Below are 139,771 nucleotides of genomic sequence, written 5' to 3'. Positions count from 1 at the left end.
CTTTCGGTTCAGTTTATTTATTTTATTTTTTGATTGAATTATCAGTTCAAATGTATATATTCACGTGTATCTAAAAGTTTGGTTATTTGATTAAGTATGTTTCTGAACTAACTCTTACTTCTTCCTTTTCTGAGCCTATAACATCTAATGGGGTATTGTCAGCCAAGCCGCAGGGTCAGTGGGCGGGACAATAGCAGTAGGGGGAACGAAAAAAGAAAAAACGAGAGAGAGACACGAAGACACGAGAGGAAAAAAGAGAGCAGGGAGACGGAGTGAACTAAATGGCGCTCATAGCTTATATGTGCGACCTAAAGTTTATTTTGTTCGAGTGAACGACTGTCTGAACGTCCTGTGAGTGCAGTCCAGCGCCGGGTTGGCGAATAGAGAGCCCGTGTAGGAGTTTGCACGCAGTTCGTCGAATGTTTAGAGTAAGAGCTTAGCTCGATAAGCTAACTCTGCTGCTCAAAGTATCGCCCATTGTATTGTTCATAAGTCAAGCTGCAGCAGGCTAACTCAGGCTGCTAAAGTGCACCCTAGCTCTATACTCCGTGTGTTTTTACGTTAACTAGCTCAGTAAACGTAATTCCCCTGTAGTGTGTGTATTGTCGTTGCCATCTCGAGTCTATCAGCCTACAGACTTTCCAGTTAGCGACTGGGGTGACCGGCAAAGCCCCAGTTTCCACTGGCTACGTTGGAGATCACTGCCCTGTGTGTCTGGCTGCTAAACTACGGATGCTCCGTTCCACCGCTGCAGAAAGAGGGAGCAAGAGAGAGAGAGAGAGGTGCGGTAGAGAGACAGAGCCACTCCCGCAGAGGTAACTTCTGTTTTGTTTATTGCTCTTCGGAGTGAAGAGGCCAGTTGCATTATTTTTTTTCTCGGCCACTACGCACCCGAGCCACGTATCAGGCCTGCAACGAGGGGGGGTAGAGAACTAGTTCATTTAACTAGTAGAGACTCTACTTAGAGCGAGCTGTGCGTGAGAGAGTGTGTGTGGGCCCATTTTTTGTTGTTTTGTTTTATTTGTTCAGGCCTTGCCAATACAAATATTTTAAAGTAAAATCTACAGTGTTGGATGTTTTCTATCTTGTGCATACTCAGATGTTGTTTGTTGGTACTATAATGGTGATAGGGTTCGCATTGAGTGTATAGTGTTAATTTAAAGTGCTGTCAGATACATTTACCAGCCACCTATCCTTAACCAAATCTAGAAGTTACTGAGTAACCCAGGGCCCCCAGCTTTATTTGATCATTTAAATAACCACCTATCTACTGGGTACCTAGCTGGGGCGCTACACAAAATGGAGGCACCGCTGGGATTTGGTTAGGTTTTAGGGGTGTCGTGATAAATCTATGGCTTCATTGTTCAGCATCTGAGTTAAGCTAAGAAAACAAAGCTAAGGAAATTGACAACCAAAATGGTAGAGCTTCATCGCTACTCACAGTATCAGGATATTCTGATAAATTGGTGTAGGGGGGAAGATTTGAAAGCGCAGCATGCTGTCCTCCTAATAGGGGTCCCAGAAGACCTTGCAGTTGGACAAATCGAAGATGTGTTGCACTCAGTGCGTTGCTGGGGCAGAGTGCGCATACGGGGCCGGTCATTTCATAAGGAGACGCAAAGTTTGCTGGTTCTGTGTGAATGCAGAGAGGAAATTGATGCAGACCGAGTACCCCCAAAAGTGATTCCACCCGATGGATCTGAGCCCTGGACAGTGGTCGTAGCTAAAAGAAAGGCTAAGGCTGCTGATGATTTTGCACACAAGCTAAATCAGCTACTCCAAGAGGAAGGCAAAACCATGGAAGACCTCCAGTGTTTGTATACGCCTGCTAGTTCACAATCACATACATCTGAGCCTCTCTTACGTACCATGAGTGAACTACTGAGTCAGTCTAGAGGTGTTCAACTGGAAGGACACAGCTACCGCAGACTCAGAACATTTTCTGGTACCCTTCCAACCCCTATGGGCGAGGAGATGTTAGACCCTTGGCTAGAACAAGCCTATATGATGATAGAGGAAAGTGAATGTTCCGAAAGAGAGAAGCGGCGGAGGATAGTGGAGAGCTTAAAGGGACCTGCGCTTGAGATAGTAAAGGCTGTGAGGTGCAGTGATCCTGATGCTAGCCCAGAAGCTTATCTTAACGCTCTGAATAGTGCTTTTGGAACCCCGGAGTCTGGTGAAGACCTATATTTCGCTTTCAGACTTTTGCACCAAAGTCCAGGTGAAAAGTTATCCGACTTTTTAAGGAGACTGGAGCAAACTCTGGCCAAAGTAGTAAAGAAGGGAGGCATTTTAGATAAAGATAGAGACAGAGTGCGTATTGAACAGCTTTTGAGGGGAGCAGTGACTTCAGATCTTATGTTGGTACAGTTGAGACTGCGTGAGAGGAAAAGTAACCCACCCAGTTTTTTAGACTTACTTAGTGAGATACGCATTGAAGAGGAGTATCAAGCCTCTCGGCAGAAAGTAAATGCTACTGTAAGGCAGGTGCAGGCTGCAGGAAAAACAGAGGCCAAAGATTCTGAGGTCCAACGTCTGAGGACGGAGCTGAAGGAGTTGAAGACCCAGTTTACAGAACTAGCAAAAAGTGCCACCTCCTGTTCGACTGAGGAGGCTGAGCCAAGCCCAACTGTACCCGGTGTATCCGTGAGTTCTAGTCTTACCCCTGAAGTCACAGCATTGAGAAAACAAGTCAAGAGATTACAACACAAGGTGGAAGGGATGGGGAATAAGAGTGCTGAAATCTCAGCATCCTCACTGAAAGTTGCCTCAGCTGAACTTGTCACGTCAAACACTAAGCCTCATACCGTTAAAGATGCTGATGATTACTTCTGTTACAGATGTGGAGAAAATGGGCACATCGCCACCAAGTGTCAAGCTCCTGAAAATACACAGAAGGTGATCAGAAAATTGATTCGTTCACTTCGAAAAGCTCAAGAAATGAAGACAAAGGACAGTAGGTCTGCTGGCTTTTCATGCTCTGTTAGGAAGAGTGCTGTGGCAGTGAGGCAGCCGGGTGACTTTCCTAAAGGCTTGATTGGTCCTTCCTCTGTGGTAAAAGTGAAAGTAGACGGTAAACCCTGCAGTGCATTAATGGACAGTGGGTCCCAAGTGACCATAATTTTTGAGGATTGGTATCGTTCGTATTTGTCAAATGTGCCTATTCAGCCTGTGTCTGGTTTATCAGTATGGGGCCTAAGTGAATCCAGCTACCCATACTTGGGGTACGTTGTAGTAGATGTGCAGTTCCCCAAAGAGCTCATGAAAATCCAAGAAACTGTGACAGTTTTGGCCTTAGTCTGCCCAGGCCCAAAAAGTCCTGACCAAACACCCATTATAATAGGCACGAATGCTAATTTTTTCAAGAGATTAACAGAATTATGCAGGGACAAGGGTGGCACTGACATCTCCCGTGGGGTAGGAGAACAGCCCCATTGCACAGAAATAAAAGCGCTTGAGGAGGCTGTTGGGCAGGTGAAGTGGATGGGCCCTGGATCTCTGCTTATTCCACCTGCTTGTAGTCGCTGTGTATCAGGCGAGGTGACATTCAATCGGCCTTTGCGTAATGATGTACTAGTTTTGGAACCACCCACTGAGCCGTTACCATATGGGGTTTTGATACAGCCTGTAGCCATACCTGCCTCTGCTGTGGATGTTTCCAGGTTTTCAGTAGTCATGCAGAATGAGTCTATGAAGGAAGTGGGTATCCCTGTGGGAACTGTACTGGGACAGCTCTATGTTACTGATTCAGTGATGGTTCCACCCAATCCAGATGTCCCAAGAAACATGGACCCAAGGCTTATTCAATTTGGAGATTCCTCTGTTCCTGAGGAATGGAAGGAACGACTCAGAGAAAAGTTGTCCAAAAGAGCACAAGTTTTCTCTTTGGATGCCTGGGACGTGGGCTTAGCCCAAGGAGTGAAGCATCACATTAGGCTGAAAGACTCAAGACCATTTCGCGAGAGGTCCAGGCGGTTGGCACCAGCTGACATTGAAGATGTGAGGCATCATCTTCAGGAGTTACTAGCTGCTGGAATAATTAAGGAATCACGCAGTCCGTACGCTTCGCCAATTGTGATTGCTCGAAAGAAAAATGGCAGTGTGAGAATGTGCATTGATTATCGCACTCTGAATAACAGAACAATACCCGATCAGTACACCACCCCAAGAATTGACGATGCCCTAGACTGCCTGGCGGGAAGCAAGTGGTTCTCTGTTCTTGACCTTCGCAGTGGCTATTATCAAATTGCCATGGCTGAGGGAGATAAAGAAAAAACAGCCTTCATATGTCCGCTAGGGTTTTATCAGTTTGAACGGATGCCGCAAGGGATCATGGGAGCCCCAGCTACATTTCAACGCCTAATGGAAAAGGCTGTGGGTGACATGAACCTGCTTGAGGTGCTTGTGTACCTGGATGATCTGATAGTCTTTGGAAAGACTCTGGAGGAGCACGAGGAACGACTCTTGAAAGTTCTGGACAGGTTAGAAGAGGTGGGACTTAAAATATCGCTGGACAAGTGCCAGTTTTGCCAGTCTAAAGTGAAATACATTGGCCATATTGTTTCAGCCAGTGGTATAGCTACCGATCCAGCGAAAGTGGAGGCAGTCACAAACTGGCCACAACCCACCAATCTGAAGTCTCTAAGGTCCTTCCTCGGTTTTTGTGGCTATTATAGGCGCTTTATAGCAGAGTATTCGTCGATTGTCAAACCTCTAACAGACTTGACCAAAGGATATGCTCCACGCCAGAAAACAAGAAAGGCTCCTCAGGAAAGAACTCAGTCATACTACAAGGAATCTGACCCTTTCGGAGAGAGGTGGACTGATGAGTGCACAATAGCTTTCCAACAGATTATCCACTGTCTCACACATGCTCCTCTCTTAGCTTTTGCTGACCCCCAAAAGCCTTATGTCCTGCATGTGGATGCGAGTCTCAGAGGGCTCGGGGCAGTACTCTATCAAGAGCATCCTGAGGGTATGAAACCCGTTGCATTTGCCAGCCGTGGCCTAAGTACATCCGAACGAAACTATCACATTCACCAGTTAGAATTCTTGGCTCTTAAGTGGGCTGTGGTCGATAAGTTTCACGACTACTTGTACGGGGCAAAGTTTGTTGTTAGGACTGACAACAATCCCCTTACATATGTATTGACCACGGCAAAGCTTAATGCGACGGGACATAGATGGCTGGCTAGCCTAGCACAGTATGACTTTGACGTTCAGTATCGTCCGGGAAAGACGAACGTGGATGCCGATTTGTTATCGCGGAACAAGGAGGGTGTCACAACTGAAGAATGGAAGGTAATACCCCGTTCAGAGGTGAGAGCACTTTCACAGGGAGTGTGTGTGGGAAAGACATCTCGAACACCAGTGCGATTTGCTGATCAGTTAGAAGTCTGGGCAGAAGGACTCCCAGATGCCTATGTCTTCCCTACACACCTTGAAGTAGGTCAGATGGAACAACTCACCAAGGAAGACTTAAAAAGAGCGCAGTCTGAGGATCCAGTGATTCATAAGGTGAAAGAATCCCTGAGGACAGGTCACTGGCCAACTGAGTGGAGTGAGAAAGATCCTGCTATGTCATTGATGAGACGAGAGAGTGGAAAATTGGTAGTTAAGGACGGACTTCTCCACCGAGTCATCGAGAGAGGGTCAGAGACACACTCAGCTCAGTTAGTGCTGCCTGAAGTGTACAGACTTACTGTAATGAAATCGTTGCATGATGATTTAGGACACTTGGGGACGGAAAGAGCGGTGGAACTGCTAAGGAAGCGGTTCTATTGGCCAAAAATGGCTCATGATATCGAGCAGTACATTAAAAGCTGTGGGGAGTGCATTGCCCGGAAAAGTCCAAGTCCACGAGTTGCCCCTTTAAATCAGATTGTCAGTAGCGGGCCTATGGAGCTGGTGTGTCTAGACTTTCTGTCGCTAGAGCCAGATAGCTCAGGGACTGCCAATATTTTGGTGGTCACTGATCATTTTAGTAGATACGCCCAGGCGTATCCCACCCGAGATCAGAAGGCACTTACGGTTGCCAAGGTTTTAATTGAGAAATATTTTGTCAACTATGGCTTACCCGCACGTCTTCACTCCGATCAAGGACGTGACTTTGAAAGTCGGGTCATACGGGAACTGTTGCAGATGATGGGAATAAGGAAGTCTAGGACGACTCCTTATCATCCTCAAGGAGACCCACAGCCAGAACGGTTTAACCGAACTTTGTTATCTATGCTTGGAACGCTCCCGGCAGCAAAGAAACAAAATTGGAGCCGATATGTATGCCAACTTGTGCATGCATATAATTGCACCAAAAGTGACGTCACGGGCTACAGCCCCTATTTTCTGATGTTTGGAAGGGAAGCTCGGTTACCGGTTGATGTGTGTTTTGGAACTTCCCCTGACGGTGAGAGTGAGGCGACATACACGCAGTATGTTAACAGGCTGAGACGTGATCTGCAAAAGGCTTATCAGTTAGCTTTGCAGGCGGCTGACCACAGACACAAGCGAAACAAAGCGGCTTATGACAAGCTTGTACGTCATCAAGTCTTGAAAGAAGGTGACAGGGTACTAGTTAAAAATCTTGGATTGCCCGGCAAACACAAGCTGCAAAGTCGGTGGAATCCACTGCCCTATGTAGTAATGGGGAGAATCTCTGATTTACCTGTATACAGAGTAAAGCCAGAGAGTGGTCTGGGTAGTGTGAGGACTCTTCATAGAGACCACCTCTTGGCAATTGGAGAATGGGTGCGTATGCCATCTTCTACTAGTACAGTGCCTGTGTCTCAAAGACCCCAAACTCGCCGTAAGCGAGCAAGACCAGGCATGCAGATGCATAGGGAAGACGCTGTCGAGGAGGGCCAGCGCTATGTAGAATCCCAAACAAATGATTCAGATGAGGATATGGACATACAGTATACGTTGTTGAGAGATGAGACAAGTGAGAGAACTCTTCAAGTCGACGAACCTAGAGAAAGAGAGTCCAGTTGGATTGAGAGTCCTGAGAGTGGAGAGATCCATCAAGAGGAAACAGAGGAGAATGACTCTGTTGAAAGTGAAATTGTAGTAGAGATGCAAGATGATGGGGAAGACCCTGTTGAATTGCTGCAAGAGTATGGTGCTCAAGAAGATGTGGGACAAGATAAGACACTGGTTGCTAAAGAGACCCTGAATAGTACCATTGATCCCAGTGTCAAGGACCATGCAAAAAGGAAAGTGAAACCAGTGATACGGCTCACTTACGAACAGCCTGGGAAATCCAGTGATCAGCTCATGACTATTGTACATCGTGGAATAGTGATTAGGTTGGGATAAGTTCATGGGAAATATTCAGGCTACTAGTGTCCAAGGTCTTATGGGGACATCCAGACCATTTAAAGGGGGGAGGGTGTAGCCCAGTTGAAACTTTCGGTTCAGTTTATTTATTTTATTTTTTGATTGAATTATCAGTTCAAATGTATATATTCACGTGTATCTAAAAGTTTGGTTATTTGATTAAGTATGTTTCTGAACTAACTCTTACTTCTTCCTTTTCTGAGCCTATAACATCTAATGGGGTATTGTCAGCCAAGCCGCAGGGTCAGTGGGCGGGACAATAGCAGTAGGGGGAACGAAAAAAGAAAAAACGAGAGAGAGACACGAAGACACGAGAGGAAAAAAGAGAGCAGGGAGACGGAGTGAACTAAATGGCGCTCATAGCTTATATGTGCGACCTAAAGTTTATTTTGTTCGAGTGAACGACTGTCTGAACGTCCTGTGAGTGCAGTCCAGCGCCGGGTTGGCGAATAGAGAGCCCGTGTAGGAGTTTGCACGCAGTTCGTCGAATGTTTAGAGTAAGAGCTTAGCTCGATAAGCTAACTCTGCTGCTCAAAGTATCGCCCATTGTATTGTTCATAAGTCAAGCTGCAGCAGGCTAACTCAGGCTGCTAAAGTGCACCCTAGCTCTATACTCCGTGTGTTTTTACGTTAACTAGCTCAGTAAACGTAATTCCCCTGTAGTGTGTGTATTGTCGTTGCCATCTCGAGTCTATCAGCCTACAGACTTTCCAGTTAGCGACTGGGGTGACCGGCAAAGCCCCAGTTTCCACTGGCTACGTTGGAGATCACTGCCCTGTGTGTCTGGCTGCTAAACTACGGATGCTCCGTTCCACCGCTGCAGAAAGAGGGAGCAAGAGAGAGAGAGAGAGGTGCGGTAGAGAGACAGAGCCACTCCCGCAGAGGTAACTTCTGTTTTGTTTATTGCTCTTCGGAGTGAAGAGGCCAGTTGCATTATTTTTTTTCTCGGCCACTACGCACCCGAGCCACGTATCAGGCCTGCAACGAGGGGGGTAGAGAACTAGTTCATTTAACTAGTAGAGACTCTACTTAGAGCGAGCTGTGCGTGAGAGAGTGTGTGTGGGCCCATTTTTTGTTGTTTTGTTTTATTTGTTCAGGCCTTGCCAATACAAATATTTTAAAGTAAAATCTACAGTGTTGGATGTTTTCTATCTTGTGCATACTCAGATGTTGTTTGTTGGTACTATAATGGTGATAGGGTTCGCATTGAGTGTATAGTGTTAATTTAAAGTGCTGTCAGATACATTTACCAGCCACCTATCCTTAACCAAATCTAGAAGTTACTGAGTAACCCAGGGCCCCCAGCTTTATTTGATCATTTAAATAACCACCTATCTACTGGGTACCTAGCTGGGGCGCTACATATATATATATATATGTGTGTGTGTGTGTGTGTGTGTGTGTATATATATATATATATATATATATATATATATACTGAATTGATGTCATTAGACTGGCAGCCTCCTTAAGCACGCTTTGGCAGTGTGGTAGCATATTTCCTAATTCAGTATAGGCTACCTGATAAGCTGATTTAGGCTATCAAAATACCCTAATTATTATTTTAATGCTGGTAACATTTTCTCAGGACATTCACCAGCTTCATGTTTGACTTTTCCCATTCCACCTAAATGGTGCAGCAGTTACGTTCTTTTTTTAACATACTTTTGTCCACAATTTGTGAATAATTTCAGACAGCAGTGGTACCACTCAGCAATGCCTTAAAAAGTGCTTCCAGAGCTTTTCATGCCTATCATAGGTGATCAGCTGAGAAAGAAACAGGGCAGGGTTTGTATTTGAAGTACAACTTTGACTATCACTACCTTTAGATCTTTTTGTTAGGCTCTAACAAGAGCTTATTTACACCTTGCATTAACGTATTTAATGCCAGAATCATATCTGGATATACTTTAGCCTGCTTCTGTTTATGCTTTTCACTAAAATGAGCTCCCAGTGTGACCACATGAGACCTAACTTTCCTGCATAAAAACATGTCAAAGCATGCGTCATTTCCATTTTAATTCCGTTTGCTTTTTTTCCCCGTACGAATCAGTAAGCTTGGCTTGGAGGCTTTCACCAGCCCAGAGTGCAAGAAGGCAGTTTGGAGACCTCCAGCATAACCTATCCGCCATCTTACATTTCCATTTTTATTCTCTTACCTGCTACTCAGCACTCAGCAGATGTTTTTCTGCTTAAGTAATTGCATGCAGTTATAAGAACACACTAGATTTACACTTTTGCATAGAACGTGGTCAAGATCCATCTCTGTCCACCTTTGAATGTGGTTTGACTGATCCGATTGTAATATGATCACAACGTGTTCTGGATGTGCTTCCACCTGGCTTTCAATGCAGTCAAGTGAAATCCGAACACAATCCAACTGCCGAAAATGTATGTTGATGTCAGGTTTGAACAGCCTCTAACACTCTTAAAGATGTAGTTTAGAATCGATGCAGAATTAGGTTCTAGAGGTGGAAACAAATCACTTAGTTGCAAGTAACAAGGAAGTCTCAAGTCTTGACACTTGAGTCCCAAGTCAAGTCCCAAGTCAAGACAGTCGAGTCTTGATTCAAGCCCAAAACAGTCTTAAGTCTCAAGTCTAGTCCCAAGTCCTAAACAAGTCAGCCTGCATTCTTCAGCTAATTTAAGTCCATTTCAGCACTGAACATCAAAAATGATAATGACAGTAATACAGCTTTCATTTTTTTTTTAACCCTTCCAACAAAACTCATGATACACAGATAACCATGACATACATAATGATATACACAAAGAGCAGCATGTATACATAAAAAGAATTTTAAAGTACTACTGAACTTAAATTAAAAAAAAAAACAATCTGAACAAAGTTTACAGACAAGACAGCAAAATGATGGCGAATGTACGATGTTTGATGATGTGATTATTGGCCAGCGGCTTCTTAGTCAAATTTTCGGTTCCACCTTAAATGGTGCAGCAGTTACATTTCTTTTTAAGGTGGAACGACCAATTCGAATATGAAGCTGGTGAATAACAAGTCAACTTTAGCCTTGTGGTGAACATTGCTCTTGTTTTAACATTATTTAACATTATTTAATTGTGCACTTTTTCTGTGTACTGTGGAAGGCATGAGGCGCATTGGTTAATGCGTTATAAGCATTTGATGATTAGATAATTATAAGGTTTCCTAGTTTATCTGTTTCCAACAAAGTAGTCTGGAATCCAAGGCTACACTATCCATTAAAGGCTATGCATAGTTAGTTACACATAGTATTTTTTTTTACTTTTTAACTCAGATTATTTGATAGAATTGAAGCATCTAGCTGAGAGGCACTAGCAATAAAACAAGCAAGAGCTTTTAAAAAAATCAAAGATGTGTGTGTGTGTGTGTGTGTGTGTGAGAGAGGCTGTTTAGGCCAAAATTCTAACTTACCTCTCACACTCACTATCAAACCTCTCACACTCACTATTAAACCTCTCACACTCACTATCAAACTCTCTCACAGCCGCTATCAAACCCTCTCACACTCACTATGAAACTCACTCATACTCGCTATCAAACCCTCTCACACTCACTATCAAACTCTCTCACATTCGCTATCAAACCTTCTCACACTCACTGTCATACTCTTTCACACTCACTATCAAACTCTCTCATACTATCAAACTCTCTCAAACTATCAAACCCTCTCACACTCACTATCAAACCCTCTCACTCACTATCAAACCTGCTCACACTCACTATCAAACCTCTCACACTCACTATCAAACACTCTCACACTCACTATCAAACCCTCTCACACTCACTATCAAACCCTCTCATACTCACTATCAAACTTTCTCAAACTCACTATCAAACTCTCTCACACTCACTATCAAACTCTCATACTGACTATCAAACTCTCTCAAACTATCAAACTCTCTCAAACTCGCTATCAAACCCTCTCATACTCACTATCAAACTTTCTCAAACTCACTATCAAACTCTCTCACACTCACTATCAAACTCTCATACTGACTATCAAACTCTCTCAAACTATCAAACTCTCTCAAACTCGCTATCAAACTCTCTCACACTCACTATCAAACTCTCTCACACTCACTATCAAACTCTCATACTGACTATCAAACTCTCTCAAACTATCAAACTTTCTCAAACTCACTATCAAACTCTCTCACACTCACTATCAAACTCTCTCATACTCACAATCAAACTTTCTCAAACTCACTATCAAACCCTCACACTCACTATCAAACCCTCTCACACTCACTATCAAACCCTCTCACTCACTATCAAACCCTCTCTCACTCACTATCAAACCTCTCACACTTACTATCAAACCCTCTCACACTCAATATCAAACTGTCTCACACTCACTATCAAACTCTAAGGCGTTCTCGATAGTGAGTGTGAAAGAGCTTGATAGTGTATGAGAGAACTTGATGGTCATGTTTTCTGATTGGCTTAGAGATTTATCATTTAAATTAGCAGTTTCTGATTCGCTCATAGTCAAATATGCCCGTCCCTCATGTGCAGTAGTTCACTCTTAAAACCAGATAGTTCTTCAAAGTTCCTTTAGTAAAGACAGTGGTTCTGTATAGAACTAGGAACACAAAAAGAACCAAAGAGCTCTTTGCAAGGTTAAATGGTTCTTCAGATTGATAGACAATGTGCTTTGACTCAAGGCAGACAGTGTGCGGAAAAGCCAGCGAGAGACTCTGCTGTACGGACAGCCAGTGGGAGTTCGTTCCACCACCTCGGTGCCAGTACAGAGAGAAGTCTCGATGCTAGTGCATGTCTTGAAGGACGGCCGGTCAAGCAGAGCTGTGCTCAGCTGTGTATGTCCTTGAAGATCTACACACAGACTGCAGACAATGACCTACGACAGAGACAAAGCCTTTTTTTCTTCTTTCATTGACTGTTTTTATTTAACCCATTAATCCATTATTATTCCACTTATTCCATTAATCAAAATGGAGCTTTCATTCTGAAATGTACTGATTTTGAAGAAGAAATATTACTAACATCTGCATGTTCTGCAGTAAATGAGTGTGGCATCCTGCAGGGCCACATCTGGGCTGGAGACTAAGGTGCTCAGCCATAACTGTGTGCCATATATGAGCCAGACTTTACAGTGTGTGGGCCAGATCTGGACCACAGCCATTAAACTTACGCACTTTACAGTACGGCTGCACAAATGACAAATTTGATAGTCTAATAATTTATTGATTATTGAAACAAATAATCGATTATTCGGATTATGAATAATTCAATTACCAAATAACTTTTTTGTAGCTATCAGCCTCAAAATTTATTGTGAGGTTGTTTCATGCTTTTGCTAACTAACAATGGAGACCATAAAAGGTGAATACCTTAATTAAAAAAAATCACAGTTTTAACGAACTTTCCTGCTAATTCAAAAGATAAATAAATTTTCCTGTCAAAATTTAAAATCAAGAATGTTCAAAGTAGCAACAATAAAATACAACGAAACAATCACATCTCTTAATCACACTAACAGGTTCTCTGTGCTTCACCAGCCACACAGCCATATCTACACACAAACATGAGTGTGGTTTGCTGGTTCTCTCCATTATATAATCTTATTCCACTGTCTGAGTGCAATATTCTTGAAATAATGTAATTTGAGCAGCACCTTTCATAAACTGCCGCACTGTAATGATACTGAAGGCACTCCAGTAGTGAAAGTGACCACCCCAAAATGGCGGCGCTCTTGATGTGCCTGGCTGAACCAAACGTGGCATCTATGTATGTATATCTGTGAGCAACACTCTCCAGCCATTAACATGAGTTGCCTTCAAATTCGGCAAGCAGTGGCGAATGTTTGTGGCAAACTTTTCTTTTCAACGGTAACCCTTCACCCAACTCCTCTGTATGTTTGTGGAAAACTACCTCATGAACTGCAAGTGATGGCAAACATTCACAGAGAACTCAAGGCAAACAGAAAGCTGTTTGCAAACGTTCACCTGTGCTCGCCGAATTTGAACGCACTGGTGGCCTTGACGTTAAGACAATAATGCAATGTTTAAAACTGTAATTGTTGTTTGGAAAATGAACAGGATCACTGTGAATAATAGTTACTTGCTTCTCTGTTCCAACTTCATTAACAATTTCAGAGAGCATGTATTTCGAAATAGATGATGTTACAGCCCATAACATGAAGTAAGACAGCTTTTAGCTAGCTAGCTAGCACAAATATATTGTGGAGATGTATATTCTGCCATCGCGCTTTTGTTAACTTTCATGTAAGCGGTAATGTCAAAAACGTTCCTAGTTAGCACGAGAAACACGCATGATGACGTCACCAACTAATCTGTTAGTTCTACTCACTTTACAGTATATGGGCAAAGCTGGACTACATCTGTTAGTTGTACTCATTTTACAGTGTGTGAGCCACATCTGGGCCAGTACACAAACTAGTTCATTGATTATATATCAATGTTCATTGTATATATATATATCAATGTTCAATATATACATACATTTTATATATATATATATATATATATATATATATATATATACACACACACACACAGTATACAACCCTGTGGAGGCACAGTGCGTGACGTCATCGGCACTCGATGGCGTCAGTGATTGTGACGTCACGCACTGTCGATTACGTCATAGGCGAACCTATATAAAGGGGTGCAAACCTAGAACACGCTCATTATTGCAATCATGCAACACGCGAGCAACCAGTGCGAAGAGAAAGAGGCACAACGTGCCTACACGGTCACACGGCTGCAGAGTCTGAAGACGGAGTTCCGGAGGGAAAAAGAGGAGCTTCTGGATGCCTGTGCCTCTGTGGAGGAGATCAATGACTCCCTGCGGAAGGAAAACAGGGACCTGAAGCAGAAGGTGAGACACCTGCAGGTGATCACGGAGGGTCACGAGCAGCTGCTGAAGGAAACCCCGAGCTCGCACGAGGCTCTCCGGCATGAGAAAGTCTCAGAGCTAGAGCTCAGGGCACAGAAGGAAGAACTGGAGAAGGAGAACGAGCGCCTGGAGAATGAGCGCGCCTCCCTCACCGCCAGCCTGACCCAGTCCAAAGAAGACAGAGGGAGACATTTAAAAGAAATAGATAATATAAACCGAAAGAGGTCCGGGCTTCAGCGCCGCCTGGCGGAGAAAAGAGTGGCCATAAAAGAGGCAGAAGAGCAACTTGCGAAGAAGAACTCGCGCATTGACAAACTGAAGTCAATAGCAGAGAATTACGCCGCTCACATCCAGGCGGACGAGGAGAAAATAAAGGCTTTGGAGGAGCGCATAGCTGCCTCGGCTTCTGAGCGAACAGCGCCCTCTATCGCTAAGGAGATGGCACCATATGAGGTGGAGGAGAAGAAGCTGGAGGAGAAGACGAGGAAGAGACGTGGTTTCGCAGGGAGAAACGTGTTGATCTGCGCGATGAGCTTTGCTCTGACGCTCCTGTTTCTCCTGTGCTCCGTCGTCTCTACAGTGCCAGCGTGTAATGAGGCATCAGGCGTTCAGTGCAGCGAGCTCCTGCAGGATGCTGTGAGGTCTGTCGTCGAGCCTTACTGCACTCTTACATTCACAGAACCTCCACCCGTCTAAAGTTCAGCACCAAGTGACTTAATAAAAACAAACTTAAAGCTAATGAACTGTCTCATTCATACCTAAACAATAGATAATCTACACTGACTGTATATATTACCTAACTCTTACTCTTTGTGCTTGTGCTTGAATGTGTATTTTCAGGTAAATAAGTGGTTTTTGCACAGTAATTAAATGCAATCCAATACACATTTTACCAGTGTATTGAATTGCATTTACTCACTGCATGTGAATTTATTGATGACACATGTAATGTGTGTTTACTTAAGCCATGTAAGTACATCCAAAGATAAAAAGGTACTAAAAATACTATGACAATGATTTAGCCATAATACTTGGCAATTATACACACACACACATACACATCTTTCTAAGCTTATCCCCCAGATAGCAGGCACATTTGGGCCTAATCTGTGCCACTTTCGGCTCTTACGGCTCAGTTACGGCACTGGCAAGTGTTGCGATGGGCCGAATATCATGAGCCGGTCTAGACTTGGGATACAGCACATGTTGTGTGGGCCAGATGTGGGCCGAATGTCATGAGCCGGGCTAGACTTGGGTTATGGCACGTGTTGTGTGGGCCAGACTTGGGCCAAATGTCCTGAGCCAGGCTAGAACTGGGTTACGGCATGTGTTGTGTGGGCCAGACTTGGGACAAATGTCAGGAGCCGGGCTAGACGTGGGTTATGGCATGTGTTGTGTGGGCCAGACTTGGGCCAAATGTCAGGAGCCGGTCTAGACCTGGGTTACGGCACGTGTTGTGTGGGCCAGACTTGGGCCAAATGTCAGGAGCCGGGCTAGACATGGGTTATGGCATGTGTTGTGTGGGCCAGACTTGGGCCAAATGTCCTGAGCCAGGCTAGACCTGGGTTATGGGCACGTGTTGTGTGGGCCAGACTTGGGCCGAATATCACAAGCCGGGCTAGACTTGGGTTACGGCATGCGTTGTGTGGGCCAGACTTGGGCCAAATGATCCTCTTGCCTCACACTGCTTACCATCCCCACATCCATGATGAAAATGAAAGGTGATTGTACTTTTGCTGTCAAGGTGCCACACAGAGGAAAATTAGATCATCCTCTCTGTAAACTTTGAAGTTCCATTTCAAAAATCATTTTTATACAATGGCTTTCATTTATACAGATAGACTGTAGGCCAAATATGGCCCAGTTAAGGATGACATTATTTTGGATGTGCATATTGATTTTATCATTTGACCTTAATAAATTGAAATAATTGGCAAAAGCAGTATTTGTCCATTACTATGTAGAACAGCTCTATTACTAGGTTTTAGGTGGTTTGAGGCAGGATGAGGATTAGGGGTGATGTGCTGGTAATGCAGATCTGCTAAATTGTTTTGGTGTTTATCTAACTCATCTAAAGTGGACCTGTGATAAACTGTCCTGGTCCATATAACATGAACATGTTATCCATTTTTGGTCCTGAGCTGAACTGAATTCCTCTGGCACTCTTTTGGTACATACCTATGGTGTATATATACTTGGTATACCTGACTTGCAACATTCCACTGGGCACCTGACCGACCTTCGACATTGAAATATTTTTGAAAAATGTCAGTTTCAATGTTGATAAAATGCTGAAACAATGTTCAATGTTAAATGGTTCTGAAAAGTTTAACAAAATACTTATAAATCAACATTGAAATTTTAACTTCAATGTTCTGCATTATAAATATGACCATAATTATTATTCTTTTAGCATTTTATTATTTTTGATCATGAAACTACTTCAGAAATCTAAATTCATATATTAAAAATGGAAAACAAGAACAATATCTAGAAAGTGAAGTTTGTGAAGAAAATTAAGTAAATATGATGCTGAAATGCAGTTTGTATCACAAACTGAACATTTATATCCAGTTAAAAATGATAAATGATGAGTATACGTTCAAATTTAAGCGTTTTTCCAAGCCCACCCATATTTAGGCGGCTAGACTCCACCTTTTTTGAGGTGGGCCGAGTCATCAACGTTCAAGGGGCGAGAGCGGCGCTCAGAGCTGCTTCTGGAAACTTCGGGAGGTTTGAAAACGCGCTTGGTGAGCAATGCTGAGTTTATTTGACGCACCAACAGTTTTCAGTCAGACCTTTACTCGGATGTGGCCCCATAGCTAATCTGTTAGCTTCAGACTGTTTACATGTTAAAACGAAAATAAGCATCAATTACTAACAGTTAGCTAGGTTAGCTAGCTAACCCCTGTCTGCTATGCTAAGCTAGCAAGTCACTGTTTTAATTCTTTGCTCTCACAAAATAATGTAAGAGATTTTAACGACAGTAAAATGGTGCTCTTAAAAGCATTATTTTAAAATGAGAACGGCAGCGTCGAATTGTAAATGTAATAAACTGTTAATTGCTGTATAAGTTAGCTCAAGTTTAGCTAATGTTAGCAGCTGGCTAACAGCTGTGCTGGAAGACCGTTTAGAGGATGAAACAGAGATCTGAGGGAGAAACGTGGAGGGACTGGAGCTGGTGTTACAGTTAAAACAGTAAGTTTACCCTGAATAAACTAAGGCATGATGTGGTGCTGTCCTGTGGTTTACATGCAGAAATTCATATATCTAAAACAATTAAGGTTAGGTCAGTTTGGGAATTCAGCATTTGTTGCATGAACTGGAGTTTGAGCATCCACTTTATGAAAATATGAATTGATTTATGATAACGGGATTAAGAATATTTATTGTAGCACAAGAAAACGGTATCACTGACTAGAGGTCAGTCAGACTGACATTGTTTAATTCTTCTTTCACCCTCCCTCATGCCCTTTCTACTTTAATAATAATTATTATAATGATAATGACTTTTATAATAACTTCCAGTTTTTACTTCTGATACGCAAGTCATTTAAAAACTTGTACAAATACTGATTTAATACTTTTAATATTAATTAAGTAATGTTTTACTAAGAGCATTTCTGCTTTTACTCTAGTAGAGGAGTTGTGTACTTTGTCCACCGCTGCTCCTGGCCTACCAGGAGAGGTTAGGATAAAACCCTGTCTGCATAAATCAGTATTTCTCAGGTTTGGAAACAACATCTACTGGATTTGAGAGGCTTGTGTGCTTATGCAAATGTAGTTAGTAAACATAAATGTGCCTGTATCTGTTTCAGTTATTTAAGTATAGTATTTTAAACTGTATTAAACATGTTATCTTCCTACAGCCATCCATCTACTGCTTCTGGTTCTTGCCTGATAAGGACTTACAGCTTGTCCCAGGTACTTTTATTTATAATAATTTGTAGTGTCGCTCTTTGGATTGTTAGTATGTATTTCTTTACGTATATTACTACATCTGTAGCACAAGGTATTGCTAGTATTATGTATTTGAAACAGCTGCTCACCTGCTTTGCTTTTTTGTACTGGCTGCTGTTCTTTTAGGATCATTTATAAGCAAACCCTCATTTATCTTGTGAGTGTTTATTACTAATTTTGATTATTTTTTTATTTTAGATGCAGCCTTGAAGAATCCACAGTCACAAGCTGGCAGTGACAATAAAATTGACCAGAGACCTCCACATCTGTTAAGTGCCGAGTATATTTAACATTGAAGGGTTGGGATCAGATGTTTGTTCTCTGTCTGCCTCTCTCTCTCACACATGCTCTATGTACACACTCACTGGACACTTTTTATACACCTAAATTAGTTTAACTAGTTAAGCCTCTCTGCATATGACCACGTCACTGCGTTGCTGTGGCGCGAACTGCCAGGTCAGGAAGTGATTTTCAACTTGGGAGGCCTGCTGCACCATTTAAGGTGGAACGGGTAAACTGGCAAAAAAGAGGCTGCTTTAGGCCGTCACTTGGAGCAGAGAATTGTATTCTGCGCAGACAATGTATTAGAGATTGTAGTCCATCTGTTTCTCCGCATAATTTGTTTACACCATCAATTCACAGGACCACAGATTAGGTATAATCTGGGAGGTGGTTTCCTTCTCAGCACTGCAGTGATATTGACATGGTAGTGGTATGTTATTGAGGGTTGTATTGGTACAACTGGATCAGACACAGCAGTGCTGCTGGAGTTTTAAAACACTGTGTCCACTCCACTGTGTCCAATTACATACCTGCCTTGTTAGTCCTTTTAGAGGTAAAGTTAGAGATGTAACCTCATCTGTTACTGCCCAGTTTGTTATTTTCAGTCCTTCATCAGTGCCTACAGGGTGCTGTTAAGTGTCTTAAGTGTTTAAAGACTCAAGTAACACTACGGTCAGCATCACTGCAGTGCTGAGAGTGATCCACTACCCAAATAATGCCTGCTCTGTGAGGGTCATGACCATTGAAGAACAGGGTAAGAAAGTGTGCAGAGAAACAGATGGACTACAATCTGTAATTGTAGAACTACAAAGTGCACCTATATAGTAAGTGGAGCTGATAAAATGGGCAATGAATTTAAATCCAGGGTAGCTGTACATAAAGTGGCCAGTGAGTGTATACACGTAATCAAGCACAATGGTGTACCGCACACTTGATTTTATTGTGTATTTTTCTTTAACTGTTTATTGGTATATGGTGTATATATACTTGGTATATGGTATATATACTATGTACTTGCTATTCCACCCATTTTGTCTGTGCAAGTTCTGTATATTTTTGTAAGACAATTAAAGCTGTTGTTTCCAAATGATTTCTAGTGTTGTCATTGAAATTCATGTATGCATACAGGTGAGCTTTACAAAGTAATACAGTATATACTGGCTTAATAAATGATGATGCACATCATGTTCTGTAAACAATCAACAGTTTGTTGCAGTTATGCTATGTCCACCTAAGTTGATTCTCTTTTGAAAAACAAACCAAAATTAAAAGGTGATTTAACCTTGATTCACAACATTGACTCAACCATAAATAAACGTTGAAATGCCGGCTGCGGTGCCTGATGTACAGCCCATAACATGGTACTTTCATCTGGCCCATAACATGGCCGATGTAGGGTAAGTGTATGGTATGGCCCTGATCTGGCACACATCTGGCCCATTTTAGATGAAGCTGAGATAAGTTCTTTGCCCCTGATTTGGTCCTGACCTGGCCCATGTAAGGTGAGCGTATGGTAAATTTAATTTGGCCCGGATCTGGTCCACAACACGTGACATCCGGCCCATATAAAGTGAAGCTGAGGTTAAGTCATTTGGCCCAGACATGGCCCATATAAGGTGAGCATATGGTAAATTTATTTGGTCCGGATTTGGCCCAGGCATGGCCCATGTAAGGTGAGCATATGGTAAATTTATTTGGCCCGGATTGGGCCCATGTTTGGTGGACCTGTGGCTGAGTTGAGGCAGCCAGCTCACCTTGAGTCAACGCTGTACATCAAGGCCAAATGTGGGCCACATTTGGGACAAAATTTCATTGCTATCTGGGCTGGGTCACTGGAGCATATCCAAGCAGTCATCAGGCGGAAGGCAGGAAAGGCGCTGTACAGGTCTTGGCAATTATAATTACTCATAACTGATCTTAAAAAGTCTACTGCTTCTCAGTCTGTTAGTTCTTGCAGTAATGTTTGTCAATTGATTTTGATTCCTAAGGCCCTGCCAGATGTTTGTCCTCTTTTCTGTAAAGAATCCAGCTTAAATTTGTTGACCCACGCAGCATTTTTTGTGACTTGAACAAAGAATTTGAGAAATATTGGTTTACAATGTTAATTTCAGTAAATCCAACACAATCTTAGTACTAGAAACATAACAAACGTACTTAGAAAAAATATCCAAGTTTTGCAGTTTAACTTTTTATCTGCGGCTGAACCCAAAGAACCAAACATGAAATAATAAGTTAAAAAAACAACGTGTCTTTCATTCTGTTAACTTTTCTGATGTTCAATGAATTAAAATTTCAAGTCAGCCATGCTACTTACTTTAAAATCAAAACAACAAATCCTTTTACACAGTATTAAACATTTTTGGACACAGAAATGCAAAAACTAAACAATTGCCTCAGTGATCAGGAGATTGCTCTGCTCAGCTACCAAAATTTAAAATGAATTCTATATTATTTACCTGAGATGCAGTACTGAAAATGGGAGTTAGGAGAACTTTATCTAGAGTAAGAAATTTGAATTGACTGAACTCTAGTGCTCTCTGGTTAAGCTAAGTCAAAAACACAGCGTAAGACGTTGCCCTAGTAAGACATTTAAAGGATGGTTAAATGCAAACATGTCATTTACAAGTTTTACAGCTGCTTTTTGTCATCTTGACTGCACCGATTCACTAATTTAAAATTCAACACAGGGCCATCGTAACTACAGGGGCGAACGGGCATTTGACCCACCACTTTTCAAAGTTTTGTGGATGAAGACATTGTAGGATAAATATGGCCCAGTTAAGAATGAGATTATTTTTGATGTGCATGTTGATTTTTTATTTCAGTTTACTAAATTGAAATGAATGACAAAAGCAGTATTTGTCTTTTACTATGTTGACCAGCTCTATTATAGATTTCAGGTGGTTTGAGGCAGAATGAGGGTTAGCAGGTGGTGTGCTGGTGATGCAGATCTGCTAAATTGCTTTAGTGTTTACTCAGATAACAGACAGTTCTGGCCAATTGTGGCTCACGTCCATAAGTGTTGGTAGACTTCCGGATAGATGTTAAGCATGTGGTCCACAACTGGGCCAGATGCTGTACAGCTGTGTAAGGTTTTGATTAATTACATTTTAAGAGCCAAATCTGGCCTGAACGTTGTGGCTCAACAATGTGGATGGAGGAAGAGGGCCACAACATACTTTAGTTGCTTGGTTGATTTACGCCTCAGTACTTCTGGCCCAAGTCTGGCATATCATAAGTGAGAACAACCAGATAGCCGACAGTTCTAGGCCGATTCTGGTTCACATCCGTAAGTGTTAGTTGCCTTTTCGATAGATATTAAGCATGTGGGCCAGATGCTGGACAGCTGTGTATAGTTTTAACTCATATCTACATATAAGGGTCAATTCTGGCATGAATGTTGTGGCCCAGCAATGTTGATGAACGAAGAGGGCCACACGTTTATGCTGCGGCACATCAGTGCTCAGTTACCTCTAAAACTTTTGGCCAAGTCTGGCATAAGTGGCCCATTACAGAAGTTATGAAAACAGTCAACGCTCACCGTTAGGGGTTAAAAACCTCATTTAACAAATTTCCCCACCCAAGTTTATCATTTTCAAACTAGTTTCTCTTTAACTAGGTTTGAGGAGAAAACAAATGCAAGAGGGCATTAAAAATGTAAGTAATAATATACTTTGAAAAGCACATTTACATACATCAACATGATTTATAATGTGTAGGTTTAGTCAAGTGAAATCAACTATTCGAAATTATAAGGCTTCAGTATGGAAAATAAAAAGTTATAACTACAGCTAACAATACCATTATGGCATACCACTTGAAAAGCACAGGCTTGCTAGGTTAATGAAATGGCTGTCAGCTCAAGGTTTAGTAACGTTATCCTTCTTCGCTAATTCGTTGTGGCTAATGTTGACTTATTCCTTTTAAATGTTCAGAGTAGTTGGCTAACGTTAGCTTGTGGTTAGCCAAGGTAATGCTCTAGCTCCGAGCTAAAGTGTTGACCGCGAGGTAACGTTACTCGGAGCATTTAAAAGGAAAAGACTGTGCTTTTTAAGAGTTATGCCAGAACTATATAGCGCGTAAGTTCGCGGTTAGCACGTTAGCTCGGAGCTAGCGCGCTACCCGCGCTAACCCGAGGTAATGCACTTCGGAAGGCCTCGAAACGTGTTTGCTGAGTAATGCCTGGTTTGTTCGAAGTACCAACAGTTTCAATCGGACATTTACACGAACGTGGTCATATAACTAATTTGTTGATGTTTGACTCTTTATATGTCTAAACGGAAATAAACATCAATTGCTAACAGTTAGCTAGCTAGCTAGTTAGTTAGCAGGTCTCTGCTACACTAAGCTAGTGAGGCACAGTTTTTATTGTTTGCTCTCACAAAATAATGTAAGAAATTATAACAACAATGAAAAGTAGTTTTAAAATTATCGCTTTAAACTTGGAACGACAGTGTTTAATTGTAAATGTAATAAACTATGAGTTGCCAGCCATGTTAGTTCAAGTTTAACTAGTGTTAGCTATCAGGTTCGATGCGGCTAACTTGTGGTAAACTGTGACGAATTTCAAGTATAATGACTAAAATTTGAGCGAGTGAAGTTGAGTAAATGGTGTTTGAGTGTCAGAAAAGCTGAAACTAATCAGGGTCTGTGATGTGTGGGGCTGTTAGCTGGCTGGCTGACAGGTTAATGGCTTCACACTCCTCAGACCAGGCTTGATACTTCACACGAGTTTAGAGGGCAAATCAGAAATCTGAGGTAGAGTCGTGGAGTGACTGGTGCTGGAGTTCAAGTTTAAACAGTAATGTAGTTATCCTGACTATACTGAGCTATGATTTGGTGCTGCCCTGTGATTTTACGTGCTTAAATCTGAATATTTAAAACAATTTACGTAAAGTTAGAGTTCAGCTTTTGGAAATTCAGCATCTGCTGTATAAACTGGAGTTTGAACATCCACTTTATGAGAATACCAGTTTATGTATGGTAAAAAAAAAATAAAAACATTTAATGTAGCACCAGAAAACACAGTGTCACTACTATAATATTTTACAGTATTCTTTATTTATATTTATTTATACGTAAGAAATTTTAAATTTACTACAAATATTGATTGAATACTTTTTTTTTATTAAGTAATATTTTACTAATAGCATTTCTGCTTTTACTCAAGTACATACAGTTTTGTACTTTGTCCACACTGCTGCTCCTGGCCTACCAGGAGAGGTTAGGATAAAACCCTGTCCGAATAAACAGGTATTTCTCGGGTTTGGCTGCAATGTCTTTACTGGATTTGAGAGGCTTGTATGTTCATGCAAATGCAGTTAGTCAACATAAATATGCCTGTATCTGTTTTAGCTATTTAAGTTAGTGTTTTTTAAACCTTTACTTAATATGTTGACTTTCTACAGCCATCCATCTGCTGCTTCTGGTTCTCAGCTGATCACTGCCTGGTTAATGATAAGGTAATTGTTTAAAACAGCATTATGAGAGAATTGTTATTTTTTCTCTTGGGTCCCCCTACAGTTTTGGAGTGTATTTCACGTTTACACCACTGTTGTGAATACAGATCATGCTTTGAGCCCCCCTCATGGACAGCTGTACATGTGCATTTGTTGTTGAGCTGAAGGATAAAGAATCTGACTCCTCTTCAAGTGTGTGAGCGATGCGCGTTAAGCAGGTATAAGGACGGTTCAGATTACACTTGTGATTTCAGTTGTTTCTATTTTAAACAACCAAAAATCATGAGTGTAACCTGTAGCATCCACTGACACGCGTGCACACAAAGGGGAGTCCGATTCTGCTGGGACATCGGAATTCGGCACAACACCAGCAAAGACAATGTCAGAAGAGAAAGAAAGTACAAACAAAGTAGAGTAATATTACAGGATTTTATTACACGAGGCGCTGACCAAAACCGAATCAGACGCTTTGGCAACCAATCAGAATGTCCATTCCAGGTGGGAGGCGGGAATTTTCCCCATCAGTAAAGTCTTTGAGAGTTGGTGTGCAGTGAGAGAAGCTGCAGCTCACTGATCTAGTAAAAATGTTTTTACTGTGATACACGCACCAATACACAGACACAGTTTATGCTACTTTGTGAATTTATTAAATATCAGTTTGATATGGGCCAGTTAGGATGATATTATTTCAGATGTGCATGTTGATTATATCATTTCAGCTTACTGAATTGTTAGGCTTTAAATAGCGTTGGCTTAGTGATGCTTGGTTTATTTGACATACCAACAGTTTTCAGTCGAACGTTTACTCGAATTTAGTCCTGTAGCTAATTTGATAATGTTGGACTCTAGAGCCTAAATCAGGTTATCAGGGGGTCGGCAGTAATATTAAGCTGAGTCTGTACTGAATGAGGCTGAGTGCAGGTAAGTTTGCAGAGCTTTTCAAATCAAGCTATGTACAGAACGGAAAGGTGTCGTGTTACACTGAGTATCAGATGAACAGTTAACTCCAGGGAAACCTGTTACTTTTGCTTTGGCTTCTTTTCATCTGCTTTCATTCTGTACATGGAAATGTGCTACCATACTGGCAAAGCCTGCTGGTTTGCCTGGTTTTAAAGGAGGTTGCCAGTCTAATGACGTCAACTGAGTGCACAGTAGCATTAGCTTACATGTAGCAATATTCATATTTCGACTCATATCAGCTTTGGAACATTTTTGATTATCACAGGATGCAACAGAGGCAGCTTTCAAATACTACATTAATTTTTCTCATAGAGAAATTCCTTTAGAGTTCCTTATATGGGCATAAGCAGTATGACACCGACTGCAAAATAAGACATGACTACAGTGGTCTATTGTTTAAAGCACGACTGGATGTAGCAGCGACACCGACGAGCCAGTGTCAATGAGGGCAGTGAGCTATTTCCTGTCCTGTCATTTCACAATGTTCCTAGTCAGGTTAAAGTGATAGAACTTTTTACTTTTGAATAAATAAAATATGACCCTTTGTTCTACCTTTACTTTTTTTTTATTTTATGATTTTGTGAGTTTGTGAAACTTTGAAACAAAGCTATTTCATGATATTTCCACTGACAATAACAGAATAAAATATGGGAATACCGCTATAACAAAAAGACTTCAGTGATACGTATAACCATCGACAGCACATAGTCTATCAATCTGAAGAACCATTTCACCATGCAAAGAGCTCTTTAATCATGCAACTGGTTCTTTTTTGTGTTCTTAGTTCTATATAGAACCTCTGCCTTTACTAAAGGACCCTTGAAGAACCATCTGTTTTTAAGAGTAAACTACCGCGCGTGAGGGACGGGCATATTTGACTATGAGTGAATCAGAAACTGCTAATTTAAATGATAAATCCCTAGGCCAATCAGAGAATGTGACCATCAAGTTCTCTCATACACTCTATCAAGCTCTTTCTCACTCTCCGTCAAATTCTCTCACACTCACTATCACCATAGTAAGAGTTTAATAGTGAGTGTGAGAGTTTGATAGTGAGTGTGAGAGAGTTTATAGTGATTGGGAGAGAGTTTAATAGTGTGTGTGAGAGGTTTGATAGTGAGTGGGAGGTTTGATAGTGTGAGATAGTTTGATAGTGAGCGTGAGAGAGTTTGACAGTGAGTGGGAAAGGTTTGATAGTGAGTGTGAGAGAGTTGATAGTGAGTGTGAGAGAGTTGAATAGTGCGTGTGAGAGGTCTGATAGTGAGTGGGAGAGTGTTTAATAATGTGTGTGAGAGTTTTGATAGTGAGTGTGAGAGAGTTTAATAGTGAGTATGAGATGTTTGATAGTGAGTGTGAGAGTTTGATAGTGAGTGTGAGAGAGTTTGATAGTGAGTGTGAGAGTTTGATAGTGAGTGTGAGAGAGTTTGATAGTGAGTGTGAGAGAGTTTGATAGTGCGTGTGAGTGGTAAGTTAGAACTCATACAGTGCTGCTTTGTTTTGATTGACATAACAGAACAGAATCTATTAAATTTAAGCTTTCTTCTAATTGGTTTACAAACTGAAACGCACATTTATTTTTTACTCTGTAACAGTTATAAAAAACTACTGAAGTAAAAGTTCCTGATTATAAATGAACTCAAGTAAACATGTAAGTACTATGGGTTAATTTTACACTCTCAAAGGAGTATTACGTAGTACTGAAAGTGGGTTCTTTGACTTGTAATAACAGTGGTGCCATTTTTGGAGCTATATAAAAATATTTTCAAAAGTTTAATATACAGTTAGCGTTCCATTATTGGGAATAACCATTTAAATAGGCAAAGAATTATTTGAGCATTCAGATGGTTCTTTGAAAGTTCATGTCTCTATACATAACCATTGCCTTTACTAAAGAACCCTTGAAGAATGTACTCAAAAACGAGAGTAAATATGTCATTACTTTCCACCTCTGTGTTAGATTCTCACAAAAATAAAGAAACATTTTAAGAAGTGTATTCATTTCATACTAGCCAGATGCAAAGTTTGTGAAACTGACAGTTTCTTTTATATCTGCTTTTATTAGAAGAAAACAATGCTAGAAAACAATTTTAATAGCCCATTTGAAGGTTCGATTTTGAATATAATGCTACAGCAGTTACAACAGCCACTAAAGATGGAGACGTAAGCTTTCAGCAGCAGTAAAATATGGAATAATCAACTGAAAAAAGAACATGGAAAGTATTTAAGCAGTTGCAGAATGCTGAGAATATACTATTGAAACTGGCATCATTTCATTGCTGGTAAATGAATAAAGAGCAATGGATCATTGTGTTGCTTAATGCAAACCCTTGATCTACTTAACAGGTCACACGATCTTTATCATCATGCGTGTTGCCTTAGCTGAGTAGGGCACAGGGCCTCTCCAGGTGAGCCAGTGGAGGCCAGATGCCCAGAATCGATTAGCTGTCCCAGGGTGCCAATCTCCATGCAGGTTTGCTGAGCCACAGCGACTGAACCACCAGCCTCCACCATTTTTAGCACTGCAGTCGTTTGTAGCAATGTCTCCAAAGATGCACGGGGAGCAGCCATCATTGTCACGGTCGAAAGTGCTGAAACCATAGCCATTCTGGTCAATGCCTGCATATGTACCACGTATGGCATCACCTTAGAAGTGGAGAGAGTTAAGAAAGGATGATTAAGATGAACCTCATTCTTAAATGTCATTGTAAGATCAACTTTTTGCACTAATCAGAGAAAGACTAATCTGACATTTTTAAATTCCAACTAAAATAAATCACGTTATTTTATGATTGCACAAAAGCAGATTACCAGATTCAACTGAACATTTACTGTACCTGCATTGCCACTGTATGCTCCAACGTGCAGTTTATAGTTGGTTCTCGTATTGCCAATATTAAAATCTTGGTATTGGGCATATGCAGATCCTCCTTCAAAGTCCCACAGGTCCACTCTGAGCGTTGCGCTCTTTCCATCGGTTAAAGCCCAGATATTGGACAAGCCCAACCAGTGTTCACCTAAAAAGTAGTTTGAGAATTAACTGAACTCAAATTTACATCATATTTCAGCTCCTTATGATTAGACGATGTGAAGTACCCAGTATACAACGTGCTCGTAAGTCCAGGACAGTACTAAGTTACAAAGGTTACAAAGGGCCTAGAGTCTGTTGCACAATACATGCGTTTGTTACGGAACTGCATATATTTAGTTTCATATTTTAACAGCTAAAATTTTACAGTAAAAAAAAAAGTCAGAGACCACCCTTCATTTATTTAACATCCCTTTAAACAAGCAACATGTCAAAACAGTCAATTTAATGTCAAAACAGCTATTCTTAAAGCAATAAGCCACGAGAGGCCCTGTGTTATGGTGATTTTATCAAAGGAAGAGTGGTTTTAAAAAAATTCCGCAGACAACCTAAAATATATAAAATACACAATTTTTCAAAAGAATTTTTGAGTTATTATTAATAATAATTAATATAAACAAGTATTCCACCAAGAAATGTAGTTTCTGTAGAGTATGATATCATGGCTAAGCAACCATGGACCACAGAATGAGGAGAACGTTATGTCACCCATTGCTGTATATTCTAAACCTTCATATCTAGCACACTATTTAGGGAATATGGAGCCATTTGGCATTCAGTCTTGGTTTGATGCGACTTCTGACGGAAACAGACATTTGAAGCGTGTAATTCATTTAAGTGACATTTTTAGACCTTTATACTGCCATTTTACAGATATTTATACCATAAGTACTTTAATTTGATCTTAATGATGAAGTTGTTTAGGCTGTTGGCTGTGTTTTAGCCTGTTAGCTAGCTGACCAGCCTTGTTCTAGTTAAGAACATAAGCAGCCAGCCCCTCAGTTTAAACAAAACACAGAATCTTACTTCATCACTATACTCAGTGGTCCATGTGAGCAGCATGGTCAAAAATTATTTCATTAACAGCGCAAGGGTTTTTCGTGCTGTGGCGCATTAATATACAATTCAGTTGTTGTTAGGCGGTCATAGGTATGTGAATATCGTGGACTTCACAACAGTTTCGAACGGGGCTCAGCCAGTCAGATTTTAGGACCGGAACTATCCGTTTTTATAAATATTCATATAAATTAGTTCTATTTCAGTGGCAGGAAAATAAGCAGAAAACATACTTTTAACAGAAAATCCCACAAAATCCTGAAAACTAAATAGCACATTTATTGGTGTGTCCACACTTTATAGCTGTTTATACAGCTTCTGTTCCTTTAGAGCAGTTTGCTTAAGATTTTCAAAGAAATCAACAAATATTTTTCCACACCTCTAAAGTTCAGTCTTAGTTCTCACAATGTGAATAATTCCAAACACATTCAGTGCTGTTAAGAAAAGTGTGCTCTAGTCTTGAATTCCTGTGTTTGGTGTGGACCTCTACCAAAATGTTTTTCCCTTAACAGTGAACTGAAGCAGCGTTCGCTTAAAAGTGACCTGAGGGCCCTTGATTTTTGTTGGACCACCTGTCATTTCTTTGGTGTGGATATGAATGCGGAGGGGAATGTTTATACATCAAAATGGACTGAACTAAAGTTCATGCTTTATTTCTATATGTCAGCCCTCCATGCAGTTTAGAGACAGCAGAGATTTTCTTTTTGAAATAAGTGTCCCGAATTCAGCAAGAAAGTGGTGGGTCGTCGCCCCGGTACTTTAAAAAGTGGTGGGTCCAGCCCAAAGTTGTGCCGGGAAACCCTGGTGCATGTCATTTTGACAAATGCCACCTACCTAGATATCACTGAGTGCATTTACATGCACTTGATAATTTGATAATGGGAAAACTCCAGGTCTACATGAGTCAGGCAGTAATCTTTTTTGCTTTGCAACCAACCGGCCGGCTATTTAATACCATGTTATTAGGGTTCAAGCATGCAATGCATTGAACCCTATTGTAATTGTCAAGATTTTTCTTCCTATTCTTTTTCTTCCCTGAAACGGAACGCACAGCCCAAACCGTAAGTCCTAGAGACTTGAAACTTGGTCAATAGGTAGTAGTCCCTCCCTCTACTCAGGCGCGAGGAATCAACCCAGTTGGCCACTTTTGCAAACTAGTCCTACAATTTTTGCCCAATCCCCATGTAATTGGTGTCAAAAAATTCAGAAGAGCCTGAAGGTCAATAATTATCAAAAACATTTTGACTTTTCTAAACAACATGGCTGCCATATGCAGATGAATCCTTCTGAATAAATTCAAAATAATTCAGAATTAATTTAAAATTCTGTAACTCGATAACCCTTCAGCCAAAAAATTTCAAACTTGACAGGCACATTTGGGAGAAGATTCTGAGGTAGCCATTCGATTTTTGTGCGCATATGTCATTAGGGGGCGGAGTTAATGCTACATGGCTGTTTCTCAGCATCCCTACATCCGATCAGGCTGAAACTTTGCAGATACCATCTGTTGGCCAGACTATAAGTGAATCCATAAGGACAATTTGATTCATTGAAGTATATGGTCGCCATCGGCCAATCAGCATTTAGCAGGTTTTTGACAGGCTTACCATTGACCAATCATGATGAAACTTGAGTGATCTCTACATATCGCCACTTTCAATCAAGTTTCAAAAGATTTGACCACTGGGGGGCGCTATTCATAAAAATTAACATATTATTACATATTATTACTATTTTATTACAAGTTTGCTTGAAAATCCTTGTGTATCATATGTAGTACGTTATTCCAAACAATTTTGCAGATTGTTATTTCTTACAAAACTGCATAGTTTTTTTGTAATTGGTAACTGTTTAAAAAGCCTACTTTTCAAACTAGTCCCTGGATTTTGATCCAATTTTTTCAAACTTGATCTGAAAAAATTCTTTGCCATGTGTAGGTAAATAATTATCAAAAACATGTTGACTTTTCTACTCAGGGTCGTGTGGATCAATCAATTAATTACTGCGACCATGGCATTGCTAGCTTGATTTGCTATAACTCAACAGTCATTGGCCAGATCATCTCCAAACTTTAAGGATATTTACATATTTAGATTTCAATGATGTCTGCCAATTCCAGATTGTCCAGATTGGCCTTTAGAGGGCGCTTTAGCACTCAAAAACACTTAAAAATCAATTAAAATACTATTACAATGTTATTACATGGTCGATAGATAAACAATTGGTGCCATGTGACTCAGTTCACTCACATGAACAACTTTCTAATTACATATTATGTAAAAAATTGCACTGCTTGTCTTTTATTTTGGCTTATTCATTCAAAGATTTCACTATACAAAGGCTTATTATACAAAGGTCAAAAGGTCATTCTGACCAAAACTTAGTGAACGTCTTTGGATATGGTCTCTGATAAAGAATGATACCATACTGTGACCTTTTCACTAATTCTGACCCATTTTTACTGAGCTCCTCACACCAATAGGGCCTCTTATGAGTGCATTGGGCCTCATTATGGCCTACATGAAATCAATGGCTTAAATATAGAACCAATCCACTGTGCAAGTGCTACTATGTGAGAAATGCTGCCATTAGTCATGTAGTTTTGACATGTATGTTGACAACCACTTGGATGTTCTACAAACCAGTGTAGATCAGTACATATGAATATAAACCTATAATGTGTTTAAAACACCACTGCTTCTTGTTTATGGCAACTGAAGGCCTTTTGATGAACTGACTTCCTTTCAGTTCTATTCACTCTGCCTATAAATAAGACCCACAGCTTGAGGCCTTTTTAGGCCTAATATAATAAAAGGCTTGACGCCTTTTTAGGCCTAATGGGCTAAGCGAAAAGCTTGAGGCCTTTTTAGGTCTAATGGGCTAAACTAAAAGCTTGAGGCCTTTTTAGGCCTAATGGGGTAAACCTGCAGGAGGGCCCGTACTGCTGTTGCATGCTTGAACCCGCTCATTGCCACTTGCGGCTATATTTATTTATTTATGATTATGACTTTGGGATAATTCCAATATAGGTACACAGACCAAATGCAGTAGAATTCAGACTCATGGCTCATAATTAATGGATCGGTGCCTGGGGCCATCATGTACCTAATAATATAATAATATAATAATAATAATTCCTAATAAACATTACTTACCCTTTAGATTCCCAAACCCATCCTCATATGCTTTCCAGTCCCTGTTGAAGGAAACCTGCCCTCCCGTCCGCCTCTGGAGAACAGTCCAGCCCCCATCTTTCAGCATTTCACAGTAAACCTGGATCAACACATTTACAATGTTGGTGGGCAATGGTAAGCACAAGTGTTTTTTGGGTGATTAAAGTGAGAGTAGTGGAATTTTAAGTGGAAATTAAGGTTAACAGGCTGTTTAATGGATCATTCTTGAAGATAGAGTAGTTATACTGGTCTTACCTGCTAGTGTTCTTTACTTTAACACAGAAAATTAGTCTTACTTACACTAATAATAATTATAATACTTTCATACTTATATACTTATAATACTTATTGCCGAACACAGTCATTGCCTATATTTCACAAGTAATTTCCAATGTTATTTATCTGCTGTTGTAGTCTTATGAACATTTCTGATAAGAGGTTTTCACAGCACTCACCAGTTCTCATACACTAATGTTCAAAAGTTTGGAATCAGTGTTTTGAATGATATACAACCAAGTTGCTTGCAGATAAATATAGAAATGAATGATCACAGGTTTCAAATAATTATCAGGAAGCTGTAAAAATTAAATACATAAAAAAGAAGACGTGCTGTGTCCAGAGTGATGACCACAGCTGTAGAAGATTCCAAAATGACTGAGAAAGCCAAAAAGCACTAGTAACATATTTCTGATCAAATTAATATCCAGAATGCCTCATATTTAAAACGTGGTGATCAAATCTCCAGCCAGACATGACAAAAAAATCTTGTAGAGTGATAATTAGAGCACATTATTTATCAACTGGAAACCTCCTGAAGCACTGAATAAAACAGCTACACTGCAAAAAATGATATTTTGGTGATAAATCTAGTTGAGATATCTAATATTACTAATTTTGAGATGGTTGTGGGAATATTTTAAAATTATTTAACTTATTTCTAAACTTTTATTTATTACTATATTGGCATAGAATTTTGCTTGTTTTAAGCCTGTTTCTTACAACAGGCAAAAGTATCTGCCAATATAGTGAGATAATTTACTTGATAAAATTACTCCATGTAGTTTATAATGTAGTTTATATTATTTAAATCTACATTGTGTTGTTATTATTGTAAAGAAAATAACAAAAAATATTACAACCAGTGATTCCAAACTTTAAAACCATATTGTACATGGTGTAAAGCAGGGGTGTCCAATCTTATCCGCAAAGGGCTGGTGTGGCTGCAGGTTTTCATTCCAACAAAGCATGAGTGCACATGATCAGTTGATGGGAAGGCTGATCAAGTGATTAAACAAGTGGAATCAGATGTGCTCCAGCTCATTTGGAAGGAAAACTTGTGGCAACACCAGCCCTGTGTGGATAAGATTGGACACCCCTGGTGTAAAGAGTTCTCATAAATCTGTTTAGTTTCCCACCATCCAAAAAGTGACTTCCACATGAAACATTCTACAGAGAAATGGCATTTTCAAGTATTTCTAATAAACCTAAACAAAACCTTCCTTTCCATTCAACACAAGGCTGTTAATGAACTGCTATGGATCCCAGCCAAATTATTTTCCAGCTACCTTGTTAGAAAAAATCTTTCAGCTCTGATTTCCATATAGTTGACAATGCTGTTAATAAAAGTGTTTGTACCGTGAATTTTCTTTTGTCCTGGGATGGCTGAATGGTGTAAGTGCCGCTCGGTGCATTGGGTAAGATTTTCTTTATGTGTGTGCAGTCCTTCACTGACATGGAGAGGGAAATAGAGAATTAGTCCAATTCTCCTCATTTGGAAAATTCTCTCAAAGACTGGATTCCTTAAGTGTTCAAAATGTGTTCAAAAACTAACCCTAAACATACAACAGATTCAGACCAGCACTGAATAATGCTTATATCAGAGTGAATCAAACTTTCAAGCAAAATCAAAATGTTATGCTTTTTTATGAAGGTAAGGACATGCTTAACTGGAATATTAAAGCCCTGGTACTGAATCACAATGCATATATAAGATGGTTTGTGGATTTAAAAAGAGTGAGAATTAATAAAGCTTCTATTCACCACACAGATTAATGCAAAGCACAGACAGATTACATGTATTTCTGTATATGCCTTTGACTGAAACCAGCTCCTTCACTTCACTGAATAGATTCTAGATATAATCAAAAGTTCCATGTGTGGCTTAAAGGATTGCTAGTTCAGTATGTATATGGATCACTCTACCCCATTGGTTAAAAATCGGAGTTGAAAACACAATTTAACAGATTTGACTTAGACTAAAATCCTTTTGCTTTGAATGACTCTACACCTTATTTCATTAAAATAAACAATTGAACACTCCATTTTACCACTACCAATACAATTATAACATTTTTGAAAGTTTACCAAATGTTTCGGTGGTGACAAATTTAGTTGATTTTGGGCAAAACACAAAAATGCTAGCCAGTACATGACTAGCAAGCACAGCAGTAACACTTTATGTGGATAGTCTACTTTAGGTGCTGTGTAGATTCAACTAAATATAGTTGATATAAACTAAATATAAACTAAATTGGCCATAATTTTCTGTAACCCTAAACTTGGCTCTAATCCAAACCCTAAACTTAATTTCAGCCCAAAACCTAAACCCAACCCTCACCCTGCTCCTAGCCTTAACCCTAAGCCAACGGCCCTGGTCCAAATCCTAACCCTAACCCCACCACTGTTTAGGAATCAGCTACATTTCAACTGATAGTTTGTGAACAATTTGAACATCTGTAGATAATCTATCGGGGACTATAATGCACTATTCAAGTAAAGTGAGACCAAGTGTTAGCTTTGAAAAGTGATACACACATAAATTCATAATATGTTTTAGCATTTTAACATTAAAACACAAAAAAAGTGTACTCAATTTGAGAAAATATGTGTTTCAGTAGTGACAGTTCTCAATTGTCATTACTTCAAAACAGTGAGATCTAACTGCTCACCATGTGGTCATGAGGGACAGGGATGTAGTCTTACTTCCTGCTCTAAATGCAGGCGTGTGGCTAAAATAAGGCTCCACCTATGGACTAAGGCTCTTTGTGTTTCTGTAGTGACATGAAAGTTTTTTACTTAAAAATTAAACTCATAATGAATCTAAATCTTTCAGCTGCACTTTTAAAGAAATCAAAACGATCTCTTAAAGAAATACAAAAAAAGAAAGTATTATTTTCACAAGTTGAAATTTAGGGGTTGGGGTTTGGGATGGACACTCCCCCCAATAGAAAGAACCCTATAAATGATGATATTGGATATTTTAGCTCATAGCATATTTTAGATCATAGCAAAATTCTTGTAAATATCTAAGCTCTGTATACTTAATTGTCTTCCTAATAATTTTTTTAAACCATGGGACTGCAGTTTGAACTAATTCAGCAGAATGGTCCATATAAGGTGTGGTACAGCAGCATGGACTCACAACAGGCTATAAACCAAACAAGCAAAAAGTAAAGATCACTGCAAACTTGAAGTGCATCATCAACAATATCAGAGTGTATCCCAGCTACCAGATACCACTGATTATGTAAGTGCTATGAGCAATGCAGCCCCAATTATATGAGTGAAGCAGGGAATTTTGAAACCCAGCTGGGCTTCAGATATACCCTGATCCTGGCTGTTCAGCGTAGCTTTGCGTAATGAAGCCATGCGGCACAGAGAAGCGACGTGGCGTCTGAGTGAGATGCCTATGGGCCAGATTCATTCTTCTTACAAAGCAGGGAATTTGTGTAACAAGTGATGTCTGAAGATACACATATATATACATAGTGACTCCTTGACTCACCTGTCTGTGGCTGTGTGTCCCGCTGCACCTAAAACACAATGATTCAAATATTGGACAAATGGCAAAAAATATGGTAACAGCTTTTTATATGATTACACAGTTTTGCAGTCTTGCAGATCATTTGTGGGTTTATGTACACTTACCCTCGCCCTGACCTGCGCAGTGACCACACACAGTGTCAGTAAGAGCAGTCCCACTCAGCCAGTCATCATCCTCACCATGTTAATCTTCTGAGATGAAGGAAGAAGCACATTTCACACATCCCCACTGATTGCACAATATTGCATTGCACAAATTCATGACTTTATATTTTCTTATCTTGGAAACACACTGCTGTTCTATTGCTTCATCACCCTCACTAGTACCACTGCTGCACACAACAGTGAAGACTAACTGTAGTTACAGTTTACTATTATATTATATTATATTATATGATATTATATTATATTATAGCTGTCCAATAAATACATCTCCACTGTTTTTCTACATCATGTATGAAAATCCTATGATGAATAGAAATTACATTATAATTATTCATTTTGGGATTTTTACCGTAATTTTCCCTCCTGCTAGCAGGGTCTCCCACTATCATAAGATGCTGGCAGGGTGAAGGTTAGCATGTGCTTCTTTTGAGACATGTGAAGTCATCCATCACATCTTTTCAAACTGTCACTAACATGACCTGACAGCTCAGTGTACCTGCAGGAGAACATGAACTGCCAACTCTGTTATGTCAGCTAAGTTATGTTACACCTACGTTGGCTAGCATAACACCAAGTGATAGGGGGACAGGGACCCACCCAAAGAGCGCAACAGCAATAATGCCCTCTTGGACTCTCAACCATGGATAGCTGTGGCATCACCCAAGAATTGAACGCCAATGCTTAGATTGTTGCCTATTTATTTATTTATTGATTATTTATTTAAAGTCAATATTATACCCGAAGTTATTTAAATTTACATAGATTTAAAACTGTGCTTGATAGTTTTTCTTAGTTGGAGCACAGCACACAAAATTCCTCTTGTAATTTTAAAACCTGGTTCTTTTAGATTGTATAGAATGTAGATTGTATAAAATGCAGGCCAATTGCGATGTCAGTGCTTTCCAGTCCCAGTTTTTGCAACCAGCTGCCATAAATGATGCTACACATGATAATGTGATAGAAAATGTGAATGCTTCAATCAATCAGCTGTAACAATGTGAATTAACAACTAATTTAACATTTGGTTTTATGTCCTTTTGTGAACTGTTGAATAATTCTGTTTTTTAAACTGTGTTACATTACATGCTATTACTTTTATGTTCTATTTACATATGCTTGCACAGTCATATGACTTTTGGGCATTCCGGTCAAATAACATGTTTTGTTGATTTTCTAATTGAAAATACATTAACACTTCATCTACAGAGAACACACTTCTGCACATTTTAATACACAGTTACTGTTTATTTGCTGAATGTAATACATTGGCAAAAAATACAACATAAAATGTGGCATGTATGAAAGTTGTGTTGCAATATGTTTTTTTTTTTTTTCAATATGTCACATTCAGCAAGTAAATACAGTGTGTGCACAAAAATGAGCAGAAATGCCATATTTACGTTTGTTCCCTGTAGGAAACCTTGATGCATTAACTGACCAGTAGTGTTCAAACTTTTGCATGAAAGTTTGAAGTGGCTAAACTGTCATTTGAGGATAAAGAGAAATCATTCCTGATTCACATGCCTTACCAAGATTTAACAGCCATAACATCCTAAAATTAGTTTGCTTTAAATATTGCAGTACTGACTATAAATGTTTATACTCACCGTGTCCAACTCCTGTGTTCCCCAGTGTCAAAAGACTCCACAGTACTTATACACTGTTTTCACAGTGACAGCCCAAAGAGTGGACCCGCCCACTTGTATGTCCCAGGACAAACAGTTCTAAATCCCAGGCCTACACATATCAGCTACAGACAAGGCACTATATTCCAGAGTTCAGTTCACCTATAACATGTGCCTGTAAGAGATCCACTGAATTTTACAGCTCCTCTGGTTAGACTCTCTCTTCATGGGGGACTGTTCACTCTGTGTTGTTGCTTCTCACATAAACTTCTACAGCTCAGGCTATTTCTGGAATGTTGACACAAACACTATAATTTGTGTACTTATCCTACATTCCCTACTGGCTCAATCATGACACAAGCCATACAAACATGCTTACCACACCATCCACATGCCAATCATAGTCCCCAGCAGTAATCAATGCAGAAATACTCTGACATATATTATTCAATGAGATAATGGAGTCACATTCGGAAACTAAATGTTAAATAGACCTCTATGCTATATTTTTCTTGCAGGTCTACTTTTGTCATTTTTAAGGCTTTATGTACCAAAAACAGTGTTAATTAATTTTCACATCTCTCTTTGTCTCTTTTAAACAGACAGTAACTGGGCCTGGCTCCTGTGTATTGCACCTCTTGAAAAACAGTCTGAAACCCTCCTTATATTTTGTATATATGTGAATGGGTGGTGTTAAATATACTTTGTGCTTTGTTTGTTTCAAACTTCTTAATTATCACCCATAACAGTGGAGTCAGTCATGTAGTTATTCATTTATAGCCTTTGCCTGATATATGAAGGTTAACACACTTTTGCCGCACTTCATTTGTGTCTTCTCTAATCTTCACCATGTTGGCCTGAGCAGTGACCACACACAGTGTCAGTGAGAGCAGTCCCACCCAGCCAGTTATCATCCTCACCATGTCGATCTTCTGAGATGAAGGAAGAAGCACATTTTATCTCAACTGTTTGCACAATATTGCATTGCACAAATTCGTTCATGACTTTATAATCTTGGAATCACACGCTGTTGTATTGTTTCATCACCCTCACTAGTACCACTACTGCACATAACAGTGAAGACTAACTGTAGTTACAGTTTACTATTATATTATATTATATTATATTACATTATAGTTGTGCAAAAATACACCTCCATGATGAATGGACCAATAGAAATTGTATTATATTCAGATTTTTTATTATTTTTTGACAGACCAAAAGAATTATGGTTAAAACCACACTGATGTAGATATTTGTCATAGACATTACTTTTTACAAACAGTACTTAACATTTGTGGTTAGGTACACCTTCCTAATAGTCATGCGGTTATTCATTTATTCATTGCCTGATATAGGAAGGTTAACACACTTTTGCCATATTTCATTTTGTATTCTCTAATATAATATCTCTATGAATGGTATAAGCTGCATTCAAAATCATTTCCTATTAAAGGGATAGTGCACTATATAATGTGTCTAATTTTGTAGTGTTGTTTAAAATCTCAGCATTTCTGCATTTTGTTCTGCTATCTACATTTTTAATAGAAATCCCACAACTGTCTCTGTAAAGCTGCATAGGCAAGATGTGTAGTAATTTCAGCTTCAATGTTAAAGAAACCCATTAAAGCTGCACTATAAAAAGACACCACTTAGTAAAAGGACTTCACTTAGTAAGCGGTTATAAAAAGAGTCAACTATGTAAGGCTTAATAGACATGTGTATGTTTAGGATAATTCCGCAGTGTTATCTACTAATGACACACAGGCCAGCTTGCATGTTTATATATTTATTTACTCATCGGTCCATGTTTAAAATAATTAAAGCCCAACTCAACACTACCCAAGAACAGCTTTATAAAAACACACATTTTATATACCATTCTCCTGTGATTATGGTGTTTTCAGTCTGATTCTATGCTCTAGTTCAGTTTTTACAACAGTTACCTCAAAAGATATAAACATGAGCTTATATTTCATAATAGAGGCATCATACATCATGTACATACTGAGTAACATTATCATGTGTGTGCGTTACATGCAGACAGGACACTCCTTTATCACACACAGACACGTCTCTATAGGACTGGATGTCTGAGTCTTCATTCACAATCAAATCAATGCACAGATGGAGTATGAAGATGGGAAACAATCTGAGAACATTTAACATTCGTGGAATGAACACATTCATTCCATATTTTTCTCCATATCTTAAAATGAAACATTTTCATAGAAAACCCACAAATGTCCTTGTGAAGCCGAATAGGATTCATGTATAGCAATTTTAGCTTCATTTAATGTCGAAGAAACCTAGTAAAGCAGCACTATGTAAGATATGAGGATCTGGAGACCTCTCTGGTGGAAATGCATACAATGTGTGGAAGAACACTTTCTAACTTGGACCCCTTTCCCGAGTGGATGAGTGAGCGCATTGAAAGACTATGCAAAGAGAATTCAGTCAAAACTTGATAAAGGATGTGAGTGAATTATCTATTATTGTGATCATATCTTCATCATCATCAGTATGATGTTGATTTTACATTTGAGACCTAAACTTCATGCCAGAACTTCTTGTTGAGTCTGTGCACGTGACATTAATACATAATGTATGATGTGGTCTCCCACAGGAGAAAAAAAAAACAAAATCCGATGCTGTTGCCTCTAACTATTAAATTCTTTCAGGCTTTACAGGGTGAGTCGCAGCAGTACACTCACACTATTATCATGCTTTTCTTCTCCTCACTCAGTAATGCTACGTCTTTCAATTTTAACAAAACATCTTATATAGTGCTGCTTCAAAAATGCAAATGAGTGACTGATAACATTTAACTCCACCATTAGGGGTCACAATGTCCACAGTGTAAATATGGCCATTTTATTTACGATTCAAAACCTCTAGTGAACCTACATGTCTCCTGAGTTTTTGTGTTGATGATGGTAAAATAGTGGTAGATCTGAAAAAAAAAATTATTTGCATTTTGCCCTATAACACTCTGCACCCTACCTAAGTTATATAAGAAAAAACTCACACATTTTAGACCAAAAATCCCAAAACTACTGTTAAATGTCTAAGACATCAGGCAGAGAGCTTTTAGAGGAATTAAACTCTTCAGGCGTTTGGTTCCTATCATCACCACTGTGAACAATTCTGACCCAGTAATTTCCATTACAATGAAGCATTTTACATCAAACCACTAAGAATGACTTTGTTTACATCTTAATGATTTCATTATACTATATATTTGAAAAATCGATAGAATTCCCCTTTAACTTCAACAGAGCATGGCTGCATCAACAACAAATGAGGGTCTAAAGTAGTTTTGAAAATAGAATTATGAGACATATACTAAAAATATAAACCCCACATTACAACAAGCACATATACACTCATAATAAGGGTTCCTAATTGGTCCTGGGAGACATGGGGTCATGTCCTACATTTTTCTTATATTTTATTTTTTCTCTTAGGGTTCATAACATTTGTGTGGTTTATGTACCAAAAATGGTCATAGTTCATTTTACCTGACCATTTTCCAACTTCATTTAATCCCTTAGAATTAAACAGACTGTTATTGTTACTGTGCCTTTAAAACTGATATAATATGAATGAGCTCAGTTCTGATCGGTGGCCCTGTATTGTGCCTTCAAAAGCACTCTTTAGAACACCAATGGACTTGAACTGTGAATGGGCGCTAAACTGCCGTAGGCTTGATGGGTGGATATATAAATAGGTTGGTTCTTGCAACATCACAAAAACAATGAATTTGAAATGAGCTGTTTTTGTATCTAAGTTTCTGTATTAATGAACTGTATGTACTGGGTGGTGAATGTTACATTCTGAAACTTTAATAATATTTAATATTGTCTCTGCATCTGTGCATGGACTGATTTATAGACTGGAGTGTCCTGTGCTGCTGAGCCTCCCTGAATACGAACTCACCTTTTACAGAGACAGAGAGAAAAGGGCGGAGACTTCCACCACCCACTCTCACCGTCTTACAGTGTGCTTATCAGGGAGGCTTTAGGATGATCACGTTACACAGATTTCTCGTGCCCATTCTGGAGGTTTGGTGTTGTAAGAAAGACAGCCAATGTCAGCTGTGCCTTTCTTCTCTCCACTATTCATCACATTTTGCCCTGTAGAACCTTTGGTCTCACATGACCCCTTTTTCCCCGGCCAGATGGGCTGCTTCACGTCCGGTGGGACAGAGTATGGGTTCTCCAGAACTTTGAAAAGCCTCTGAACCTGAAAACAAAGCAAGACAATGTCTTTCTGTTGACAGGCTCACTTAGACTGTTCCCTCTTGCAGAGATACGTATCATTGCTGTTGCGCAAAAACAGTGATGATCATTTTCATTTTTTTTGCATAATTTGAAAATTCCAGTTATTCTTTGCATTATGTTAAAATTTCATGATGGATGCGCTAATAGAAACAGTCCAAAGTTACTTGGAAATAATTATTATTGCATTAGCAACAACAATTGCAAGAATGTTTTTTCCTTCTACTGTAAAGTTACCATTTACAGATTTACCATTTACAACAATTACAGACTGTAGTCCATCTGTTTCTCTGTATACTTTATTAGCCCCCTTTTACTCTGTTCTTCAGTGGTCAGGACCCTCACAAGACCACCACAGAGCAGGTATTATTTGGGTGATGGATCATTCTCATTACTACTCATGACATGGTTGTGGCATGTTATTGTGTGTTGCGCTGGAATGTAAAAAAACTAAAGGACTTCTCACCTCAGAGAAATCTCCATTCTCAGCCCATTCTATTGCATTCTGGGCGATGTAGTTCCGAAGTACTACTGCAGGGTTAGTGGCATCCATAATCCTAACTCTCTCTTCGTCAACAGAAGCCGGGTCACTCATGCTATCGCATTCCCGAGTGAGCCGTTTCCTATGCAAACATCAAGGATATGAGTGATGAGACCAAGAAATGGAACAAAGTGCACTTGCTACCAGATCGTATCATGGGGATCTTAAAATCCAGTGGCAGCCGCACTTGTTTGTGTGCACTACCAATCTAGGCGTGTCCAACATAATCTGCAAAATATTTTGTGGGTAAGATTTATTCTGGGGCACTGCGGTCATAGCAGGTAAACAACCAACAGGTTTTGGGCTTGCCCTAGCGGCTTGCTTAATGGGCTATTATGGAAGCAGATTGGCAACAAATTGGGTGTGCTGCAGAGGAAAAAACACATTAGAAATGATTACATGATGCATACACATAATGAGCCTATGTAACCTCCATTAAATAACTTGTGCATAAAATTTCACTGCAATTTTTCGAAGGATGCGGCAAGAACAGTGCTACGTTTTACACACGCAGGTGGACGTGATGTGTGGTTAAAGCGAGCGGGTGTCGCCATTAGTAATCAAGCCTGTTCAGACCTGTGTGCACTTAAAAAGACTGATAATTTTGTTAAAACTTAAATGTAACATAAATAGAAAACCCAAACTCAGGACTAAGATGAAGATCTCATTATTCAATGACTAAAAGCATGGTTAGTGGAGAAATCTTAATTCACAGAGTAATTGAACCCTTCCTTGCCTGTATCTGTTTATCCATATCAACCAGTCATCTCTTTGCTTGACCTTTAGATCGTCCTGATTGGTCTCCAGCAGCTCCTTCAGCCTGCCAATCTTCTCCAGTTGCTTTGCAACCTCTGGCCGATTGGCTGTCATGTTGAACAGGCCTGGACTGGTTTCTGCCATGGAGAGAATCATCTCCAGCTCACTGAGGAGAGACATGTAAAAACAATATTCATTCTCTTCACTTTGTACAAATCTAATACCAGCGTACTGTACATAACTTTGCATAGCTAGTTCAAGTTCTATATATTTACTTTACAAAGTCAGGGAACAATAACGCAACTATTTGGTTAGATTCTCAAAAGCTCCTGGAATTCTACAGTTCTACAAAGACACACTGCCCATAAGCCGTGGCCGCTTTAACTGATGTACATACTTCACTATGTACATCACTTGGGATTAATTTAAACCCCATTTATTAACAGTGATTAAATGGGTGAGATTAAATGGGATTAATTTAAACTCCACTTATTAACAATCTTACTAAAAACTTCTGAAAGTTTTCTAGAAGCCACAAATATAGTTCAAAGTATATTGTTGTTAGCTCAGAAAGTCATGAATCAGAGTCTCATGTCAGTTGTATTTTAGAACTTGTGTTGTAGTTCATAATGTTATGCATGTTATTTTTAGAGTATTAGTTCTCTAACATTTATTCACTGGGTTACTCTGACAAGGACTCTTATTGTGAAGTCGGGCTAGCCCATAGCCCAAAGCAAAACACAGCGAGACAAACTGATAGACAAACTGATAGACAAAAACTCTCTTTGTGTATGGTGTGGCTGTGGCCAACTACATCCTTTTAATAAAGCACAACAACTTGTGCACCAGCTGAGTCTCTTTCTTAGCGGTAAACTCCACAGTTTGTTTAATAAATTAAGTAGACATTACCATATTTACATCTATATATGACGTACATTTAAGTAAATGAACATGTAATTCCATGCTCTGCATTGTTGTGGAAAGTGACCTCTGCAGCTACATTATTCATGGACATGAGTAATGTGCATAGAGTTGGCTGGGAATTGCCATTATATTTTATGCAGACTAATGCGCCAAATATTGTGCAGACTTTGTACACAAAGTTTGATGAACATCAATGTTCTTAGTGAATGATGATGTGACGAGTACATCATTAGATTATTAAACGCTATTAAAATATAAGCCCAAAAAAAACTATTTCGAAACCCTTTCAGTAAACACATGGATGGTAGCTCACTTGCCACTAGTCTTTCAGCAGTGCAGAAACAAATAAAACCCAGCAAATGATTTAAAGGTAAATCATCAGTGACTAGAGACATAGAAATGTAGAAATTCATATCGTGAACCTACCAGTTTTCCTGCTTTGCTTTACGTGCTAAGTCCTGAGAGCATTGTATTAATAAAGGGACAGTAAAATACAATGATATAGCACGTATGCTATAGTATACTGCTTAATCATAAATTATACATACATCAAACATAATAAATGTACACACACAGTCATTTTCAGAGGTGCCCTAGGGATGAAACTGGTGGATAACTAGTCAATCACCCAGTTCATATACATGACATATGAACCAAGATGGGGAAATAGTGTTAAGTGGAAAGGAAAGATGTGACCACTCTAAACACAGATTAAACCTTTTTCTATACTAAAAATCAGTTTCACAGGCATAAAAAAGGATTTTTTTTCATTTCTGCATAATTAAATCATGGAGATGTAAGCCAAGTAATTCTGAATGGTTTTGTGTGAAATTGTTCATTTTTTCACAATGTGGCAATAGGAGCCAGAGTTTGCAATGTCTACAGTGCAAATACAGACATTATTTTACTAACCAAAATGACCAGTGAACCTACATACAGTTATATGTAATGCTGATTATGGTAAATTAGGGGTAAATCTAAAAAAAATATATATTTTTATTTGGGGCCTATTTTGCTGTACAGTCCTGCGTGTACCTCTGCGTGTATTTTAAAAATATATTTTAGACCAAATCCTTCTCCAAAACTATCATAAAAACAATGTTTGAGGGGAATGGCAATGTATTTGTAAGCATTTAATGTAACAGCTTTCTATGGGAAAGTTTTTAGAGGCATTTTAGACGTCTGGTACCTATCCCCTACCCAGTCAACAATTCTGACTCAGTAAGTTTCTCTATAATGGAGCATTTCACATCAAACCACACTGAATTACCTTGTTTACATCTTAACCATTTAATTATGCAGAAACCTTGAAAAATTAGTTGAATTCCTAGTACTGTTCACTAATCAGAGAAAGTCCCAAAAAACGTAGTGCTGCATTCTGCCTGATAATGAAGTTATAAATAACCAAATGGTTTGGGGTGTGTGATATTGCTTCTCTCCAGATGCAATAACACACACAGATACAGCACAAGTGCCCTCACCGGGGCTCCATGGTAGGGTGATTAGCAACCTTAAGCTCCTCCAGCGAGGCACACTGCTCCAGGATCAGATCCACCACTGACCCTACATCACCCTGACCACTCTCTCCCACTAGGGGGCAGCACACACTGCTCAGCAAACGAAAAACATTGGTGAAATCTGCACCTGGAACAAAAAACAGAGGGTTTTGTCATTTTAGAGAAAGAATTCTGCTGTTCTGAGAACATTTTCAAGGTATCTCTCACGGGTTTGATTTGATTTTTCAAGCTACCGATGGCTTGCTTCACTGGCACTGGACTTTAAATTGTGAGTAAACAGCAACAGATTCCAAATGCAAATGCCACACTTAAAATCAGCTCCAGATCTTTCATCTGCTTAAATGTAAGTGATGTAATGAGGGAAAAACACATCAGGCTATGGAACAGCTGAACAGCCCATTGTCCAATTATGTTTGAGCCCCTATAAAGCGGGGAGGGGTGACTATGTATGGAAAAAGTTGTAATTCCTACACTGTTCACCCAATTTGGATGTAAATACCCTCAAATTAAAGCTGAAAAAGCTGCACTTTGAGCTCATATTCATTCATTAGTTTAAAATGAATCTAAAATAACAATAACTTCTGTCAACATTTAAATATTTATGGACATGACTGCACTTCAAGCTAATATATTTGCTTATTATGTTATATTTGCCTATTATACTATACTATATTAGACTATTTAATAGTCTCAGCTATTAAGAGTATAGATTTGGTGGGAATATGAGGCCTAATCAACTGCTGGAAGGTGTCTGCAAAAACCATCTCAAAATTTCCGATAATATATAAATGTGTAGTAATGAATCTGTACTGTGAGTAGTCAAGTAAAGTACAAATATTTAAAAATAATACATTACAATGTTTAAGTACAGCTATGAAGTTATTGTACTTCATTACTAAAATCGGTAAATGCCAGGGAATACAAGAAGGGTTGCCAAAAGCAAGCAAGATTTGGGTTCTGAGCTAGAAATTCCTTTCTATGAATTCTCTGTCCATATTCCCTCAACTCATATTAACACATTGCTTGCCAAGTCCTATGTTACATTATCACCCTGCACATAAACACAACATAGTACCTGTGTTGTGCATGATCTTTAACAAATCCTCCACAAGCTCCTCATCTTCTGGTTCCTCCCGTCTCAATAGCCCCAGCTTCCTCCTCATGTTTCCCAGGTAAAAGTTCCTGTACAGCGGCATAAACTCATCCAGGATGGTTCCTGCTGTGGATGCCTGCAACTCAGATCCCAAGGCCTCTGCCAAGCGTGCCAGATTCCAGCGGCATACATAAGGCTGGGCCTCAAAAGTGTATCGTCGCTTCTTATCTGATGCGTTGGACACAAACTCAGGGTCGTACCTAAACTTAGGTGAGAACAGAATGGCACAGTGAGCCATTACTATTGACAAGGCTCTTATTGTTGTTAGGCTCTAATTACTTGCAATCTAGTCTCTCATTATTATATTTGCCAGCGTCATCCACATCACTAACTATCTGATCTCAACAGAGAAAGGAATGAACAAGCCTTGCTGTAATGTTTATTCTCTAAAACTGTTAAAAGACCTGTCCATGAAGCCAAAAGGGCCGTAGTCTATGGTGAGGCCCAGGATGCTCATGTTGTCTGTGTTGAGAACTCCATGACAGAACCCAACACTCTGCCACAGGGCGACCAGTCTGGCAGTCCGTACAGTCACCTGCGCAAAACAGCACTATTTAAGAATGAGTTGATGGAAAAATCATAAAGCAAATTTTCATTGACTTTGGACTGATACATTGTACCTATTACACACAATCAATAATGGTAATATGGCATTTTTACAGTTATACTGTATGTGACACCTTCAATCTAAATGCATGTGCACAACAAGCTTGATACATTGCAGTAATGTATTGATTAGATTGCTCTGTAACTCTGCATGTACCCACCTCTCTGAAGAAGGCAGCGTTCCTGGCCTTGTGATCCGGGTGCTCTGCCTGGATCTCGGGATAGAACATCTCAATGACGTAATCAAGTAATTGTGCACGAATTTCATGGCGACCAGCACTAGGACCTTGCCTTCCTGTGAAGTCATCAGCTGGGTTGAAGATTTCAAATGAACCAAACCTTCAGTGATGGAAAGATAGATATATGGCGAAGAAGTAAACAAAGAAAAACACCAAAAAAATCCAGCTCCAATCAGAAGGACAAGAGCCTAATATAGATATATGATTAACAAAGTGCACACTCAGTATCCACAATGATGCCACACACATGTCTGTCTGCAGAGAAAAACATTAATTACAGGTATGCTTGACGTCACTGGTAAAACGGGATCTGCTCCTTTAACTTAACCATTAATCTCTAATAGCAGACTTTACCAGCAGGTGGCAATGTTTATCCAACTGAGTTTAACATGAATGGAAAATCCTTATTGAACTGCTTCGGTTTCAGTTAAAGGCATTTCTGCCAAGGAGGAACTTATTTCCCATGGTAGGTGCACACATATAGCAAACATACCAAGTACAAAAAAGAACACAGGAGGTGTTTACATAACATCAACATACAAAGTACTAAATAGTATACAAACATATAAACACGATTACAGGGGTCACACAATGCAGGACATGCGTTAGCGCTCAACACATGCTAATTAATGCAAAGGTTATCTGTTTAATGCCCGAATGGCTGTAGGGGCAAAACTCTCGCTAAAAAGAACCTTCCTACATGTAGGTAATTTGTACCTACGTCCTGAAGGAAGGTGGTTACAGTACTGGTGGAGTGGGTGGTCTGGATTATCGTGATTATTAGTGCCTTGCGGATCAGGGATGAGATAACACACTTGGATAGTTCAGGGGTAGGAATACCAATGAGTTTGCTGGTCAGATTCGTTATCTTTTTTAATGTATTCCTATTGGAAACTGTAAGTATATTGAAGAAACAGATGGCTCCATACAGAAGAACTGGCTTGATGATACTACGATACAGGAGAAGAAGGAGATGTGTTGAACAGACAGCTGTTTCAATTTACAGATGCTGGCAATGTTTATAAATGTCCATAGTATGCTGATTGAAGCTGAGGTTATTATCCAGTATAATGTCAACGTATCTGAAAGACTTAACCTCCTCCATCTTCTCTTTTTTGATGGTGAGACTAGGGGGATGGACCAGTGTTTTAGGTTGACTGATGAGCAGTTCTTCAGTTTTTGCGAAGTTAAGGTGGAGAAAGTTGTCCTATAGAGCTAGAGTAGCTGTATTCTAACTGCAAACACATTAGGTAATCAAGAGATGGGCTAGGGAATGATGATTATCTGGCTCAGATGTGTCAAGGATTGGAACAAATTGGAACAAAACAAAAATGTGGAGGTTACTGAGGTCTGGATTGCCAGATTGACTGCATGTGTAATAATGCTATGAAATGGTCTGTGATGTTATTTATTAAACATTAATCATACAGATGCAGTGAAGCTTAGTCTACCTGATAAAGGTGGGAGCGATGCGCAGGACCACGGAGCACCTCTCCGGTTTGGGATTGCCACTATAGAATGCATCTCTCTGCACATAGAGGTCAGATGTCACCAGCGAGCCAGCTCGAGTGGTGGGAATGCCCAGGGCGAATATGGCCTCACTGCACAGAAACTCCCTGATGCTGGAGCGCAGCACTTTACGACCATCAGACTGCCTACAGAGACAAAGCAAAGAGGGTCCACTGCAACTGTTTATTTTGTATTACATGGTGTATACGATCAGCATAACATCCCATTAATAAGTTGACATATCAAAATAAGGTAGTGTATATTTCAGTGTGCTGGGGTATATAAATAGTTCTATGCTGCTGGAGTTTTCAAATATATGTGTGTGTATATATATATATATATATATAAATGTACATACACATTGAATAACTGGATGAAAGGCTAGGAAAATATGCAGAAAAACAGTGACACTGCCGATGTATTACTGTGTTTGTTGTGCTGGTATGAGTGAATTAGGTGCAGCAGTGCTGCTGGAGTTCTGAAACACTGTGTCCATTTACTGTCCGCACAATTAGACACACATTGTTGGTCCACCTCATAAATGTAGAGTTAGAGACAACAGCTCATCTACACAGTTGCTTATCCTGTAAGGCACAGTTTCCCAACCCTGGACCTTGAGGACCCCTTGCCCTGCACATTTTAGCATTCTCCCATTCTCCCGCCTCTTAACACACCCACTTCAAGTCATGTAGGGCTTGTTAATGAGCTGATTAGTTGAATCAGGTGGGTCATTTCCAGATTTATAGAAATCTAGAGTGTGCTAGAGCTGGGAAATTACCAAACTGTGCTGGACTCAGGTATTCACCTTTACTCTAGTATTCATCAGAGGTCAGTTTCTGACCACAGGATGCTGTTGGCTGGATTTTTGTGGTTGGTGTACTGTTCTCAGCCCAGCAGTGACAGTGAGTTGATGAAAAGCTCAAGCAACACTGCTCATGTTGGAGATGTTGAGATATGATTTTATTACACACAATAACGTGCTGGCACTTGAGAAAATTTAAAATTATTAATTTAAAATGCTATTTTTGCATGTTTGTTTAACCATTTCCAGAGCTCTCCTTATGGCTGCTCAGTATTGTCTGTAGTTATCATGCGGTTTTGCTAAACAATCCACTATGTTAGGTCAAGTGTGTTTATGGAATTCCATGCAATGGCTGGGGGTTTGAGGAGAAATCTGGAATAAAACACCATATATGGTGTTTTCACAAGCTCAGAAACACTTAATGCCAGTATATATGGTTTTAAACAATGTGCTTAGATGCCTTTTGCACAGTACTGTATACTGTATTTATTTTCCTATTTAATGATGTATGGCGAAGGAAACAGTTGTGTGAAAGACCTACAAGAATGCAAGTAGAACTAGCCTTCATAATGCTTTCAATCCTCTTTGAAAGATGTTTTAGCCCAATCATGTGCAAGTGATTTCAACTGAAGAACTGAAGAAAAGACTTCAAGAGAACCACGTTCATTCAAAGCCCTCTAAACCTCACATCACATCACTCTGACTGTAACATCACTGACACGATCTCTTCAGTGCAGCTCGCGGATACAGTTTACCTGGAGTATGGGGTCAGTCCTGCGCCTTTCACCTGGATCTCCCACCGGCCGCATGGACTCCTGAGCTCCTGGTCTGTGCGGTCTAATCTAGCCTCCACTTCTCCCAGATAACACACCGCCCCGTCCCCCAGCTGCCCCGCGAACAGGCCGAACTGGTGTCCGCAGTAGCAGTGGGCAGCGGGCTCGGAGCCGGGCAGTATTGCGGAGCCGCTCAGGTACTCGGGTCCGCGCGGGTCCATCAGCACGTCCTCGGCGCTCAGGCCCAGCAGCGCGAGCGCGCGCGGGGACACAGCCACGAAGCAGGGTCTGGGTAGAGGCTGCGGCTCGACCCGAGAGAAACACGCCCCTCTGACCGTACGAGAGCCCCCATCCAGAGAGGCGTCCACAGGAAGCTTCCTCAGAGCCACGTTATTAAAGCGGAGCCGCTGCAGAGGAGTCTGACCCGCCTGGGCCATCATGGTGAGAGCGAGGGAGCACACTGACCCCGTGGCTTTAGTGGACTAGTTTAGGAAGTGTGTGGAGGCGCGTCGTTTAATCCGTGCAGGGATTAATGTGGCGGGTCGAGGGTGACGCAGCAAAGCGCCGTCGTGCACCAGTAACACACACTGCTCTGTTTGGATTGTGTCAGTGAGAGTGAAGGAGCTTTTGTGAGTCTTCTGAAAGAGTCTGTGCTCACAAGACCAGAACAAATGTTCTAATGTAACCTAATGTGCTGTTGGGACGGGATTAGCTTTACGTGGAGAGGTGAGCTAATGAAATTCGCCACAGGACGACTGTGTTCACGACAGATTCGCACTAAAAGAAATTGTTTTCAGACTGTAAGTTACATGATGCAGACCAGCCCACTCACACACACACACACACACACACACACACACACACACACAGACCATTGCCTTCGTGCAAAATAACTTTTTCTAAAATTTCATCCCCATGCCTTTCTCTTATCACTGCACACCTGCTCGGATATGTCCTCATCCCCCTAGTTTCTTCCTTCTTGTCTTCTTGGTGCTGTTTGTTTGTTTGTTTGTTTTTTCTGCTGCTGTCCATCTTTACATTATTCACGTATCTAAATTGCAAAAAAGAAAAGTAATAAACCCAGATTACTGAGCCACTGCGAAAAAAAAAAAAGTCGCAACAACATTGTGTTTTCTTGCAAAATTTTTGCATTCCCTTTTTGCTATTATACTTTTGGAACTACACTCTTAAAAATATGGTTCTTCAAGGTTTTTTAGTACATGGTTCTGTAGTGAACCATGAACACTCAAAGAACCATTTGCATGCTTTAATGGTTCTTGGCATGGTGAGATGGTTCTTCAGACTGATGGAGAATGTGTTGTACATGTCTTTTCGTTTTTGAAAAGTTTCATAAAGCACCAAAAAGGGTTCCTCTATTGTTCTAATGGTGCTGTACAATCAGCAAACTGGTGCTGTGCTACTTGTGCAGTTTTAACCCCTGAATTACTACAGATGTACACTTGGATGTAACATTTATGGTTTGTCTGAGTGTCCCTGTGTTTATATGTGTGCTTTCTTTTTGTTCTCTCTCTTATAACCTGTTTCAACTGCTGGCCCCCTAATAACCTGAACAGGGCTGCCTCCTGTCTCATGAACGCAGCAAAAGTTGGTAAAAGACGCAGAATACCCACAAGAGCCACACACTGATGTCTTTTGTGTTTTCTGAGTTGTCACAAACCTCCTAAACGTAAATCTGTTAAAATGGCAATTGAATAAACAATTAGGCCGTTTTAACGTTAATTGTGTTGCCAGTATATGCTACAAAAGTGGTAAAGTCATCATACTAGAAAATAAAAATAAATGAATAAATATTTGTGTGAGTAATCCACCATATCCCAAAAAACAAAATCTTTCAAATTTGACTCTAAAGAGAGTAGCTATGTGATTTTCAGTTAATGACGTCATGCCACATAATTCAGTCATGCAAGTGTTTCATGGCACATGCATGAATGAATTATCAGTTCGTTCATCCCTTTAAAGTTCAGTAACTCTGAGATTAATAACTAAATCACTACACTGATTTATCAGTTTACTCAGGCTTTAACAGGAACTTCAGGGTTAGTAAAGAAACCATTAATAGACTTCCTCTTTAGAGTCTGTCTAATGAGCATGTTTGCTACAAATTTTAACTTAGACTGAAGAGATACTTAATTTTGTTTTGCATTACATCCCACGCCTCTGTGTGTGTGTGTTTGTGTGTGTGTGTGTGTGTGTGTGTGTGAGAGAGAGAGAGAGAGAGAGAGAGAGAGAGAGAGAGATTGCACTTGTCTTATAGGCTGTTCCCTGATAAATTAATTTCATGGCAGAGTGCGACTGAAGGAAAAATCTAATCACCCAGGTGACAACAGGTCCAAATGAGATTTGTTTGGCAAGGCATAAATCCACATTGTGTCAGGTCACTTAGGAATCAGACAGTACTGACCACTTCAGGGATTGAGAATTTAAGACCTGCTTCCGTTTTTATTGGGAAATCTTGATAAAGAAATAGAGCCCTTCATATTTAACAGCCTTAAAATGCAAATGGGGCTTGCACTTGTTTTTTACCTTAACACAAACACGTTGTATTATCCTAAAATGTAAAAACCTCCTGTTTGCATATGACAGCTGTTTTATTGTTTGTAGCTTTACTTTTACAGTATACTAATGGTTAAAAGAAAGAACACGTAATACCATTTAGAATTTGTCACCCATTGAATTTTTTACAAATGACCAATCAGAATAGAAACCATAGTCTTTGTTTTGTTCATTTTTATTTATTAGCTTACATTGACACTAACATTTATGGCTTACACATCTTTTGATATTGGCTAAGCATTGCTCCAGGCATTCTGGTTGGTTCTTACGTTATCTGCATAATCTTTCAGAACAAGTATTTGAAAACATTTTACAGTGTAGAAGGGTTGGAAGTGTTTGGTTTTTGTTTTTACTTTTAATTTAAGTTAAGCAAAGCTAAGGCTTCATTCTGGCAATAATGTCTACATACTAGAATAGAGTAATGAAATCATGCCTTGTTGTTTTTTTTGTTTTTGTTGTTTGTTTTTTAAGGCAAGCAACTGTAGGAATAGCAGCTAGAATAGTCAATATAACAGAGGTTCCCAACCCTGCTCCTGGACATCTAGTTTCCGTGCGGATCTAGCTTCCTTCTTAGGGAACTAGGACAGTATTTGATCTAGGTACTAGGGTAAGTAAAACTGTAAAGAAATGGTCTTCATCACAATCTGTATTTACATGATTTTGACTTAGTACTGTTACTACACATTACTTTAATCTACACTTTCTCAAAATGGTTATCAATGCTAATATGAAATCATGCCATTCAATACATATTCATGTAACTGCACAAAGACAATAAAGGATAATTATTATACATTGTTATGAGAAACTCAACACAGTTCACTGAGCACATACTCCTGATTTAGTCATTATTATTCCTCAAGAAATGTCTATCTGACATACATGGAAAACCACTTTGTAAACCAGTATCCGTATACGAGAGTTTCTGTAGAATGTCTCTAAATACAATGTATGTACAGACGCCAAAAGCACTTTTGGAGTTCCTCTACAGTACATACGGTGTAGGTTTCTTGGACAAGTTTTCTCTTGGTTTCTGTTGTATTGTCAATGCTGACTCGCCACTGAAAATGCCTCTTCATCTCCGACTAGAGAAACAAATGTCTAGGAAACAAAATATTTTGAACTGGTCTTTCTCTTGAAAATGTGTGCTGATCTTTTTTAGTGACCCTGTCTACGATGCTGAGTAGACAGGCGGTTGGCAAGCAGACATGCTAGGGCAATGCCTGCCACCTGGGTAAAAGCAAGCCCCAGCACAGCAGCAGCGATGTGAAAGACGTTATCGTTGACGAAACTGAAGACTTTTTTGAAGCAACCATGCGAGTGAATGCCCACAGCTTCAATGCTTTCACTGCCCCCTTCTGGCAGAGGCCTGTTACGGCAGCCCTTGCGCCGTATGCAGCAGCTGTCTGGCACCGACACGGAATATGTATCATTGCCATAGCTGCCTGTTAGTGAAAGAGCATCCTGGGTAGCCCAGGCAGACGAGAGCCAGTCACGCCAGCCTTCTGCCCCACAGCACTTCAGCACCCTCTGGAGGCCGTCCAGAGCATCAGCGCGGCCTTCGTCTTCCCCGTACGCAAGCACTGCCCTCTGTAGACCACTTCGGAAACCTCCAGCAATGTCTTCCCTGTAGAAGAGCCCCGAAAGACCAGCAGCCAACCCTCCCATCAACGTGGCCAGCTGGAATAAGCCGTAGGCCCGCAGAAGGCAGGGCAGGTTGGCCGCCACCCCCAGACACCCAAGGAAACCCCAGGTTGTGACCGCAGCCCCTGTGGCTAGCAGTATCAGAGGGGCGTTGGGGTAGCGATTAGCAGACAGTAGCATGTAGTCAGCCAGGGAGGCTTGCGCCCAGACGCCCAGGGTGAAGATGGCCAGTCCTGCTGCCCAAAAGAGGCAGCTGAAAATGAGCAGCGCCAGGCGCAGCAGCGGCACCATCCCCACTGCACGGCAACATGGTGGGGAAGCGCCCACCCGAGGCACAGGGGGCGCCAGCGAGGCTTCAGAACCTAGCGACAGGGAGAGATGCTGGCGCTGCTGATGTTGCTGGTGGCTGTTATCCTCCTGGAATGGAGAAAGCTGGTTGGACCCAGGCAGAGCTGAGAGCCGACGGGCCAAAGCAGGTGAGGCGGGGGCTCCCAAGCCCCGTGGAGACGAAAGCCTTCGAGAGACGTGCTGATCTTTCACCCGACGAGGGCTCAGGCGGGCAGGCAGAGAGTCATAAGACGCGGTGGCGAGTGCACAGCTCATGGTCCCGTCTCTGCTTTTATCCACCGCCCACTCTCTCTCCCTCATTTACTCCTCCCTTTCCGTCTACTTCCTTTGTTTCGCAGTCTTTACTTGCATCCCTCATGCCCCCCCTATGCTCATTCTTTATAGCTAGCCATCAACTCTTGGCCCAACACACACACCCCCTCTTCACCATAAATTGTCCACAGCAAGGCATCACATGGCAGGCTTATCTTCATCCACAGCTACACCTCACGCTCTGCGGTATTTAGATGTTTATTTCCGACATTTATTCCGCTCGCTTGGCTGCAAAACCTACGTGCCACTGCAGCAAACGTCGTATCCAGTGTTGGAGCTGGCTCACTATATCTCTTCGGCAGGGGATGTATGGGGGTGGGGGGAGCATGGTGGATGTATAACTAGGATACCATGAACGCACCCCATCCGACTCCCTCTGCTGGCACAGGAGTCACTGTTCAGGAATAAAGCTGGAAGATCTGTGCAATTTGTGATTTTAATGGCCCTTTAAAAATATAACATCCCTACAGCTCATTCCATAGTCATTTTTTATATCATATCTTAGGCACCACACTGTTGCAGCAGACCGTGTGCACTCGGCGTGGATATGCATGAAAGAAGGCAGGCTGAATGAAATGTTATTTTGGATCAATACTAGTCAAGGGCATGTGTGGAGACTGTACTTTATGGCAAATGGGATTGAATACCTTTGGCATTCGTTAAATGACTTACTACCTGTGGGTTATAGAATCATAATTATACATGTAATTCCGGAACATGGACAGATAATTACCAAATAACCTTGCCTTAGCATAGCAGTGGAAGGAATTAAAATAAAGGTTTACTTCTAAACATTGATATTATGGAGCAGTTTAATTTGAACAAATTTAATGAAATAACAAACATGCCAATGTTACCAACTGTTTAATTCCAAGTGATGGGAATAGATGGAGTCAATTCTGAGAGTCAAATCCAGACAATAATCTTCTCAATTTTCCAAAAATCACAACAAGCCCTTTTCACACATGCACTTTTACACAGGAATTTAATAGTAATTAACAAGAAAGAATTAAGTTGCTGCTAAGATTGATGTAGCAATTTACCTGCACATGGCCTAACTTAGTAGATTTCCTGTTCAATTACCAGGAGGGCTTATGTGTGAACAGATGCCGATGAATTACCAGGAAAACAATGTCTTGATTATGGCCAGCAAAATGTTTTTACAGCGCTTTTGTTTTTACAATGTTGAGTTTTCATGTTTCAAAGGGAAAAATATCACCAGAGTGTATTTTGTACATGAGTTTTAGTGGCGTATTGAGAAGTGGCAAAATCTGACCATTAACCCCTTTAATTCTTCCAATATATCAAAAATTCCTTCATAAAAATGATGTAAGATCAAGATGTAAACAAAGTCATTAAGAGTAGATTGATGTGAAATGCTCTGTTCTAGAGAGTTAAACAACAGAGAAGTAAAGTACAGCCAATCAACTGATGTGTGAATTGTGGAAGGATGTATTTTTCAGACAGGCTTGTCTAGACAGTGGCAGAATATCTCTCCCATGAGAATACTGTAAAGGTTTCCCCTTTCCCATTAAATAAAATCATTTTCTTTCCCTATACTCACAGATTACCACGGAAATCCACAGTTTTACCGCTATCCCAACTCTCCTGCAGCTCTCTACTCTGGATACTTTTCCTGGCCAACTCAGAAAATTAAAGGAGGTCGCATGAGGTCAATTTAAAATGTAATCTTATAAGAAAATTAAATAATTACGAGAGTAAAAGAGGTTGATGTCATTTTGGCAAGCTATGCTAAACGGTGTTTTACTAAAAGCTCTATGATACATGGTTTACTTACTTGCTGAAATTGTTTTCTACTTACTGAAATTCAACATCTCAGGCTCGCCCTAAACACACACACACACGCACACACACACACATAGAGAGAGAGGGAACACTCAGATGATATTACTGGAGCTAAAAATAAAATGGTATCTCCCTCAGCAAGGCAAATAAAATGGGTTGTTGATCACAGGGGAAGTGATCCTCTGCTAAGCATCGGTCACTTCCCCACCCCCAGTCCAGCTCATGACCCCACAACCACTCCTTCACGCTATTATTCAGTTTCCTCACTATCTCTATCCTTTCATCCTCAGGAAATCATTATTGTCTTCTCCATTAATTAAATGCCCTTGTAAAACGGTGGGTCTCATTAGAAAAGGACAGCCATCAATAAACCTTGACGGCTAGACACCGCCGACTGGCTTCCACTGCCATTAATATGGTGCAAATAGAGATGAAGAGGTGAAAAGATGATAGGCACCACAGAGGGATTCAGATTGCTTGAGCTCAGGCATGGTTCACTGACAAACACACATGAAAACTGCACAAGCTTTGTTAGTAGGCACAGACTGAATACATCAGTTAAGACTGACATTTTTTTCCACTCTGTTAGTTCATGTGCCTGGTCATATTAAGCACAACCATATCACCACATCATTTAAAACACCAAATCCTTGTTTACTTGTAATCTTCCATCAAAGTGTAATACTTTCTGCTTCTAAAACATCTGATTTCATCACCGTGTACCAGCAGGCTGGGAAAATAATATTAACCTAACCTAATAATATGGCATTTCATCTCCCACTCCCACCCCACTTATCATCAAGAGAAATGTTCAGCTAGCTCAGAGACCCCAATTAACAGGACTAAACCATTTTTATTGATGCAAAAAAATTAAAAGCATTGTCAAAATTGCCTGTATTGCACCTTGTGGCAAACAACCAAACAAACACACCCACTCTGAACTGACGAGAAACATGAACCGACTGAACTTTCTAGTTCTAGTTAATTTCCCAACTGCTCAAGAGAAGCTAGAACCATAATAATAATAACAATAACCACGATTAACGATTCAGCTGTCTTGGTGGTTTTATGTCACTCTAAAATGTCTAATTTGACTAATTAGCTAGCATGATTACCAGTTAACTTACCTAATTGGTTGATATGAAACAATTCACAGCACTGTTCTGTGCACCCACACAAATGTCTGCATTGGCACTCTGTAAAATAAAAACTCTCTATAAGTAAAAAATCTAATAATAGTAATCAACACATCAACCTAGCATCCTGTTTTACATTCTGACACTCTTATTGGTGAGGGTGTAATATGTTGGCAATTTCATCTTCATTTGAAAGGGTTGTTAAATTGTCATTGGCTTCAGCTGCAAGTGTTCCCAAAGACACAGGATCTCTTACTAGGATTAATACTGCTTAAAACAGCTCTACCTGCCTTTGAAAGCTAAAAACTAAGTAAAATCCACTACATAGTGGGTACTTAAGGAATTACAAGAATAAGCCTCAAACAAAACAGGATTTCACTGCTATTGCCAACGTTGTGTCTGTTATGTTTAAATTTACTTTTAATTGTTCCGTAAATTGAGCTGCTTCCATGCTGACTGGACGCACATCATCCACCCAGAAATACAGCCATCATGTTTACAAACATTCTGATTTGGCCTATAGGACTGTGTGAGATATATTCATGGGGTTGCCAGTCTTATGATTTTAGTTCTATGCACAGAAGTATTAGCTTGCATGTATCAATATTCATATTTCGACTCCTTAAATGACTCATAATTCAGAGGGACATTTAAGTGCAGATGAGACAAAACGTTTGCTGTTTATGTTCTAATGTAGGTTAACAATAAATTATAGGTTTGGCAGCATAAGGTGCCATGTCGCCTCACTATTCAGTTAGATTTTATACTACTGCAATGTTCAAAAGGAGCAACTAGCAGTAAAAGACAATACATTTTTAGGAGCATTTGTCTAAAACGGACTACAAATGCTGTTGCATAAATGTCGTCACCATCACACGGCCATTAAGAAACCACAGTTAGGGAGTGATACACACTTCATGCACATGAGTTATAATATTTGTGATGTAGTGATTTCCTTAACTCTTTAACTGAGCATACACTGTATGTCTTTTAAAACCTGAACAGATTTCTAAAACAAAGAGCATTTCACACTTGATATCAGTCTTTTACAGAATTTCTTGTCTTTTTTGTGAACTTGCACACTGAACGATAAGACAAAAACAGGGTATAACACATATAATATGTTTTGGCTATGAAAAAGTTCCAAAATCCCAGATCCCCCGTTATCACATAATACAAACAGAGCTAAAATGGACTGGGCCTGCTTGTACCATGGTGTGCACACAAAAAGCGTAGCAAAAACACAAAATGGGAATGAATATAGGGTTGAGAAATGCAGTTATCACAGCCAGAGCTGGAGAATATTTCACTACAAACTGGCAGCTGAGTTGAAAGGTTAACAAAATTGGGCCCGACTTTACCCAATCAAACAGATTTGTAATGAGAGTGACTTGACATCCGAGTCCATACATGTTTAGTCCTAAATATTATGAAGGCTCTTATTGTCCATATGTAGAGCGTAGCCTTCTCCTAGCGCTCTCATTGGCCTGAATCACTCATTCTGTTACACTGCTGAAGGTTTCACACTTCAGGACTCTTGAACATTTTGAGTCATAAAAATCAAACGTTTGAAAATATCTGAAGGCCTCAGATCACTCTGGTGGGCGACTGGAAGGCTAAAGAGTGATTTGTTCCCATTCTCACACTACCAGATCATTCACATTGTTACATCATCATCGTCTTCCAGTTGAGCTCCCGATCTGGAAAATTTGTCAGTCAAAGCAAACTGGGATTAAAATCGGGCTAATGAAATTGGGCCCAACTTTACAGAATAAGACAGATTTGTCACTGGTTCTCATTTTGTCCACCAGGAAAGCGTAAAACATCCATTGATTTTTGTCAGTGGAGTGGGAGCATGTTGTTCAGTAGCACTGCAACATTTTGCTTTCAAGTTATTATTCAATTATATTATGTTCACAGTTATGTGGGTTTAAGCTGTTTCTATATTTTCCCTATAGTGAAATGAATGATGCCGTAGATCTGCACTTTCCCTCCCTATACCACGTTTCATTCAGAAATACATCACAGTACAGAAGGAAAATGCAAACCTAGCTTTAAACTGTAAGTGTTAATTCAACACTGGGGATTTTGCTCCATAGCACTGCGTGCCACCTAGAATTTAAAATATTACAGGATCCCAAACGACAAAACCTCAACGTTTTATTCCAGATCTTTGATGATGAAACCATCACATGAAATGCTTTAAGTATTACACTTAAGACCCTTTAAGATGATTAAAACTAGCTTTTCAGCTCTCTTGAAAATGTTACGTTTTGTAGCTCCTAGGTTTTCTCACAGCTGTGAGACTCTGTTCTCCAATTTGGTTTCCTCTATATAATGAATGTCATGAGTTCAGTGTAATTTTTATCACATACTTATAATGAAATAAAAATTATGTATAATTTAAACTACATAATTTAAACTATAATTTAATTTTGGCTTAAAACCAGCAGAGAGCCAGTTGTTGAAAACTGAACTTACACATCAGAAAATCTAGCATAGCTAGATAGCTAGCGTAACCTAAAGACCCAGGGAACCTAATTGTGTTTTTGTTTCTAATTACGTTTATTTTGTTCTTGCAGGCAAACAGTAAACATGTACTAAGCATGCCTTTTAAATAATGTTCCGATAATCAATAAATGACCGAAATATTTCACCATATTTCTCTCCTCTCTCCTCACATTGCAATGAAAGCTAAAGCTAAAGCTAACCCAGTACAACCAAAACCTAGCGAGTTAGACCGCTACCACCAATACGGCTGAGGTGTGATTAAAAATCCATGCTAGTGCCCCTGAGGTCTCTCGCCCTCTACATCCAACATTGTTTATGTCACAAATGTTGTTGTTTATGTTATGTGTGTACTCAGAGGAGGACCACAGGGTTTAGGGTGCCTTTTGGGACAGACCCTCTCTACCCCAGAAAGACACCAATACGAGAATTGGGCGTTGATGCCAATATCCTTTTCATGTACTATTCTGCCTATGCTGGTGCCGATAAAGGTTATAGAATGTAGAAATTCAGAACACATCTACCTGAATTAGCATAACAGAGAAATATAACACTCACTTGTTAGGACTGCAAATGCAGTAAAATGATCTGGACTACAGCACCTCATCTGATATCTGTGTGAAATATCATTGCGCATCCCTCCCCAAAACAAGATCAGCTCTACTCTGTCGAAGGAGAAAAAAAGCTGATCTCAATAGTGTATTAAAAAAAGAATCACAGATTTCTGAATTCTTGCTCCAGAATCCCTCTTAGGAGAAAAGAGGAGACTGACATTTAATTGTTAAGGAAATGTGGAGACAAATGAAGAGTCTTCCACACTGATAGACTGCTGGAAGATTTCTGAGGTTTAGAAGAAGAAAATGTTGATTTCGCTTTCACTATTAAGTACATAAGAAAGGACTGGAGGGGGATGAGTCAGACACTAAAGAATCATCTATGAGACAATGGTGAGACAAAGTGAGAAAAATCTAACAGGACTAACTAATAAGCAAAGAGAGCCACACACTGTCTAACAAGGCAGAGCAGTCAAATATCCTCTGTAACAAATATGAAGTTTATCAGTTTTTAACATGAAGTAAATTTAATGAGCTATATCAGCTAACGTCCTATTTTGGTGCTGGCTTTCTGTTACACGTAGCTCGCCAACAAAAATACACTGCCGCACATAACTAGTATTATTTTACTAACAGCCCGTAAAGATCACTGTGTACCGCAGGTCGCCTGTCCTCCGCTCCTGAAGGGGCGCTCCTCTCTGCTGAACTGACCGAGCCGCAGATCCGGGCCACTTCCGCTCCTGTGGTTGTTCGCTGCTTCGTTCAGCTTCACGGCAAAAACACACTAGCAGTCGTTTTGTTTCCTTTTTTATGATATGAGCCTGTCGATATTTGTCCCACTGGATTAAAAACGTGCTTCTGGGTTTTTTATACAGGCATCATGGAGCTGGTCGGGTCGGAGGGTCGTCAGAGAAGTGAGTAGAGTGTGGAGGGGCTGAGGAGCTCTAAAGTGGCGCCGTTTGGAGAGAGTGAAGCTAGTGGCAAAAACACCAGTGTCACCGCCAGAGGCCTGTCACAATATTCACCGAGGTTCACCTCAGCAAAACAGCACACAGAAGCCTCTAGGCCAGAGCGAATTAACTTACACAGGCCTTACCGTGTTGTTTCAGGGTTTGGTGTCTGAAATACACATTACACTTTAGCTGTTATGCTAACAAGCACAGACACTTAACCAGCAGCAGCAGCACTGAGTTAACTTGGCTGACCTGCTTAATTCAGGCTGTTTGAATGGTTACTACTAAGTCTGCTTATAGCTTAAAAGTGTATTATAAATACATTTTTAAATGCTAAAAGCGTATTTGTAAGTAGCCTTGTTCTGTCCCAACTACAAAATTAACATAATACTGTAACATTTAAATTTTACGTATGAATGTGTGTGTGTGTGTGTGTGTGTGTGTGGGGAGGGTTAGCTGAGTTGTTTTTGCATGTGGCAAAAACACGAGATATAACGTTTCTTGTGACAAATGTACAAAGTTCAGAATATAAACATTTTCTCAGGTTTAAGCCATGCATACAGAGCAAAATGTTACTATACATTTCAAATCATGGACACAATCTGCACTGAGATCCTGGAAGGGAGTAAAAGGTGAAACATAATTATTACTGGTTACTGGTTCAGCTGATAATTATTTCATTTTTAAAAACTACTAAGCTTTAAAATCAGCATATTAAGCGCTTCGCTTGAGATGAGCACCTTAAAGTAAGCCGTCATGCTGAAACCATTCACTCTCTGACCCCACAGGAAGAAAAGCACAGCTAACATCATCACATCACATCACACAGTGTGAGTGAGTGATATTTCCTTATAGATTTTTTACAGGATTGAATCAGCTTCATTCTTGTTTTTTTTTTTTTTACTCCCAGTATCCGATCCAGCTTTTTCCGTTACCCAATACCAAAACCAATACCCATCGATACTGATTTTTGAGCCAGAAGTCACTATAGTTCAATTGAACATTATTGAAAAACCAAAATTTTGTCTATGGTATGATGAATCATGCTTCATATGACCAGGCGCATGAACAAGGTGGGGGAAAAAGTCTCGTTTTTGATTCGCCTTCCTTGCAGAAGAGAGCATGTATGTCAAATGCAAATCAAATCAGTGTCATGTAGGTGAACAGGTATCTCAGAAATGAATTAAGCATGTCTCTAGCTCTGGCTGCCAGGTTTGCATTGCTAGATTGGAGTGCACTGAATTCCACAGAGACATCAAAGGCCAAGATGACAGGAACAGAGCCTGATCCTATAATATAATAAAGAGGTTCTCTGGTCTGAAAGTTTCATGTAAGATAACTCTACTTTCTTTCTGCATTTCAGCCCCTGCTCTCCCTCTTTCTGCCCTGCGCCTCGTGGTGCCGCCTCTGCGACTGATGTCAGCGTTCTTGTGGCAAGTGGTTCAGCGTCGCAACATAATACATTATGGGAAGTTTGAGCAGTTTGTTGTGTTGGTTTCGGAAACAGTACCAGACATCATGAGCCAAAGCCTGGTTAATAAGCTGATCTTTCACCTACGAAAAAAGGTAAACTTCAAATCAGCTGTTTCGTGCTAAATGCACAGGTTTTTTACTATTCTGTGAAAACAGAACAGAAATGGCATTAGTAGAATGTCAGTCTGTCACATCTGGATCACTACCTTATCCAAAATGTGTATGATTTTGATCTGCTTTGTGACTGAATTCTGTCCTGTAGGTGATTTTAGAGCTTTGTCTTAAGGACAACACACCTGATATCTGGATAATTCAAGCACATTTGGATACACTTCGCAATCTCACCCAGAAAGTAGGTGAAATTTTTTTTTCACATTTTACAGTACAATGTCTGAAACATGATTTTAACCCTGTCACAATCATGAATATGTAAGTTAGATTAATTTGTCTATTTTGTTTATGGTAATTGGAAGTTGTTAGACACAGCTCCAGCTCAGATAAAGCATTACTCACCGCCACCCTCTGAAGGTGTTTTTAATAAACATCAAATAAACAAACATTACTCACCACTGCCTTATAAAGGCTTTTGTTGTTTTACAAAAAATTCTTCCTTCTTTTATTTACATGCATTTGATGTGATGTTTCCAAATCATACTGTAATTTTCTGAACTTCTGAACTTATCACAGTGCAAAGATGTGGAAAGTGAAATCATGAATACCAAATTCATAAAGATGATCCATAGCATTTTGGAAGACACAGCTAAGAGAGAGAGCTTTCTTCAGGTTAGACATGAATTCTCTTTTCATTTTCATCTATCCATTCAGCCCTTCTTTGCTTCGCTTTTGATGTTTTTCTTATTGGCCTTATTTACTCATTCTATGAAGCCCATATGTTGTCTTTTCAGAATGTGTTTCCTGTGGAGTTTGGCTCTGGATATGACGCAGTACTGCAGAGCTTAGCGTGGGAGTTCCTGAAACGAGTGGATGAACTGCTGCCGGTGCCAAACCTCAAAGAGGTGAGCCATCTAATTCTCTTGCACAGCAACATCTTTATTTAGCATATGTTGTTTACTAGCTCCTAACCTCAATAAATGGAACCACCAGCCTTTGACAAAAGCAAGGACAAAATCCTACACACAAAGGAATTAAATACGTGGGCCCTAGTAATAGTGAATAATGTTAGCCAAAGTCATAAGAAAATATTCATTTTTTAGTCCTTTGTGAAATAGTCATGTAATTAGATTTTTTTAAATATAAAAATGAACAGTAATTCTACAAAATGTGCAGAAGTGTGGACATTGATCTGTCAGTTTATTCGGTACATCTACCTGTCTACTCATATGCCATTGCATCAGGTTCTATTATCATACAGGTGCACTTGGTAAGTTTACTACTGACTGTAGCTCATCTTTTACTGTACAGTTTATCAGCCCCTCTCCTCCCATTCATTATCGTAAAGGGACCACCGTAGGGCCGCTGCTGGCCACATATATTTATTGATTAGTGGACTGTTCTCAGTGCAGCAGTGACACTCACATGATGGTTGTATGGTAGCGTTTTCAGTGCTGGAGCATTTAGTGCTAAGTTGAGAACAGCTTGAGAGTCAGCAAAATCCAAGTGTGTCTCTATGGTCAGAAGGTAAACACTAATGAAAGACTAGAAGCTAATGCATCACACACTGGAATGGCAGTGACACAGGGTCAGTAGTTCATTTGTAATCATACAATCGCTAGATCAGACAGAACAACTGTGATTGGGATTTATAAATTATGAACTTATATAAACTATTTGACTTTAATTACTTTTTTACTGAATTTCGTATGAGATCTCAGAAGCTACTGTCAAATAATTGGCATCAATGAACACAGTGAACAATATGAATGTTAGTGAATATCAGTGAATTAAATGAAATTTAATTTTGAATTAAGCTATTAAAAATACATGAAAAAATAAAATCCAAGGTTTAACTATACATTGCTCCATCACTTTAGATCAGAAAAGGTTTTGTGGCATTTTTCCTTATACTAATTTAGTTGTGGAACACAAGCTCTTAAGTTGTGGATTCCTGTGTATGAAAAAAAATGCTGTCAATCACAGGCAAACGTACACTTTCACACGGATCCCACAATTTGTGAAAATTTTGTAATTGAAGATGAAATTAAATAGATAAATTGGGAATATAAAGGTTGTGAAATCTGTAATTCAATTAGGTCATTCTCTGTCAATCTTTTACCATGAGTATCCTACATTTCTTCAGACAGCTACATGGCTATGTGGTGGCATGTCTGCCATGGAGGATATTGTGCAGCCACTCTCTGACCCAGCAGAAATAAGGGACGTGCTACAGCACTTCAAAACCAAAAGGCATAGCAGCATAAATGGTAAGCATCTGAAGTACAGTTACTGCAGGCTAACATTTTACCTTATATCACTGTATAGCACTAATAAATATAAACAGTTGTTCTAACACAACTGTCCTTGTTCATTAGTTAAATTTTTAAAGCATGGAAAATTTTGGAAGGCCTTGCTTGAAATTGAGACCCCTTCATTACCCCTCATAAAAGGGTTAAGCAAGTTTGACTAAATGTATACACACGAGTGATTGTGGTGGTGTTCTAAAATTATTAACATTACTATGAAATTATGATTATGTGTAGGCGTAGTCTTACTTGAGATTTCTTTTCTGACAGCATCCATCCACACAACAAATGAAGTTGTTTGTATGCCCCTCTCGGCTGACGGAGGGCAAATCTTCTCTTCAGCATCTGTTGAACAAGAGACGGTCGTACCTGCCAGTTCGATTGCACAAGAGAAAATCTCGCATCCCTCATCAGTTGCACAAGAGGCAATCATCATTGCACAAGCAGTGACTGAAAACCAGTCAGAGTGTGACAGTGCTGCTGCCACTATAATGAGTCCCACCCCTAGTGACACTGAGGAGGCAGAACCTTTGGTGGACAACATCGCGGTGGCCACCACAGTTGGGGTCGAGGGTGAACTAGAAGAGGACACGGTTTACGAAGAGAACAATACAGGGATTTGTGAAGTCCAGCAAATCTACCTCACTGCAGATGGGTCTACTGTCATTGTTTCAGAGCTGGACAACGGTGAAGAGGAAGCCACTCAGCTGCAGTTTCTGGAACAACCAGAAGACATGGAGTCTCCTGAGGTAAGGGAAATAAGCATTGAAGAGTGGATCTCAGAGATGGCTGGAAAGGTGATTTCTCTTCCAACCTTGACCTCTCCTCCTTCTGTAGAGGTTGTTTCAGAGGAGAAGACATACGTTCCTATCATTGAAAGACCACCGTCTATAAAGACCATCATTAACAGAAAAAGTATACCCTTTCAGGCAGCACTAGGTAGAAAGGTTATGGCAGTGCCTGCTGAGTCTCAGCTGACACAAGAGGCGGGCGAGAAGAAGCACGCGTGTCGCTTGTGTAAGAAAGAGTTCCGCTACGATTGCCAGCTGAAGAACCACATGCGCACGCACACGGGCGAAAGGCCTTTCCAGTGTTCGGACTGCGGCAAAAGCTTCAGATGTCTCAGTTTTCTGTCCAATCACATTAAAACGCACTCGCTCGCCAGGCCCTTCAAATGTGTGCTGTGCAATAAGACTTTCCGCAAAAAAGCAGACCTCATCAAGCACGTTCGCGTGCACACAGGCGAGAAACCGTACAAGTGCAACATCTGCGGGAAACGCTTTTCTCAGGGCTCGTACCTGAAGATCCATCGCGAATGCCACACCTCGGAAAACCTCCATCAATGCCCTCACTGCGAAAAATCCTTCCCGACCGCGTTCAAACTGTCCATCCACGTCCGTTATCACTCCATGGCGCGCTCGTACCAGTGCAACGTGTGCGGCAAAAGCTTCATCTATGCCAGTCTGCTGAAGAGGCACAAGGGGTATCATGCAGGGGAGCGCAAGTACTTGTGCTCTATATGCGGCAAGTCCTTTGTGTACATGTTTGACTTAAACAAGCATGTGCGCAACCACGAGAAACCTCGCATGCAGATCCCATGCACCCTTTGCCACAAGACGTTAGCCGGACCCGAGATGCTGCGATGCCACATGCGCATCCACACGGGAGAGCGGCCCTTCAGCTGCAAGGTGTGCGGCAAGGCTTTCTCCCAGATCGGGAACATGAAGAGGCACGAACGCGTGCACACGGGTGAGCGCCCGTTCACCTGCAAGGAATGCGGCAAGACCTACAAGCACTCGTCCCACCTGAAGACGCACATGCTGAACCACACAGGCGAGCGGCCCTGGCAGTGCTCCCACTGCGGCAAGAGCTTCAAGTTCTCAGCACCCCTTAAGAAGCATGAGCGGACTCACCTGGCTGAGCAAGGGGAGCACAGGGGTTTCGACCAAACCCGTGGCCGCAAAAAAAGCGAAACCAAAAACCCCTAAAGGACAAAGAGCTCGAGCGCTTTCTTGCCTGTTTGAGTATCGCTGTGATCCTTGTCTGATCTGGCTGAGCTTCAGTTCTGAGCTCAGTATCTTTACAGGCTTCCATGCTAATAAAAGAAAGGTCGTCTTCTAGGGAATGTCACAGAGGGGTTTAATAGAAAACTCCTCTGGGAATGGAGGTGATGGAGAAAATGCAAATGTGTTACAACAAGTACACAAATGAGTTGTCTTGCCCTGCAATCTTGCTCAGTTAGAAGGAGCATTATTAATGTCTTTAGGACATGGAGGAGATATGGAGGAAATCAGAGGAAATGTCTATCGCTTAGAGGTACACAGAAGGTAGACACAGTCAGAAGGAGCTGTTCCAGGTACCGATCAAGTATAAGCGTAAATGATGCACAACAGATGTAGAAGTTTGTTGAAATATTCAGCAGAGATACTTTATAAGCGAGTGCTTTCATACACAGAGGACATATTTTCATACTTTTTTTGTTTTGTTTAATCAGAACTGTTTTCTAAGAAGTTTTGGGAGCACATGGAAGTAGTTCCATTCTTGGAATGGTCCAACAGAATCTGTTGGTGCTTATATAGATGAAGTGAATAAGTATTCTGTACCAGGAACAGTGATTAGGAGCAGTAAATATTCCTAAAGATGCGCTATTCACATTGTGCTAGCATAATGGCAAAATCATGTTAAATAAAATGATAAGTTATGTTTGGGGAAAATTAAACTTTGGGCTGTTTTTTTTTTTTTTAAACACACCATATATAAATCTTTTAACTCATGCTTTGAGTTAGAAGTTCACAGTAAGGAAACAGAAGAAAAATTGTACATTTAACTTGTTACTAATAGTGAGGTCTAAAGTATTTTGGATTTTTGGATTCAATAAATTATCGCACCACATTCAGAGGTGCTGTTTTTCTTGGCATGGCTAATACATTACACTGAAAAGGGAAAGGTTATAATACAAAAAGGTTTGTATGCAAAATATATACTGTACCATGGGGGAAAAATATAAGCAATATTATGGTTTTCTTTATTCAGATGTGTTATTTGCAGTTGTGGTTATGCATTTTTATAGCTATATAAGCTCAGGTGATCATTTGTCTTTTCACTTTGGACAGGCATCCTCCTCTTACTTCCATTGAACTACTGACAAAAATAAGCTATTGTCTACCAGTATAAAGTGGAACAGATTAGTGGTCTTAGTGGAATTGGACTCTGTTTATTGCTTAGAGACACGGAGGTTAGATTCAGCCATTTTTTCAAAATAAATGTAGGCAATAAAATGAAGCGAAAAATGTCATGCAGTCTATAAATAAAAACTGTAGTTTTAAATAAGAAAAATACCAATATACTTCACTGAAATGTGCATAGATGAATACAAGTTTCCTGTCTGACATACAAATGGCACTCCAGTTGTGCTACAAGCATTAAGGTACTTGATTTGGAACGCTGTTTTTATAAATCGGTCTTGCTCAAATGCAGAGAACTTGCTTCAGAACAAATTTGTAATGAAATTTAGGTACACTTTATCAATGAGGCCCCAGGAGTGAAGTCTTCAGTGTCTATTTTGCAGTGTCTGTTGCAGTTTTGGCATATTTTGAATAAACAATAGCCCTTTCAGAATGCTAAGTAAAAATGAAATAAAAATCTAGCTGACCCACAGATTTATGGAGATTTTTATAATATGGCCCTTTTAGTGGTTGAGTTTTGACACCCCTGGGCTAGAGGGGAGTTTCAGGCCAGACTACTCTGAACGCAATACATTGTAAAAAATAGTAGAAGTAGTGTGATGGCTACAGAAAACGCTTGAAAGATGGTGGTGACATCACTGGATTAAAAGGTGGGTGTCATTACTCAGTAAAGAAGCACATAATGCAAAATACTACTTACCTTAGCTTCAGACTACTTAACCAAAGTTAGTTAACAATGTACATAAAAGGCATAGAAATGACAAATATCCCCCCACAAAATAGTGACATTCTGTACATTTTCCCTATATTTATCTCATATTTGTCCTACATTACACTCTTCTTTAAGCCTTAGTGTTTGACTACAGAGGAAAACCAAAAAGATTTCAGATGTCTGGACTTATCTGACCCACAGTTGGCAGCACCACACATTCATACCAATGCACACATTTTTTAATAAACATTTTATTCCAAAATGTGGTCATTAACAAAGGAAAGATATGATTGTAAAAATGAAAGTTTAAATGTGTTAATGCTTTGTGCAGTGTTAAGCTGATTTGTTTGCAAACTTTAATTATTTTGCAATAAAAGTGGGAAGCACAGCAACATCATGGCTGTTTTAGCACCAAACAAATAATGACAACATTACAAAACTCAAAGGATTTATAGTACAAGGCTGGATCTCTTGGTCATCCAGCAGGTCAGGTAAAAGATGAACCCAATAGGTCTTGTCTCAACTCATCAATACCTAAAACTGAACTCTAAATTAGCTTGTTATTCACAGTAGTTATGCAGGGATTCGGAGTAGATTGACACTTAACCAAACCTGTGTATTGCCACCTACTCTCCTTACAGTAGTTGTGTTAGATATTTTTCCATTTAAAGTTATGAAATTCAAAATGAAAGGATTTATTAAAGCATCACTAGGGCAAAACTATGGGTAACATTTTCGGCCGCATATAAAAAGCATTCATTACTAGTGCCCAAGCTTCAATACACTTTCAGGAATACACGGGGCATTTTAAAACATTCAGTCAGCAGTAATTCTCAGCAATTTTGTGAATACTGACCCCGGCATCCACAACTGAGCACTTAAGAGATTTACGCTCTCCTCCTAGTGTGTCGGCCCATTTGCCAATGCTGCATAGTTGCCAGCTTGAAATGGTACAGAACATCTTATGTCTCTGAGGAAATGTACACTTTCTTTGCACACTCTGACCAGTAGTACTGCAAAAGAAATGTGACAAATTGGCTATAGCAGTTGACAACTTTTTTGGACAGAAGAATACATAAGAAAAAAAATATCAAATTCTTCTAATATGCCTTATAATCAGAAGTCAACCAATAACTTTGAACACAGTCTAACAAAAAAGTACAAACTAATCTATTAACCGTAACTACCTTTCTGGTGCTCCCTGCTCTTAAATGTAAAATATATCAAAAAACAGAATACAGATATAGGAAGTTACCTCTATGATGATTTTTTTAGCTAATATGAGCTAAAAAATCTAAACTGATTCAGAAAAGGAAAGAAAAACAAACAAAACAAAAAAAAACACCCCTGTTCTTAAGACGCTCATCACTGAGATCCCATACCAGAGGGATCAAGCACTACACAGCCAGGTGCAGGGTAATGGGGCAGTGGTCACTTCCCATGGCAGTGTTACGAATCTTGCTATCACACAAACCTGGGACCAAGGCAGCCGACAGCACAAAGTAGTCCAGCCTCCAACCCACATTCTTGGACCGAGCATTCATCATGTAGGTCCAGAAGGTGTAGGCACTGGTCTGCTCAGGATACAGCTCCCGGAAGCTATCGGTGAAGCCAGCAGCCAGGAGCTGGCTAAAGCCCTCACGCTCTTCAGGAGTGAAGCCAGCATTCTTGCGGTTGCCTTTTGGGTTCTTCAGGTCAATCTCCTGATGTGCCACGTTAAGGTCTCCACAGAGCACCAGGGACTTACGCTTGTCCAGATCGCTTAGGTAGGCGCGGAAGTCCACATCCCAGGTCTTGCGGTAATCGAGGCGCACCAACCCACGCCCAGCATTGGGCACGTAGGCTGTGACCAGAAAGAAGGAGGGGAACTCAGCAGTGATCACTCTGCCCTCTTTGTCATGCTCCTCTTTACCTGCAGTGAAGAAAAGAGGAAAGGAATGTCCGAGTGAGAAAAGGTCTGATAAAAACTATGATTATTTCTGCAAACAGCTAATGTCCATGTTTAAAATTCTGGATTTACCCTCATACTTCAGAAACTGTGCTGATGCGGTCAACTTCTAAAACAGAGAGTTGACTATCTGCTTTAACAGTTTTCTGCAAGCCCACTAGTGGCCAGCAGGATGAAAATAGACTCTAGTCTATTGTTAGCTAATATAATCAGATTATTTTTCCCCCTGAAACTTACCAGACTAACTAGGACACTGTTGGCTATCTGTGTGTGTGAGATGTTGTGACTCTAGGTAGCTAGCGAACATCAAGCAGTGAAAGGGGAGGTGTTAGAATCCCTTGCTGTAATAAAAGAATTCACACCACAAAGACAGCCATGCAGTAATTAAATGGACGGCACCGCTGCAGATTTCTTGATATCAGAAAATTGCAACGAACACAATAAAAATAGCATTTAAACACAACATATCACTAATGTTTACTTGTTTGTTTGCCTTCTAAGCTTGGGCAATAATTTAAAATTAAACGAACTTCAGTTATGAAGTGAAACATGTAAGCGTTACAGAGTCTTTCCTTATAGCTTGCATTTTTAATTGTTAGTAATATAATAACTTTGATAGCTTCTAATACTATAAACTAATACATTACAATAGTATTCTGACATACACCATGTAACTCACAACATCCACTGATTCTCCGTGCTTGTTTGTTTGGTAACCAAATATTGCCAAACTGGTGTGTTAGCACTCTTCTGCAGGACAGGATAGTCCATTTACTCTTTTACTGGACAGTATACCTCTTGTACCGTAGTTTTTTGTTTCACATACATGCTCCTCTGCATTCTTTGCCAAAATCCATTATTATCTTTCCAAGTGGCATTCAAAGTATGTGTGTGTACTTAACTAGTTGATGTTCTCTTTGTATAGTCTATAAATAAGTGCAATCTTTTGTATTGTACACAATCTTTGAATGGTAATGACAATCATGTACAAAAGGAATGACAACAAAAAAAAAAAAGTGAAGCTTGACACACAAAAAAACATGGCATATGAAAAAAAGATAATTTGCATATCAGCACCTATTTAAACTGTCATAATATTCAATACTTAATCAATTATCTGCCCAAAGCTATCACAAATAAAGATCGTGTTTGCTTCCGTTTTTGTGAATCACACATATATTCCTAAAAAATATTATTGTTATTGAAGAAAAACATAGTTCAAAAACTGAGGGACTTCCAACAACTGGCAAAAATGCTTTTTATGGCTACTGTGAACAAGGGTTAAAAAAAAATTATTATTTTAATCTCAAGATTCTTTACAGTGGTTTATCGTGTAAAGTACTGCATGGAGACGCTTCACCCACAAGCCTATGTCTTCAGAATTTCCAATATGAAACTCTTCATTTTAATGAACTAATCCCAAGAGTAAACCATTTTGAATCTGAACCATCTGAATAAAGTAATTTACACCTCTTACATTGTTTTATTAGTTACTTAATGTAGCATAAATTAATATTTGCGATATATATTAAGTTAATCTGTATGGCTGTGTTAGGTGAGAGACTTCTATTTCAATAAAGATCAGAGCGGTTCACAAAGGCATCGACAGCACTCACCAATGCCATACGTGACTTTAATTGGCTCAGTCTTGCACAGCATGGCCACCCCACTGTAGCCCTCTTTATCTTCTGAACCTGCCCAGTACTTATGAGGATACTCAGGCATAGAGGTGATTTCTGCTGGCAGGGCTTTCTCAGCACACTTAGTTTCCTGAAGACAGAGCACATCTGGAGCCTCCTGTCGCACCCACTGTAGGGAGCGACAAATAGATGGTTATTTATAATAACTGTTTCTCTGAACCATTGACATACCAGAGTTTACATTAAGCAGTCAAACGTTTTTTTCATTAAACTCACATCGAGCCCATTCTTCTTAACCCAAGCACGAAGGCCATCCACATTCCAGGAGGTTATCTTCATGTTGGCTGCCCGGCCATCCTTGCTGGTCAACTTATCTGGAGGATCTTCATACAAAACTGGGGCCTCTGGTTCCTTTGTCTTCTTCCCTTTCTTTGCTGCTGGTTCTACAATTCGAAAAGAAAACAAGCCAATATGGCAAATTAAGCATTTGCTTTAATTCTCAAGAGAACATACACATTTAAAAAGATGGTTCGTCAAGGGTCCTTTACTAAAGGCAACGGTTCCATAAATTCTATATAGAGCCATTTTATGCATAAATGGTTCTTTGAATGATGGAATCGTTCTTCAGATTGATGGACAATGTGTTGTATACAGATCTTTATAGAACCTTCTTGAGAATGGTTCTATATAGAACCAAAAAGGGTTCTGCTATTGTTACGATGACAAGCTTTTTCAAAAAAATGCAAAGACCCTTTTAAGCATGAAAGGGTTCTATAGAACTCATAGCTATAAACAGAGCAATTCTTCTTACCAAAGAACCCTTAAAGAACCATTTTAAGCATGTATATTTACATCAGTCATGGCTAAGACTGTTTGTTTACCTGTTCCATTGTCGTTGCCTCCATCTGCAGAAGCCTGTTCGTTCTTCTTGGCCCTCTTCGACATGTTTCTGACTCCTCTGACGCTGAACACAACACGAACACACAGATACGCGCGGGCACCTGCGAGAAAAGAGGAGACAACTGGTGTCGTGATTTCTGGACTCCACACCATTTTCAGTTAAAACGAACTGGTAGAAAATTCACTTATTTTGCACCATCAAACCTGCAACCTGCAAACACTACTAACATACCAAGCATGACTTAACGGAGATATATATTATAACAATAACGGTCCTGTTTCTAATGTTTTGCGTTTTTATCCATTACATTTTACTGAATTTCAATGCACTTGGACAAAGCAGCTTTTCCCTCCCAAAGGCCAGACTGCACCGGCGGGACAAACACTAACATCCCAGTGTCTGCAGTTTTCCTAAAAACGTTCAGAAGATGAACCTACAGGCTGAGTGGTCTACAGTGGGAGGGCGGAGAACGATCTAGAATCTTTACACAGACACGGCTAACGGCTGAGTGTGTCCCGGCGGTGTAGCGCTACTCGGGCCTTAACAGACAATAAACTTCATTAGCAGACCAGCTTCCCAGCTCCTTAGCACTGAGCTAACAACTCAACTCGCCCACAGAAACAGAAAGAAGTCGAGAAGCTACACCGTCCAACATTAGAGAACCACACACTGAGCCTTTCAGCGGCTGCGGTAAATAACTGCACATTTTCATCTGGAAAAAACAGAAAACCCGTCGTACCGAACAGATCCACAGTTCAGAGCTGAGAGACCCAGTTCAGCTCAGTTCAGCAGCTCCGTGACAAAAGAGCTGCACATGTTCCTCAACACAGAGCTGACCAAACACCGCCTGAAAATAAAAATAACATTTACACTCAAACATAAACGGACAACCTGGGCACTTATTCTGAAACTCTGAGGACTCCTCATAAATACGACATGGCGGAATCTGTTATAATGTGTGTGGAATGAACGTAGGAAAACATTATGTGTGGGAAATTGTGAGGACGCCTATCTAAGGCAGGGGCTGAAACTGTTGTTATGGTCCTTCGACACGAGACCTGCAGTTAGAAGTGAGCGGCTAAACTGGTACATTGAAACACTTCTGCTGCAGCTTTATTGAATGTGTGATATGTTCTGTGTTATGTTTTTTTCTGCTGGCTGCGTTGGGTGGTCAGATTAGCAGCTACGTTAACGTTCGTGTTGAGTTGTTTCACATCACAGTGCGGGAGTAACTAACTGTCACTGTAACTTCGTGTAGTGAATGAGCAGCACGACTAACTTACTCTTTACTCAGCATTTAGCCGTCATGTAAAGCGATGTCATGATTTCAGATGATTCGCCTGTGCTTATTTCTGTCGACGGCTTCAGGAAAGGGCTTCACTCGGAGCTGGGCGATATGACGATATTTATCGTTATCGTGATAGTTTTGATAGAATATTTTAAGTGTGGCACTGGTTTGTTTTAACTTACCAGATGTCAGAAAAAAAAATAAATATCATCACATATTGTGAGACTTTCTGGAGTATTGTGATATTACATTTTTGCCACGTCACCCAGCTCTTGTTTCACTCGTGGAGAATAGCTAGAATATCAGCCAGGGTTTGAGGTCATGCACAATTTGTAAAGTTAAAGGGGATCTCTGGCCAAAATTTAAAAAAGTGTAACCATCCCTAAAGCTGCTGTAAACATGCCTGCTCACCTTCTACAGTGGTGCCACAATAATCACAAAGGTGAAATTGTCCGGTTTAAAGAGCAGGAACACCCCCTTCGTATGATGTATTTTGAAGGTGGGAGGAAGGCTTTGAGGCAGATACATGAGGGCGAGGTCTTTGATTTATTTATTTATTATTTTTTTTGTCTTTTGTTTTGAGTTAATACGAAAGAAGCCAACACAGCTAACGTTACTGTTATGAATTGAATATGACATGAGTACTAGCCTATGTGGCTACATTAGCAGTATGGATTTCTTATCACCCTGGGTGGGATTCCCAATGGTTGTATGGTGTATATGCACAATGTATACTTAGTATTGTAGTGAGAGAACGCTGACAGACAAAAACATGAATATGATACATATTAAATGCTATTTGTAGGCAGGAGTGACCTTTAACGGCAAACAGTGACACCAACATAATATAAAAACTACAACCTGATTAATATAAACAGTTGTCCTATGATCAGAGACTGACCATTAAGGGCGTAGAGGCGGATGGATTGTGCATGATAACAGGTGGACTACAGTTTTATGTATATACTATTAATTGCGGATTCTTGCAGATAACACAGAACAGTGTTGCTACGCATTGTATTCACCAAACTTGTAAATGAAAGCTGTATGTTTGTAGATTAATCATTTCAGTTCTGTCTCAACAGCAGTCATGACTGTGGTCATTGGGTTTGAGGGCAGTGCCAATAAGATTGGTATAGGCATTGTGAGGGATGGAGAAGTCCTCTCAAACCCTAGACGTACCTATATCACTCCACCTGGTCAAGGTAAGATGGGATGACAAGTTTATCACATTCTTGCTACATAGTAATTATTGACTATCATCACCAGGTGAATTATATGTTTAGTGGTGAAAATAGTGGTTTTTATGGACATCTGATTTGGTTACTCTATAAATAGAGTACTTGATACTTTACATTTCTTTTTAGGTTTTCTTCCTAGTGAAACAGCTAAACATCATCGTGGTGCTATTCTAACTGTCCTCCGAGAGGCCCTAGATGAAGCTGGATTGAAACCTGCTGATATTGACTGTGTAGCGTACACCAAAGGTGAACTTCAAAAATATTTTTTAAGCTGAACTATGGAGGTGTGGAAAAATATCCCTGCGGATTTCTATGAAAATCTGAAAGCAAGTCTCCCAAAAGAGACTAAAGCTGTAATAAAGGCAAAGTGGACACTAAAATCTAGTTGTAGCGGACTCTGTATAATTTTCTGTTACATTTGTTATCAGATTTTTTTTTTCCTGACACTGACAAATGAGTGATTTGGCCATTCTGATGGGAAATTAAATTAATGAAGCACTGAAAAGAATGTCTTGATAAAACTCTCAATTGGGAATTGTTGCCATAAAACATTTTTTCATTATTTTCATTATATCTGCATTTATTGGAAATATTTTTGCATTATGTCTATAGATAAGCATTAATTTTACAGCTCATAGAGGGAGTACTAATATGAAACTGTGTATAGAAGCTGTATAGGTCTGTAATATGTTCATCTATGAGTAAAGCTGACACATTTGTTTTCACACATTGTTTTCTTGTTGTCTTCCACCTTCCTGATGTCATCTGATTTCCAGGGCCAGGGATGGGAGCTCCTCTGGTCACAGTGGCCCTGGTGGCCAGGACAGTTGCTCAGCTGTGGGGAAAACCATTGGTGGGTGTAAACCACTGCATCGGGCACATTGAAATGGGCCGACTGATCACTGGTGCTAACAACCCTACTGTACTATACGTCAGTGGTGGCAACACTCAGGTGGATGCTTCATTTTGTCTCCAAGTTCCCCAACCTTGTTCAGTTCTCTTTTTATTATTATTTGTGATTAGAAGTAGCTGGCCAGCTCATGCCTGACCATAAAACAGTATTTACTTCCAGTATTGTCATATCTGTCTCCCAGTCAAAACTTTCACTGAAATGTTAAGGTTAAGTTGTGTTTTACCTCATCCTATAGGTGATTGCTTACTCTGAAAGGCGCTACAGAATTTTTGGTGAAACAATAGACATCGCTGTGGGAAACTGCCTGGACCGCTTTGCCAGAGTCATCAAGGTAGGTATTCTTCTTTCCTTTGATTTTTTTTGCAAAGTTAAGTAGTTTTAAAAATTGTGACTAGGATTGCACTTTTCACATGTTTTCCACAGATATCTAATGACCCCAGTCCAGGCTACAACATTGAACAGATGGCAAAGAAGTAAGTATTCATATCCTGCCCTTTTTGCCAGAGTTTCAGGTTTCTCTAAAGGTTGTCTTTCTTTTTGGTGTGAAGTTTTTTGAATGCTTTATATTTATTATGATAACTAAAGTCAACAAGAAGCAGAAATCATAACCAGTGGTGTAACTAGGATCTTAGGGGCCCCAGTGTGAAAACATGGGCTCCCATTGGAAAAATTACTTTCAATTAATAAAAAATGCCCACATGAAGAGCTTAACATAGAATTTCCTCAGATGTTTGAGACATTGGCATAGTAGTGTGTATAACTTATAATGTTGTTGTATATTTACAATAATAGAATGAAATAGAACTGGCATGATTTTCAGCCAAGAACCTTTTAATTTTAAGGGTCAGATAAACAAACTGGTGCTGAATGGACTTGTGATAGTTAATTTATAAAGCAGTGCCACCATATTTCAGCTGTGTTTGCAGCTAAATGGTGACATCATAAGTGCAAACCAAAGATGGTGTAGTGCTGAGCTGTACCATGCAGTCTTTTGCAAATAGTGTTTCAGTCAGTGAGGGCTTCTTTAAAACCATTTAGTGAAGTAAAATCTGCACAGAACTTTGGACTGTCATACAGCTACTCAGAGGTAAATAATCACTGATGCTAGAAGGCTCACAACAAGGAAGACTGTGCCTCCCTATTTAGAGTGAATGTGTACTCTGTTTTGTTTGATATTATCATAGATTTTAGTTAAAGGGGAATTGCACCAATTTTTCAAAATTTCTGCCTAATTTTTGGCTGAGATGCAAACAGAGTCATTCAGATAGGGTTGTTGTGAAGTGGTGCATTTTAGAGAAACTTAATCACTTTCTTTTTTTTTTTTTTTACAGTGGTGGTGATAGGAACCAGCAGTCACGATGTCTATAACATAAATATAGTCATTTAATTTACTATCCAAAACCACCACGCTTTAGACCAAAACCTTCTCAAAGCCAATGTAAAACAATCTTTCAGGCATCAGGTAGTGTATTCATAACCATTTCATATAATAGCTTTCTGTTCTGACTCAGAAAGTTTCTCTAGAACAGAGCATTTCCTACCAAACCACTCTGACTTTTTACATCTTAACTATTCAATTTATGCAGAAATCTGTAAACTCTCCTTTAAGGCTGACAGTCATTTCAAAGGTGTGAACCTGAACTTTATTTGAAACACTTCATTTGTGTCTCTTTTTAGGGGCAAGCAGTATGTAGAGCTTCCATACACAGTTAAAGGAATGGACGTTTCTTTCTCTGGGATTTTATCGTACATAGAGGTAATATAACATCAAATCATTACAAAATGTATCAGTAATCATTAATAATGATCACAGTGAAGGAAAAACAGTGTTTTTGCACATATATTTATATATGCCATTATATGTAAAAACTACATGTTGTCCCAATTAAAAAGGAGTTTGAAGGCCATGGACAGGGTAACAGTAGTTTGTCTCTTGTGGCTCTCCAACTGAAATCTAGGAGGCAGCACACAAGATGTTGAGCTCAGGGCAGTGCACAGCAGAAGACCTGTGCTTTTCCCTGCAGGTAAGAAATGAGGTCATCTCCCTAGCAAATAGCTTCTGTAAAATATTGTACTGTATATGTTTGGAGGAATTTAGGAAAAAAAGCCCCTCTCTGCTGTCTCTGTAGGAGACAGTCTTCTCTATGCTGGTGGAGATAACAGAAAGGGCCATGGCTCACTGCGGCTCCCAAGAGGTGCTGATCGTGGGAGGAGTAGGCTGTGAGTGATTGGTTAACCCTACAGGTGGCAATTAGCCATGTGTATCTACAGTCTTACATCTCTATTATACATAATATCACACTCAGACTATAAATAACCCCTTAAACTGCAGACTCACTGTGAAACTAATACTAAAACTAATACCACACACTAATAATTTGATCATTATCTGATTTCAGCAATTATTGGAGTATTCAAGAATTCACATAAACAGCATACTAGAGTATCACATCAGATTAAAGACTTTACCTGGTTCCAAGAAATTTAATAAAACTTCTGGATTTTAGCTGAATGAGCTGGTTATTTAGTGCAAGTGCACTGATAATCTGATATCTTTGGTTTTTCTACATGTGTGAATGTGCACAAACACAACCAGATATAAAATCTCTGTTCTGGAAGCAGCAACAATACACCTGCACCAACATGCCAAAAAATTAGAAATAATAACAAAACAAATATCTTTTTTTAGATTGGATTAGATTAGTTCAACTTTTTTGCTGGGTTTATTGGGGGGATGCAAAGCAGCTGTAGAGGCACATGCATCATATGTTAAGAAAGAAATCTAACAGTTGACTGACTCATATATACTGTGAGTTTTTCTATTATCAGATTATTTATGTAATTATTGGCAAAATCTGTTTTTTTTTCAGAGGTTATATTGTACATATAAAAGTACACACCACAGTGTTTCCTAAGAGTCTAAAAAAAACCTAGGGGACCACTTTGGGGGTGAGGGCATAATATAAATATATGGATATCAGAACTCATTACAATATTACATTGTGAAAATGACCACAATTGAAAAGGAGTGACACTGTGTGCTCTTGTTAATTCATATCAATATAACATATTTACTCATGGGAAATTCTTAAAATGGAATGAAATGGAATTGGATATTGTTCAATAAATTGATTTGAATCCATATTGCACAAATTTAGGGCTGAAAGTATATATATATATATATATATTATTCTGCTTATTGTGATATTTATAAGAGTACACTTTTACAAATTGCAGAAGCTGCAATTTTATATAGAACCTATATTTATAACAACTTTGTTCTAACAGGTTTTAAGTGGGGAAATTTAACCTAATAACATTGAGCTTGTGAACTACCTGTAGGTGAGTTAGACCAATCAAAACAGTTTACAGGATGACACAGCCAAACCTGACTGCCAGTCTGGCACACTTCATTTAGTGTTCAAACCTCAAGCTAAAAAAAGTGGATATTCTGGTCTCCTTGGCCAAAAAAAGCAGACCAAGACCTCAATTTATAGAACACAGTTGCAATTTCAGTTGATTTTTGATCAGTTTAAATCACAATATAAGTGAGAAAAGGCGTGATTAGAAATTTTCCCAAAATGATTTAGCCTTAGACAAAATGTGCTTGGGTGGCAGTCAATATATTTGGCCACCCAAGTATAGCCTCTGTGCGGGAAACACTGCACTGTAACACTGTAAAGAGCGTTTTGGTCTTATTTCTCTCAGCTACTGATAATATGCACCTTTCTACCCTTATTTGATCAGTAACTGAGTTGCTCTGTGCACTCCCACATAGGTAACCTCCGTCTGCAGGAGATGATGGGTGTCATGTGTGAGGAGAGAGGCGCTCGGCTTTTTGCCACAGATGAGAGGCGAGTTAAAGTTTCAGTGCTGCATAAATTCTTCCTTGCATACTGATTCAGCACTCAGCATCTAATACCTAACGCATCCCACATGGCTTAAATTTTGACTTGGTTTCAAGGTTCTGCATTGACAATGGAGCGATGATTGCACAAGCTGGCTGGGAAATGTTCCGTGTGGGTCAAATAACAGAGCTGTCTGACTCCTGGATCACACAGAGGTACAGAACTTCACCACATTCTGCAATCTGCCAAGAATGTTCAGTTTCTGCACTGCTGTTCGAAAGCCTGGAATCACTTGTCATATTCATAGTTTTAGGTTTTCTTTTGTTTGTTAATTTGATAATATCATAATAAAATGTAGTTGTGGGTATTTTTAGATGTTCTATTTAGATGTTCTGTTCTATTTGCATTTGAATCTGTTGCTGTTAACTCTCAATATGTAGTCTAAAGAGCTCTCTCTGCCTGTAAAGCAAGCCATCATTAGGCTGAAAAATCAAAACAAACCCATCAGACAGAGATCAAAAACAATGAGTGTGGCCAAATTAACTGCTGTGTATATTCTCAAGAAGAAAGAATGCACTGGTGAGCTCAGAGACATCAAAAAGTCCGGAAGACCACAAAAAAAACAGCTGTGGTAGATGACAGAAGATTTCTTTCCCAGGTACAAAAAAAAACCCTTCATAACAGTTGGCCAGATCACGAACACCTTCCAGGAGACGGATGTATCTGTGTCAACAATCAAGAGAAGACTTTAAAGACTTTAGTAAATACAGTTTACCACAAGACATAAACAACTGTTAAGCCTCAAAAACAGGAAAACCAGATTAGAGTTTGCCAAAAACCATCTCAGAAACCTGATGAGACAAAGGTCGACATGTACCAGAATGATGGTAAGAGAAGAATTTGGAGAATGGAAGGAACTGCTTATGATCCAAAGCACACCGCATCCTCTGTCATGCATGGTGAATGTAGTGTTATGCCGTCAGCATATATGGCTGTCGGATTAACTGGTCCTCTTGTGTTTTTTTTGATATTGTAACTGCTGACAAAAGCTGCAGGATGAATTCTGCACTGTATGGAGCTTTACTATCTGCTCAGATGCAGCCAAATATTTCAAACTTATATTGGATAGCACTTCATACAAAAAAGTGGAATGTTCAGCAATGGCCAAGTCACATGACCTCAATCCAACTGAGCATGCATTTCAGGGCAAAACTGAAGGTAAAACAGCCTAAGAACAAGCAGGAACTGAAGACAGCTACAATAAAGGCCTGGCAGTGCATCACAAGGAGGGCATTTGTTGATGTCTAGGGTTCCAGACCTCAGGCAGTCATTCACTACAAAGGATTTTCAACCCAGTATTAAAAATTAAAATTTATGATTGTTAAGTTTGTCCAATTACTTTTAAGGCCTCAAAAAATGGAGGGCTATGTATGAAAATGGTTGCAGTTGCTACCTCATTCATCCAGTTTGGGTGTAAATGCTGAAAGTCTGCAATTTGAACTCAAATCCAATATGCTGTAGTGGACAACTAAAATAACAACTTTGTCAAGGTCTGAATATTTATGAGTCTGGCTGAATATAGATCTATAGAAATTTGCACAAAACTAAAAACACAGAAAACTGTTCTTAAGTAAATCTGATGTTATTAACTTGTTTTCAAATAAGAATGATTAAAAGGAAACTCCAAAAGAGGTCACAGTGCTTTTGCTGGCATTTAACTCTTAATCTACAGTAGTCTAGTTATTCACTAAACATCTGTTTTGTTTCTTCACTGACAGGTACAGGACAGATGAAGTAGAAGTTACCTGGAGAGACTGACCTGTTACAAATCCAAATATCTGTTTTGACTTGAAGAGAAACTATGGCAGAAAACAGAACCTCCTGAGGACGCTATGGGTTTTAGTACGGCTACTGTGCTTTTTTTCACCATCCAGACATGCATCCATTCTGAACTGTTCCACCAGTTAACTTGAAGGGGTATTTTGTAACTCACACAGTTGATAGTAAAGTCTTAATTTGAGCAACAACTTTAGCACTTCAGCCATTGCGAAAGGGCTCCTACGGTTGTTTTTTTTAAGTGGTTGGTACAACTCGAGAGTGCCTGCTGTGTGTTTTATAATAAACAGTGTCTTGAAAATATTGCAACATGATATCTGATGCCTCTGGTGAGCATTTTCTGGCTTTGCTCACTCTTTCTTCTTACCAAAGATAACTTTGTATGATCACTCCAACAACAGCCTGGTCACTCTCCATACAACCTTTTTGCTGCATTTAGAGCTAAGAATGTGTTTGGAATGGACACATTTTAAAACCTGGAAGGCTCTGTGTGGTGCTCAGTGTAAAATTAGAAAAGTCCCATCACTTTGACGGTCCAAAATAGCCAGTGAACTCTAATTTATGCTCTCATTAAAAGTGCACAGTGAAAGCATCCTTAAACAGTGACATTGCTTTTAAGCTTTCAAAGACTTATATGTACAGCAGTTGAGTGTAACAACATTTTCTTGCTTTACCATTTCCTCAAAGCTAGAAAGTTCTAGATATTTCTGCCATCAATGCATAAGAAAAGCATTTTAAGAAGCCATTTAGTCCGTTTTGTATAGACTACAGGTGAATTGTAGGAATAGGCTTCTGATGCTTTTCCAGATTCTGTGTGAATAATTTACATTAGGTTTTTTACATTAGAAATGCAAATGTTTATGGGTAATACTTTAAGACTAAAATGTCCTAAATGAGGGATAAACTTGGAACATCTGATGGAGACAATAAAAAATGGTTCTTGAATCTTGCTAACATATTTTCTTACCAGGAGAAACAAATCCCTGTACATGAAATGTACAGCTATTAACAGTGGTTATCATTTCTTGTGACAGTTTACAGTTCTAAATGCAGGTAGATTGCAGAATCTTTATAGACAAAACTGCCAGCTGCATGTTTTGTTGGTGATTATCTTTAGCTGGTTTGAAATTTCTGAGAAGGCAACATACACTTTCATGCACTCTAGATTAATTTGGCAGTGAGCACTCGCATATAGACAGAAAAGCCTTTTTGATGCTTTTAAAACCCACACTGGTTTTGAAATATATTATGAATGCATTATGAATTCCCCATTCATACACGTTTATAGTACTTGCTGTTTTTTTTTGGTAACAGGTCCAAAAAGGGGAAGATAGAACAGGGCCACAGAATATAACCTATAACCAAGGGAAATACTTCCTTTTTTGATTTTACAGGAGTCCTCCGATAAGCAAGGTTTTTCTCCATGCATTTCCAAAAGCTTGCTCACATGGAGGTCAGTATCTTATGGTTGATACAGTAAGACACAGCTGCAGACACTGAACTGGGCTTGGTTTCCCAAAAGCATCTTAGCACAAAGATGATTCTTAAATAGTAGCGAGTATCAGGGGCATTGCTAAGAGTTTTTAGAATGGGTAACCAGGTAAGACCCACAGATTTTATTGGGCTGGCACACTAAGGATCAATCACATTGAACACTCACTCTACCAGTTAGGCTCATCTACGATGCTTTTGAGAACTTTACCTCCTTCACTGTATGCAGCTTAAAAAAGATCTCTGTAATTTTCCCCAAGGTGACTGACTGATAAAGGTGGTTATTTACATAGGACAGAGTAATGCAGTATTATCCAAACATACAGCTTGCTTCTAAAACGGGGGTGTCCGGTCTTATCTGCAAAGGGCCGGTGTGGCTACAGATTTTCATTCCAAGCAAGAGCTCACATGGTCTGCTTTCGAAGACTGAGGCCAACTGAGGTCTGAGGCCGCAACCAGCCCTATGTGGTTAAGACAGGTGACCCCTGATCTAAAATATTCTTAGAGAAGACGACGTAGATTTGAAGTTCTTAAGTTTATTTTCAAGCAAACTAGCTTATTTTTAATTTTCTGGCAACTAGTATAGTGTAATTAAAACAAAATTTACAGATGTGCTTCGACTGTATATCAAGGGAACGCTACAGGAAAATTGGTCTAAGATTACAGTTGCCCTGTGCTCAATTCTAAATTCAACAGATAAATTTACAGAGGACATCTCTACAAAATGCATGGCCAACAACCTCTTGCTCAGCACTGCATCTTGGCAGCACATAAGTGATGTAAACAAGGCCCTCAAAGCCATCGCACTGATGTACCAACGTGAAGTAACTAGACACCAGAAATGTCCACTTACTGACCCCACTTTTTGTTCAGTGTTGCATAGAGCAGGGGTTCCCAATCTCAGTTCTGGGGACAGCATGCTCTGCACATTGTGTTTTCCCTGATAAGAAAGTTATTTTTGGAAGTTCAAACATTACCTGGATTTATTTAAGACGTGCTGACTATAACTTACGTATTTAGCATTTTACACAACGTGAAGAACTCAAAAACTAGAACACTTACAGAATTTACATGAATACTTTTGAACACATAATAAAGGACTTTATAAAAACCTTACATAAGAGTTTTTTTTATTATGCAACACTTCAATTAAATCTCAATCTCTTCCAGTGCCCCCTTATCCCCATTATGTTTGACTTTCAAACTAGGGTGAAAAAATATTTTAAAATCAGCACTAAGAACAGACATTAGAACAGGATGCTGACACATCGTGACAGCTGCAGCCATGTAAACGCCATCAGAAAAGTATGCACACGATTGGTGTGGAGACGCTGGGACGACGAAAAAAGAAAACACAAAAATATGAAGGTAATGATTCAAAAGGATGGTCCAAACAGACATACATGTTCAACGGGAGTACGAAAGTGCTTGAAAGGCGACTTGTACATTAATTAGGATTTTTTTTTCCTCAAATTTCAAGTAAAATTTCAGCTCTTTACAATAAAATTGCCAGATCTTTGCTCAAATATGATCAAAAAAAAAGGAAACAGGGTGTTTACCATGATAAAACAAAATGTGGGGTGAGGTCTCCACACCAAAGGCTTGATTTTAAGGCAACCATGCATTCGAGACATCATTTCTTTCTTTACATGGGTGGAGAGTTCAGGGTGGAGGTGAGTGCAATGAGTAGACTGTGTGGGAAGAACAACCTGAGTGTCATTTAAGTTTGCTAAGAAAGAATATATGTATGGAGTGGAGTGTGTGTGTGGCGGTTGATCAGTTGCAGGTGCGTGCTGGGTACACCACTACAAGGAGTCCTTGTACCAAACAACCTTTGCAGGATCTGAAAAGTCAAAGACAAATCTGTGAGAAGCATCATCACAATTTTGATAAGGACACAAAGTCAGAAAGGTATTTCGGAACAAAAGTGAAGCCCAGCTATGGATTTTCTAAAAAGCCTAAGATGAGGTTTTACTCCCCAATAAACTTCTTAAAGCAGAGCCTTTAGTGCCAGAACTAGTGCTCAGAAGAACATACTGAAAAGCTCTGGGGTCGTATCACAGAAACATCCCAACTCTGAAATCTTCTGTTTAGTCACCATGATAATTTCAGTTACGACTGAATTTTGGACAAAATAGCTTTTCCGAACTCACAATCTTATTATAACTCCAGATAGGGAAACAGTATTACAGAAACATAATTATGCTAAATTTCATAAATACTGTCATATCTTTAGGAATTACCCAAAGATGTCTTAACCTTTGTTTGCCCATGTTGTACTGCCCATGTCTATCATTTTATACAGTGACAGGCAGCATAGTTCACTATAACTGGAATCGCTTTTATTTATATTGCACAATGGTGCTTTTACTTTAAATTGTTTTTTTGTAACTATGCGTTTTAAAAATCCCAGACACTGCTCCATCTCCACCTCTTATTATTTTGGTGTGTTAATGTTGATTATTCGTCAACATATTACAGCCTTGGTAGAGAATAATGAGGAGACTGAGCTAAATGTGTGGCTGATAGGAGGAATAACGTTAGTGCAGCACGCACATTGGCTAAAGCTGAGGGAAACCGAAACTGAGGTGCAGCGAAGCCCCATTAAACTGCAGGGGGTTAGTTATAGTCATATATATATGTTACACTCATAACTTAGTTTGTCACACTTTTGTTTTGACCTTTTTACATCGTAATGGTAGCTGAATAGCTAACTTACATTTTTAAAAAAGTATTCTGATAACGTGTTTATGTTTCAGCTCTGTGCATTGTTGGTTGACTGGTAACAGACATGACAGTTTGTTGTTGACTTTGGTCGCATAGTTTAGGATTTACTTACCTGACATAAGATACTTTAAAATAAGTCAAAATTCTTAAATTAAAGTAAGATTTGCTTCTCTAATAAAGATTTTTCACAAATTTGATCTTGACCTGTCAGATCTGAACGGACAAAAGATAGGAAGTTTCTGTGATACGGCCCCTGAACTGTTTCTTAATTGTAGTGCTGGTAAATAATGAAGATAAAATCTTGAATCTGGCTTACAATGGTGCGGAATGTATAGACAATTATTGTGAATACATCTAATGCAAACCAAAACTGCTGGGACTTTAAAGGGGCAAAACGGCTCTGTACTCACCCTTCAATGCCAATAAAGTGGCTATTTCTGAAGTTTTATCTACTCTTTTCAGTTAGCAATGCAAACTCTGAAAGCTATTGTTGTGTTTATTTGCTATGCAAAGAACATGATCTAACACTGTCACAAACTACCATTTTGAACAAGAAAATATGAACAATTCACACATCAGTTGTAGTTTTTGTTACTCTGATTTAACAAATCAATAATAGATAAAATAAATTCTCACCTTGTTTCTGTTCCCGCAGTATTGCACTCCATTCTAAGGATAAAAGGAAAAATACATTAAAACACTAGCAGGATGACATTCTTTTAACTGAAAAAAAGCACACAACGAATCCTTAAAGCAAATGTATTAGGGTTGTAACAATACATCATGTTAACACTTTGTATGACTTGCGAGTTAGCTTGGGACTAACATATAGGCTTCTGGCTAGAGCATAATATTGTTGGGACAATATAAAGCACAACTTTTGTACTTTAATAATGTTGAATTCTGTGATAAAAATGTAAACATTTACATTTTACTGCAAGGCATCTTTTCAGTTAGGGCTCATGTCTGCTGTATCAATCAATATTGTACAATACTGTAACACATTCCATCAAATAATAAACTCTGTAAACTATTACACCTCTAAACTTTATACTAAGAGCAATCTCACCTTGCGTATGATACTCCAAAGCCTCCCCTAGATGGTGACAGCTAAGCAGCAGCTCCTCAGAATTCTCAGGTCCTTTTGAGCACTGGCTGTGTGAAGATGTAGAGAACGAGAGGGCTAAGTTTCCATCAGTCACCTCTCCAGCTACAGGGTGTGCGGTTGCAGCTGGACTCGTCACTGGTGTAGCCTGAGGCGCAACTGAAGCTGCGTTTTCTACTGCTGGGCCGTCGTTGATGAAACTAAGCCCCCACTGGTTCTGCAAAAGCACCTTGATACCTGGTGGTTCTTCGGCAACGCCTCCAGTAGTTCCACCTGCCTTAACTTTAGAGGCATAGCTGACGGCAGGCTGCAGCTTGGCAGGGCTGTCCTTCACTGGGAAGGCTGGCGGGGGTTTGAGAGATGACAATGTGTCCCCCACCCACCGTTCCTTCTGTATGTGGGCCTGAGTGGATCGGAGGGCTTTTTCCCCAGCACGAGCGCCCAGACTGACTCCCTCTTGTCGAGAGCCCCTGTAACCCCTGTTGTGTGCCCGCTGCTCCCTGTGCAAACTGGAGGTGAAGACTTGTGTGTGGCCAGTTCTGTGTGTGCCGCTTTCATTGGAACTGGTTGATGAAGTCTGACGAGTGGACTGTTTGTCCACTCCTGTGGCACACCCTCCTCCTCCACCCCCACCACAGCTGCCAGAGCCAGGGGAGAGGCGGCGGTTCCGGATGTGTGGCTCCGGTTTGGGGGCTGAGACAAGGACAGCAGGGTCGCACAAGGGGTCAGATTCACACACAGCATTATTCGCCTCCCAGGTACCTGACCCCCAAAAAATAAATGCAGAAATAACATCTTTTAGTTCCAATATTCAATCATCACAACTGAACCAACATGCAAGGTATGCATTTGAAATCGGTTTTCATTGTACAGCCCTCTTACCAAACCAGACCTGAACAAGTGTGGCTGCTCACTTCTGAGTGAACATGGAAATGCAGTCTTGCAGGTTTGTTAGGGGGCAGCACACGAACTAAACGACTATGAAGCAGCATGTGCTGGAGGTTCAGTAGAGCAAGTGCATCACGTATTTAAGCTGCATCCTGAAGAGGTCGTTCAAAAAACATACTTTTTTTGTATGTTAGTCCAGTAAAATCGATGTTTGAGTTTTTAATCCTACTAATTGCTCTGCATGTACTGAACTCACTTATACTACCAGTTGGAGATAAGAGGGTGCATTCAAGAAACAAAATGTCACTCACATGCACATTATTAACCCATAGCATTTATTTTGGCATCATTAAATGTGTGCATGCTGCACAAAATGAGCGCTCAGGCCTACAGTATCATTATTACAACGTCCCTGATTAACAACATCCAACAGAAATGTCTGCATAAACGTATCCTTTCATTATTCGACATCATTTCTTATGTATCACTGTTTCATACTAAAAAATGAACATTTATGTAAATTTCTACACACAAAGAGCAGTAAGAAACTGCATGGTGTAGTTTAATTCAGCATGCAATACGGCGGGAAGGCACAGACTAAACTCCGACTGTCTGCAGCTTACGCAGCGCTGGATATTCAACTACAAATTTCCTGAAGACACACCGGAGATATACTATATTATTCGTTTAAACCTATTCCTTCCTTAGAACGGCAAAAATCAAGCGCTTCAGTCCAGCTTGTTCACTCGTCTTCAGCGTGTCCGTTTTGAATTTGTCACAGGAAGGAATAAGTTAACCCAACACCGCCGAGACGCTGAAATTTAAACTGGGCTAACGTTAGCTAGCTAGCTAAGCTAGTCACGTTACCTAGCTAGCAAAGTTCGACTAGAAGCGCAGATCAGTCGCTAAACAGACTGGTTAATATCGCAAAGTGAGTCGTAATTAAAACTTAATACGACTATGTTGTGCAAAAGTACTTTATCTATTTTCTTAACGACTGTAGCAAAGTGAGCTAACGACTCACGCTGTAGCTCGACAACGTTAGCTCGACAACCTAGAGGGAAACTAACTCGTCATCTGTGCTACTCTGTCAGGTCTTTGAAAATGAAAAACAGAGGTGTTTAGGTAACGTTATCAGCGTTTGGTCCAGGTTAGTGTTAAAATGTAGCTCGGCGTTTAAAGGAGTCGCAGGCTTTCGTAAGAAAGTTTCATAAGACTCGGGCTCATTCCGGGCGTGTTGTTGACTCGATCAGCTCGAACTCCCAAACAGCTAAGCAGATCATCGGACCTACAAACAGAGCCGCCTACAAACACCACGTTCAAAATAATCACCTCACCTGTTTTGATATGCATGTCGATGCGTTAAATTTCCAACTAATTCGACTGTTTAAGAAGGTTTTTGAAGCAGGACGGCGTGTTGGTCGATTCACTCGCACGGAGGCAACGGGCTAACCGGGTGGAAGTAGTTTCTCGTAAGTTCCGCAAGTGGAGGCGCGAAGAGGGGCGGGATGTGCTGCCAAAGTCCTTATAGGTGAGTCTGTTCACTCAGTGTCAGCCTTTGCAGCGCCACCAGGCAGCCGTTTCCAGCCAGACTCCTTTCTCCTTGAATGTAGAGAGACCAAAAACTGAAGCTCAAATTGCCGTTTAAAGATATTTTTGAAATCGCTGATAAAATCCGACAAAAACTCATAAACAGTTTGCAACGTTTGGCTCTAATAATGCACAAAAACGTGTTTTTCGGGTGGTTCTGGCTACTGCGCTAGCGGCGTAACCAGCGAGCTGATGGGCTATTTTTCGCGAAGGGCGGGACTTTCTCCGCAGACAGACGCCATGTTCAGCGCTGCGAGAGCTCCCATTCATATTTAAACCGGTGACCAGTCTCCGCATTTATAACGGCTCTGGTGCTCCTTCATCAGCGCCTCGAGTTAACTGCCTCGTTCTGAGTTTTCATGTGAAGGACTGAAGGGAAATTTCCTCCATTTTTCAAAATGTTTTTTTCATAATTACATTTTTAAAATATAAACGAAGTTATTCCGAGTGTTTGACGGGAAATGCTGTGTTCCAGAAAATGAAGTCAGAATTGTTCGCAGTGGTGGTGACAGGAACCGTCTGAAGAGTTTAATGGCTCTAAAGCTCACTCACGGGGAGTTATACAAAATGGCTCTGAATGTACTGCCTGATGCCCGTGACATTGTTGTATGATAGTTTTGAGGTTTTGGCCTCATATTTTTAAAATACATTTAAAATGACAAACATATTTTTAAAATACATTCATGATGGAGAGGTACATGCAGAGCTTTGTAAGGCAAAATAACACTTTTTTACCATCATCAGCATAAAAACATAAAAATTCAGAAGATATGCAGAGGTTCACTGATCATTTCAGATAGTGAATGAAATGGCTATATTTGTGTTGTAGACATCACAATCTTTGGTTCCTATCTCCACTGTAAAGTAAAATTAAGTCTGTCAGCTTGTCTATAATGATGTACCATTCACACCAACACTCTGAATGCTTCTGTTTACATCTCAACATTTGAATTGTGCAGAAATTTGGAAAGATCAGTGGAATTCCTCTTTAGATACTGATCTGCATGTTGTGTTGACAGAGAAATGTTCAGTAAGATAGTGAATAATGTTAGGCTGTGCTTATTGGACCTTGCAATATCGTTATTAAGATATGTTGCTAAAATATGTATAATAGCATGCAGATCAGACTATGAATTTCAGTGACACAATAGAAAGGAAAGTTAGAAGGCACATGACATCATTCCTGCCAATAATTTTGACATATACAGCATTAGATATCATGACAATATGATTCCTCTAATTTTAGGCACACTTTGTTCACTTAGTTTTATGTGTACATTGTTGACTATTGCCTCCTAACTTTCATCCCCCCACTGGTCAACCAAATTTGCGCTCCTGAACCAGTACAATACAAACCTGGTGATTCACGCTATCATTCATATTGCAAAAATGCCAGCAAATCTGTGAGAGAAAATATTTCTCCAATTACCAATTATTTTTTGTTAAATTCAGCAAATAACTAGAAACTGGCTGGCAGTAAATTATGCAAAAGCCATATTTCACCTGTAGTGTGTGTTATAGTCATGTCAAAATTAATTATGACTTTTTCCAACACAGATGTTGGAAAGAAGTTAAATGTGTTTTTTCTTACCTTTTAGATTGTCCTGATCACTTCTTCCAAATCTATCAAAATGATCATGTGTCGTCCTTGTTATTTGCCGTTGATCTCGGCTTCTCTCTTTTCTCAGCAGTGCATTCATGTTTTGAGTCCTTTTTTATCTGATTTGTTTCTGCACCTTTTACTTTGTTTGAGCTGATTCGCACCTCTTCATTACTCCATGTGCTGTGTATGCATTCTTGGTGAGATGCATCCTCCTGTGTGCTATCTGCAGACTTTTTCTTTATTTTGTGCTTTTCTTTCCTCTTTTCCTTTTCTTCCTCCCTTTTTTCTTTTTTCAGGCCAGCCCATTTTTTAATCTTTCTTAATAACTTGTTATTATATTAAATGTTTATGAATACGCTCCCTTATGCCTATTTTATTAACATCACGTCTAAAAGTCAGAAGACACAAGTGTAAAGTGGCTAAATTTGTGTTGAGACATTGTGACCCCTGGTTCCTACCACCACTGTAAAGAAATATGAGTCAGTTAATGACAAAAAACATAGACAGAATTATATTATTTAAATGAAATCATTTAAATGTCATACTAAAAAAGGTGTAACTCACTTGACTGATATGAGTAAAGTTTTGTAAATAATTATAAAGCATAGTTATAGTCATGCATCCTGTAAAGGTATTTTCTTAAACAGTCAGAATCTTCATTAATATTACAGAACAAATTGCATCTAGCAACACGTCAAACACATTATTTCTATGCTGAAGAGCAACTCCTTCTAGGTTCGTCAGGCATCTACCTAGGAAGGGCCTGAATGAAGTGGTGTCTAAACAGATAAGATTTCAGATTTAGGATGTTTCTGTAACATGTTCCCTGGGCCTGTATGTCCCAATCAGCCAGTAAGTTTTCATGAACAGAGCTGAAAGTCTTTGTTCTTTTGATCTCGCTGTAATACTGGATTCAGTTACTGGAATGATAAACTGACTCTTAGTTTTGGTAAATATAGAGATGAAATATAGAGGTAAACCATCGTTTTGCAGTTGCCCTTTATCTCACTGTCTCTTTATGTCTCTCTCTCTCTCTCTCTCTCTCTCTCTCTCTCTCTCTATATATATATATATATATATATATATATATATATATATATATATATATTAGTTAAATCTATTTAAATAAAAAAAATATTTCATATTTAAGACATAAAACGTTTGGGTTCAAAGTATTTTGGGTTCAGACTCATTTATCATCATGCCCTACATGTGCCAACCTACCCCGAACACATCAGGACATAACTGTATTTCTTTTTATGTTAGTTTGCTAGCATTACTTACTGTAGACTTCCAAATCATATATTGAAATATAGCTGATTTTATTCATTTCTATTGAGTAAAATACTGTGCTGCTGCCTAGGTTCAAAACATCTTGCTAGAATTTGCTTTAGCATAGCAAAAATGTTCGTAACAAAGAGAAACGTATGTTAAAGACGAAAAGAACTGACGACAGTTTGACAACATGTATGAGAAAATAAAAAGGGGTTACAGTGGTCAATGGCAAGTAAAAAACACAACTACATTTAGCAGGTTTTGCCTTTTTCCCCCACAACACATTGAGCCTGCTGTGTGAAATGTAACTCATGATGATACAACTCCATTAAAAACACTCTAGCAACCACCTGGGATACCATCCCAACCACCTAGCAACATCCTAGCAACCACCTGGGATATGGTTGCAAGGAACAATGAATATGCTTTTTACAGTGACAGATGTCACTGACAGATGTCATAAATGCCCCAGTAATCAGTTAACACACAAACACAACTGGTAGATACGATTTGGTGATATGATGATTTTCTGACATTTCACGGTCATGAGGGCGTCTGAACGCAACATTAAAACATGTCCCTATGGCACTATTGTCTATGGCTCGTGTCAGACTCCAGTCCTTACAGGTCACAGTACTGCAGACGTCAGCCTTCTGCCTCATTAAACACAGCTGACTCATGAGATGAGCAACTCATCAGCTAATTAGCAAGGCCTTCATGAATCGAATTCAGAGATGATGTAAAAAAGATTTCAAAGAGCTGTGACTCTGATGTAAGCCAGGTTGACATGCTTGATGTAAGGCAATTCTGCCTTGTTATATGCTATACAGGGAAGAACAATTTAGTTTACTAAATAGCATTTAAAACCATATAAACTAGTACATGAATTTGGACACTTTCTCATCATTATGGTTGCGTAAGTACTCACTAGTCATATGAACAAACCAACGAGAGCTGCTGGAAGAGAGGCTGAGGCTAGCTTCTTATTCAAAGCCATAGTCATAGGCATGATGTTTTATAAAGTGCTAGGGACAGGAGAGAAACAGAAATATAAAATAACTGTGCCATTAACATCTGCAGAAGTAGTTTGCTGCAGATGATGTGTTTACTTCTTTTAACTTAAAAAAAAATCAATACATATGTAATTTGGCCAGGGGTGCCCAGCCTTTAGCATACAGCTGTAAATAGTATCTTGTCATCCAGCTTCTCTACACTCTTGAAAATGAAGGTTCTTCAAGGGTTCTTTAGTAAAGAAAACGGTTCTATGTAGAACCATGACCACTCAAAGAATATCCTGCATGATTAAAGGTTTCTCTGCATCGTGAAAGGGTTCTTCGGACTGATGGAGACTGTGCTATAGATGGTTCTATATAGTTGCCTTTTGAAAAGTGATCTATGTAACACCTAAAAGGTTCTTCTAATGGTACGACATTAAAAGAACCCTTTTTGGTGCTATATAGAACCACATACAACACACCCTCTATCAATATAAAGAACCAAAGAAAAATTTAAGCATGGAATGGTTCTGTATAGAACTCATGGTTCTAAATAGAACCATTGCCTTCACTACAGGACACTGTAAGAGTGTAATTATTTGTGCGTACAGTAGGGGGCAGTGTGCCTCCTGCTTGTTTGTAAATATACCATCAGCCTGCAGAAGAAGGTGGGCATCAGGAGAGAGAAGAGGCTTTTAATGATTTGATTTGTGGTGATATTTTTGACGGCACGGCTCCCTTTTTTGCACGATGTTTCAGCATCCAGTGTTTTTCCAAGACGTGGTCCAGATGCAGTGCAGTATGAAGGAGGAGTGTGAAGAAGTCAGTCTCTCGGAGTGCGGAGTTAGTGGAGTTAATGGAGTTAAAACGGAGGAGTCCGAGACCAGCATAGACGACACGGATGGTGAGCAGCTGAGACCCCCGCAGTGCTCCGCTTCGTTATTATCACTGAATAAATGTTTATAGCAGGTCTCACTGATGACATTTGTATAGGACTGAGTGTTACCGGCCTCGCTGTGAGCTGAGCGACAGCCCAGCCCTCAGTAGCGGAGGAGCGCTGACACCCAGCGAGCCCGTTAGACCTGACCAGAGTCAGCATAAACAGCTCGTTACACACTGCTTTATACTCTCATGAACTAAAGTCCTCCACATACAGCCGTCTAACACTACCCTCGGTTCCAGTACTGGCTTTAAGAGCTCATCTGATGGCAGACAAGTAACGTTAGGCTGTGATGTGCATGATCTGGCCTCTGGGCCTTTAACTCGGACAGCTCATCCAGTGACCAGTGCTGTACTCCAGAAACGAGCAGCCCACACAACATTGTCTTCCTCCATGATTAATTTGCGGTTTATTAAATAACCAGGAATCAGAAATCTCTCACCTTAATCATTTTTTTGGTCTCAGTTAGAGAATAGTTTAATAAATTAGAGTTTATATATATATATATATATAATGCTTCAGGAGACATAAATACACTTAAGAAACGACACTGATGTCTGTGATGGTTGATGCTTGAGATGGGTGGTAGTCTTATATAGGCTGTCAAAGTTTTTTCTGGAGAAAAATGACAATGTCATGTGTGTGTGTGTTCATTTTATCAGCTCCACTTACTATATAGGTGCACTTTGTAGTTCTATAATTACAGACTGTAGTCCGTCTGTTTCTCTGTATACTTTGTTAGCCCCCTTTCACCATGTTCTTCTATGGGCAGGACCACCGCAGAGTAGATATTATGTGGGTGGTGGATCATTCTCAGCACTGTAGTGAGACCGACGTTGTGGTGATGTGTTGCACTGGTACGAGTGGATCAGACACAGCGGCGGGGTCCAATTCTTCAGTGTTGCAGAAGTTTTTAAACACCTCAGTGTCACTGCTGGACTGAGAATAGCCCACCAACCAAAATATCCAACCAACAGCGTCCTGTGACCACTGATGAAGGAACTGATATTGAATATGGGCGTCAGCCTAGTTTAATCCCCATTGAGGAGAAGCGGTATAAAAAGTAGATGCATGATGCTTGTTTTTATTTTTAAGGTTCACTTTCAAACTGGTATAATCCTTCAGTCATTACAACCTATTTCTAAAACAAAGTATGTTTAGGGTATGATTTGTGTAAAATTTAAATGAATCTTAGAAACTGTTTTTAAAATCATGGCACACAGGCAATAGAAGATTGTGGTGAAGTTTAAAGATTTGTGCTTGGATTACGCTGAGCATGTTCACCACTTCACTTGTATTATGATTAGTTTACTGCATTACCCCCTTCTTCTCATCACTTTTCTTAATTGCAATCTCTGTTTTAGGGATTGAAGTGCACGTGAAAGATGAACCAGAAGAGCAAACTTTGTCTGAGGAAACACCACAGTATGCAGAGTTTGGTGAAGAAATAACTAATCAGAGCTTTCAGAGTATCATCTTTTCAGCAAACTTCAGCAGTAACCAAGAGAAGCACACCGACATAAAGTGTTACCCCTGTCCTCATTGTGAGAAAAGTTTCTCTCGACCACAGTTTTTAAAAACTCACCTAAGAACACACACTGGAGAGAAGCCTTACCTCTGCTCAGAGTGTGGGAAGAGCTTTTCCCATCAGGCTTCATTAACAGGTCATCTGAGAACACATACAGGAGAGAAGCCTTATCAGTGCTCTCAGTGTGGAAAGAGTTTTTCCCTTTCAGGCTCATTAAAATTACATGAAAGAATACATACCGGAGAGAAGCCGTACCATTGCTTCCAGTGTGGGAAGAGTTTTTCTAGACAGGAGTTTCTGAAAAAACATCAAAGAATGCATTCAGGAGAGAAGCCGTTTTCTTGTGGTGAGTGTGGGAAACGATTCTCACATCCGAGCTCGTTGAAAGATCACGAGGGACTACACACTGGAGAGAAGCCGTATAGCTGTTCTGACTGCGGAAGGAAATTTTCTCATCCCAGCTCGCTAAAGGTTCACGAGAGGATACATACAGGAGAGAAGCCGTACCACTGCACCCAGTGCGGCAAGAGTTTTTCTCATCTTCCGTCACTGAAAATTCATGTTAGAATTCATACTGGTGAGAAGCCTTACCCGTGCTCTCTATGTGGAAAAAGTTTCTCTCATGCGGGCTTACTGAAAAGTCACCAGAGGATGCACACAGGAGAGAAGCCTTACCACTGCACTCAGTGTGGGAAGAGCTTTTCACAGTCAAGTGCTTTAAAAGTTCACCAGAGAATACATACTGGAGAGAAGCCTTATCAGTGCTCTCAATGTGAGAAGAGCTTTTCTCATCCAGGTTCTTTAAAAGTTCATGAGAGGAAACATACTGGAGAGAGGCCCTTCGAGTGTGATCAGTGTGGGAAGAGTTTTCTCAGGTCAGGGTACTTAAAAGAACATCAGAAAAGACATGAGGCAGTGAAACAAAAGATTTCTATCTAAAGACAGGTTCTTCATACAACTTGTAGAAACATTTATTTATAATCGTCTTGTCTGAAGCCATTTTTTGAAGAATTGAGTTTGCTTGTGGACTGTGTGTCAATTAGAACTGGGTCCTAAAGCATTCAAAATAATTGACAGCAATAATGTATATTGAAGGCTCGTTTCTCTGCTTAGATTTTACATTTTTGTCTTCATAATCACTAACATAAACACTAAATTATGAATTGTGTCTTCTATCATAATGTAATGAATAACATTATGAAAGTGTGTCTAAAAAAATCTACCTTTTATTTTTCAAATGCTGCTGTGTTAATGTTTTCATTAACTAGTCACTCTAGGGATCAGGTAACGTAATGACTGTGTCTGTCAAGTAACAAAATATTACTTTATTAGAAAATAAAAGATCAAATTCTATTAGTTTCTAAATAGTGGGCTTGAAAACATGTTAGATATACAACAGACTTCTGAAAAAATTGGAAACAAATAAACATAGATGAAAAAATACAAAGGCAGGGAGTGTGGTCAGGCACTGGTATTGGGCAATAAGGCCTGTCTCGCAGTTCACTGTAAAGATTTTGAGGTCAGAGCTCTGTGCGGGCCAGTCAAGTTCTTCCACACCAAACTTTGACAAACCATGCCTCACTTTGTGTATGGGGGCACTGTTATACTGAAACAGGAAAGGACCTTCTCCAAACTGCTGCCAGAATGGCATTGTATGCTGTAGCATTAAGATTTCAACTTAACTAGAACTAGAAGGGGCTCAAACCATATAGAACACCCAGACCATTATCCCCCCTCCACCAAACTTTACAGTTGCCACTATGTGTTTGGTCAGTTAACATTCTTCTGGCATCAAACACAGATTCATCCGCCAAAATGCCAGATCACTTTAGAGAGTATGTTTTCACTGCTCCAGTGGTGGTGTGCATTGTAGCTGATGCTGATGCTAGCTGATGCTTGGAACTGCGCACGGTGAGCTTAGGTTTGTGTGCAGCTGCTCAGCCATGGAAACCCAATCAGTGAAGTTCCCAATTAACAGTACTTTGCTGATGTTGCTTCGAGGCAGTCTAAAAATCAGTAGTGAGCGTTGCTACTGAAGACAGATGGTTTTTGAGCACCTTAGTATGTGTTAGTTGTGTTCTGTGAGCTTGTGTAGCCCACAGCTTACGGTGATGAACCGACTTATTGGAAAAATGGCATCCTACGACAGTGCCATGTTGAAAGCCACTAAACTCTTCAGCACCACCCATTCAACTTCCAGTGCTTGTCTATGGAGACTGCATGACTGTAAACTTGATTTTGTACGGCTGTTAGCAATCAGTGTGGCTAAAATAGCCGAATCCACTAATTAGATGGAGTGTCCACATACTTTTGGCCATGTGGTGTAGCTAGTTGATTCAACAAATGTGTGTAGATACATACAAGCTTTGTCTGCTTTCCTAAGAACAAATGAGAGGTTCACATATTGGACTGTGTTTTAGAAATAGAAAATGACATTGTCCATTCACTGAGAGCTGATCATAGCCTACTGTCGGTTCTTCCCAATCCCCCGTTCCAGACACTAACTGTAAGGTTGGAGAAGTTAATGTCCTGAGTGTTCTGTTATCAGTGCATGTAAATAGTAACTATCTAGAAATTTAACATCCTTCCTTTAAAATATTGGGTATAACTGACCCTTAAACTGGCAGCATTTGTTGGCATCTTCTTATTACAAGTAATGACTTTTCAAGGAAACTGGAGCAGAACTGAGACTATTTTTGTATGTTAAGAAGGGCTGAGACTTCGAAAAAAATTTGATACAAATGAGAGAAAGGGGACACAGGTGGTTGGTTATGATTTTGCTTTGAAGCGGAAGGTGGTTCATGAGGTAAATGACCCCAAAATCCAAAACTCTAGTAACATTTTCTGGCAACAGTGTCAGAATAAACAGTGAAGCTGTCTGTTCCTTATTGAATGAAGAAGAACTGTGTGAAAAAGTAAGAAATCAAGGACCCAGAAGAGTCAAAATGATTCGGTGAAAACAAAATAAGAAACCTGTGATCTGAATAAGCCAACACAGAGGAAATATGTTCTCCAATCTTAGTCCTTTGTTCAACCCTATGTAAGCAGTGCATAATGGCATAATGGTTAATTTGGATACTGAAACATTAATAAAGAAAACATTTGTCAGTAATTATGTTACTTTTTTTAATGTAATTTTCATTTGCCATCGAGGGTTGTCCTAATTATTCACCTGATTGTATATATTGTACTGCTGTCAGTACTGCTGTGATGTGAAGATTGCAGCATTTCATTAACGTGGTGTTTAAGTGTTCATTATAAAGGGGGTCAGAGTCTCAATGTGGCCTATAGGGCACATGCATAACCAACATAATGTTTAGTTCTCTGAAAAGTATCCATGTTGTATTTATTTATTGTATTCTACATATCTGTACATTTAACAAAGTTTGTATGTAGTGTTCTGTTTAGTAGATGCTTAAAAAATAATACTTTTATATGTGAATCAATAGCTCTAGACTTTGTTTGCATATGATACAGGGCTCTGCTACAAAGGAGCTTCTGGCCTCTTTTGAGCCTCTATAGATAGACAGATAAATGTTGGTAAATGTCACTCCATTAAATTGATTTTGTCTCTGGTTTTGAGTTATTGTGCTTTGTTTATTTTTTGATTCATAAAAATAAAATAAATTAATAAAATAACCTTTATCTCTGTTACTATCTCCATAACTCAAAAACAGTGGTTTTCTACAGGAACAGTTCATTCTACAGAAACTTACCAAGTCAGAATTGTTCACAGTAGTGGTGATATGAACCAGACGTCTGAAGTGGTTAACGCCTCTACAAGCTCCCTCGCAGAAAGTTATTAAATGCAATGGTCCTGAATACACTGTCTGATGCCTGAGGCATTGATTTATGATAGTTTTGAGATCAGATTTTGACCTAAAATATATTTTTAAAAAGGTTGTCAGAGAGAGGTACATGCAGGGTGTAGTGAGGCAAAATAGTCTCCAAAGAAAACCCTTTTTTTTTTTAGATTTACTATGATTTTACTGTTATCAATATTACATATAAAACTCAGAAGGTGTACGTTCACTGGTCATTTTGGATAGTAAATATAAAATAGCCGTGTTTGCACTGTAGTCATTGTGATCTCTGGTTCTTATCACCACCACTGTGAAGAAATCTGAGTCTATAAATTTCTTCTGTTATGAATTATTCAGAAATTTGGAAAAAAAATCTGTGAAATCCCTCTTTGTGATACTGTACTTAAAAAAACAAAGACTGTTAATCTCGTAGATTTGCAGTGGGTGGTGTTAGGATGGGGTGAGTGGTATGCTTGTCAATCTTTTGAACTGTAAGCATGTTGCCTATGATACTGTAATAAACATACAGCATATTTCATGTTCATAGGAGTCGAGTGAATCTGAAACAAGGCACAAGCTTTCCACAGTGCAAGCTAACTGATATGCCTGTCCTTTTATTTCTTCTAAGCAGTCACAAAATTATGTGTGGAGTTAAGGAAAGCAACATGTTCTTCATAAGAGTGAAAAAATAAGCAAAAAACAAAGTCATTCAGAGCAGTTTGAAATGAAATGGTCTACTGACTAAGATTTCTTTACAGTGGTGGTGACAGGAACCAGTGATCATGATGTCTACAACACAACTATAGCGACTTTATTTACTATACAAAATGAACAGAAGCCTACACCTGTCTCCTGAGTGTTTATAAGTAATGCTGATAATGGTAAACTAGAGAACGGTCTTTGGGGACTATTTTTCTTTACAATACCCTGTATGTACCTATTTTATTTTTGCTTGTATAAATAAAAATAATGCGTGGCAACAACTTGTTCCCATGTCTTACTAAGTCATGGCCAGGACTTAATTACCTCATTCCCATGCCTTACTAAGTAGTGGCAACACATTAGGATCTCATTCCCATACAGGAATAAGGCGTGGCCTTATTTTATTATGTAAAATAATTCCAGACACAAGCTCTCTGTTAGCTCTCTATTTAACTTTTACCCCAATTATGCCTTGACAGAGATATTATAATGGGAAGACAGTATAGGACAGTTCACTATATCAGTTGGATACATCGTAAGGGTCAATGTGACGACGGTATTATGCAAAGTCAATTTAATGAAGATGGTAAAGGCGTAAATGGATTAAGTCACCGCCTTGTTGAGGACATAGGTGAATGCATAGTAGCATTTTTTGTGCATTATTTGAGCCAAACTATTTATGTGACTTTTGTACACTGTGACACAAAAACTATGTGATATAAAAACTGTCAAAAACCAAGTAAAAGTCATTCTGTTTTGATGGAAAACAAAAATATTGTCTTTTATATTACATCATATGGTGAATCTTGCTTAATGTGACCAGGTTCATTTAGAAACAGCAGACCAGGCTGAAACATTCTTTATAAGTTCAACATGAGTGGTGGCTGTAGGCTGAATAGGCGGACATGTAAAGGCACTGGGTTTTGTAACAAAATCAATTAATTTAAAAATGGCCTGATTTTACAGCTTAGTTGTAAAGACCTTATCGACTGGGGAGCAAAAGATACACTTTCTTTGAAACAATTATACATTGTGAGGAAGGTTTGGTTTTTCATTAACTCCATATTCCATATTCATTCCTGAAGGTCTCAGTCACCGAAACATCTTCAAAACATTTTATAACATAATACTAACTAGAGAGAGAGAGAGAGAGAGAGAGAGAGAGCGCGAGAGAGAGCGAGAGAGCCTGTCGAGCCTTTATTTTGAAATTCCCCAGCAGGAAGTGTGTCCGTACGTACACACATAGCAAGCCATGCTAGGTAGCTAACGCTAGAGAGAAAATACTCCCAAAGTTACACATTAATCTTTAACTGCTCTGTTTAAAATGGAGAAACAGGAGTTTTCGAAAACGTGTGATCAAGGTATGAACTGTCTGTGACTTTTGCTCTGTGCAGGTCACTTAATTTTAGCGTCATTAATGAAGTCAGCTAATGCGGCGCTGTGTCAGTGTCTGAGCAAATAAGCTGTTTTCTGTTTGAATCCAACGTTCATTAAACGCAGATGAATAAAGTCCCAGATGGACATTGTGTTGCATTAGAAAATACTTTTGCTAGGATAAACTTTTGAGTTGTACTTCATTTGATTTAAGTTGCGTTATTGCTGTCTTGTTAGCAGGGATTCGTGACTTTAGGTAACTTAATGGGTTAAACTGTGGCGGTTTCTGCGCACGTTAACCTACATCACGATACAACAACATAAACAGAAGCTGGATTTTATCCTGGAGTCGCTCTGCTCTGTAAAATTATTTCAGAGATTCGAGATTAAGGCATTTGATTCACAAAGAAGTTTATATGTATTATGTGTGTTTTTTTTTTCATTTTATTTATACTTAACGTTAATGTGATAAGGCAACATGGGCTGTTTTTAAATGCTGCTATTTTTCTGTGTCCTTTACAGGCTCCGGACTGCCTCTCTCTTCTTTGCGCCTCCTGGTACCACCTTTGCATTTGATGTATACGTTCATGTGGCAGGTTCTGCTGCAGAAAAACGTGCAACATTATGGAAAACTGGAGGAGTTTGTGTCCTTGGTCACAGAGACTGTTCCCCACCTGCTGAATTACAGACAAAGAGCACAGCTTCTACTGGGGCTGAGGGCAAGAGTGAGTGTGCTTCTGACAACAGATTTTTTTTGCTCTGACATTATCATATACTAACTACACTGCAAATTAAGCAACTATTCATTCCAGAGCTATCTGCTCAGCAATCACTTTTTTCCTGCAGAATTTAAAGGTGCAGTGTGTAAGATTTGGTGGCATCTAGTGGTGAGGTTGTGGATTGCAACCAACCGCTACCTCGCCCTTTTCTTTGCAAGAATGTCGTAGAACCTACCTTGGCGGTCATATTTTTTCTTTTTTTTTTTTGCTTCTTATTTTTTTGCTAAATAATACATATGATAATCAGTTTATCAAGATTTGGGTTCTCTGACTTCTCACAACACAGAATGGTTGGCTGACACCAGCAGCAACCACGGATTCTTCTTCTTTCTGCGTCTTCCAACCGGTGCTATAGCATCACCAAATTCAAGCTGCCACTTAATGTACGTAAATACGCAAAAAGCAGTATTTGGTTTTTCCATTCCGGGATACTGTAGAAACATGGCAACGCAACAGGGTTGGAATTTTTTTGTCCACCCACCACTGTGGCTGGTAGATTCCAAAATATACCAGCCACTTTCTTGTTTTAACTTGCAGTATATAACTGCATGTGATCAATATAACAATGCATGTGCTCCCTGTGGTTATTACTGTATGGCATATTTGCTAATAGATCCCCCTAAATTGTACACACTGCACCTGTAATCGTCTGTTATAAGACATCTTGATAATTTAACCACAAAACGTATCTGTCCTTGAGTTTGTAGTACCAACATCTGCAGGTGCCATGAATGAACAGTTTGGCTAGTTGTGCACATCGCAGCATACCAGAACAAGAAAAGAAAAACAGTATTGTTTATTATTACTTATAGAAATATTAGTATCAGCTAAAAAGTAGCCTATCGTCTGAATCTCACCCACAAATTACTAGTCACTCAAAACACACACCATATTTCCTTTTCTGTACGTCACCATTTCACCAAACAGAGCTTCAAGCAGAGAGGCCTATGTAGAGAATGACCCTGATCATTTTAAAGCTTTTAGCACAGTGGTCAGAGAACTTCAGTTTTGGATTGTACACTTTTGTTAATCAAAGAGGAATCAGTCAAACCACTTAACAGAAGGAAACAAACTTCCTTTTTGGAGTACTTTGTTCCATTTACATTTGTTTTGTGAGCTTAGAGGGAAAAAAGGGAAATCAGTACAGTTTGCTTTGGAATATCAAGTGTGACTTATATGTGGTATTGTTTTTCTTTCAGATGGTTTTAGAGGCGTTACGAGGCTCATCAGATACAAAAATTGTCCACGCTCACTTGGAGAGAATGAGACTCCCTGCCATTCAAACTGGAGGCCCAGTAGTGAGCAGATCAACTAACTGCTGTTCATTCATAACACACTCATTTTGTTATATTCATATTATAGGGAAATTCCATACATGTTTTTTAATTTTCTGCTTCATTAAATCATTCAGATATAAACAATCAGAGTTGAGTGATGTGAAATGTGGTGTTTTAAACAGAAATTAGAGTTAAAACTGTTTACAGTGTTAATGAATGGAACCAGACGTCCAAAGTGTTTAATGCCTTTAAAAGCTACCCGACAGAAGCTTATTACATAAAATGGTTAAGAATATTTTACCTGATGCCTGAAACATTTATTTTTGAAAGCTTTGAGAAAGTTTATAGTACCCAAAGAAAATCCAAGTTGCTAAGTTTCTCATTTCACGTCAAACCACTCTACTCGACTTTGTTTACTTCTCAACAGTTGAATTATGCAGAAAGATTGAAAGATTTATGGAAATGTAATTTCCTTTTGGATTGACTTTTTTAAATCATTTGTGGGCATAGAACTGTGTCTATACAATTATACAATAGACAATAATGCCAACCTTTTTTTTTTAATGAATGTGTGGTTTGTCTGTTATTTAACTGATTTTATCTTCTCAGCACATAGATTCAGATTTGGAACTGTCAGTGTCCAACTTCAAAGCACTGGTCCTTGCACTGCTGAAGGACCCAGCAGAAAAAGCATGTTTCTTTCAGGTGAGAAATGGACAAATACTCAGTCAAGCTGTGTTCAATGTTAATGCTACCTAAACAGATTTAGTATTAGATATAAATAGATTTGGGATGATGTTCCACAAAATTCTTGTTTTTGTCTGTTGATTTTCTTTTGAAGGTGGTATTTCCTGTGGAATATGGCCCAAAGTATGACACAGCTCTAAAGGAGCTAATGTGGGAACTACTCTTCTGTCTGGAGAGGTTGCTTCCTGTTCCAGACTTTAAAAAGGTGCAGTAGTAATGCACAATGCAGTATTTACCTTAAAGAATGTTTAACCTTATAGAAAGTTTAGAACCTTGTTAATGGTTAGAAATGTATATCCATACTCAAGACAGCTGTTCAAGTGTATTGAGTAATTAGTGGTTAAATTCTGTGCAGTCAAAACATTTGCTGTTTGTGTAATTTTGATAAACTTGAATATAATGAGTATGAAAAAGGTGATGGTAATCGGTGCAGCCAGTTCTTTGCCAAAGTACAAATTTGTCACACTATAAAACATGTTCTTATTGTTCACGTTTTCTGAATCTTTAACTTTCATGAGACCCACTGTTATGCTGATTTTCAGAAATGGCATCAGTGTTACATTGCACCCTCAATAAATGAACCGAGTTGAATTGTCTCTCACAGACGTTGTCTTGGCTCACCCCTGTACCTGCTGGCCTGGACGAATACATGCAGTCCGAACCAAAATGCTTGCAAGCTCTGTTACAGCAACATAAAGTCATCGGCAGTGGGGACAATGAGTACTGGAACAAAGTTTCCAAAACAGGTAAGGTATTGCTTGGAATATTACTTTAAAGGGAAATACATTCCCTGTTTTTTTTTGGTTTTTTTTCCAAATTTCTACATAATTCAGTTGAGATGTCAACAGATTAATTCAGACGCGTTTGATGTAAAATGGTTAATTGTAGAGGAACTTCTGAGTCTTCTGAATTGTTACATGTAGTGTTTATAATGGTAAAACAATGGCAGATCAAAAAATGAGTTTTCTTTGAGGACTGTTTGACCCTCCAACACCTGCCATGATTGGATTTAAAATCTGCATTTTAGGCCAAAACCATCTCAAAAGTACCATAAAACAATGTTTCAGGCATCCCACAGTGTATTAACCATTTCATGTAATAACTTTCTGTGATGTGGCTTTTAGAGGCATTAAGTAGGTAAGTTTCCTTAGAATGCTGAACATTTCTGACTTGTTTGAATTACCACATTTGACATCAAACTATTTGGAATAATTTTATTTACGTCTTAACAACAGAAATATGCAGAAATTTTTTACAATAGGTGGAATTCCCTTTAGGCAAATGTTGGACAGAGGGAGTCTCTTATGTTTTTTCCAGAGCACATGCCACGCATACTGGAATCTAAACTCTGTGCAGGGTATGGTCCTGAACATCTGCCTTCTTGTGGAATCTGGTTCTAACCACAATCTGCCACACCTGCTCCAGCTAATTAACTTCTTCAGAAGTCCTTGATTGGATGAATCAGATACATTTATGTTAAGTTAGGCATGTTAGACACAGGTTGGAAATAACCTGCAAGAAAGTAGGGAGGGGCAGGGACCGCTGGTTAATAGCATTAAATGAAACACTCAGAGGCCGTCACACCTGCAGTACAGAATTAAGGGGAAATACCACATAATTTCCACATAATTCAATTGTTAAGATGTGAAAGTTCATTGTAGAGAAATTTACTAGGTCAGATTTCTTTATAGTGGTGGTGATAACCAGGAGTCACAATGTCTCCAACACAAATATAGGCATTTTATTTACAAAACCACCAGTGAACCTACATGTGTTCTAGGAGTTTTCTTATGTAATGTAGATGATAAAAAAAAAAAAAAAAGTTTTCTTTGGGTACTGCTTTGTCTTACAATACCCTGTAAGTACCTCTCCACTATAAGAAGATTTTACAAAATACATTTTAAACCAAAATTTGATCTCAAAACTGTTGTAAAACCCTCTCAGGCAGAGTATTATATTTCATGTAATAAGTGTCTATGAGAGAACTTTAAGATTCATTAAATACTTTGGACGTCTGGTTCCTATCACCACCACTGTAAACAATTCTGACTCTGTAGGTTTCTCTAGAGCAGAGCATTTCACATCAAACTACTCTGCTGTCTAATGGCTTTGTTTTCTTCTTAATTATCTAATGATGCAACAATTTTGAACATTCTGTGGAATTCCCTTTAAGCCCAAAAGCTGCTTTATTCTTTTCTGTTAAACCTGCAGGGACTACTCTTTCCACATCAGGGAACTGCATTCTTTCCTCCCTCTCCATTCCTCCATCAACACATGTTGCGGTCGCCACTGAACCCATGGTCTACCACATCCAGCCAACCACTGTGACCATCCTGAGCCAGAATGCCCTGGGCCAGCTGGGCACAGAGGCCATAATCGTGACTGACTACACAGAAGTCGAGCTGAGCAGTAACGAAGTGGCAGAGATCACAGAGGTCAGTCACAACACTGAGGAATCGGTGAGGAAATGTGTGGAGGTGAATAATGAGAGCAGCTCTGTGGTGGCCATTCTCAGTGACGAAGGTGCCGCAGAAGAGGAGGAGATGATTACTGTAAGCCAGCAAGTAGAGTTCCGTGAGGAACCACAGGACAGAAACAAAGAGGATAGAAATTTATGTGAGAAATCAACACAGTGTGACATTATAATGGAGATTCTAGGAGACGGAGGGGGATTAGTGTCCTTCAAAGCTGAACCTGAGAGAGAAAATAAAGGTGAACAGAAACAGGAAGATGTACCTCAGACTTCTGACGATAGTCAAGAGGATAGTGGACAAGATAACTGTACTCTAAAGGAAGACAAAATCATGTTTATAGAAGGCAGAGAACAGACCGTGCAGCCCCAACGGAGGCGTGGCAGACCGAGGAAGAATGCTGCACCGCCAAAACAGGTTCAGACTGGGAGACGGAGAGGACGGCCTCCGTCAGTCACAGTGGAAAATGTCACAGAGAAGGAGTAAGGAAAAGGCTGATGTCCTTCTTTCATCACTTTTCAGTTCAGTAGATTTGAGCTTACAATATTTTCATAATATTGCACATTGTAAACATACGTAACTCTTTTTTTCAGGAAAAATGAAGACAGAGGGAAAAAAGGTACACTCCACATTATTCCGTAATGAGCAAAATATAAATACAACACTTGGTTTTTCCTATTTTTGACTCCCCTCCAACCTGTCTATCAGCACCACCAATCAGTGAGCCCCTATAAAATATAAATAGATGGAATGTGTTTATTTCAGACCTGGAATAGAAATTTGACACGTCATCATTTTCAAATGCAGACATAATTCTTAAGTACTGCACTGTACCGTATTATCGTTTTTAATATAATGGGGAAATGAAGTTGAAACCTGACAGCAGATTTAGAGAGGGGGTGATGGAGGAGTGGAAAATAAACTTTAACAAACAGCCTTTGATACATAAGAAATAAATGATGTGGATTGCACCTTATCAGCACAGTCAAGTATTTAGTCTCCGCTTGCTTTTTCCCTTTAGATCCAAAGCCCAGCAAACTTGAAGCAGGCCAGAATGGTGTTGAGACTACAGTGAAAACTAGAGGTCTTCGAACAAGATTGAAACCACAGCCTGAAGCTTCTGAAGAAAACCCTCGTGCTCGCTATACCTGTAACGTCTGTGGACGGAAGTTCACCCGCTCGTCCGATGTGCGGCGCCATCAGCTCACCCACACTGGCGAGCGTCCCTTCCACTGCACTCAGTGTGAGAAGACCTTCCAGCATTCATGGGATCTGACCAAGCACTGCAAGAAGTTCCATGGCGAGGCCACCTTCTCGTGCCAGCTGTGCTGCAAGAGTTTTATAAACCTGCGGGTTCTGACCGCCCACCACAAGGAGAGCCACACAGAAGAGCTTCCCCTTTACTGCTCCATCTGCGGGGAGGTCAGCCCCAGTGCCGATGCCCTTATCGAGCACCGCAAGACTCACAGCGCCACTCACCAGTACAAGTGCGATGAGTGCGGCGAAGGCTTCGACACCTTACTGCAGCGCTCTGCCCATCGCGAGAGCCACCGGTTGCATCGCAAGTTCAAATGCCCGCAATGTGACAAGGCATACACAAGGCGGGCAGACGTAAAGAGGCACCAGCTGACCCACACAGGTGAACGGCCTCACCAGTGCGGCATCTGTGGGAAGGGTTTCGCCCTACGCGCTGGCCTTCAGAAACACCAGATGATCCACACCGGAGAGAGACCCTACCAGTGCTCGCAGTGTCCCAAAGCCTTCAGCCTGATGTCCATCTTGCACAGGCATGAGCGTATGCACACAGGCGAGAGGCCCTTCCTGTGCTCACAGTGCGGTAAGAGCTTCCTCTCTCTGGGCGAGCTGCTTAAGCATGATAAGTCACACACGAATGAGAGGCCGCACTCCTGCACCCAGTGCAAGAAGACCTTCAAGTCCAAGCGAGGGCTGAAGGATCACATGCTCAGGCACAGCGGCCTGCGGCCGCACGCGTGTTCTTACTGTGGCAAGAAGTTCACAAAGTCTTTTGCTTTGATCAGACACCACATGATACACACGGGCGAAAGGCCGTTTTCATGTACATACTGCGATAAAACGTTCCTGACCTCTACAGAAGCTTCTCTCCACAAGCGCATGCACACTGGAGAGCGACCCTTCAGCTGCTCGGAGTGTCCCTGGAAGTTCCGGACCTCCTCGGAGTTGACGAGGCACAAGCGCACACACAGCCGGGAGAAGGTGTATGACTGCAACTGCTGTCCCAAAACATACAAGAGCATGGCCAAACTGAAAAGCCACATACGCATCCACACAACGTTTGACCGAGCCAGGTGCCTTACTGAGGGTGAGGTGGCCAATGCTGTGTCGTGACAGAACTGGTCATAAGAACTTGACTGCGGACACATTTCAGTTTTCATGTCAGTTTATTAGGTTCTCACCGAATATGTCATTGGCTCAAACTTGAAGTTTTTGTAATGGATTTAATATAATGGATATTAAATCGATGATCCTACAAATCAAGCAAAACTCTTACAGATCTACCTTAATCTGTAACTTGCTTTATTAGAAAATACTGAATATGCTGAGGTGTATTCTTTACTTATTTTCATATTGTGACTTTGCGAGTTCTTTCGTTTTGGCTGTGAAGTTGTAAATAAAGTTGAGTAGGCTTTGAAGAATGTCTACAGTGTTGTCACTAGTCTAAACATGTCAGCAGTGCAGTGTGACTGAACGAGATGCATGAGACAGTAGGATGTGAATACTAGTGTTTTTTTTTCTTAAATATTTCATTTAAGACAGGTAAAAGTGTGATGTGTGAGTAGCGCTACATAATGCCTGATGGATTGAGCTTGTGGTGCTGACGTTTTAAATACTCAGATGAACATTATAGTTATGTTGAATAAAGATGTGCCTGTGCACCTCTTAGGACACAAGTTAGACATTTTTAAGAGATGTGTATATATTTTGGGGGGGTCTTTTATCACAGCTGGTGGGACAGAACTTCTCAGATCTGTTTTCACTCTAGCAAAGTAGTTACTGGAAGCCTTTTTTTGGGTTTCAGCAAGAGAATCTGTAATTCAGTCCCTGCTGCCTACATTTTGCGATCAGTAGTAGCTTTGGGCATTTCATTGATATCGATTATATGGATAATTTAAAAAGGTGACGATATGTAAGTTATTTCTTTACCCTGACACTTGCTTTTTTTTAAGACTTTAGCTTTATTTAAACTTATCGTGCATTATCATATTTGTTTTTGCAGAATATACTTACTGTTATACTGTCGCGTGGGGTGAACAAGACAAGCCTAGATAACAAAGTTTGTGACTGTAAAGCAGTTTTATTTACAATCAATTCTTCGGCCGCACAAGGAAGAAGCAGCTCTTTCTGCACCTGATACTAGAATAAACTCCGTAAACATGTGAACAGAAGGGGAGGGGTGTTATGCCGCCGGATGTTTTGAATCAGGACCTGAACCTCGGTGACGGTAACTCACAGTCCTAAACACAGAAATCAACTGAACTGCTGCAGCGTTCACACAACCTCTAAACACCACAACCACATACTTGAAAACGCAACAGAACACCTTTACTTACTGTTTTAAGAACTAAATACGGCCCGGCCAAGCATCAGCAAAGCATCATGGGAACCATATTAGCCGCTATCGGCTCCTAACAGACCTTATCGAGCTAATCAGTTAATTAATGAGCCCTTTCCGAGGTGAACTGGGTGTGTTAGAGCATTAAAACACAAATTTGTGCTCCACAGAAGGCACTACAGGACCAGCGTTGGGAAACTGTGCCGTACCTCGTGAAATAATGTCTTCATGAGTGCAGTACGTGTCCTTTAGGATTCAGCCGTTTGGTCAGCTGGGCGCCAGGTGGCGCTGTGGGGAAACGCCGAGAAAAGCTCAGAGCGAACACGTCCGGAGGCTGAGCGTGCACGTTCAACAGCGCTGAGGCTTTTCTACTCGGACTGTTTTAAAGTGTGTGTGAAGTTGGCGGCTGTATCGTAAAACCGCGAAATAATCGTGTATGAGAGATGTAGACACCACGCTCGGACTCTGTGAGGAGGTTTGCGCCCGCTGAAGTAAAACTGCGAGCTTCTTCGGAAAGTAACTTAAATATGAGCCTCTCAGCCGCAGTGATGGAAGTGGAGCTGCCCGAGCAGGAAAACGCAGCAGGTAACTTAACTAGTTAACCTAACTAACGCAGAAAGAGTTACTGAGGAAACTGAGAGCGCATTTCGGACAGCACTTAATGTTTACACTCCGCCGTGTAGTCTGTAGTCTTATCTGGTGAACTAACAGAAGAGTGCAGCAGCAGCGTGTGCAGCTGTCTGCAGCTGTGTGGAGACCCTCAGTAAAACACATTAGGTACACATCACGGTAGAGTCACTCCGAGGGAAAATGCAGAACTTCAATACTTCCTAATTCAGGCTCAGTGCAGACCGACCTGCCAGGTCACTCCAGTGTCAAGATGATGGTCAGCTGCTGCAGCTCCAGCAGTACAGTGTGTTACTCACCTAGATCAGGGTTTAAAGAGTAATTCCACCAATTTTTCACAATTTCTGAATAATGCATTCAGTCAGAGAGGGTTGATGGTTCACTCTCAAAGCCACCAGTGAACCTACGCATGTCTTCTGAGTTTTATATGTAATGCTGATTATGGCAAAATAGTCATGAATCTGAAAAAGTTTTCTTTGAGTACTATTTTGCCTCACAATGCTCTACATGCACCCCTCTGTTATGAATGAATAAAAACAAAATCTGAGTAAAATGCATTTTAAGCCAAAGCTTTGTCACAAACGATAATAAAACAATGTGATCAGGCAGCGTATATCTTTTCATGTAATAACTTTCTGTGAGGGAGCTTTTAGTGCTATTAAGACTATTCAGACATCTGGTTCCTATCAACACCACTGTGAACAATTTTGACTCAGGACGTTTCTCTAGAATGACGCATTTCATCTGTTCCATCTGTTTCTCTGCATACTTTGTTAGCCCCCTTTTACCCTGTTCTTCAGTGGTCAGGACCCCCATGGACCCTCACAGAGCAGGTACTATTTGGGTGGTGGATCATTCTCACCCCTCATTAACACTGACGTGGTGGTGTTAGTGTTATTGTGTGTTGCGCTGGTTTGAGTGGATCAGACGCAGCAGTGCTGCTGGAGTTTTTAAACACTGTGTCCACTCACTGTCCACTCTATTAGACACTCCTACCTTGTTGGTCCACCTTGTAGATGTAAAGTCAGAGACGACAGCTCATCTGCTGCTGCACAGTTTGTGTTGGTCATCCTCTAGTCCTTCATCAGTGGTCACAGGACGCTGCCCACAGGACGCTGTTGGCTGGATATTTTTGGTTGGTGGACTATTCTCAGTCCAGCAGCACTGCTGTTTCTGATCCACTCGCACCAGCGCAACACACACTAACACACCACCACCACGTCAGTGTCATCGCAGTGCTGAGAATGATACACCACCCAAATAATACCTGCTCTGTGCTGGTCCTTTGGAGGTCCTGACCATTAAAGGACAGGCTGGAAGGGGGCTAACAAATCATGCAGAGAAACAGATGGAGTACAGTGAGTGAGAAAATACTACTAATAACAATATAATAAAAATAATAAAAAAAAACACTATATATATAGTGTTGTTGTTGTTGTTGTTGTTATTATTGTTATTATTGTTATTATTATTATTATTATTATTATTTTCTTTCTTACTTCCATTGTTAACGGATACAGAAATGAAACCAAAGGCATAGGTGCACTTTTTAGCTAGTTTGGATGCATGCTTGTTACATCCAGGTTCTCAGATAACATACTGAATTTGTATTTTAATTGTCAGGTCATGTTCCTCTGCGTCTGCCATCTCTGCGCCTCTTGGTCCCACCTCTCCGCCTCATGTCTGCAGTCATGTGGCGCATTGTGCAACAGCGAGATGTAACGCAGTACGGGATGCTTGCTGACTTTGTGTCGTTGGTTACTGAAGCTGTCCCAGAGCTCTTCAGTCACACACATGGAGTTGAACTTATTCTGGGCCTGCGAGCAAAGGTAATGCCACGTAAAGTATGAAAACAAAATAAAAGCTTCAGTATTGTTTTTTTAAGCTGTGTATAGATCATATGAACTTGCTGACTTTTGGTGTCCATTACATCTAAAACGTAACCATTTTCTCTTTTCAAGTGTGAAGTGATTTCTTTGTGTTAAACACACATACTGAGCAGCTGATTATATGTTCATAGTAACATGCACATAAGAAAACACTTTTTTCCCCTTGTAGCTGATTTTAGAGTTGTGCCGCAGGGACGATCCAGTGGATATACATGCAATCCAGCCTCACCTCAACAGCATTCAGTTGTCCCTTCCTCTGGTCAAATGTGTAAGTCAAAGAAAGAACATCATGTCAAATGCACTTTGTTTGTCCTGTATGTTATACAAAAGAGAGGTTAATATGTTTGATGTGAAATTGTTAATTGTAGAGAAACTTACAGACTCTGACATCTTTACAGTGGAGGTGAGCCAGGAACCAGGAGTCACAATGTCTGCAAAACTAATCATTTATTAACCATTAATCACTTTATTTTCTATCCAAAACCAACAGTAAACCTACACCTGAATTCTGACTTTTTGTGTGTGATGGTGGTGGTGGTGGTAAAATCGCAGTAAATCTTTGCCATAAATACCCTGCCTGCACCCTCCACCATGAAGGGATTATTTATTTATTTATGTATGTGTTTATGTATGCATGTGTTACCCCAAAACCTTTTCAAAACTAGCCTAACACAATGTCTTGAACATTAGACAGTGCATTCAAACCCTATTATGTAAAACTTTTGGTGAGGGAGTTTCTAGAGGCATTAAACATTCATATCACCAACACTGTGACCAATTCTGGCTCAACATTGTGACCAATTTTGAAAACGATCCTTTTAAGTTGCTGTTGGGTCTTGCAGGTGGACAGCATAGAAGTGGAAGAGACAGGAATTCACTTTGTGGAGCTGGTCCAAACACTCATTAAAGACACTGCTGAGAGAGAGGACTTCTTTCAGGTCAGAAATCTCTTATTAATTTGTTCATGTACTTAAGTGCTCTTCTGATGCATTCTGAATTCAATGTGTTTTGTTAAATAAATGCCTCAGGGTGAGTTTCACCAACAAGGACTAAATTAGACAGAGTTTAGAGCTAATCAAGGATTTCTTAATCTAGGTTTTATTTTAAATCGAGTTGTGTTGCACCACTTCATTTTAAACAAGGATTAACAAATCAGTGATTAAAGCCTTAATCTGAGATTAAAACCCTAACCTGCCATAATTTTGATTTTCTGCCATGTTTAATTCAGCGGTATAAAAAAACAGCAACAATATTATTCTTCATGCTAATCATTGTCTATAAGTAACTTTTTTATTTTGAGTGGAAATTAGCATAAGGCTACATCAGAAAGAGCAAAGAGGGAATTCAGAAGATAAAACAGTTCATCATTAGACCTGCAGGCTCTGCGTCATCAGGGGAGCCATTTAGCCAGCACTGAGAAGACTACTTAAAATATATGCAAAACCTTTTGGTAATTTGAATCAAATTTTTTAAAAACAACTGTATGTCATTCTGACTGGCGACCTGTCCAGGTCTAGATTTACTCTAAAAGTAATCCAGAATTAAAATTATGGTTGAAACCTAATCCTGTTGGCTTGATGTGATGTTTTTATATTGTGTTTTTCTTGTAAAATCAGCAAAGCTATAAAAGATACTTTATAGTATAACATAATTGACACATTTAAATTATTATAAACTTGACTCAGAAGCTAAACCTTTTTTTCCTCTCGTTAGAATGTGTTTCCAGTGGAGTTTGGCCCCAACTATGACTCTGCAGTTCAGACATTGATGTGGGACTTCTTGTCCAGACTGGAGCGCTTCCTGCTGGTCCCTGATCTTCTGCAGGTGAATGAATTAAAACATTCGGAGTGTACATCGTCAGGTTTTTATACATCACCCAGAATTCCCCTCTAACATGCAAAGAAGTCGTGTTATTTAAAAGCATGGGCTTTTATTTTAAATGCTGGGAGTTTAATTGTGCTGACAGTCCATCAGGTTCTTCTGTAACCTTCTGGTTTCAGACTGTAGCTTGGCTTGGCGCTGAGTCTTGTGCTTTAAAGGACTATGAGGAATTCATCAGTAAACCAGATAACCTGAAGTCACTGCTCCATCACCATAAGTGCCTTGGGCACCTAGACGCTTGTGGTATGTAAAAATCTTGCTTCAAATCTTTCTGCTGTTAGTGGCATTTCTGCTTTTTCTACCATGGAATATACTAGAGCAAGGAGAAACACTGTTTATTCACTTCACAAATGGTTTGTGTAAAGTTGCAAGATGTTTAAGTTAAAATGGGACTTAAGTTTGACGCCTAGTTTTATTTGTTGCTATTAGAAGTATGTTTCAGCAGTATTATACCAGTTTTTAGTGTATACTCTTAATGCAGGATTGTCTCAAGTCAAAATTAACTATTTCTCTGCTGGTTCTAGTAAAAGTGCTTTCAGTATCAACTTTTGAATCCACAGTAAACCCAGATTAATTCAAGTGATGTTTAGGGATGTACCTTTTGAACTAATTTTGATATTCGAGTTAAATGTATGAAAAACAAAGGGGGGGGGGACAGACTTTGGTTGACATTAATGTTAGACTGTAGGCTGACCTGTTGTGGTGACAGCACAGGTGTTGCACAAACATTTAGCAGAACATTAAAGAATGTATTGGAAACATGCATTAATATTCAAATAACCAAGGGAAATCAGTAGGTCTTTGTGTTGGGTCAGTTACAGAAGCTGCCTTTTCATATGAGCTAGAAAGTCTACAGATACAACAATTACAGCACTGGATACTGATGAGGATTTGTTGTCTTCTTACAGGTGGATGATGTGTCAACGTTTTAGTTTGTTAGAGAAATTTCATTATTTCCAGATCTAGCTAACGTCAAGTAAAGTAGATTAGTTAGCAGTAAAGCCATGCTGTATATGCTGTCTCAACCACGTCCTAAATAATGCATTTTTGGCAAATCACCAACATTAAGGCACTTGTGTGTTGTAGTAGCAAAGTGTAATATATGTTTCGGTAATTTGTTGGACTGTATCTGTCTATCCATGATAAAATAATACGATTACCTGAATAGTGATTTCAGTGTTCAAGTACTGGGACCTTTAACAAAGTACTGGAGACAGCTAGTGCTAGCACTAGTAGTAGCTTGTGTCTTGTTTGGTAAAATGTCCTAAGATTAGGTTAAAATATTTAAGAGAGAACTTCTTCTGTAGGCTTTCAAAGAACCAGTCTAGTGAGGGTCTTTAAGAACAGGGCCTATAATAGGGTCTGTAAGGAGGCCTTAATTTAGGAGGCACAAATCTTTACACTGGTGATTTAAGATGATCTGTTTTCTTTATCCACAGAATGTGTAGATGTAGAAAAAATGTAGAAAAAATGCACACTTTTGAAAATTCCTGTAGGCATTGCCTTGGTTCTTCTAAAGTATTTCAACAACTGGACTTATATGTGCTCAGTCATGCCATTTGAACCTTACAGCTTAGAACATATCTGTGTGTTACGTGCATTTCCACATTTCCACCAGAGAGGTCTCCAAACCTCTATATTAACAAAGTGTAGCTTTTATTAAACAAAAACTTCACACATTGTCTGAAAATTCTTTCGACAAACTGTCAAAATTCCACGAAAGTGCACTAAAAAATTTTCTCTGCTTTTACACAACAGCCTCCTCACCATCTCTAAATATGAGTGACTGCATCCTGTCTGTTTTGGCTGGCAAGAAAGACGGCGCAGGTCAGCTGAACACTGGCAATTGTCTACTTAATCCATCTGACGACTCTGTTCCCACTCAGATCCCTGTGTGTGTTATGGACGGGACAGATGTAGAGACTGTGGTGGTCGTGTCTGAGTGGACAGAGATTGAATTAGGAGGAGATCAAGAGGAGTCCCTACCAGAAGTAGAAACCAGTGAGGATGGTGGCAGTGCCCTACATACCACGGATTCTGAACAGAGAGAGTTGGAGTGTAGTGTAAAGACTGAGGAAAATGAGGATTCAGGAGAATCTGCTCTGCAGCGCAAAGAAGGCAGTGCATCTGTAGGTGGCCCAGATGAATCCAGGCAAGATGAGGATCTTTGTCTCAGGACTTCAGAAACAGGACAGTTGAACTGTAACACTGAAGAGGCACAGAGTCTGTTGTCTGATGTCACGGCCACTGTGGAGTCTACGTTTGTTATGCCTGTACAACCTCATGAGCCTGCTGGTCTTTGCACAGCCGCTGGTGGGACCCGGAGATCAGCTCGAAAACCTAAAAAGACTTGGAAGATTAAAATGGTGAATCTTCAAAAGCAGAAAAGAAAGTCTGTTGCCACTAAAGTTGTAAATACTCTAAAGAGGAAAAGCAACCCTGTTGCACCTGAAGCGAATTCAAATTCGATTACCTCAGATAACAGGTACATTTATGGATGTATTTTAGACTTAATTTCTGTTCATTAGTGCATAGTATAGTCCCTTTATTGTTCAGAAAATTCCTCTGTTTCTGTATAATCTAATGTGGTACTTAACCGTGTCTTCGATATGAGAATGGCATTTCAACTAGTATTCAGTTGTAGGCACCTTGTTCCAGCAGTGATTGTACTCTGGTTCTTTTACAACATAATTTGAATATTAGCCCATGCAGTGAACTTTAGACATAACTAATGTGACGGGGAAGATCTGAGGTTCTTTTATGTTTTGCTGTTAATTTTAAAGGGATGCTGCTGAACTACCTGAAGTGTCTCCTGATCTCGTCTCAAATGAAGAAAACACAGGTTATGTTACATCCACTCATATTCTGTTCCACTATCCAGGCACTTAAGAGTCCCTTTGGTCCCACTGTGGTGCAAGTGATTTGATATGTTTTCTCATTCTTGGTTACTCACTGCAACCACATCACCATTGCAAATAATATTGGATTTTTTCTGTTGTTTACAGATGTCTCCTCAGAGATCTTTTCCTGTCAAAAGTGTTCATTTACTCACACTCAAGAGAGGTACCTGAAAAGCCATATGAAAAAGATCCACCCCATTCCAGTGGAGGAGAACGAGAAGGAACCCCATGTGTGCCAGGTGTGCAGTAAAGGCTACCGCTTCCCTGGCATGCTAAAGGCGCACCAGCGCACCCACACGGGCGAGCGACCCTTCCAGTGCACGGCATCTCGCTGCGGGCGCCGCTTCTCTCACATCCAGGCTCTGCGCCGCCATCGCCTCACACACAACCCCAAAGCTGTTCATAAAGCTCCTGATGATACGCCTCAGGATGATGAGCCTGAGAAAGAGGAGCCTGAGAGCCAGGAGGGTCAAATGTACAACTGCCTCTACTGTGGAGAAAGCTTCAGCTCGCTCAGTGCACGCCGGGACCACCACAAGACACACCCAGAGGAAGAGATGAACCGTTGTAACGACTGCGGCAAGCAGCTCAGCTGCCAGGCGGCCCTCATCAGGCACAAGCGGGGCCACCTGGAGGACCGGCCACACAAGTGCACCATGTGCAACTCTAGCTTCACCTGCGTGACCAGCTTTAAACGCCACTTGCTCACGCACCAGCCTGAAAGGCCATACCATTGCAGTTGTGGCAAGGGCTTCACCTACAGGGGCGCCTTGCTGTCCCACCAGCGCACACATGTGGCAGAAAGACCCTACCACTGCTCACACTGTGACAAAAGCTTCCTCTACCCTGGGGCTCTGAGGAAGCACGAGTGGACCCACTCCAAAGAAAAACCCTATCTTTGCTCACACTGTGGCAAAAGCTTCAAAAGGGAGAGAACCCTCCGGGCACACATGGCCGGCCACACCAAGGAGAAGATATACAAATGCTCTCTGTGCGACAAGACCTTCGCATACAAGGCCAGTCTGACAAGACATGAGCTCACCCACTCCGGCGAGAGGCCTTTCCTTTGCTCTGAATGCGGTAAGACCTTCTTCTCGTTCGGAGAGCTGCTGAAGCACCAGCGCTACCACACCGGACACAAGCCCTTCCAATGTGCGCACTGCGACAAGAGCTTCACACAAGCCTGCTATCTTCAGCTGCACACTAGGTACCACACCGGAGTGCGCCCCTACACCTGCTCTCAGTGCAGCAAAAGTTTCTTCACATCCTGCCGTCTCAAAAGACACATGCAGATCCATACGGGAGAGAAGCCGTTTGAGTGCATGGAGTGCGGGAAAAGATTCAGACAGGCGTACGTGCTGAAAGTGCATCAGCGGACACATGTAGGAGGGAGAACTCAGAGTGTGATTAACGACAGTTTGTTCTGACCATTTTTTGTGTTGTGAATAGTAACAAGGCTACTTTAATTACAGCTGAGTTTTCATTTCAAGAGGTTTTTTGTAAACACTAAAGACCAATTCAATCATATTTTCATTTAAGTCTAATATTGTCACATCAGATGTTTACTTGTTATGACCATATCAGTGTTTCTCTTTCTCTTGTTGATGCCTTAATGACGAACCTTTGTAGGCAGATGCAAATGCAGAGAAGACATACAAACAGCACACTAGCTCAACCTTTAAGATGATAGGCTTTTTATGTTAGTACTTCACAACCAGCTTCTGGTGACCTTGGACTAGCTTCACTTTCCTAAGACCAATCATTCATTCTTACCCACTGTAAGAGAACCTGCAAATGATCTCAATTCTGCTTGAAAGAGCAACATCTACCTGGGCCTACTTCACTGGCTGTCAGTGCTGCTCCTGGAGCTCTAGTGCCCTGCATGTTGAAGTGTTCTCTCTGAGACAGCACATGGAGTTCACCTCAAGGGCTTCTTATTTACTTCATTAGATGTATCAGGTGTGCAGGACCAGAATGTATATTGTATATGTATTTTGTGATGTTGAGAGGCTCCAGTAAGTCGTTGTTGAAACTTCCGTTAAGGCAGGTATGTCAAACTGGGTTCCTCGCCGGCCATAGCTCTGAGGAGATAAACATTTTCCTTCATCTTGACCTCTGAATTAAATTCACAAAGCCTTTGCCAATTGGCTGATGAGCTGAAATGCAGTGTTTTATGTCTGCATCTTTTTGGCTTTTTGCTGAGGAATGTAGTGCAAAATGTGCATTAAGCTGTAACATTTTAAAACCTGAAAATTATGGGTCACCTTATATTTATGCTAGAAGACTTTAAAAGAGTACAAAGGATTCTCACAGAGTAGAAATTGGTTCGAGCAAGGAGAAGCAAATCTACACAAGCATAGTGTGAAGCGCAAATCAAGATGCTATTCTTTTTGTATGGAAGCTACTGTAGTGAGTTTTTCCAGTAAATGAACCTGTCATAATGCTTACATGAGTAATTTCTTGTGTGTTTTTTTTGTTTGTTTAATTTTGATTTTCCCTTTTTTGCTTGGAATTTCCTTAGAGGGTAAAACAAATGGATATCAATAAATAATGTAAAAGTCTGTCCATATCTGACTTTTTAGAGCTTTTTTCCTCCCATTTATTTTTGTCTTCTAGATCCTTGGGACAAATGTAGATTTTTCATGAATTCGGGACGTGATATAGATTTGTAGCAGCTTGTTTGGCCCTGAAATATATGAATGTCCTTTGCTACTCTCCTCTGCTCTCCCCTCTTTGTTTATATATAGGTCTAGGGCAGAGGTCACTAACAGGTAGACCGAAGACCAAGTCCGGACCCAGACGCTGTCCTATGCGGACCTGGCCCTATAACCAATAAACTATGGCGAATCATTTAATTTTCACAGCGTGTCCTATTTTAATCGGTGTAACTTTTTTAGCCTTTACGGTATCGCTTTAGCGGCTTGGGAGACTCATAGACCAATCACATGCGTTGTAAATATCACACGTGATGCTACTCAGCCAATAAGATCTGTGCATTACGATGACCACTGAGACTCGAGTGAGGGACGAAGCGAGAAACAGCAGTTGGAGAAGAAAAAAAGGGTTTTTACTAAATGAATTGTAGAAATGGTTCATCTTCGCATATGGTTTCAAACTACATTCTAGTGTTTAATATAACATTTGAAAAGGTAGTTAATGGCAGCAAAAACCTCTTAGTAATAACATACTTCCTGCATAGCACACACTGTATTTTTAAACCCGTTTTGACTCGAACTTAACCACCTTCAGGTATGTGGTATATGTAATTCTTCATTTGTACAGTTGATGTCAGCACTGCACTATTTAAGTGTTTTCCACATGTCACTTATTCATTAGGTCTACTGCTCTACAGTGAAAGTCATATCTACAAGTTAATGAGCTCCGTAGTAGTGTTTCTCAGTAATGTATGAAACACCTCTCTTTATGGAATTAGGATACCCTGTCATGTTAATCGCCAATGAATGCAACATTTTCCTCTCCTCCATCTCCCCTTTTTGATTCATATGAAGAATTTGACCTGAGGATAGACATGAAGTTGCATGTTGTCATTAATGGATTCTCAGAAAAAGCTGCTGATTGCAAAAAGCTTTTCGTGCTTTCTCCATCTCTGCGCTGTCAACAACACAGAAAAATCAATACAACACCCTCAAAACACAAAGGCGCAAAGGGCAGATGCCGGTGGGTGCCTGTGCCGAGTTCCTCTGCTCACTCTGCCTGTCTCACAGTTTTGGAGTCCAGCTGGGAGATCAGAAAGAACAGAATGGCTCGACTGCCCTGCCGCTGAGCGCTGACCTTCTGGTTTCAGTAGGGTGAGGGATAGAAGTTGCCCTTTGCGAGCATATAGGATCGGCTTTCTCCACCAGCCTGTGAATTTAAAGGGACCAGTTATGACTTTTTGTAGGATTTTGCACTTTCTTCATAGCTAAAGTCATCACCACCAACAACACAATATCCAAGGTGCAATTTCTCATGGCATTTTGTTCAAATACAAGATTGCACTAGTTGAGTGCTCTACTGGGCAACACTCAGGGTTGGGATTTGGAGTCTTTACATTCTTTTCATGCTCAACAAATCTTTCAGTGACCGTTTTTTGCCTTGTGGATGATGGAGCATCATCTTCTGAGACCATTTCTATCACAGATGCTTTTATACATACAGATGCATATGACAGCAGGTGACTGTGTAATCACAGTCATCGCTGCAAGCCATTCCAAAGTGACCTGCAGCTGATTGAGCTCATTCATTTGAAGTGCAGCCTTTGAGTAGTGAACAGAGAGCGGGGCACAGCTTAACTTAATTTTAAAACAACTGGAGCAGGACTAATATTTTTATACAAGCAAACTACACATCTAAAATGAAAACTTTCCAGCACCTTCTGTTTATGAACAGTCCAGCAAGAGGTGGTCAATATGACTATTTTATTGTGATCATGATAAATTTTGTTATTGTGATAATGCTTTTCTGAGGCTCTGAGATCCACAAAAAGTGCATACTTAGTCCTACTTGACTGGATTTAGTGCACTGCACTTTGCAAAGCATTATATAAAAATCATTATATTTGCATTTTTTGATGGCTGTTTTTAGTTGCTGAACTACTAGTGCATTTTGTCTGTAGGTCAGAATATTGTGATGTATATCATTTGATGTGAAAATGTCTTGAAATATCATGACATGATATTTTTGCCACGACCCTGCCCCTAAATCTAGACAAAAGTGTTGAGAATCCAAATGTTACAAGTAACCCCATAGTTGGTCACATGACAAATTCATTTCTGTCCAAAAAGTAGAACAACACAACAAAACTTATGTATTTTATTTTTGTGACTTCTGTAGTACGTGTTTAACGTACGAAGCAGAAAACATGACTGAAAGCAAGTTCTACCTTCTACCTGTTTAACATAAAATATCAGTGTTGCACTTTACCCCATGTTAGGTTGTATCCCACTCACAATCACAGTCTCACTGACATATTTACATTTTGTCAAATCATTTCCATTATTTTGGCAGTTACCTGTATATAACAAGAACACTGCTCTGCAACTCTGGCAATAGATCATTCATTTGTAAACTGATATTTAACTTGAGCTACGTCCATTCTGTGCTGCGTGTAACTATGCTGTTCACTGCAAAAGCCAATAATTAAGGTTAAAAAACAGAGCACTTGCAGTTTCACAAAACATTTTATTAAATTAAAGTTTAGGATTTAATCCTAAAGAAATTGCTGGTCGACTCACTATCTGGATTACGTTGCACTAATAATCCAAGCTTTTGATAACTTAATTGTGTCTTGCTCAGAATCATGAACTTTAAGCTTCTTCACCCGGCCTTTTTTTGTAGATTAAGCAGTTTGCCTGGCTGCTTTTGCAGATAATTCACTGGACAGCATGATTCATGCTTTTCCCAATTTCAGAATGATTAGACCATTTTCTGAATTAATTTGAACTTATGTAAATTAAAAGGCAGAGCAATTAACATGTGCTCTAATTGTTAAGTTCTGGCTGGAAGAACCGAATCTCCTCCGGCTCTGAAGTCGAGCTGCCGTTGCATTCTTCTAACAGGCAAAAATGTTAAAGTAGCAGTTATCAGCAGTGGCGTAATTAGAGTGACCGAGTAGAGAAGGGAAAATAGACTCCTTAACATTTTCAGTCTAGCATTACAGAGTGAGACATTCAACCATGGCCAAAAGGCCATAAATGCTTTGCATTGAATTTTGCTGTAGAACCCCAATGCATTACTAAAGCAATAAACACTTAAGCCAGTGTGTGTTATTAGGCATAAAGTGAAGCAAATCTTATCCACGTTCCGCATGGCTTTAAGTGGCTTATTGGTTTTATAAAATGGTGGACAACATAAAATAGCAAATCAAATCACGTTTATTGTCACATCACATTTACACAGGTGGAAAGTGAGTGAAAGTCTCCCCCTATAGAATTTAAATACAAATATATATATATATATATATATATATATATATATATATATATATATATATATATATATATAAGAAGAAACACAATTTATAAAATAATAATAATCACAATAAATAATTATTCCACCAAGAAATGTACTTCCTGTAGACCTTTTTGATGCCAATCAACTATGGACTGCTAAAAGAGGACAAAAATGTTCGCCCATCACTGTATACTTTGGTAATTTCATGACATTTGTAACTTTTCGTCATTTAATAATGAACGTCATAATATAACACTGTTTAATGCAAAAACATTTGTAAGCTTACAAGCAGTTTTTGCCCCCAAATTATCACCCCAATCACAATGCTAATTATCATTAGCGGTTCTATGCAATTTCCAGTTCTATTTAGCGCCAAGCTAAGTAAGTGTCATACATTCCTTTTTCCTTGGTGAGTCTGAATGCAAATGACTCCCTACTCCCTACATAGTGGACTACATCGGAATTAGTATACTGGTCCCTGTACCCTCATCTGTGTATGTACAATTCCATACTATGATATTAATGGATGAGTTGTCTAGCCTGTGAACTATTTGAGCCTGTTGGCTAGCTGATCAGCCTAGGTTTAGTTAACAAAATAAGTTGTCAGCTCCTCAGTTTAAAAGAAAATCAGGTTCTTAATTCATCTATACAGTCTGTGGTCCATGCAAGCATCATAACATTTGAAGATTATTCCATTAACAGCAGAAGGGTTTTTAGTGACTCGGAGCAGGCAGTCACAGGTGTGCATTTCTAGGAAATTTCACAACGGCTTCCAACACAGCTCAGCCAGTTAAATTTTAGGACTGGAACTATCTATTTTTATAACTTGATATTTAAATGTACTGTTGTATTTTAATGTATTGTTGTATTTTCATTTACACACTTTTGGTAGAGGACATTATTCACATAGAAATCAATAAAAAAAGTGCTGAGTGGCAAATTTGGAATGTGACTGCTTTAGTAACACAGATATGAAAAAGAATCCAAAAGAAATTCATGGTTTATACACAACAAACAGAGTTCAGGTGTCTGAGGGCAGGAAATACTTGAAACTGTGTAGAACAGGGGTCCTCAAGACTAGAGTTGAGAACCACTGTGATAGACCAGATTTATTTGCGACTGGCCAGAGGTTTTCATTCTTCATCTTACCCTAACTGACGACTGAGACCAACTGATTGAACTGGCAGAATCAGGTGAGCTCCTGCTTGATTGGAATGTAAATCTGCACCTATAGTTTCCCCTTTGCAGACAAGATTGGTGACCCCTGTTTTAGATTATATGAAGTCTGTCTTAGATAGTTTGCACTTTTGACTTATGGTCTCTTGGTCTTATTTTTAACTTGGAGCTTTAAAATGTGGTCTTTATTTTGAAAGGTTATGCTGAGTTAAGCCCTGCTGGGGTTATGAACTTAAATGGAGCGTAGGCAGGGTCCATACTCCATCTTCAGTTTCAATTAAGCTGTACTTTTAAGACATGATGTATAGTCACATTTGGCTTCCACAAAAATGCCTTCGGAATAACTAAAACTACTGAATTTGATGTGTTTATATTGGGTTAGGTCAATGGTGCTTAGTCCTGGTCCTGGAGTACCACTGCTCTGCATATCTTAGAGCTTCCTATGCTCCTAACACACCTGATCCAGCCCATGAACTAATGAACAAGCCCTTTCTGAGGTGAACTAGGTGTGTTAGAGCAGAGAAAACACTACAGTGGTACTCCACTGCCAGAATTAAGAACCACTGGTCTAAGTGACACTGACTAACAATGCTGTGCAAAAAGTCAGAGACCACCCTTCACTTATTTAACTTGCAGTTCAAATGACCAGTACAAGGTATTCATTTTTAGGAGATTATTCTAAGGATTAGATTAGATAATTCTTTTGCATAAGAAGGGAGAAAGTTAAAGGTCAAAAGTCAAAATAAGTAAAAAAAAAAAAACAATTTTCCAAACTATATGTCGAAAAAATTATCGAAAGTTACAGAGAAAGTGTGACTACTAAGAGCCGTACAAGATGTGGTAGACCACCAAAACACTCACTATCGGATAAACATTTCATCTGTAGGGGGGAGGAAAAAATTAAGCTCCACTCCTGTTTAGATCTGAAAAACTACACGAGGACGAGCCTTTGAAAATCATCCAAAGAAGCTGCTGGTGTTCTTAGAACAATAGACTGACCACCCCTGCGTCCAGACCTCAACATCACTGAATGCGTTTGGGATTAGTTCGATCATATGAAGCAGAAAATGCAACTTTAAGGTGTTTCAACTTCAACTAAGATCGGATAGTGCCAGTGTGGAGTCCATATGTACACACACACACACACACACACACACACATATATATATATATATATATATATAATATATATATATATATTATATATATATATATATGCAAACAAATAGTTGCCTACTATGCCAGAATCAGTTTTCCTCCTTTAAAGGAGAACAGAGATTATTTCAAGTGTAAGCTTATTTCCATCCGTAGAAACCAAAGTGAGACTCAGCATACAGCTTATAAATATCCCAGCGTAGCACTGTTCTTGATTGTGATTGGTGCTCAAGAATTAGACTGCACTTCAGATTGCACCTAAACCAGAAAACATTGTGGAATTCATCACTGCTAGAGTCAAGATATTCCAGTAACAACCAGAGTGTGTATTTATAGAAGCTGTATGTTCTCTGCTACTTGAATTAGTGAATGAATTAAAGGGATGGTAGTACAAGGCCACAGTTCTGACTCTCATCACATTATCTAGCTTCACTTCACATCTCAGACTATCAATTACTTGGGTGAATTAATCCCTTAATACCCAGAGCTGGAAATTGCCTCTGCACACATACAAACCCAGTAAACCAGATTAGCGGAGAGTTATTGAATTCCAGAGTCAGGCTAGGACAAACTCCCTCATCTGTGAAACTCGCACACCCATGGAGCGATAAGCCAGTGTGAACCGCTCACACACTGTCCCCGTTGCTTTTGGCCAGTCTGTATATTAAATAGGGTTTTAAATACTGGGCTTTTGTCAGTTTTCCAGAGATTTGTGGTCAAACAAGTACGATGAAGTGCTGAAGCTGTTAGGAGTTTGTGATGTTTAGTGGTGAAAAATCATTGACTCATGACTTTGCAAGGGATGTAATGTCTTTATAAAATAGACCTTTTTTGGTTGGAAATGTGGTAATTTGGACTGTGCCTCATGCAGTGTGGGGAGTTGCTACTGTCAGTCCCATTTGTTTTTTCAGGATTGTTTCTATTTAGTTCTTTCAAGTTGAAGTAACAGCAAGCAGTGAAGAAATCTCCTTTTCCATGCTATTACTAAGAGAAAAGTGATTCTGAAAATACTGTATGTTCCAACTGCAGTTCAAGAGACGCTGGTAAGACATTTGCAAAATTAAAAAAAAAAAACTTCTGGCTAACTTAACAGAGAAGATAGACTGCATTAACTTGCTAAATTAGCATAAGACTGTCCCAGCTCAGACTGTCCCAGCTGTCAGTCATGTTTAGGCACTCCGTCATCTATCAGATGACATCTTGACAGAACATCTGTCAATCGATTCCTGTTCTGGAATGAATGGGAGCCATATACACTCATGTAAAGATGTACAAATATTTGAAGTAAGTAAACATATTTGGACATACAGATACCTAGTCTTCATTTAAACAATGTTGTTAGATAAAGGTGATATAATTTAACAAGTGACCCTTTAAAATGATCATTTTTATTATCCTTTGTATTTGTAAATGCAGTTTTCTTATGTGAAAAAGTAACTACACCCCTACATATATCACTACTTGAAATCAGGTGCACCCAATCATGAAAAATCAGAACACTGTTAGAGAAAATCCTGGAGGAACTTGTCTTATTTAAACCTCAGCCATTGGTTTGCTTTTTGTTATTGTTGTATGTGTTATCATCATGCCTAGATCAAAAGAGCTAGAGGCCTCTGGAAAGAACATTGTAGATGCCTGAGTCTGGGAAGGGGTTTAAGAAGATTCACAAAATATTAGAAATCAATCCTTCCACTGTCCGGAAGATCATCTACATGTGGAGAAGATTTAAAACCAGTGTCAACTTATCCCAGCCAGGCTGCCCCAGCAAGTTTAACCTGAGAGCAGACTGTAAGGTGCTAAAACGAAGTCTCTAAGAACCCCAACAGTTCATCATGGGATCTGGAGGTAGCTCTTGCCACTGTTGATGTCGAAGTTCATGCATTTACCATTAGAGACTGCACAAATTTGACTTTCATGGAAGTCCACCAGGAGGAAGCCTTTGCTGTCTAAAAAGAACATCATGGCAAGACTAATGAATATCCAGTTTGCTAATGAACGTCTAGGCAAAGATCATTACTTCTGGAACAATGTGCACCAGACGCCATGTTTGGGGAAAACCAAAGTCAGTATTTGAGCAGTAGAACCTCATACCAACTGTAAAGCATGGTGGTGGAAATGTTATGGTTTGGGGCTGCTTTGCTGCCTCAGGGTCTGACCAAGTTGCAACCATAGAATCAACTAAAAATTCTCTTTCATACCAGAGAGTGCTTGAGGAGAATGTGAGGCCATCTGTCAAAAAGTTGAAGCTGAAGACGTGGACCTTCTAACAGGATAATGATCCCAAACATAGAAGTAAATCCACAAAGAAATGGCTCAAAAGGAATACACAGAGAGTTATAGAATGACCTGTTTTAAAGCCCAGATCTGAATCCCATGTAGGGGGATTTGAAATGGCCCTAGCTCATCCACAAGGTTCGGTACACATTTCGGTTTACATGGGTTGGAAGGCGTGACGTTCCTCATGACCTCTTTGACAGTACTGGCCCTTTCCTATTTGTGGACCCCATGTGTCTGCGGAAACCGTAGGGTAGGCGGTGGCTGTAATGTTGGCTTCAGCGAATCGAAGATCATATTATCACTCATCTTATGTTCATGACATTTGTGAGCATAAATAGCTTTTACTCAGCCTGTTAACATTCAGTATCACCATACTACCCAAACCCTATTTGCTTTAGAAAAACAAATATAATGGTGAGTTTTCTTTGTTTTAATTTCACTCCCATTCGCTTAGGACTCTCTTGCGGGCACCCTCAAGCCTTTTGCACTTTTTTTCTATATAATGGGAGAAGTGAAAAGTCAGTTAGATAATAGGATATAAATATTTAATATTGTCAGATCTTTTAAGCTCAGTAACAGCTGATGAAAATGATGTGAACAGTGGTGGACGAAGTACACAAATCTTGTACTTTAGTTAAAGTAGAGATACCCAAGGTAAAATATTACTCCAGTAAAAGTAGAAGTTCCTCCCTTTAGACCTCCACTTGAGTAAAAGTACAAAGTATTTGTCTTCAAATGTACTTTAGCATCGAAAGTAAAAGTACTAAAAGATTAATTATGGCTCTAATGTCCTATTACCACTTTGGTAACAAGACTCTGCTTCATTAACACATTTTAGGTGAAAACACTCCAGTGTCACTCTTGGTAAACCAAATCTTTTAATAGAACGTCATTAGTTAGTCTGACACTGATGTCTATTAAAATTATCATAAGCACAAAACACTGAAGGCAAACAATTTCCATTAGGTAGAACCGAGTGGCAATAAAACACTTTTTGTGAACTAGCAAAGTTTCAGTTTAAGACTTATTTGCAAATTTAATAAAAACTTTCTTTGAAACACAGGTTCACATATGTGTTTTCCTTTACTCTATTGCATCTGTAGATCTCTGCTCATAAACATAACCAAGCCAAAATGACTTTACTATAAAATGAAAGTGTTTCAGAAAAAAAATTCAGAAAAAAGACACATGCCAGTCAGGTTAGTTCCATCATTTATGTTGGAATAGACACTCCCAAAATTTTACACTGCTGCACTGACGTTGAACCGTATGCTTGCACTGGGTAGGTATGTCCAACATGTCAAAACAAGCTCAAAACAAAGTGCGCACTGTGCCCTGATTGGTGTGCTGTTTCACGCTTCAAGCCAAAAAGAACAACAGATTTCTCATAATGTAGTGGAGTAAAAAGTAAGATATTTGACTTTGAAATGTAGTGGAGTGAAAGTAAAAAGTCACCAAAAATGGAAATACTTCAGTAAAGTACAGATACACAAAAAAACTACTTAAGTACAGCAACGAATTACATTTACTTGTAAACTTCACACTGGATGTGAAGGACATCTCATTTAGTAAACATGTCTGCCTCTGTCCTCACATCCTTGCATCTCTTCTTCATATTCTAAAAGGGAGGAGCTAAGATGCTAGGAAAAGATGCAAGGAAAAGAATCAAGCATGCACAATTAAATATATCAGAAACACCTTCATACTCCAAACCTGCTTTGCAAAACAGGCTAAGGCTAATCGTAGCAAATGGAGGGGTTCACAGCTGCTTGACCAACATGAGTAGCAGAAAAGAAGATATTTAGGTGTGAGTTAACCCCTGTTTAAAAGCATTTTTCACCTGTTTTGGAGGTCCCTCTGTTGTCTTTGTAGGTGAGTAAGCATGACAATGTGTTTTTGTTGTATTTAACTGCTATTTTTTATTGTAGGTGTTGGTCACAGATGGTCACAGACTTCAGTCTTCATGTTAGCTAAATTATCTCTGTGTTTTCTTTGTTCTTAATAAAACTGTCTCGGAAACTTGCCTCTAGCGCCCCCTTATATTGTGACAGGTTCACTCTCTTTTGCACATATAGTTGCTAATGACTTTAAAGAAAAATCTTAAGAATCCAAATTATCCACATATAAGTATTATTATCAACAAAATGGAATGTGACTATCCTTCTCTCTGTATACATAGAATTATCACTATTTGCATGATCTATTTACCTGAAATTAGGCCACTTATTTTTCCAAGGCCGTTTGGAAAAATATATTAGCTCCTTCTTCTTTATATGCAAAAAAAGTCTCATTGATGAGTTCTGCTGCTGAGGAAATGACCATGAAACTTAAAGTGGGCCAGATGGTTACTCTTATCTTTAGAACGTCTTGAGTACAAATGAAATATTGGAAACAAATACACAAAGACTCAAACATTGTTCCCTCGAGTGCCGTTGGCCTTGTGAGGTGAATCTAGCCGGAGTGCTTCCGAATATTTAAGTGCTCTGTGGAGAGTGTAAGAATAAAGCTGTAATGCATACATAAAGAGGCCTGCTCGAGCTTAATGAGCTAATCTGTTTAACGCTAACTTCATGCCACCCAAAGAACAGCTTCATGGCTCTCCACAGACAGCGGACGGTGGTGGGGGGATATAAATAGGGCTCTAATAGATTAAAGTAGTCTCTGTGATTTGTTGCTGTGGCGTTTTGAAGAAGACACAGCAGCTGGAAGAAGGACCCTTCGGAAGCAGTGACAAATGGTGGCAATTTCTGCAGATGCAAAACTGTTATCATACCTCTCCTTTTCTTCTCTCCCTCCTTCTCCCTCATCTCTCTTTTCTGTCTGTCTTCTTCGCTGTTCCGCCATACCAACTTTTTATTGTTCACCATTCGTCCAGCAAATAAGTCCTTCCAACTCCAAAGCCAGGTGTTTTTTGTTCTCTCTGTTGTAATCAGAAGCAGGTAGAAACCGATACTTAAACCTTGTAAACAAATACTTAAAAAATGCCATTACTCCACTTAAATCATGACTAAAGTAGAAGGAAAAGTGGCTAAAAAAAGTAACTTTTTAGCTTAAAATACTCCTCACGTACACTCAAAAAAAAATGCTAGGTTAAAAATAACCCATAACCCAGCACTGGTTCACTACATAACAACAGAATACACACTGGGTTAATCTGATTCAGCAATGTTGGATTATATGAATGAAACAACAGGCTGGGTTATTAGAGTTACTCTAAAATATTTTGACCCAGCACTGGGTTCATTTGAAGTCTTTTGCTGAGTTACTGTCTGATAATTTGGTTTTCTTTTTTTTTCTTTTTTCTTTTTGTTTATATCATTATTGTCTCATTCATAAAATCTATGTAAAATCAAGTATTTCTCAATAATGTCAGACTATTAAAATCAAATCTAGGAAATCAAGCCTAGAAAAAGAGATGCATAATAAAGATTTTATACTCAAAAACAACACTTTATCCAGTGTAACTTACCATACGTTTACCAGAATGTTCCAAAGTGATATGACTAGAGTAAGGTCTAGTCAAACAAAGTATGTTTGGTTAACTAACATTAGCTAGTTTGCATATGAAACTTAGCTAGCAAATGAAATAATGAAAGTATTACACAGATTATGCTGGCCGATGAGGAGACTTTAACTGACTCTGTTTTAACGGGCGCTGGTATGATTAGAAAATTATTAGAAAACAATTGAGTTGTTGTTTTTAAAGATATCTGTCTCAATGTATCCATATATAATCTAAAGTTAGGCTTTGTTAAAAAACACTAGCTAGCAAGAATTACTAGGACTATCTATGACCCATTACATAAAACCTAATGCAGAATAATAGATAAATCAACTTAAAACTCCTCCTTTGCTGCTTATGTTGTGAGTGTTTGCTGTTAAAGAGGAATTTCAATATTTTTTTTTTAATTCCTGAAATGGTTCATTTTGGAGAACCTTGCACACTCAGATTTTGGTAACACTTTACTGTAGGGTGCTGTTCATGAGGCTACATGACAGCTACATAGGCTTGTCATGACAACTAACGTCACCCTACATAAATGTTTATAAATGCTTATTTCAGCAGGCGTCATCTGTCATAAAGCCTACTTTATCTAACTACAAATAGCGAATGACGTCTATTGGAATAAGTGTTTATAAACATTTATGTAGGGTTTTGTCAGTTGTCATGAAAAGATTTGTAGGTGTCATGTAGCCTTATGAACAGTACCCTACAGTAAATGTTACCCAGATTTCTTTACAGTGGTGGTGATAGGAACCAGGGGTCACCATGTGTACAACACAAATATAGCCATTTATTTATTTAAAATCAAGGAGACACGTAAACCCAGATGTGTCTTCTGAGTTTTATATGCTAATCTGAGAAAAATTTTCTTTGGGGACTGTCTTGCCTTACAACACCTTGCACGCACCTCTCTGCCATGAATGGATTAAAAAAATGATTAAAATATATTTTAAGCCAAAATTTGATCAACTGTTATAAAACAAAGAGTCAGACATCAGGCATAACCATTTCATGTAATAACTTTCTGTGGGAGCTTTTAGAGGCAGAGACTTTTCAGACATCTGGTTCCTATCACCACCACTGTGAACAATTCTGACTCAGTGAGTTTCTCTAGAATGGAGTGTTTCACAACAAATCACTCTGAATTGACTTTGTTTATGTCTCAAACATTTAATTATGTAGAATTTTTAAAACAATCGGCAGAGTTCCCCTTCAGTGTGTGAGGAATCATGTGACCACACAAGCTAATGAGAACTCTGTGTACTTACGCAGCCCTGTTTTGTGATGGAACAGACACAGGTACTCGACCAGGGTAGAGATAGTCCTGGGCTCATATTTGAAAATGTAGGATGCTGTACCACACTGCCTGCGGGAAGAAGTTGCAGATAATTATCCTGTGGTGTGAGACCGATTTATGGCACAACCTGAACCTACAGCACAGAATGAAACAGTACTAACCTACAGAACAGAGTTTAATTAAGTACAAAAAGAAAATGACTAAAAATGTAAAATGTAGAATTACTAAAAATATTTAGCCTCACCGTGTTAAGGAAGTATTATCTTTTGTCTAACTCCTTATGAGGGAAATTCAAATTGACATTTGAAACTTTTACATAAAGAGACGAAATTCTCACTGATTTTTCAAAACAACTACATAATTCTGTCATTAAGAAGAACACAAGTCATTCAGAGTGGTTTGCTGTGAAGTGTTTCATAGTAGAGAAACTTACCAACTCAGATTTCTTTACAGTGGTGGTGAAGTCACAATATTTATCAAACAAATATAGACATTTTATTTATCTAATGTACCTCTTTACCACAAATGGAAAAAAATAGCTTTTAGACTAAACCCTTAGCTCAAAACTATTGCAAAATAATGTTTCAAGTATTTCAAACTTATTTGTAATCATCTTGTGTTGACATTCTGTGAAGACGTCTGGTTCCTATCACCACTACTGTGAGCAGTTCTCAGCATTTCACATCAAAACAGTCTGACTTTGTTTACATCACAACAACAGAATTATGCATAAACCTTGAACAATCAGTGGGCTTTCCCTTTAAGTATGTGCAACTAAGTAGTAAGTAATTACTACTACCCTCAGGTTATTTCATGTCTGCACAGTTTCTGACCTCCAGCATCACTGCAGCTATGCCACTCACACGTTCCTGATCTCCAAGCTTTAATGATGTGACAGACTCGCCGTCTGAGAGTTTGTCTACCAGGAGCTTTGTCTACAGCCTGCACCACATCTGAGGCCGTCCACTTGCACTTGCGGTCACACTTATTCGAGCTGTAGACATCCTGTGACTTCTCAGGAAAAAAAACACCAGCCCTGGTACCAATTAGAGCCGGAGTGCTCTCCACACCTCAACCCCACAGAGGCATCTCCTGCTGGTGTGAGAGGGAGCAGGTGTGACTGCCCCTGTGGGCCAGTAATAAGCACCACTCCTGTGCTGCGGGGACTTACAGAGAGGCTTTTAACAATCAGAAAGAGCCGGGTCACTTTGACCTGTGTCAGATAGTCGTGTGGGTGAAAAAATAAAAGCACAACAGTGAACAATGGGAGCCCAAAAGCTGTGAGTGGGCCGTGATAGATGTCACCTTTGCACGGGTGGGCATATTTTGGATTTTTTCAGGCAAGTAATAAACAGCTAGGAGTGCAAAATTAAATTCCATCAATTTTTTAAACTTTTAGCATAGTTCAGTTTCAGAGATGCAGACAAAGTGATTCAGAGTATTTGGGTGTGAAATGGTTCATTGTAGAAAAATGTACACACTCTGATTTCTTTACAGTGGTGCTGATAGGAACCAGGGGTCACAATGTCTACTTAATTTTTCAAAAGAGCGAGCAAAAGAGAAGCAAAAAATCAACAAATAAAAAACAAATAAAAGCAAAAGCTGGCAAAATGAATAATACGTTTATATCAGAATGAGTGAAAATGAGTAGTAATCTTTTTTGATTTAACTCAAATTTTTGGACATTTTGATAATATTATCCTTGTAGTTTTTTATTATTTTATTGAAAATGTTTTGGCACAAAATGAACTCCAAATTTGGAACAAAAAAACTGCTAAATCATTATTTAAGAAAGACACTTCAATGAGCTTTAAAGGGGCCAAGAAATAACCGTTGCTATAGCTGTTGTAAACATGCCTACTTTCATCCCACAGTGGTGCCTGCAACAGTCTGATAAGTGACCAAAAACCACTTCTGATGACGCATCTTGAAGGATGGAGGAACTTTTGAGTTTTTTTTTCACTAGCTGGCTTATGCAGAAGGAAGCCTGGGGCCGTATTATTGAAACATCCTAACTCTGAAATCGTATCCGTTTAGTCACAATGAGAGCTTCAGACAGTGTTTAGCTATTACAGAACAACAGTTAATAAGCTTATCCTAACTCCAAATGAGTAAACAGTATTACAGACCTCTGTTTTAAGTGTCCGTTTCTGTTGTTAGTCAGTCTGTTCAAAAGAGAATGTTAGTGTTTTTAGGACTCTGTGACCAGTAATGTAACGAGTTCAATAGCATTAACTAGCATGATGGCATTACATATCCATATTGCAAAATGGTGGCTTCACTTGTAAGAGTATTTTTTTAACCCTGCAGTTAACAATATCACAACGACTGAAAACGCTCGCCCCCGTTTGCTCTCATTACCTGCATTTGCTAATGTCGATAATAATTTGCCAAAATAAAATCTTGTTTTTTTTTAACATTAGTTGCTGTCCAGCTAACTAACATATGTTTTTTTTTACATTATTTTGATTATATGTTTATGTTTCAGCTGTGTGTGTATTGTCATTAGCTTGGTAACAAACATAACAACTGATTATTGACATTATTTTGGGATTTGCTAACTTGAGACAAAAGAAAATAAGATTTGCCTGTGTAATACAAATTTGCAAAAGATTCTATCTAGACCTTGTCAGATCTTAACTTAGGACGAAAGATAGGAATTTCTGTAATACAGCCAGTAACCTTACTGCTAAAAAGCCAAATATCACGCTGAATGTTACACAATATACACAAATATAAGTATTGGTAAACAGCTAAATAGCTGCTTTATGTTAGCAGAAACTTTACATGTATGTTTTCACAATGGAAAAGCAATAGAGAGAAAATTTAAATTCCAGTAGACCAAAATGTGACTGTGGAGTTTGTTGGAGCTGGTGATCTTGTGCAAATTTTGGATATAAAGTGTTTTTTTATAAATGAAAACTGATGTTAATGGAAAACACATGCTTATTTCTTATTAAATGTGGTATTGCAGTTTTGCTCAATTGCTTTGGCACAATCCTCAAATAAAACTCAGTGTGTTTAAAACAGTAAAATACCCACTTCTCTTGTAGTTTTCACTGCATTATACATTTTTTGTGTTCACACAGATTTCAGATGTTTCACAGCTTTATAGCAAATACTAAGTACAGCTGTCCTCATTTGTTACAGTGACACATTATGTAAGCCTTTGTGCTCAAAGCTGATAGCAAAAGCCTCTCTATTGAATTTGATTTACTCTCACTTGCACTGATCAGTACATGCTAAATAGTACAGCCAATAGGCAAAACTATCAAATACAGATAATACACAAATGGTAGTGATCTGTTTTTGCTGTGTGAAATGATTTGTTTGTTGTTGAGTCTCAAGATTCACTTTTCTCACAGTTCACAGCAACCAATCACACATGCTTTGAGGAGTGGGTTACAGGTGAACTCATTAGCCAGGTCAGTGTGGGGCCTCATTACAATGTGTGCTGTGATATCAGAGAATGGGGTAATTACCCATATCTCCATCACTGGGCCCTACAACACACAACATCTAGCATTCTTAGATGTGCTTTACAGGGATTTTATTCCTAAAAATGATAGGGAGCCAGATAGGAATGACTTAACAAAACATGTAGTAATCTGGGTCAATGTTAGCTTTCACTGTACAAATCTAGCCAGGGAACAGTTTGTCATACACCCATGATTTTTCATCCCACTCTACTCTCCTTTCCTCAACCCCATAGAGGAATTCTTCTGCCTGAAAATGGAAAGTTTATGACTATTGGCCTTAAGGCAACAGGCCATTGTTGGAAACAATGGATGCTGTGTGTAAGGACATCACAGTAGAGGCATGTAGAGGGTGGTTGCGTCATGCAAAACTATCTCTCCACTTTGTACAGCCAGGCAGAACATTATATGTGAGGTGGACAAAACGCTTTGCCTAGACCAGCATAAACAACAAGTTGAGGTGTTGGATGAAATGTAATTTTGAGTGTTTTACTTTAATTTTCAATTATTTCAGTATCCTGTTATTGTCATATGCATTATTGTATTTTTTGTTATAGAGCATCGTAAGTACAATGTTTGTAAAGTTTTTTGCCCAGAATGCTTTCTTGTTGAAACAAAACAAAGACTTGTTTAAATAAGTTGCATGCCTGACTTTTTTTATTTTGCTTTACTGTTGCAATGTAATGACAGCCGAGATATTGATCTTACTAGTACCATGTTCTCAACGATAATCAAAATAAATGAACTAATACTGTACCTTAGCATTTTGAAAGTCTTGGCTTAAGCACTAATAATGCAACATTTGGTGGCTCTGATGAATACACTGGTC

At 39.6% G+C, this 139,771-nt stretch overlaps 10 protein-coding genes and 1 long non-coding RNA gene across 16 annotated transcripts; 5 read left to right on the top strand and 6 right to left on the bottom strand.

Annotated features, from left to right (window-relative positions):
* Positions 1-26,919: 26,919 nt before the first annotated feature.
* Positions 26,920-38,503, bottom strand: LOC118811188 (fibrinogen-like protein 1). Its single transcript, XM_036575351.1, has 7 exons — positions 38,402-38,503; positions 35,896-35,907; positions 35,753-35,780; positions 33,604-33,695; positions 31,951-32,068; positions 27,708-27,887; positions 26,920-27,516 (listed from the first exon to the last, which is right to left on the bottom strand). Exons 1-7 carry the CDS (start codon positions 38,501-38,503, stop codon positions 27,218-27,220), a joined length of 831 nt encoding a protein of 276 aa, XP_036431244.1. The 3' UTR covers positions 26,920-27,217.
* A 3,106-nt stretch (positions 38,504-41,609) lies between these two features.
* Positions 41,610-51,117, bottom strand: selenoo2 (selenoprotein O2). The gene is made up of 9 exons (XM_036575350.1): positions 50,663-51,117; positions 49,048-49,251; positions 47,519-47,696; positions 47,156-47,286; positions 46,674-46,951; positions 45,563-45,725; positions 43,138-43,323; positions 42,327-42,483; positions 41,610-41,825 (listed from the first exon to the last, which is right to left on the bottom strand). The coding sequence occupies exons 1-9, from the start codon at positions 51,115-51,117 to the stop codon at positions 41,610-41,612; spliced, it is 1,968 nt and encodes a 655-aa protein (XP_036431243.1).
* A 3,217-nt stretch (positions 51,118-54,334) lies between these two features.
* Positions 54,335-55,679, bottom strand: LOC118812205 (tetraspanin-7-like). Its single transcript, XM_036577001.1, has one exon. It carries the CDS (start codon positions 55,544-55,546, stop codon positions 54,413-54,415), a length of 1,134 nt encoding a protein of 377 aa, XP_036432894.1. The 5' UTR covers positions 55,547-55,679; the 3' UTR covers positions 54,335-54,412.
* A 6,614-nt stretch (positions 55,680-62,293) lies between these two features.
* Positions 62,294-69,300, top strand: si:dkey-14d8.1 (zinc finger protein 3 homolog). Of its 2 annotated transcripts, XM_036576999.1 has the most exons (8): positions 62,294-62,476; positions 63,304-63,349; positions 63,879-64,081; positions 64,251-64,340; positions 64,676-64,771; positions 64,894-65,004; positions 66,246-66,369; positions 66,679-69,300. In XM_036576999.1, the coding sequence occupies exons 3-8, from the start codon at positions 63,932-63,934 to the stop codon at positions 68,394-68,396; spliced, it is 2,289 nt and encodes a 762-aa protein (XP_036432892.1). In that variant the 5' UTR covers positions 62,294-62,476; positions 63,304-63,349; positions 63,879-63,931; the 3' UTR covers positions 68,397-69,300. The 2 variants fall into 2 exon arrangements, with proteins under 2 accessions (XP_036432892.1, XP_036432891.1); XM_036576998.1 differs by lacking the exon at positions 63,304-63,349.
* A 1,238-nt stretch (positions 69,301-70,538) lies between these two features.
* apex1 (APEX nuclease (multifunctional DNA repair enzyme) 1) lies at positions 70,539-75,631 on the bottom strand. Its single transcript, XM_036577007.1, has 5 exons — positions 75,534-75,631; positions 74,775-74,894; positions 74,170-74,336; positions 73,870-74,062; positions 70,539-72,217 (listed from the first exon to the last, which is right to left on the bottom strand). Exons 2-5 carry the CDS (start codon positions 74,836-74,838, stop codon positions 71,703-71,705), a joined length of 939 nt encoding a protein of 312 aa, XP_036432900.1. The 5' UTR covers positions 74,839-74,894; positions 75,534-75,631; the 3' UTR covers positions 70,539-71,702.
* Positions 75,632-75,758: 127 nt separating this feature from the next.
* Positions 75,759-84,232, top strand: LOC118812206 (O-sialoglycoprotein endopeptidase). 4 transcript variants are annotated; one of them, XM_036577003.1, is made up of 12 exons: positions 75,759-75,864; positions 77,168-77,287; positions 77,450-77,569; positions 78,100-78,275; positions 78,472-78,567; positions 78,660-78,709; positions 79,914-79,992; positions 80,195-80,260; positions 80,366-80,456; positions 82,015-82,090; positions 82,201-82,299; positions 83,863-84,232. In XM_036577003.1, exons 2-12 carry the CDS (start codon positions 77,173-77,175, stop codon positions 83,900-83,902), a joined length of 1,008 nt encoding a protein of 335 aa, XP_036432896.1. In that variant the 5' UTR covers positions 75,759-75,864; positions 77,168-77,172; the 3' UTR covers positions 83,903-84,232. The 4 variants fall into 4 exon arrangements, with proteins under 4 accessions (XP_036432896.1, XP_036432895.1, XP_036432898.1 ...); XM_036577002.1 differs by having other exon boundaries at positions 75,769-75,880; XM_036577005.1 differs by having other exon boundaries at positions 75,820-75,880; positions 77,171-77,287.
* A 2,563-nt stretch (positions 84,233-86,795) lies between these two features.
* Positions 86,796-91,633, bottom strand: si:ch211-214j24.10 (uncharacterized protein LOC558894 homolog). The gene is made up of 4 exons (XM_036577008.1): positions 91,469-91,633; positions 89,208-90,005; positions 88,775-88,807; positions 86,796-87,254 (listed from the first exon to the last, which is right to left on the bottom strand). Exons 1-4 carry the CDS (start codon positions 91,482-91,484, stop codon positions 87,217-87,219), a joined length of 885 nt encoding a protein of 294 aa, XP_036432901.1. The 5' UTR covers positions 91,485-91,633; the 3' UTR covers positions 86,796-87,216.
* Positions 91,634-96,261: 4,628 nt separating this feature from the next.
* On the top strand, positions 96,262-101,715 carry LOC118812203 (zinc finger protein 664-like). Its single transcript, XM_036577000.1, has 2 exons — positions 96,262-96,498; positions 97,899-101,715. The coding sequence occupies exons 1-2, from the start codon at positions 96,345-96,347 to the stop codon at positions 98,999-99,001; spliced, it is 1,257 nt and encodes a 418-aa protein (XP_036432893.1). The 5' UTR covers positions 96,262-96,344; the 3' UTR covers positions 99,002-101,715.
* LOC118812209 lies at positions 98,148-113,067 on the bottom strand. The gene is made up of 3 exons (XR_005007526.1): positions 113,017-113,067; positions 98,302-98,359; positions 98,148-98,203 (listed from the first exon to the last, which is right to left on the bottom strand). It is a non-coding gene; the product is annotated as an uncharacterized LOC118812209 (long non-coding RNA).
* si:zfos-932h1.3 (zinc finger protein 3 homolog) lies at positions 103,770-111,894 on the top strand. The gene is made up of 9 exons (XM_036576997.1): positions 103,770-103,928; positions 104,464-104,666; positions 105,920-106,018; positions 106,607-106,702; positions 106,839-106,949; positions 107,349-107,490; positions 108,956-109,697; positions 109,809-109,834; positions 110,237-111,894. The coding sequence occupies exons 1-9, from the start codon at positions 103,892-103,894 to the stop codon at positions 111,580-111,582; spliced, it is 2,802 nt and encodes a 933-aa protein (XP_036432890.1). The 5' UTR covers positions 103,770-103,891; the 3' UTR covers positions 111,583-111,894.
* A 69-nt stretch (positions 113,068-113,136) lies between the features above and the next one.
* si:dkey-14k9.3 (C2H2-type zinc finger protein) lies at positions 113,137-122,561 on the top strand. 2 transcript variants are annotated; one of them, XM_036576996.1, is made up of 9 exons: positions 113,137-113,392; positions 115,058-115,263; positions 115,493-115,591; positions 116,166-116,261; positions 117,037-117,147; positions 117,324-117,447; positions 118,963-119,689; positions 119,988-120,046; positions 120,222-122,561. In XM_036576996.1, exons 1-9 carry the CDS (start codon positions 113,335-113,337, stop codon positions 121,529-121,531), a joined length of 2,790 nt encoding a protein of 929 aa, XP_036432889.1. In that variant the 5' UTR covers positions 113,137-113,334; the 3' UTR covers positions 121,532-122,561. The 2 variants fall into 2 exon arrangements, with proteins under 2 accessions (XP_036432889.1, XP_036432888.1); XM_036576995.1 differs by having other exon boundaries at positions 120,210-122,561.
* Positions 122,562-139,771: the final 17,210 nt, after the last annotated feature.

The sequence above is a fragment of the Colossoma macropomum genome, unplaced genomic scaffold, assembly GCF_904425465.1.
Source record: "Colossoma macropomum unplaced genomic scaffold, Colossoma_macropomum, whole genome shotgun sequence".
In the NCBI taxonomy this organism is placed as follows: Eukaryota; Metazoa; Chordata; class Actinopteri; order Characiformes; family Serrasalmidae; genus Colossoma; species Colossoma macropomum.
This window is presented reverse-complemented; position numbering and strand designations above follow the sequence as displayed.

Coding starts and splice junctions, on each gene's coding strand:
- LOC118811188 (XM_036575351.1), bottom strand. CDS start 38,503: ATGGTGAGGATGATAACTGGCTGGGTGGGACTGCTCTCACTGACACTG. Junction 32,069..33,603: donor AGGACAAAAGAAAATTCACG/GTACAAACACTT, acceptor GTGTTGATCCAG/GTTTACTGTGAAATGCTGAA. Junction 27,888..31,950: donor TGGGTTTGGGAATCTAAAGG/GTAAGTAATGTT, acceptor ACTACTTTTTAG/GTGAACACTGGTTGGGCTTG.
- selenoo2 (XM_036575350.1), bottom strand. CDS start 51,117: ATGGCCCAGGCGGGTCAGACTCCTCTGCAGCGGCTCCGCTTTAATAAC. Junction 49,252..50,662: donor GGACTGACCCCATACTCCAG/GTAAACTGTATC, acceptor TTGTCTCTGTAG/GCAGTCTGATGGTCGTAAAG. Junction 42,484..43,137: donor ATATGGATAAACAGATACAG/GCAAGGAAGGGT, acceptor ATGTTTGCATAG/GAAACGGCTCACTCGGGAAT.
- LOC118812205 (XM_036577001.1), bottom strand. CDS start 55,546: ATGAGGGAGAGAGAGTGGGCGGTGGATAAAAGCAGAGACGGGACCATG.
- si:dkey-14d8.1 (XM_036576998.1), top strand. CDS start 62,443: ATGGAGCTGGTCGGGTCGGAGGGTCGTCAGAGAA. Junction 62,477..63,878: donor GTCGGAGGGTCGTCAGAGAA/GTGAGTAGAGTG, acceptor TCTGCATTTCAG/CCCCTGCTCTCCCTCTTTCT. Junction 64,341..64,675: donor TTCGCAATCTCACCCAGAAA/GTAGGTGAAATT, acceptor AACTTATCACAG/TGCAAAGATGTGGAAAGTGA.
- apex1 (XM_036577007.1), bottom strand. CDS start 74,838: ATGTCGAAGAGGGCCAAGAAGAACGAACAGGCTTCTGCAGATGGAGGC. Junction 74,337..74,774: donor AGGCAACGACAATGGAACAG/GTAAACAAACAG, acceptor TTCGAATTGTAG/AACCAGCAGCAAAGAAAGGG. Junction 74,063..74,169: donor TTAAGAAGAATGGGCTCGAT/GTGAGTTTAATG, acceptor CGCTCCCTACAG/TGGGTGCGACAGGAGGCTCC.
- LOC118812206 (XM_036577003.1), top strand. CDS start 77,173: ATGACTGTGGTCATTGGGTTTGAGGGCAGTGCCAATAAGATTGGTATA. Junction 78,568..78,659: donor GCTTTGCCAGAGTCATCAAG/GTAGGTATTCTT, acceptor TGTTTTCCACAG/ATATCTAATGACCCCAGTCC. Junction 79,993..80,194: donor GGATTTTATCGTACATAGAG/GTAATATAACAT, acceptor ACTGAAATCTAG/GAGGCAGCACACAAGATGTT.
- si:ch211-214j24.10 (XM_036577008.1), bottom strand. Junction 88,808..89,207: donor TTTGGAGTATCATACGCAAG/GTGAGATTGCTC, acceptor TTTTATCCTTAG/AATGGAGTGCAATACTGCGG. Junction 87,255..88,774: donor ACTGCGGGAACAGAAACAAG/GTGAGAATTTAT, acceptor TTGACTTTTCAG/ATCCTGCAAAGGTTGTTTGG.
- LOC118812203 (XM_036577000.1), top strand. CDS start 96,345: ATGTTTCAGCATCCAGTGTTTTTCCAAGACGTGGTCCAGATGCAGTGC. Junction 96,499..97,898: donor CAGCATAGACGACACGGATG/GTGAGCAGCTGA, acceptor TCTCTGTTTTAG/GGATTGAAGTGCACGTGAAA.
- si:zfos-932h1.3 (XM_036576997.1), top strand. CDS start 103,892: ATGGAGAAACAGGAGTTTTCGAAAACGTGTGATCAAG. Junction 106,950..107,348: donor CTGTTCCAGACTTTAAAAAG/GTGCAGTAGTAA, acceptor TGTCTCTCACAG/ACGTTGTCTTGGCTCACCCC. Junction 109,835..110,236: donor TGAAGACAGAGGGAAAAAAG/GTACACTCCACA, acceptor TTTTCCCTTTAG/ATCCAAAGCCCAGCAAACTT.
- si:dkey-14k9.3 (XM_036576995.1), top strand. CDS start 113,335: ATGAGCCTCTCAGCCGCAGTGATGGAAGTGGAGCTGCCCGAGCAGGAA. Junction 117,448..118,962: donor TGGGCACCTAGACGCTTGTG/GTATGTAAAAAT, acceptor TTTACACAACAG/CCTCCTCACCATCTCTAAAT. Junction 119,690..119,987: donor TCGATTACCTCAGATAACAG/GTACATTTATGG, acceptor TTAATTTTAAAG/GGATGCTGCTGAACTACCTG.